At 42.7% G+C, this 144,179-nt stretch overlaps 3 protein-coding genes and 1 non-coding gene across 6 annotated transcripts; all 4 read left to right on the plus strand.

Annotated features, from left to right (window-relative positions):
- The first annotated feature begins 251 nt into the window (after nucleotides 1–251).
- Nucleotides 252–20,625, plus strand: NUP43 (nucleoporin 43). The gene is made up of 8 exons (XM_072141315.1): nucleotides 252–550; nucleotides 6,281–6,403; nucleotides 7,134–7,211; nucleotides 16,543–16,705; nucleotides 19,134–19,269; nucleotides 19,555–19,706; nucleotides 19,790–19,909; nucleotides 20,219–20,625. The coding sequence occupies exons 1-8, from the start codon at nucleotides 431–433 to the stop codon at nucleotides 20,443–20,445; spliced, it is 1,119 nt and encodes a 372-aa protein (XP_071997416.1). The 5' UTR covers nucleotides 252–430; the 3' UTR covers nucleotides 20,446–20,625.
- A 22,432-nt stretch (nucleotides 20,626–43,057) lies between these two features.
- LATS1 (large tumor suppressor kinase 1) lies at nucleotides 43,058–64,298 on the plus strand. Of its 2 annotated transcripts, XM_072141316.1 has the most exons (8): nucleotides 43,064–43,208; nucleotides 47,772–48,275; nucleotides 49,362–49,512; nucleotides 50,464–51,923; nucleotides 56,605–57,187; nucleotides 57,553–57,735; nucleotides 62,159–62,265; nucleotides 63,105–64,298. In XM_072141316.1, exons 2-8 carry the CDS (start codon nucleotides 47,931–47,933, stop codon nucleotides 63,618–63,620), a joined length of 3,345 nt encoding a protein of 1,114 aa, XP_071997417.1. In that variant the 5' UTR covers nucleotides 43,064–43,208; nucleotides 47,772–47,930; the 3' UTR covers nucleotides 63,621–64,298. The 2 variants fall into 2 exon arrangements, with proteins under 2 accessions (XP_071997418.1, XP_071997417.1); XM_072141317.1 differs by lacking the exons at nucleotides 57,553–57,735; nucleotides 62,159–62,265; nucleotides 63,105–64,298 and adding an exon at nucleotides 53,030–53,086 and having other exon boundaries at nucleotides 43,058–43,208; nucleotides 56,605–56,696.
- A 32,592-nt stretch (nucleotides 64,299–96,890) lies between these two features.
- On the plus strand, nucleotides 96,891–96,961 carry TRNAG-GCC (transfer RNA glycine (anticodon GCC)). The gene has a single exon. It is a non-coding gene; the product is annotated as a tRNA-Gly (tRNA).
- A 174-nt stretch (nucleotides 96,962–97,135) lies between these two features.
- Nucleotides 97,136–122,153, plus strand: KATNA1 (katanin catalytic subunit A1). Of its 2 annotated transcripts, none has more exons than XM_072141319.1 (11): nucleotides 97,136–97,321; nucleotides 103,905–104,068; nucleotides 113,259–113,416; nucleotides 117,022–117,205; nucleotides 118,897–119,018; nucleotides 119,977–120,082; nucleotides 120,290–120,448; nucleotides 120,784–120,910; nucleotides 121,166–121,300; nucleotides 121,528–121,654; nucleotides 121,792–122,153. In XM_072141319.1, exons 2-11 carry the CDS (start codon nucleotides 103,910–103,912, stop codon nucleotides 121,988–121,990), a joined length of 1,476 nt encoding a protein of 491 aa, XP_071997420.1. In that variant the 5' UTR covers nucleotides 97,136–97,321; nucleotides 103,905–103,909; the 3' UTR covers nucleotides 121,991–122,153. The 2 variants fall into 2 exon arrangements, with proteins under 2 accessions (XP_071997420.1, XP_071997421.1); XM_072141320.1 differs by lacking the exon at nucleotides 97,136–97,321 and adding an exon at nucleotides 104,668–104,698 and having other exon boundaries at nucleotides 103,929–104,068.
- Nucleotides 122,154–144,179: the final 22,026 nt, after the last annotated feature.

The following is a 144,179-nucleotide window of genomic DNA, read 5'->3' on the forward strand; positions in this document are numbered from 1 at the left end:
TGGGTGTTCAGAGACCCTTATGGGAGACACTCCAATGGCTATTCAGCTCTTATGGGACTGTGAATGGAGACCATTTGGATTTCAGTGTGATTTCCTGAGCTTCTAAGGGTGGTTTATATAGAAATTTCTCCTCATAACCATTGGCATGAACTAAAAGAACAAAAACCTCGGGAAAATGGCGGCTACACAGGCGCCATTTTTTCGAAGACAGCTGACGTCGCTTTAGACATGTCTGTGCCTCTAGCTTGCCTTTCCACCGGCCCCAGTGTGTTAGCCTGGAATAGGCGGGAATGATTTGCGCGTCTCTACTGAGGAAGTGCTGGGTCCACGCTGACAGGAAGTCGTGCAGCTCCTAGAAGTGCGGGAGTTAGGAATCCCTGTAGCGCCTCTATCGTCCCTTGCAGTCAGGTGTCAGAGAGCAGCTAACATCATGGAGACCATGGTGGCTAAATACGTCTCACAGAAGATAAGTAAGACTCGCTGGCGCCCGGTCCCGGCCTCCTCCTTGCAGCAGCCGGATGTGTTCGCAGCGGGGTCCTGGGATAATGAGGCAAGTTGTCATTTCTCTCCAGCCTCTCAGTGAGTACACGCTCAGATACACGGAATAGAGCGATGTGCTGTAGAAACCAGCAATAGAGGTAGACGTTTAGCTGCTTCTATTGTGACCATGTTTAATGACTATAACCTGCTGTCAATGAGTGAGCTGGTTCTGACAAACCCACAGGACTTACGGGACCACTTCTAGAATCGCTGAACTCTCCTTATTGGTTCCCTCCAAGTGTTGTAGTTTTGGATCTTGTAAATCACAGTTTTAAGAACAAGCCATGGAAGTCCCTCTACCATTGAAATTATTGGGAGGCTGTTAAAGTTGTTATCCGGCTGTTAAAAATTACTGAGGGCCGGGCAATCTCCAAATTGCTTTGACAAGTAAAATAGTTCAAAATGTACAACCATATAAAGTGACGCAAGTCAGAATACAAAAAATGGGGCTGAGCCTTAAAGGGGTATTCCTGGAATATGAGCGTCTGATCGAAAAACCCATGATGCTATAAATAAATGAATATAACAAAACTCAATGTCATTAGTTACAAAATGGAGCTTAAATAGTTTGATTTTATGATTCACAAAATTTTATGGCCTCTCTAAAGTAGGAGGAGTTATCACTAAGATTGCCGCCACTGGAAACTACAAGTTACTCGATCCTGTAGTTCTCAGTAACAACTCCTCACTCTTATTTTCTGCCCCCAGAAAATTGATGATTTAACTATGTCTAACTGCTATCATTGCGCATCACCAAAACACTGGCCATACTGTATGCCAGGGGTCACCAAACTTTTTACATAGGGGGCCGTTCACTGTCCCCCTCAGATCGTTGGAGGGCCGGACTAAAGTCTAAAAATAAATAGCGGTACATGTGACCGCATCCATAATACACTGGCACCCTCCTCAATTAATTATTTAATATACCGGTACTGCACCCCCTTGTGAACTATTTTATATATTGGCCCAGTTAATTAATTAATATACTGAGACCCCTCTCCATTAATTATTGAATGCCCCCCCCCCACATTAATTACTAAACTGCCCCTCATAATTATTTCCTATACCCGCACCATTAATTATTTCCTATACCCGCACCATTAATTATTTCCTATACCCGCACCATTAATTATTTCCTATACCCGCACCATTAATTATTTCCTATACCCGCACCATTAATTATTTCCTATACCCGCACCATTAATTATTTCCTATACCCGCACCATTAATTATTTACTATACTGCCCCCACCATTAATTATTTACTATACTGCCCCCACCATTAATTATTTACTATACTGCCCCCACCATTAATTATTTACTATACTGCCCCCACCATTAATTATTTCTTATGCTGCCCCCACCATTAATTATTTCTTATGCTGCCCCCACCATTAATTATTTCTTATGCTGCCCCTCATAACTAACTATTGGCCCCCAGTCGCCCCAATCTTTTTACTGCCCTTTTTAATAAAAAAATAAAAACCCTGTACTCACCTAAGTCTTCTATCTTCTTGCCGTGTCCGGCCAGGAAGGGGTGCGCGGCCGTGCAGCCTAGTTCATGGAGCGATGTGCGTCGGGGTTGTATTCCGGCCACATCGCTCCAGTAATAGTTTCCGGCAGCACCGAGCACTATATGGTGATGGGCAGGAGCTTCCTGTCCGGACGGAGGCTCCTGCCCGGCGCTGGCACGCCAAGTGTCGGGGGCCGGATCGAAACGGTCCGCGGGCCGTAGTTTGGGGAACTCTGCTGTATGCACTGCGACCAAACAGACTACAGACAAACATAGTAAAGATCATATGACCTGCCCAGGCAGAGCAGGACATGTGATGTGGACATGTGACCATCTTCTGTCCTCACTCTTCTCAGAGCAGAGGAAATAACGGACTGATTAAAGAGCCGGTAGCATTTTAATTCTTCATTACAGTGTACGTCACCAGCATTTTTGTGCTAAGAGGAGCAATATTTTAAATAACAACTAATTACATATTAGCTTATATTTTACTGGATCATTTGTATATGAATTATGTCGATTCCTGGAATACCCCTTTAAGCTATAAACTGGCCACGTCCTTAAGGGGTTAAAACCCCTAAAAGAATGCACTGACTGCTTTCTGACAGCTGCAAGCCAACACTGGCCATATCAGAGACATTGGGAACCTTGGCCGTCACTTGTTGGTTGTGAGCTCTGCCTAAGGGGGCTGACGCACAAAGTTCTTGGACCATTTTAACCCCTAGGCGCACCAGGACGTTATAGTACGCCCCCGGGGCTACATGCTAAGCGCACTGGGACGTGCTATAACGTCCTGCTTCTGGCACCAGCTCACGAACGGAGCCGGCACCAGAAGCAGCGGCTGTCAGCTGACAGCCTGCACTAACACCCGCAATCGGGACCGACTCCGATCGCGCTTGTTAACCCCTTACACGCCGCAGTCAAGGGTGTTTTCGCTATGGATTGGATCCCCCCCGCGCCGCTTACTGGGGGATCCGATCCACTTCTGGGCAGCTCCGAGCCCGCTCAAAAGAGCAAATCTTCTCGCAAAAAGATAGGGTCTGTAGGTTTGTTCTTAAGTTGAATTTGTATGTAAGTCGGAACTGTATACTTTATCATTGTAATCCCAGCCAGAACTTTTTTGGTCTCTGTGACAATTGGATTTTAAAAATGTTGGGTTGTCATAAGAACCAGGAGTAACACTAAAGCTTCATTACAGACACCTGTGATAACTGTTATAGCTGATTATTGTAGCCTAGGACTAAAGTACAATAAATTACCAACATCCAGTGGTCCGTTTGTAACTAGGGGTTGTATGTAAGTCGAGTGTTCTTAAGTAGGGGACCGCCTGTAATACCCTATAAAAAAAAATGCTCTAAAAAGTGATTTAAAAAATGTTATGCACTCTTAAATAAGACCACTAAAAAGAACAATCCTTCTCACAAAAAATAAGCCCTTAAACAGATTTGTGAGGCGAAATATAAAAAAGTTATGCATATGAAAGTCAGTGATGCTAAAATTAACAATATTTTTGCCAAATTACTTTTTATTCAGTAAAAACGGGAAAAAAGAATGCACTGACTGCTTTCTGACAGCTGCAAGCCAACACTGGCCATATCAGAGACATTGGGAACCTTGGCCGTCACTTGTTGGTTGTGAGCTCTGCCTAAGGGGGCTGACGCACAAAGTTCTTGGACCATTTTAACCCCTAGGCGCACCAGGACGTTATAGTACGCCCCCGGGGCTACATGCTAAGCGCACTGGGACGTGCTATAACGTCCTGCTTCTGGCACCAGCTCACGAACGGAGCCGGCACCAGAAGCAGCGGCTGTCAGCTGACAGCCTGCACTAACACCCGCAATCGGGACCGACTCCGATCGCGCTTGTTAACCCCTTACACGCCGCAGTCAAGGGTGTTTTCGCTATGGATTGGATCCCCCCCGCGCCGCTTACTGGGGGATCCGATCCACTTCTGGGCAGCTCCGAGCCCGCTCAAAAGAGCAAATCTTCTCGCAAAAAAATAAGCCCCTAACCAGCCGAAAAATAAAGTTATGCATATGAAAAGATGGTGATGCTAAAATCAACAAGATTTTCTCCAAATTAGTTTTTATTCAGTACAATTGAATAAAATACACAAAACCCCCACATATTTGGTATCCCTGCGTCCGTAACAATCTGCATAATAAAACAGAATCGTTATTAGAACCAAAAAGTGAACCCCGTTAAAAAAAAAAAAAAACAAGCTCCAAAAAAAGGATAATTTTCAATTACAAGGCAGTCCCCGGGTTACATACAAGATAGGGTCTGTAGGTTTGTTCTTAAGTTGAATTTGTATGTAAGTCGGAACTGTATACTTTATCATTGTAATCCCAGCCAGAACTTTTTTGGTCTCTGTGACAATTGGATTTTAAAAATGTTGGGTTGTCATAAGAACCAGGAGTAACACTAAAGCTTCATTACAGACACCTGTGATAACTGTTATAGCTGATTATTGTAGCCTAGGACTAAAGTACAATAAATTACCAACATCCAGTGGTCCGTTTGTAACTAGGGGTTGTATGTAAGTCGAGTGTTCTTAAGTAGGGGACCGCCTGTAATACCCTATAAAAAAAAATGCTCTAAAAAGTGATTTAAAAAATGTTATGCACTCTTAAATAAGACCACTAAAAAGAACAATCCTTCTCACAAAAAATAAGCCCTTAAACAGATTTGTGAGGCGAAATATAAAAAAGTTATGCATATGAAAGTCAGTGATGCTAAAATTAACAATATTTTTGCCAAATTACTTTTTATTCAGTAAAAACGGGAAAAAAATAAAAAATCTATATAAATGAGGTCTTTTTGTAATCGTGGCGACCCATAGAATAAAAATAATATACTATTTTTATGGTATGGTTAACGACAAAAAAAAAACTTTCCTAAAAATTGATGATTTTCATTTCCTCCACCAACAAAGAGTTAATAAAATCTCACCAATTAGCTATAGATGCCCCAAAATTACGTACCAGAAAAATGTATCTCATGTGGCAATGTGACATAGCAAATCTGATCTGGATGGCGCCTCCTTCCCTTCTATGCCCGGCCGTGTGCCCATACAGCAGGTTACCACCACATATAGGGTATCCGTGCACTCGGGAGAGATTGGGTAACAAACTTTGTGGAGCCTTTTTCATTTAATCCATTACAAATGTTTAATTTTCCACCCAAAATGAATGTATTGTCAAAAAATATTACAATTTGCAGACCACACCTCCATTTTATTTTAACCCCTATAAAACACCTAAAGGGTTAACAAACTTCTTAAAAGTGGTTTTTCATACGTTGAGGGGTGTAGTTTCCACAATGGAGTAATTTACGAGTCTCACTATTATTTAGGCCTCTGTGTCAATTAGAAGTTGAGCAGGTTCATCTAAATACAGGTTTTGGTGATTTTACAAAAAATGTGAAAAATGATACCTAAATTCTGAGCCTCGTAACATTCTAGTAAAATATGTGGAATCTTAAAAAAACATCCAACATAAAGCAGACATTTGGGAAATGTAAGTTATGAATTTATTTGGGCGCTATGACTACCTACATCAAAAGTAGAGAATTTAGAACGTTGAAAATAAAGAATATTTCCAAATTTTTGCCAAATTTTGTTTTTTTCATAAATAAACGCAAAAGATTTCATCCAAATTTTTAAACTAATTTGAAGTACAATGTGTCACGAGAAAACAATCTCAATCCACTGGATGTCTCATAGCGTTCCAAAGCTATAACCACTTATAGTGACACAGGGCAGATTTGAAAAATGGGGCCGCGTCCTTAAGGCCAAAAGAGGCTGAGTCCCGTAGGGGTTAAACACACTTTTTGTATGTTTACTATGCGTTTTGGCTGGTTTGAATCTGTTTTTCTTCCATTCTGGAAGTGTGAGCAGCTGTGTAATGGATTAAAACCAGCCAAATGCTTACATTTTCAGTGTGTTTATAAACCCTCCAAAACACACCATGTGACAGCACCCTAACCCGGACATGTTGCTTGATGGGCTGCAGAGCAGGCAACCTGGCAACTTTGCGCTCCTAGCAACTAAGCATGGCTATGATTGGCCAGGTGTGTCCACCAGTCCAATTACAGCCATACCTAGTTGCAGTGATGTCGGATCAGGGGAATAAAAGTGCATGAAATCCTTGCATATTTGAATAGTATTTTCTCCATGACACAGTGCGCAGGTAGCCTTAATGGGGTTTTTTTTTCTTTCATTTTGTAGGAAAACAAAGTTTCTCTATGGTCTATTGGAGACTTTGGTTCTATACATATGGAGGAAGAGTACCTTGCTGACCCCAAATTGTTGTGTGACATCAGACATAAAGGAGATGTGATGGACTTGCAGGTATTTCTGTTCTTATAAATGTAGACCACAAAGAGACTTCATGTAGTATGTGCTGCGTTCAATGCGTGGGGAGCCAGCCCCCATCTACCCCACACTTGGTGATATTTTTTCATTGTCTTTGCATATGTCTTATGTATTCATTTTGTGCTATATTTATATTGTAACATTATAGCTTCATCTTCATCTGCTAGGCATTGGTCATTTTTCATTAGATTTAAGGGTAGTTGGGACAGCAACCTTTCTGCTTTATTCTTGCATACGATTACATGGTTGCCTATAGCAACAAGTGCTTATTCTTTTGCACATTATATGTCTTTGCTGCTATATAGAGACCCAGCACTGGATAGTGCTTTTTAATTGTTTTTATTGGTTTGGAATACACAACTGTTCTATGTAAATACTAATAAAGATATCTTATTGTCACTCAGCTTGTGTATAGTACCAGTACCTATAACACGTTCCTTTGTCTCGGTATATATGATGTGCTGCGTTCAACCCACTTCTCTGGAGAAAGAAAAATTGACCTGGCACCAATGATCCTCGGTCACAAAAAGGATTAATTTTTAAGTTTTGGAAAAAAAACATGTATTATAATTTGTCTATTAAAATGTATTAGCCCTTAAAATGTCTTAATAGCACCATATTTTGATTTTGACATCCTGGCATCAAAGATCAAGAAGGTCTCTTAAAGGTCTCTTAAAATGTATAGATCATGATTTTTTTTTTAAAGTTTTTAGATCAAGAGAGAATTGTTACCGCATCCTCAACGGGAAGGGTAACCATCTTTCGTCACCATCAAGGCAATCAGGTAACTTCATCCTATTAAAATTAAAATTAGTCATTAACCACAACAAACGACCTTCATTCAGTCCTCATCATTTTTTTTCATTAAAACTAAAACAAAGGGATTCTAACGGATAAGTTAAAATATTTCTTGGCACAGCAGTTTCCATCCCATTTTGTCAAATAACAAAACTTATCGAAAGATGAGATTAACCCCTTAAGGACGCAGCCTGTTTGCAGGTTAAGGCTCGCAACTTTTTTTGGAAATTTGACCAGTGTCTCTTCCTGTGGTAATAACTTTTCAACGCTTTAAGATATCTCTGTGATTTTGAGATTGTTTTCTCGTGAGACATTGTAGTTTATGTTAGTAGTGTCATTTCAGTGATCCGTTCCTTTTTTGGGGGGTAAAAATTCAAAAATTTAGGAAAAATTTGAAAAAAATGACTATTTTCAAAGTTTCAAATGTTATAATTTTTAGACAAAAAGTGATACCACAAATTTTTTTTGATAGAAACCTTTTGCCATTGGTCTTCTTTTTATATCCATAATTTGTTTTACGTTTCCATTATTTTTATGGATGTGAGAAGGTTTGAAGTTTTAGTAGCAACTTCTCAGATTTTCTTGAAATTTGAAAAATGCGAACTTTTTGGTGATCAATTCAGTTTGGAAGTGCTCTATAAAGGCTTATGTACTATATACCCCCACAAGTAACACCATTTTATGAACCTAACATCTCAACCTATTCAAATCAGCATTTAAGAAGTCTGTTAACCCTTTAATTATTTTTCCGGAAGCATATGAAAATGGAGTGGAAATTTTGAAATTTCAATTTTTGATTTCAATCTTTCCAATTTAGCCCTAAAACGGATACATTCAGAAGGAATTTGAGGTAAATATATATTCCTAATTTCTTGCCCTGCTTCTTCCGAGTACGGCGATACCAGACATGTGGATGTCAGCTGCTGTTTCCCCGCACATCGATGTCCAGAACAGAGTTAGCGATACCGGGAATTTGGAAGGCCAATTTGGCTGCAAATATTTTGTGGTGCCACAGTGTAATTGAAGAGCCCCTGAAGTAAAAGTACAATAGAAAACCCCCCAAAATGTCACCATTTCGGAAACTAGACCCCTCAAAGAATTTATCGGTGGTTGTGGTGAGCATTTTAACCCCCGACACGCTGGTCAAAATTGAATGCAAAGTAAATGGTGCAGAGTAAAAATTGTGTTTTTATCTCAAAAATGTCATTTTAGTGCCTCATATACTGTGCCCAACCCATGCCACTTTAGACAAACACCCCAAAAATCATTCTGCGGGTTGTCCCGAGTACAGCAATACCACACATGTGCCAATAATTTACAGACTGGGCGCACAGAAGGGATGAGAACGGAAGGAGTGAAATTTTGATTTTCCAGCTCCGTTTTCACATGTTTGGATTTGGAGTGCCATGTCATGTTGGCAGGGCCCGTGAGGTGCCAGTGCAATAGAAACCCCCAATAAATGATACCATTACGGAAACTAGACCCCTCAAAGAATTTATCGGTGGTTGTCCTGAGCATTTTAACCCCCGACACGCTGGTCAAAATTAAATGCAAAGTAAATGGTGCAGAGTAAAAATTGCGTTTTTATCTCAAAAATGTCATTTTAGTGCCTCATATACTGTGCCCAACCCGTGCCACTTTAGACAAACACCGCAAAAATCATTCTGCGGGTTGTCCTGAGTACAGCAATACCACACATGTGCCAATAATTCACAGACTGGGCACACAAAAGGGATGCGAACGGAAGGAATGAAATTTAGATTTTCCAGCTCCGTTTTCACATGTTTGGATTTGGAGTGCTATGTCATGTTGGCAGGGCCCGTGAGGTGCCAGTGCAATAGAAACCCCCAATAAATGATACCATTACGGAAACTAGACCCCTCAAAGAATTTATCGGTGGTTGTGGTGAGCATTTTAACCCCCGACACGCTGGTCAAAATTAAATGCAAAGTAAATGGTGCAGAGTAAAAATTGCGTTTTTATCTCAAAAATGTCATTTTAGTGCGTCATATATTGTGCCCAACCCATGCCACTTTAGACAAACACCCCAAAAATCATTCTGTGGGTTGTCCCGAGTACAGCAATACCACACATGTGCCAATAATTTACAGACTGGGCACACGGCAGGGGTCAGGAATAAAGAAGCACAATTTAGGTTTTCAAGCTTCGTTTTCACTAGATTGGTAATGGGGGGTACCCCCGAGGTACCAGTACAATAGAAACCCCCAAGTAGTGAACCTATTTTGGAAAGGGCACCCCTCAAAGAATGTATGTAGGCTTGTATGAGCATTTTAACCCCCAACACGCTGGCCAAAATTGAGTGCAAAGTAAATGGTGCAGAGTAAAAATTGTGTTTTTATCTCAAAAATGTCATTTTAGTGCCTCATGTACTGTGCCCAACCCATGCCACTTTAGACAAACACCCCAAAAATCATTCTGCGGGTTGTCCCGAGTACAGCAATACCACACATGTGCCAATAATTTACAGGCTGGGCACACGGCAGGGGTCAGGAATAAAGAAGCACAATTTAGGTTTTCAAGCTTCGTTTTCACTAGATTGGTAATGGGGGGTACCCCCGAGGTACCAGTACAATAGAAACCCCCAAGTAGTGAACCCATTTTGGAAAGGGCACCCCTCAAAGAATGTATGTAGGTTTGTATGAGCATTTTAACCACTAAGGTGCTGGCTCAAATGTAATACAAAGTGAGTAGTGCAGAGAAACAATTGTATTGCAATTTATCAAATATGCCATTGAAGTGACAAAAGTATTTTGCCCAACTCATGCCACTTTAGACAAACACCCCAAAAATCATTCTGCGGGTTACCCCGGTTAGGGCAATACCCCATAGGAGGCAATAACCTGTAGGATGGAGACACGGCAGGGCTCAAAAGGGAATAACTTGTTGGAGCACAGACATTGTACTTTTTTTTTTCTTTTTGGCATCATGAAAGATTTGTAGATGGCAATAGGGGCCAGTACAGTAGAAACCCCTAAGAACTGACCCTATTTTGGAAACTACACCCCTCCATGAATTAATCTAGGGGTATAGTTAGCATTTTAACCCCACAGGTGGACCCCTGAAAAAGTGCATAATGGATAGTGCATAGTAAAAAATATCCATTATGTCATTTTGTGCCCAGCTGCTGCCACGGGAGACAAACACCCTAAAAATCATGATGCATGTTTTCCCGGGTAAAGCATACGGGACAGTAATCTACAGGCTGGGCACATGGCAGGGCTTAGAAGGGAAGATGCGGCATGCGGCATGATGTATAAGCTGTGCGTCAGGGTAACAACAGGGTACTCTAAAAATCCAGGGATGTATGATAAATTCGGAAGCAATCTTTCATACATAACCCTGGTTTTTCTGGGCATGTCTCACAGTGATGAATGGTGTCCTTCCTAATGCCATTTTTGGAGCACACCCTGCACCTCTTTTGTGACCTTCCCTTGCTGGCTGATTGGGGAACTACTCCTGGAAAGTGCTGCCCTGGTACAATACGTGATGTGGCCTCACTTCCAGATGTGCTAGCACTCTCCCCTTCCTGGTCTCCAAAAAGAAAGTACTTTATTACCACCTCTTGAAATTCCAGGAAAGTTCCCCTCTGGCCGGCATATCGATGCAGCACATAAGCATTATACAATGCCATCTGCATGATGTGCACGGCCAGCTTCTTGTACCACACCCTCGACTTCCGCATGGCATTGTACGGCTGAAGCACCTGGTCAGACAAGTCCACCCCTCCCATGTATTTATTATAATCTAAAATACAGTCTGGCTTGGGGGCTTCTGCACTGGCACCTCGTACTGGGACAGGGGTGGTGGTGTGCTCATGTATTGTGGTTAATACAAGGACCTCTCTCTTGTCCTTGTACTTAACACACAATACAGAGTCGCTGCATAGTGCCCTGCTTTCGTGCCTTTTAAGTTTTTGCCCAAGCAGCGACTTAGGGAGACCTCTCTGATTTCTGCGTACAGTGCCGCATGCCGCAGTATTTCTGGAAGTGAGGCACTTGAACAGGGTGGTGCTGGTGTAGAAATTGTCCAGGTAGATGTGGTAGCCCTGGTCCAGCAGTGGGTGCACTAAATCCCACACTATCTTCCCTGTAACACCCAGGAAGGGGGGGCATTCTGGGGGCACTATAGTGGAGTCCTTCCCTTCATATACCCTGAACTTGTATGTGTACCCTGATGAACTTTCGCACAGCTTATACATCTTCACACCATACCTTGCCCTCTTATTGGGCAGGTACTGGCGGAATTGAAGTCTCCCTTTGAATTGTACCAGGGACTCGTCTATGCTCACATGTTTGGCGGGAGTATATGCCTGGGCAAACTTGGCACTAAAATGATCTAATATGGGCCTGACCTTAAATAACCGATCATAACTGGGGTCACCTCTGGGTGGGCACTGTGTGTTGTCAGTGTAGTGCAAAAACTTATGGATGGCTTCAAAGCGCATCCTGCTCATTGCCATGCGGAACATGGGGGTGTGGTACAGTATATCTGTGCTCCAGTAGTCCCTGATTGAAGGCTTCTTTACTATCCCCATAAGGAGTATTATGCCCCAATACTTGTGCATCTCTGCTGCAGTGACAGGGGTCCACCTGTAGGGTTGTGCATAAAAGGACGTGGGGTTTTGGGCAATATGTTGTGCAGCGTAGAGATTTGTCTGAAATATAATAATATTCAGCAGCGCCTCATCAAAAAAAAACTTAAAAAAGTCCACAGCTCTGAGCCCTGTCGTGTCAAAGTTAATTCCAGGATGGCCCGTAAAGTCAGGGACCTGAGGGGTATAATTATCTGGGGCTACCCATGTGGGGTCAGTGGAAGCCCCAGACGCTTCTCCTGCAGAAGTCCCAGGCACCTCTCCTGCAGAAGTCCCAGGCACCTCTCCTGCAGAAGTCCCAGGCACCTCTCCTGCAGAAGTCCCAGGCACCTCTCCTGCAGAAGTCCCAGGCACCTCTCCTGCAGAAGTCCCAGGCACCTCTCCTGCAGAAGTCCCAGGCACCTCTCCTGCAGAAGTCCCAGGCACCTCTCCTGCAGAAGTCCCAGGCACCTCTCCTGCAGAAGTCCCAGGCACCTCTCCTGCAGAAGTCCCAGGCACCTCTCCTGCAGAAGTCCCAGGCACCTCTCCTGCAGAAGTCCCAGGCACCTCTCCTGCAGAAGTCCCAGGCACCTCTCCTGCAGAAGTCCCAGGCACCTCTCCTGCAGAAGTCCCAGGCACCTCTCCTGCAGAAGTCCCAGGCACCTCTCCTGCAGAAGTCCCAGGCACCTCTCCTGCAGAAGTCCCAGGCACCTCTCCTGCAGAAGTCCCAGGCACCTCTCCTGCAGAAGTCCCAGGCACCTCTCCTGCAGAAGTCCCAGGCACCTCTCCTGCAGAAGTCCCAGGCACCTCTCCTGCAGAAGTCCCAGGCACCTCTCCTGCAGAAGTCCCAGGCACCTCTCCTGCAGAAGTCCCAGGCACCTCTCCTGCAGAAGTCCCAGGCACCTCTCCTGCAGAAGTCCCAGGCACCTCTCCTGCAGAAGTCCCAGGCACCTCTCCTGCAGAAGTCCCAGGCACCTCTCCTGCAGAAGTCCCAGGCACCTCTCCTGCAGAAGTCCCAGGCACCTCTCCTGCAGAAGTCCCAGGCACCTCTCCTGCAGAAGTCCCAGGCACCTCTCCTGCAGAAGTCCCAGGCACCTCTCCTGCAGAAGTCCCAGGCACCTCTCCTGCAGAAGTCCCAGGCACCTCTCCTGCAGAAGTCCCAGGCACCTCTCCTGCAGAAGTCCCAGGCACCTCTCCTGCAGAAGTCCCAGGCACCTCTCCTGCAGAAGTCCCAGGCACCTCTCCTGCAGAAGTCCCAGGCACCTCTCCTGCAGAAGTCCCAGGCACCTCTCCTGCAGAAGTCCCAGGCACCTCTCCTGCAGAAGTCCCAGGCACCTCTCCTGCAGAAGTCCCAGGCACCTCTCCTGCAGAAGTCCCAGGCACCTCTCCTGCAGAAGTCCCAGGCACCTCTCCTGCAGAAGTCCCAGGCACCTCTCCTGCAGAAGTCCCAGGCACCTCTCCTGCAGAAGTCCCAGGCACCTCTCCTGCAGAAGTCCCAGGCACCTCTCCTGCAGAAGTCCCAGGCACCTCTCCTGCAGAAGTCCCAGGCACCTCTCCTGCAGAAGTCCCAGGCACCTCTCCTGCAGAAGTCCCAGGCACCTCTCCTGCAGAAGTCCCAGGCACCTCTCCTGCAGAAGTCCCAGGCACCTCTCCTGCAGAAGTCCCAGGCACCTCTCCTGCAGAAGTCCCAGGCACCTCTCCTGCAGAAGTCCCAGGCACCTCTCCTGCAGAAGTCCCAGGCACCTCTCCTGCAGAAGTCCCAGGCACCTCTCCTGCAGAAGTCCCAGGCACCTCTCCTGCAGAAGTCCCAGGCACCTCTCCTGCAGAAGTCCCAGGCACCTCTCCTGCAGAAGTCCCAGGCACCTCTCCTGCAGAAGTCCCAGGCACCTCTCCTGCAGAAGTCCCAGGCACCTCTCCTGCAGAAGTCCCAGGCACCTCTCCTGCAGAAGTCCCAGGCACCTCTCCTGCAGAAGTCCCAGGCACCTCTCCTGCAGAAGTCCCAGGCACCTCTCCTGCAGAAGTCCCAGGCACCTCTCCTGCAGAAGTCCCAGGCACCTCTCCTGCAGAAGTCCCAGGCACCTCTCCTGCAGAAGTCCCAGGCACCTCTCCTGCAGAAGTCCCAGGCACCTCTCCTGCAGAAGTCCCAGGCACCTCTCCTGCAGAAGTCCCAGGCACCTCTCCTGCAGAAGTCCCAGGCACCTCTCCTGCAGAAGTCCCAGGCACCTCTCCTGCAGAAGTCCCAGGCACCTCTCCTGCAGAAGTCCCAGGCACCTCTCCTGCAGAAGTCCCAGGCACCTCTCCTGCAGAAGTCCCAGGCACCTCTCCTGCAGAAGTCCCAGGCACCTCTCCTGCAGAAGTCCCAGGCACCTCTCCTGCAGAAGTCCCAGGCACCTCTCCTGCAGAAGTCCCAGGCACCTCTCCTGCAGAAGTCCCAGGCACCTCTCCTGCAGAAGTCCCAGGCACCTCTCCTGCAGAAGTCCCAGGCACCCTACGGCGCCTTCTTGGGGGTCCTTCCAGGTCACTAGAAGATGAGCAGGAGGATGATGATAAGTAAAAGGGACCATCATCCCCACTAGCTGACTCGGTGTCAGAGGCAAGCATGTTATATGCCTCCAACACGGTGTACGTCTTCTGAGACATTGCACACAAAAAAAATAGAGAACTAGAAAAATTAGATAATGTGCACCAAACTACACGGATAAACCGTCTAGCAGGCACACAAAAAAAAAAAATATAATGCACACCAAACTACACGGACAAGCCGCACAGATGGCACACACAAAAAATAATGTGCACTAAACTACACGGACAAGCCGCACAGATGGCACACAAAAAAAAAAAGAGAATGCACACCAAACCACACGGACAAGCCGCACAGATGGCACACAAAAAATAATGCGCACTAAACTACACGGACAAGCCGCACAGATAGCACACAAAAAAAATAATGTGCACTAAACTACACGGACAAGCCGCACAGATGGCACACAAAAAATAATGTGCACTAAACTACACGGACAAGCCGCACAGATAGCACACAAAAAAAAAAAGAGAATGCACACCAAACCACACGGACCAGCCGCACAGATGGCACACAAAAAATAATGCGCACTAAACTACACGGACAAGCCGCACAGATGGCACACAAAAAAAAAAAGAGAATGCACACCAAACCACACGGACAAGCCGCACAGATGGCACACAAAAAATAATGCGCACTAAACTACACGGACAAGCCGCACAGATAGCACACAAAAAAAATAATGTGCACTAAACTACACGGACAAGCCGCACAGATAGCACACAAAAAAAAAAAGAGAATGCACACCAAACCACACGGACAAGCCGCACAGATGGCACACAAAAAATAATGTGCACTAAACTACACGGACAAGCCGCACAGATAGCACACAAAAAAAAAAAGAGAATGCACACCAAACCACACGGACCAGCCGCACAGATGGCACACAAAAAATAATGCGCACTAAACTACACGGACAAGCCGCACAGATAGCACACAAAAAAAAAGAGAATGCACACCAAACCACACGGACCAGCTGCACAGATGGCACACACAAAAAGTAGCTACGTACGGGTACACCTACGGCGCTCTGGAAAAAAATATTACCAGGCACCGAAAAAAAACCTATGTGCACCGCGCAAAAAGGCGCTACAAATGCACCTAGCTTGCCCTAAGACAAACTAACTACCGCTAAGACTGCTAAAGATTCTGTGCAGCGCTATTCACACGGCGCACTGAAAAGTGCGTCCAGTGCAGAACAACGCTAACACAGCGCACTGAAAAGTGCGTTTGGGTTCAGAAGGGACAGACAGGGAAAAACGGAAGACACGTGGGATCACACAAGGCGATCACACAGGGAACACACAGGACACAGGAAAAAACAGATAGGATGGGAATTTGTAGGGAACAATAGGGATCAGATAAGGATCAGAACACTATTTATAGTGTAAAAGTGTATTTTGGTGCACACAGTAACGCTCTTTCCTCTCTCCAGCGATACCAAACCAAAATGGTGCCGCTGGAGGAAGAGGAAAGGGCTAAAAGCACGTTTTTCAGCCCAAAATCGCTGTAATTGGCCAGTCAGGTTTGACTGGCCAATCACGGCGATCGGCGGGCGGGACCGATTTGATTGGTCGGGTGACGGAGACAGGAACTCCTCCTGCCTCTGTCACCCAATTCTCGTCCCGATGTCACCACGTCGCGAGACGTGGTGACAATTCTAAAATCCTATGCGCTCGCGCCGTAGCTGTACTGCGCTAATCGTCGGAAGCTGCGCAGTACAGCTACGGCGCGGAGCGCTAAGGTGTTAATGGACATTTTAACAGGGCCATAATCCCCATTCACATCTGTAGGTCTTCAGTTCTTTGTATCCGTTATTGTGAACCAAAAACAGGAGTGGTCAAACTCACGAAACAGTTGCCAGTCTTTTTATTATGTCTGTGTAGTCGCTAGAAACAATGGCACCTGTTCTGTATGTTCAACCTCTCCTGGTTTTGGCTCAAAATAACTGATGCAAATAACTGTTGACATAATGTTGACTACCTCAGTCAGGACTTGGCTTATACCCAGTATTATGCTGTATGCTGAGCTGCTCTGTACACTTGGTTGATGATTCGCTATGCGGTGTATGTAATATATCATTTTGGTGGACTTCTTGCTATTTAGCTGTGTATATAAACTTTTTTTTTTTTTTTTTTTTTAAAGACTCTATCGGAAAAGCAGAAGTGGGAACATGCTCATCGATCTAATGGCACAGGAGCTCCCTGCACTGGTGTAGTGTGCAACAATCCAGAAATTGTCTCTGTTGGTGAAGATGGTCGTATAAATCTTTTTAGAGCTGACAGCAAAGAAATAGTGAGGACAATTGGTATGAATAGCTAACTTTCAGTTAAGGGTCTGCGGGGATCTCAGCACTGTGGATTGGGCCTAACTTTGGTTTGTGGAAAAACCCCTTTAAGTTATAAAATATGAACATGTGAGGGCTTTTTTTTGTGTGTGTGATAAGATGTTTTTTTCAATGATACTACTTTAGGGTAGCTATACCGTATTGATGAACATTTATTAACTTTTTTTTTGTGGGGGTACAGAGTTGTAAAAACATCAGTTCTGTAATTGTTTTTTTTTATTTTGACTCGCCAACTTCAAAGAGGTATAACACTATTTTATTTTTCTCTCAATGGGGCTGGTGAGGTCTCTTTTTTTTTTTTTTTTTTTTTGCAGGACATGTTCTTTGCACCAGTAACATTTTTGAGTAGTTAAGTTTTTATCACCACCAGGATAAAGGATTGTGAACAAAACACTGACATACTGGTGTGTGCCCCCTCTGTCAGGAGCTGCTCTTCTTTAAGCTTCTTATGCCCTAGTTTTTAAGGAAGAAAAGCTTTAAAAATTATGGAAATAAGCCTGAGGGGCTCCAGGCTCCATTAACACCTATGGCTCGTTTTCATAATTTTAAGGGGGCACACACAAGTTTGTAAATTTCACTTTATCTGGAACGATAAGTACAATTTATCATCTGATCACTTGTTCATTATACTTTGATGGATATCATATTTCTCTCCAGACCCCATCTTGTTCATGGTCATCCATCTCCTGAATTCAGACACCATTTTGTGTAATCTTACTAGAGGTCGTTCTTGTCCTTGACTATCTTTCTGTGCAGCTCCTGCCTGAAGTTCATGTTTTGACCAGTGGGGATCATTCATAGTACATTTAATGATAAATCCTGTTACCTTGAGAACATTGCTTTTTATAAGAAATGATACTCAAAGTTCAACAACCTTATTTTTGGAAAAGTAGCCTTAGGGGAGTTTCTGGGAGTTGCTCAAAGTATATTCAAACTAACCTATAGCATATCAGTATCCTATCACCTTTTCACGCCCTATGCAAAGCATTTTGTGTTTTCAATAAACATGGCTATGCACCCTGAATAAAGTGTGAGTGCAGTTTATGACCTGTACGTGTCTGTTATACTCAGTCATCCATGGCAGCCATTTTGTTTTCCCTTATAACAACTAATTTGGAAATCGCCTCACAAGTGAAGAAGGGTTGTTAGAGCCCTGGATAAATATCTCTAACCGTACCCTTGTAATACTTATGTATTGCAGAATATTTTAGCTGTCAGCCTATGGAAATAGTGTAACGTGTTTCCAGGCATGTAAAATCACAAAAGATGTGCCATAACCCAAAAATAAATATCAAAATTACTTTATTTATTTAAAAACAACAAAGACCAGACAAACAATATAAAAACAATTAAAAAGTGTAGAAACTACACTAGAAACTCGATGTGGTGAGTAGGATATGCTCACCGACAACCATCCCTGGTTGCACTAGTCAGAAGGGTTACTGCTCAAATACACACAGAATAGGGGCAAGAGTAAACATCCCTAGTTCATATGATACAATAAAATGCATGTAAACAAACAATGATATTAGAATCAGTTTAGTGAATACAAGTACAGGCAATATATCCTCGGCATAGCCAGGGCATGATAACCTCAATGACCGTCCTAAATTCAAAACCTGAAATCAGCATGACTGTACAAAAGAGAGCAAAGAAACCCATGCAATCAGGCAATGTGCGTTTCCAGGCACTTACTGAAGGCAGCCCCAGGGGTCCTGAATCAGACCCCAGGGCTGCCACAGCAATGACCAGCACCCCAAAACTGGCTCTGGCGGGCTGGTAGTTCACTGGGGCAGAACTCTCCAAATGCTGCAGTGGCATTTAACAGGTTAACACCTGCGATTGGAGGTGATAGTTACAGCTGACACCCTGTGATTCCTAATGCAGGTTCAGCTCCAGTAATGTGCTGAAACTGCATAAGCTCTGTGACATGTAATTACTGTATTGAGCAATTAGTTGTGGCTGATTAGATATTTGCTCAGTTGTCTCCCCTGCAGTAGCTTTATAGGTTTGTGTGCTTTAGAGCAGGGCTCGGAAGATCCTGAGTCAGGAACCACAGCTTAGTTGTGAGCTCCAATTGTTGGGCTATGTGCTAGTTGAGTGTGTCTAGTCAGTTTAGGCTTTGCCCATATTCTACTCTGCCCCTCATACACTGTAAGTACGTGTTACATCACTCAATATGGCTAAGGCCAAGAACTTCCCAAAATGCATACAATCGGTGTATATATATTGTTAAAATGTTCTAAATAAATGCTCAGATTTTTACAGAAGCTTTGTGCTGAATTTCTTAAAATGCATTATATATTATGCATATATTATGCATATATATATTATGCATATATTATTGTAATTTCTGAACTAATTATTTCATAATGTTTCTTTCCGCCAGACGATGCTGATAGTAGCACCATCCATGCAGTGATCTTCTTGCGCACTACAGAAATCTTAACTGTTAATTCAATTGGGCAGTTGAAGATGTGGGACCTAAGGCAACAAGGCAACGATCCTACACACATATTTTCTATGTAAGTTTTTAAAGATAAGCAAGTAACAGCGACGCCCATAACAGATATGTATAAAGGATAGATTACAAGCTGGAGCCTGCACTCATAGCTTTGGTAAAATATTTTATGGTTCCTTCATTCTTTGTGTCTGGATTGTGACTATGGCCTTATGAATGTAAAATAATAAAATGATTTTACCATAAATATAAGTATGGGTTTCACCTGGGGCTGGCTTTGTTGTACCTGTATTTTACTTTTTACACCCTTTAGATAATTGCACCATGATGTTTTCTATTCATTTGCAAGGGCCAATGAGCGTGTGCCACTCCACTGCTTAGACAGACATCCAAGTCAGCAGCATGTTGTAGCTACTGGTGGCCAGGATGGCATGCTCTGCATTTGGGATGTTAGACAAAGCCGTACACCAATATCTCTCCTTACTGCCCATGATGCAGAGAGTAAGTCACCACCGTTATATCTGCATTACCCTCCCTGAATGGGAAAACAACCCATAATATATATTTGTTTTTTGTATATATAGTGTGGGAGGTCCATTTTCACCCTTCAAAACCTGATCATTTATTCACATGCTCAGAGGATGGGTCTTTGTGGCATTGGGATGCATCAACTGAAGTTATGGAAAGGCCTTCGTTTCTTCTGGGTGCGTATCCATCAAACAAATGAGTTGTGTTAGTAATAAAAAATATATATATCAATTATCCAGAGCTAAGTAGAGGACACAATAATGCTGTTATTGGCTCACTAATAATATGAAGTCTGAGATCTCCACCAATTTTCTAAAACTGTTTTGTGTCACTTTGCTTATTATTTGCCTTTATTTGACTTTGCCTGTTCGAAGAAAGTGGACAAGAACTATATGGCGTCTATTCCCATGTACTGTAGCATTTACTGATCACTTGTCTTGATGCACCATTTCTAGTTCTTCTCATTATTTGTTCTTATTTCACAGGGGGAAGAGGAAATGTAAGCTTGTCCCGTAGCGCGGTGGGTCAATCCTTCAGCCAATCATTGATGACTGCTTGGCTAAACAGTGATCCCACCAAAGGACACCTAGAAATTAATGATCTGTTACCCAGCAGCACCCTATCTGTAAACAGCCTGGATGTTTTAGGAGAATACCTTGTCTGTGGTACAGATGCAGAGTCAATCTATGTTCTCAAACGACCACTTGCATAAGCAACTATTGATGGACTGCTTAGAAGGACAGTTAAAACTCTTAGTCTGAACAACCATAGTTCAATGTTTAAATTCTTTTCATTTTTATACCAAAACAAAAATTGCCTAATGTTAAAAAATTTTACTTTTGATGTTGATTCTTCCCTGTGGAAATAACAGAAGTGCATTGTTATTTTGAAACCTTCCGTACAAGAGTTTTGTCAATACCAACCTCATAAATATTTGTTTTCCACTGCGCGTCTCCCGTGATAGCCCCACTTGGAGGGAGCTCCTATACCAGGTAGCGACAGGAGCTCAAGAGAGGTTAAATTTCCTTCCATAGCAACCCTTTACCAGTAATACCAGTTCCTACAAAGCGTAAGTTGAGAGAGGGGTCTCTCTCCTCCAGATGGGGGGTACTTCCTTCTGTCCTTCTGGCAGTACTGGGGGCCAATGCAGGAAATTGTAGGTGGGACACAGAGGGTTCAGCAGTTTTGGATCCCCTAGGGTTGCCTCTCAATGGTCATTTCCGGCGGGTTCCATGCCCTCCTGGTCTCCGGATCCATGCACAAACCTGGACAGGAAACTGTATTGCGCCTCAACCTCAAGTGGTCTGCAAACGCTTCAAATCGGAAATTTTGGGACCTAAAGGAAGAGTTGAAGCTAGAAGATGCTGTGGTAATTGTACCTACTACATATAAGCAGGGAATCCTGAGCTGCTCTCTACAGCAAGCCTCCACTGTTGCTTTTCATGACAAGCTTACAGACTTCCTTCCTTCTGGCAAGCAACAGTGTGATGAGAATAAAGCTGCAGGCGGATAAGGTTTTTATCTAGGGGAGGGAGGCACATCAGATCTGACAGTTTATGTAATGGCTAAGATGTAGAAGACCTATATACATATCGTGGAACTCCTCAGCTTTAGTCAGTCTCATAGCACAGACGAATCATAATGTATCTATTTGGAGAGTTCCTGCCCACACTCTGGAATATTACACTGACCAGGCTTGATGGTTTGATGGGAGCTTAAAAATTGTAAGATGTTAAAAATGATCTTTCTTATGTAGACATCACTAGGGGACTGAAATTTTGAAAATGTTTTTTCATGGACATCCCTCTTAAACCGATTCATGCTCTGAATCTGATATATCGGACGCAGAGTTGAAGCCGGCTCAACTCAAGATCAGAGCTGGGCCTTCATCGGGATACACGTGGGCGCAGGCTGTAACACCCACAGTCGGAGGGTGCACCAATTGCGGATGTTTGACCTGTTAAATGCCATGGTCTGCGTGACCGCGGCATTTAAACTGCCTGTAAGGGGTGTCTACCTTTGCAGAGTCTTGGGGTCGTTCCTGTGACAGCCCTGAGGTCAGGACTCCAGGGCTGACGTCTGTGACGTCACCTTAAAGGCACAGTATCAGCCTATGTATGTGTATAGGCTGACACAGCTAATACCCTGCAATACACAAGTATGAACATATGTACTCCAGAATGATACTGTTGCAAAGTACATCATGTCCCACTAAAAACAAGCCATCAATCAGCTCCATAGCCAAAAAAATTTAAATGTTATGCGACTCTGAAGACAGCGATGCAACAAATATAGATTTCTCCCCACATTAGGGTTTCATTTGGAAAATTTAGTGAAACGTAAGAAAAAAAATATCTAAGTATTGCATCCCTGTAATCGTATTGACCCATAGAATAAAGATAATATATTTATTAAGCTATACGTTGAACACCCAAAAAAAAAAAAATCCAGTACAGAATTGATGGGTTTTCTACTTCTGCCCTAAAAAAAAAAGTTCAGAAATTTTCAACAATAGATTAAACCAACCCTAAAATGGTACCACTGGAAAAAGTGTCTCATCCCGCAAAAAAAAAAAAAATGCCCATGAGGAAAATCCTGGCAGCTGCAGGTCCCTCCTTTCATTCTGTGCCTTGCTGTGCGCTCACAAGTAACGCCCACATGTGGGGGTTCTCTGTACTCAGGAGAAATTACATAACAAATTGTATGGTGGGTTTACTTTTTTTTTTTTCTATCTTTAGGAAATGTGTACATTTTAGGGCTAAATGAACGTATAAAACAAATTACAATCGGTGATTTAAAAATGTGCCTGCTTTTATTAGTTGATTTGAACAGAAAAATTGATCGTATGAGAGTCAAATAATGGTGACCTCGTGATGGTATAGTGACGTAAATATAATATCAAGGGCTCACCTTGACCCGAGCCCAGATGGACTAATATCTATCAGTAACCCTTTTCTTTCTTAAACTCTAAAGTACTATGCTTGGATCTTTAACTTTCTCACCTAAGACCCTAATTGACTATTTTTGACCGTCACAGAGGCCAAGGTGAATTTTCCTTGCTGCTTTATTGTAATTAAATGAACGTATTACCGACACAATTTGACCATTCTAAATTTCACCTCCATTTTCATTTAATTACTATGAAGATCTCAAGGGGTTAAAATTTCATTAAAAATGGTAATTATCCCCAAAATAGTCAATTCTAATAAGAAAACCAATATTCAATTTGTAAGCTGTGTGACATCAAAATAAATTATCCAGACATTTAAAAAATGATGAAAATGTAAAGTAGACATATGGGAAATGTTATTCAGCAACTTATTTAGGTGGTAAATCTGCCTGAGAGCACAATGATTTTAAAAGTGGCAAATTTTTTTAAAAATTAATATTTTTATTTTTTGGTAAATAAACGCAAAACTTATCAGCCAAATTGTACCACTAAAATGAAGTACAACATGTGAGGAAAAATCTCTCTCAGAATGGTTGTGATAAGTAAGTGTTCAAAAGTTATAACCATATAAAGCGACACAAGTCAGAATCCAAAAAATGTGTTTGATCCTTAAGCTATAAACTGTCTGCATCCTGAAGGGGTTAAAGACAGAGGACCATTTGGCTACAATGGAAGTAATGGTAGAAATAAATTAGATGCGCCAGTCGCCATTTCTGAAATAGAAGTGGTGATTAAGGAACACCCAAAGAATAAATCACCTGGTCCATGTATCAGATGTATGGGGACCAAACGGTGGGTGTGTTATTGGATGTCTTTACCTCTGTTTACGAGGTGGGAGAATTGCCCCCCCTCAATGTATGAAGCAGATGTTGTGTTAATTCATAAGCAGGGGAATGATGTTTTGGACCCAGATGCGTATAGATCAATTTCTTTATTAAATGTAGATTTGAAGGTATTAGCGCAAATATTGTATGCCTGATGGAGATGCCGGGAAGGGCTATTCTTTCATTAGCTGTATCTAAGGCTTTCAATAGCGTCGAATGGGAATTTATGTGGAGGACCAGGAAGAAGATGGGATTTGGAGAAAATGTTATTAGGTAAATAAGATGGCTACATACTTGTATATACAAGTTCTAGGGCATGTGTTTGTATAGGTAGGGAGAGGTCTTCCTCGATCCGGCTGTCGCGGAGTACAAGACACGGTTGTCACCTCTCACCTCTTTTCCCTAGTTATTGTGATGTTGGCGATAAAGGTTCGAGTGGAGGACCTCAAGTTCGGTAAAGAAGAAATTGAGATGTCTTTATATGCAGATAATGCACCTTGGTAACCCATCTGTCTCTATAAATATGATACAAGAGACAGCAGAAATTACCTGTGACTTCCTCAGGTCACTTATGCCTTAAATTGTGGGGTCTGTGCCCCCCCCCCCCCTTCCTACTGCTCATGCCTTGCCATATTCAGATTTTTTTTCACTCATCCACTTGTGGGTATGATCTATATCAGTGATGGGCAACCTTTTGAGCTTGGTGTGTCAAAATTCGCCAAAAAACCGAGCATAACTTGGGTGGTGTCACCTTGACAAAAAAAAAAAGTTTAAATAACACATACACTCACCGGCCACTTTATTAGGTACATCTGTCCAACTGCTCGTTAAAACTTAATTTCTAATCAGCCAATCACATGGCGGCAACTCAGTGCATTTAGGCATGTAGACATGGTCAAGACAATCTCCTGCAGTTCAAACCGAGCATCAGTATGGGGAAGAAAAGTGATTTGAACGTGGCATGGTTGTTGGTGCCAGAAGGGCTGGTCTGAGTATTTCAGAAACTGCTGATCTACTGGGAATTTCATACACAACCATCTCTAGGGTTTACAGAGAATGGTCCGAAAAAGAAAAAACAGTGAGCGGCAGTTCTGTGGGCGGAAATGCCTGGTTGATGCCAGAGGTCAGAGGAGAATGGGCAGACTGGTTCGAGCTGATAGAAAGGCAACAGTGACTCAAATCGCCACCCGTTACAACCAAGGTAGGCAGAAGAGCATCTCTGAACGCACAGTACGTCGAATTTTGAGGCAGATGGGCTACAGCAGCAGAAGACCACACCGGGTGCCACTCCTTTCAGCTAAGAACAGGAAACTGAGGCTACAATTTGCACAAGCTCATCGAAATTGGACAGTAGAAGATTGGAAAAACGTTGCCTGGTCTGATGAGTCTCGATTTCTGCTATGACATTCGGATGGTAGGGTCAGAATTTGGCGTCAACAACATGAAAGCATGGATCCATCCTGCCTTGTATCAACGGTTCAGGCTGGTGTTGGTGGTGTCCTGGTGTGGGGAATATTTTCTTGGCACTCTTTGGGCCCCTTGGTACCAATTGAGCATCGTTGCAACGCCACAGCCTACCTGAGTATTGTTGCTGACCATGTCCATCCCTTTATGACCACAATGTACCCAACATCTGATGGCTACTTTCAGCAGGATAATGCGCCATGTCATAAAGCTGGAATCATCTCAGACTGGATTCTTGAACATGACAATGAGTTCACTGTACTCAAATGGCCTCCACAGTCACCAGATCTCAATCCAATAGAGCATCTTTGGGATGTGGTGGAAGGGGATATTTGATCATGGATGTGCAGCTGACAAATCTGCGGCAACTGTGTGATGCCATCATGTCAATCTGGACCAAAATCTCTAAGGAATGCTTCCAGCACCTTGTTGAATCTATGCCACGAAGAATTGAGGAAGTTCTGAAGGCAAAAGGGGGTCCAACCCGTTACTAGCATGGAGTACCTAATAAAGTGGCTGGTGAGTGTATGTATAAGTATTATAATTATAAGGTACTTTAACCTTAGGTTGTCTGATCCTACCATGTACTGCCATACTACAGTATGGCAGTACATCGGGATTTTCCACATCATCTATTACTATGTGCAAATCACACATTGTAATTGATCGGCTACAATCAGACACATGTGGAAATGCTTAGTAACCTGCAAACTTTGTCATGAAAGTTCACAGGTTATAGCGAGGGCGCAGGCGCCGCTGTCCCCATCTCCTTCATGAGGAGCAAAATAATCGCAATGTCTGGCGATTTGCGAGGCGTTGCGATTATTTCAGGGATTGTACGTCACAAAACCCCAGATGAGGGTCTTTCATCATACCGTACACTGACATTACTCACTGTATGATGAGAGTGGTTGTCATCCCTGCTGTGGAGATGGTAAGTGTAGAGGTGGCAGAGGTACACTGACATTACTCACTGTATGATGCGAGGGGCAGGTTGTCCTCCCTCATCCCTGCTGTGGAGATGGTCAGTGTAGAGGTGACAGCTGCTGGGACATCACAGAAGGCAGCAGCGATGTAGCCTCTGTGCTGCCTCCCTCCCCCCACCACAAATATCAGGAGCTGCAGAGGAGTTTGTGGCGTTGATGGCCGGGTCACCTCTCCTGGTCCTGAGCCCCGTGCTTATACCTGGGCTGACTGGAGACACGAGGCACAGCTCACACAGGGGGAGGAGGAGGGGGGAGTGCTGGGAGCTCAGTGCCTAACAATCTCTCAGCCTCCCGGCTACTGCACCTGGCCATGTAGGAGCCGAGGATGAAACTTAACTCTCGGGCGGCTGCGTGTCACTGAAAATGGCTACGCGTGTCATAGGTTCGCCATTACTGAACTATATGGTTAGAGCTGTTGGCATGTCTTTGTGATCTTCTATATTGCATTCTTGTTGTCATATCTTTTTGGGATTACCATTACTGTGCTTTTTGGATTACTTTTTGTTACCATTTCTTGGGTGGATTGGAAGTAGGGATGTAGGGCCTGTGTATGTCCTTGTTTCTACATCTTGCGGTAGTATTTTTAAGTGTTTTTATCCTTGTCCTGTATGTCTCATGGTTATACATGTCTTTTTCAATAAAATATTGTCCATTATACGCACCTCCTTATTGTGTTCTTTCAGGTGTTGGAGTATTGTAATTGTTCACCTGGTACAGTTATGATCAGCACATAACTGCTTTGAAGGTATTCAATGCTGGAAGGTTGTCACTGTCACGGGTCAGCTCCTCTCCTCGGATCTCCTCTTTTGAGTCCGTTTCATATAGAATGCATATAGGAAAAAAATTTATTGGATCTATAAATTGAATACATTGCAATTAATTGCTGTTAAGCTGATCACTCTTTATAACATTCTGGAGTATATGCAAATTGCCATTATAAAACCTGATGCAGTAGACTTTGTAAAAACTTACATTTGTATCATTCTCAAAACTTTTGGCCATGACTTGACTGTAGGTGTGGTATATTTCCTATAAGACCTTCACGACTATCATACAGCTATATACGACCTATTTGCAAATGCCCTGTAAACGTCTTGACAGTGACCAACTTCAAACAGCTATATCTCCTGAACCCTGGCACATAGAAACATAATTTTTGTCATTTTAACCAGAAGAATATCCCTTTTAATATGTATGGATTGTGGGTGGATGCATAACAGAACCGAAGATATTCACGCTTAAAGTTGTACTTAAAAAATGAATTTAATGTACAGCTCTGTATTCCGAATAGTAAATTTAAGATTGGATATCTTCAGTTCTCTTGGGCATCTGTGCACAATCCATTTATCATATTAAAGAGGAGACTCTCCTGTTATGACAAAATAAAATGTAATATGACACTAGAATTCTGATTCTATGTGCCAGGGTTCAGGATATATAGGCTTTTGAAGTGAGCCCCCCTCCAGCCGGTCAGCTGTAGACCAAATGTAGAAGAAGCTGCTGGAGGCTTTCACTTTGCAAAAGTACATGCACCCTCTGTATCTGTAGCTGAAGTTGGGAAAGGTCAATGGAATAATGCTGTACATATTTATAACATATTTCAGTAAAAGTTTCTACTTTTAATTGGAAAAATGACAAGCTTATTTTTACACATTTGTAGTCAATTATTGTCCAAATTTATAAAAAAAAAATAAAATGTAATCATGAAAACTATCATATCAAGTCTTGCATGTCACGAAAAAAAAGTAGAAATTGTTATGGTTGGTAGAAGAGTCATGTTTGACAGATATATATATATATATATATCTCAAATCATATATATAATATATGGACACTAGAGATGAGCGAACACACTCGTCCGAGCTTGATGCTCGTTCGAGCATTAGCGTACTCGAAACTGCTCGTTGCTCAGACGAATATTTCGCCAGCTCGAGAAAATGGCATCTCCCGCCGTTTTGATTTTTGGCGGCCAGAAACAGAGCCAATCACAAGCCAGGAGACTGCACTCCACCCAGCATGACGTGGTACACTTACACGTCGATAGCAGAGGTTGGCTGGCCTGATAAGGTGACCCTGGAATAGAATAGCTCCTGCCCGCGCTGCTCGCATCATTCTCTGTCTGGATGCCGTTAGGGAGAGAGCTGCTGCAGGGATAGCGTTAGGGTGTTATATTAGCTTACTGTTAGGCAGGAGTGATTCTACAAGAACCCAACAGCCCTTGTTAGGGCTAGAATTTTTTTTTTCTTTGCTTGTGGCTGGGCTTGCTGGCATTAGTAGTGCATCTAGTACCATATTGTGACGAATTTGCAGGGAGACTTGCGAACGTTTATTTAGCTCTTAGTGACACACATATCCATCTCAAACATCTAAGTGGGACAATTTATTAGGGGTTTGATTGAATTAGGCACAGTCTGACGATTTTTTTTTTTTTTACTTTTACTTTTTTTTTTTCCCCCCTTCATCATGACGGCACCACCAGAGAGATAGGGATCCGCCCTCCAAGGACAGGAAACCTGAGCATAAAAAGAGGCTCCTCCTACTCCACCTCAGTTTGGTTTCCTGTCCTTGGAAGGAGACCTGAGCACGCCGTGATGAAGGTTTCCCTGCGGTGTCTCACTTACCCTTCTCCATGAAAGGAGTGTGGGACGCCATCAGTTCTATCCTCCGGTGTGGGGATGAGGTTGTGGCGCTTCCACCCTCTGTGCGTGCAGGACCGCGGCCGGAACTTTGCTTGTAGGAACCGACGGCTGCCGACAACGGGGGTGAGTGGAAAGCGCGCACCAGAAGTGAATGTGAATGGAGAGGGCCGCATATCTTCTAAAGTGGTGAGGCTCACCCTTTCTTTATTATTTAAAGGAAAAGTGTTTTTTCTGTATTTGGTCACTTTTTTTCTGTGTTCTTCTCGCCGCTGGCAGCCTGACCGGAAGTAAGGTCAGGGGCCACGCCCACTTGGCGGGAGTTTTAAAAATGGAAGAGGAGGACTGCTGAGTGCTGGTTACAAGTCAGCTATGCAGCATGGCAGACAAGCGAGATCTTACAGAGACACCCAGGACTCCAGCCCCGGTAACTTTACTGCAGGGCGGTGAGTGTTTTCTCTTTTTTTTGTACTGATCTTATAACGGGTGTTATTATTTGCCTATCTTAGGGAGAAGAGGGGCCTAAAAAGGCTACCCGAAAGACGCACCATAGAGAGTGTAAAATTTGCGCTCATAAACTCCCTTCCAGTTATGAAAAAGCCACCTGTAACACCTGTATTGGCAAGATCTTAACTGAGGAATCTGCCGTTTGGATGGAATCATTAAGGAGCGTGGTTAGAGAAGAAGTCCAAAGGGCCAGAGAGTTGTCAAATCCTAACCTGCCCCCTCTCACTCAGGAGCAGCCAGGGACCTCCGCGGCAGTATATATTGCGGAGGGATCAGGATCAGAGGAGGAAGGTGTAGCCTCAATTAGCGATTCAGGTTCCCTGGCCTCTGAAACAGAACAGGCAGGGCGTCCTCTGTTTAATATTGACGACTCTGATCACCTTCTTAAATTAGTCAGGATGACTATGAACATTGAGGACAAGAAGCAACCTAAGTCCGTTCAGGATATTATGTTCGAAGGCCTTAAAGAAAGACGTAAATTATCTTTTCCCCTTCATGAGACAGTGTCATCTCTGATACAGAAAGAATGGGAGAAGCCAGATAAAAAGTCGTATATTCCTAGATCAGTCAAGAGGAAGTATCCCTTTGACTCAGATGTATCCAGTGCATGGGGCTCTGCTCCTAAGGTGGATGCGTCTGTAGCAAAAGTCAGTCGCAGGTCATCTCTACCGTTTGAAGATCTAGGTTCCCTAAGACATCCCATGGATAAGAAAATTGAAAGTTTTCTCAAAAGGTCTTGGGATTCGGCTACCTCGGCCTTTAAGCCTAATATTGCAGCCGCCTGTGTTTCCCGTTCTATGTTGTTTTGGTTAAATCAACTAGAAACTGATATTCGAAATAAGGTGCCAAGGGATGCCCTAGCCTTGTCGGTTTCTAATGTACAAAAGGGAGCCGCTTTTCTAGCAGACGCCTCTGTCGATGCCCTTAGACTCACTGCTCGTTCATCAGCATTGTCCAATTCAGCCAGAAGAGCCCTCTGGCTAAAAAACTGGCCAGGAGACATAGGGTCAAGAAATAGACTATGTGGAATCCCTTGTGATGAAAAATTGTTATTCACAAAGGTGTTAGAAGAGTTATTGGAGAATGCTGGGAGTAGGGTAAAATCTTTTCCTTCTACCCAAAGTGGTTCCTTTCGGAGGCCAGAAAGGAATCAGAATTTCAGACCCTTTCAAAAAAACAGAGGACTCCTGTTCAATCAATCCAGAGATCCCAAGCATCAGAGACCAAATGCTTTATGACGCTAGGCTCCCCGTAGGGGGAAGACTGGCCCACTTCTTCGAAGCCTGGTCGGAGATATCAGGGAGCAAGTGGGTGTTACAGACAATTCAAAAGGGCATCTCGATGGAATTCCTCTCTCCTCCTCCCTCTCGATTAATCATCACGTATCCCGCTTCCAGAGAAAACAGAGAAGCGATGATTACCGAGGTCCGGACCCTGGTCCAGAAAAAGGTACTGTGTCAAGTTCCTCTTGCCCAACAGGGCCAGGGATTTTATTCAAATCTATTTCTGGTAAAGAAACCGGGGTGTTCATTTAGGGTCATTTTGAATCTGAAGCCCCTAAACAAATTCCTGGTTGTTCCAAAGTTCAAGATGGAAACCCTGAAATCAGCAGTAAACCTGTTGTTCCCCGATTGCTTCATGGCCTCTATAGACCTAGCCAATGCATATTACCACATCCCCATACTTTAGGACTTTCAGAGATACTTAAGGGTGGCCATTCAGGTAGACTCGGAGGTTCATCATTTTCAATACAGAGCACTACCATTCGGAATCGCTATTGCCCCAAGAATCTTTACAAAGATAGTGTCAGAAATGGCAGCCCATATACGAGAAACACAGGGGTTGTTCATTCCATATCTGGACGATTTCCTACTGGTAGGGTCATCGAGTCAGGAGGTACAAAGTCAACTGTCCAGGGTTCTTCAGATATTGAGGAAATTAGGGTGGCTGATAAACAAAGAAAAATCATCTATGGTTCCCACAACAAGAAAGCTCTTTTTAGGGACATGGTTAGACTCCCAAAGACAGAGGACCTTTCTTCCAGTAGAAAAAGTAGAAAAAATAAGATCACTGGTGATAGAGGTAAAACAAAATCCCCTGATTTCCTTAAGAAAGGGTATGTCTCTTCTGGGTCTTTTTTCAGCCGCCATCCCTGCTGTTCCTTGGGCTCAGTTCCACTCAAGAAGTCTACAGAATTTTCTTCTAGAAAAGTGGGACAGGGATCAGACCTCCTTAGAAGTAAAAGTTCTCCTCCCCATAAAAATCTTAAACTCCCTAGATTGGTGGTTAAACGTAAGCAATCTAGAGGTTGGTCTTCTTTGGGACCCAAGTCTGGAGAGGCTAATCACAACGGATACCAGACGTGGGGGTGGGGGGCCCACATGGAGAATCAGTATTTTCAGGGTACTTGGGATGTGGCAGAAAGGGACCTGTCGTCAAACAAAAAACTATTAGCAGCGTTTCCTCTATCACAGGGACATGGGGTGGCCATGATGTCGGACAACACTACAGCAGTTGCCTATATCAACAGACAGGGCGGCACAAGAAATTCAGGCCTTATGTTCATAGCCACTCAGATCCTAACCTTGGCAGAGACCTTTTTTACATCTCTAAAAGGGATTAATATAAGAAAACGTTTCGGCAGATTTTTTAAGTCGAGAGGCCCTTTATCAATGGGAACTGAGTCAGTCAGTATTTCGGAAGATAGTCAGGCTTTGGGGGATGCCACTGATAGATCTTTTTGCCACAAGGAGAAATCGCAAGGTAGAAAGATTTTTTTCCCTCAACAGGGCAGACCTTCCTTTAGCTGTGGACACCTTTCTCAAAAGTGGGACAGTCCTCTTCTTTATGCCTTTCTTCCCATGATTCTCCTGCCCAGGACTATCAGGAAGATAACACAGGACAGGGCAAAGCTGATATTAATCGCTTCCTTTTGGCCTCGTCGGGCATGGTTCTCAAGTCTAAGGGCCCTCCAGAAAAATTAAATACATAGAGTACTATAGCTAGAGCCAGTTGGGGTCCTGAGGTCCTACCCGGTCCTCTGTTTTAAACAATTTTTGGGAGTGCCACATACAGGTATTCTATGTATTTAATTTTTCTGGAGGGTCACCCACCCAGTCCTCTGGTTTGAAAACTTTTTTGGACTGCCACATACAGGCACTCAATCTATTTAATTTTTCTGGAGGACCACCTACCTGCTCCTCTGGTTTGAAAACTTTTTTGGACTGCCACATACCGGCACTATCCAAATTTAATTGTCTCCATAGCAGCTTCCACACGTGGTCTTTATAGCTGCCTCCACACGTTGTCTCCATTGCTACCTCCACACATCATCTCCATAGCTGCTTCCCAAAGTCATCCATATAGCTGCCTCCATACATCGTCCCCTTAGCAAACGAGCTGTGTCAGGCAGAATTTTGGGTTGTTTTCATGGCTTCCACATCAAATTTGTTAACTTTGTCGCCACCCTGCTGTGTTATCCACAAAATATACTGGCAAACTTTTATCATTTACCGATATTATTTCAGCGCTTCTTGCGCATCTGTTTACATTCCCCTCACCCGCCATAACCAAGCCAATTACTTATAAGAACAGTCCTACACTTGATCTTATACAAAAGGTTCTTAAAAGTGCTGTTTGTAGCCCCCGCCTGCTTTGAAAGCTCGCCTGGCAGTGGACATCCAGCTCCATCCCAAGATCCAACTAGCATAGTTTTAACTGCAGCACCTTTAATCTACTACTACTTTACTGCCTCCATACATCGTCCCCTTATCAAACGAGCTGTGTCAGGCAGAATTTTCGGGTGTTTCACCAGATACATAATGGAACTCGGCCCATCTGTCGCCATGCTGGAGACCTGAAGTTTCGATCAATATGCATGCCCCATACTGTCGCTCTTAATCATGGAACCATTTCCAAAAAAACTATTAAAAATAGAACCGCTATGCTATTCCATTATTCCTAGATGAAATATTCAATCGACCTCGCCTGCTTTGAAAATTATACAAAATTATACAGAAGGTTCTTAGAAGTGCTGTTTGTAGCCCCCGCCTGCTTTGAAAATTATAATTTTTTCAAAGCAAACGCTTCTTGCCCCCAGGCCCATTTTGGGTGGGGAGGAGCCGAGACACAGGGGCTTGGACAGGCGAAAGCTCGTCTGGCAGCGGACCGCCAGCTCCATCCCAAGATTAGGAAACCTCAGAGCCATCCATGCATACTGCCCCTGCTGTTTCCCGTCCATTTCGCCTCCACGATCCTGCACAGCGTCCACCAATGTCTCCATGCGCAACGTTCAACTGTCTATACCCCAGACGCAGGAGCGCGAGAGGATATACTGCACATCATCCACTTATCAAACGAGCTGTGTCAGGCAGAATTTTCAGGTGTTTCACCAGACACATAATGGTACTCGGCGCATCTGTCGCCGCCATGCTGGAGACCTGAAGTTTCAATCATAGCAGCTCAATATGGATGCCCCATACAGTGGCTCTTAATCATGGAAGTCGTCTCCATGGCTGCCTCCACATGTCGTCCCCTTATCAAACGAGCTGTGTCAGGCTCATTTTTCGGGTGTTTCACCAGATACGTTATGGAACTTTGTCACTATGTCGCCACCATGCTGTGTTATCGACTAAATATACCGTCAACCTTTTGTTCACATAGGAAATCATTTCAGCGCTTCTTGCTCACCTCCTTTGGTTCTTCTCTGCCGCCTTAACCAGGCAAAATACTGATACATACAGTGCTACACGTTATCCTCGCCAAAAGGAATTTTTTTAATTGGTTTGAAGCCTGAGTCCATTTGGGGTATGTTGCCATGCCACTCTCTAGCCTGCCGCTGCCTCTGCATGCCGTCCCCTATAGTGTCAGGGTCAATTATTGCATGTTTTAGATGCTATCTAGCCTCATTCGGTCACTCTGTCATGGCCATGCTGTTGCCCATAATTTTGGCATAATGGTGCGATTAAGCAGCCTCAGAGGCATCCATGCATGCTGCCCTTGCTGTTTCCTGTCCATTTCCGTGGTGTTTCCATCATTTTCTGAGGTTTCCAGGTGTTTGGCCAAGCTTCCCTGTGCAGAGCCTTGGTCCCCTTGAAAAATGCTCGAGTCTCCCATTGACTTCAATGGGGTTCGTTATTCAAGACGAGCACTCGAGCATCGGGAAAATTTCGTCTTGAATAACGAGCACCCAAGCATTTTACTGCTCGCTCAACTCTAATGGACACACAACTAATTCAAGAGAAAATGTACTTTATTGTAGAATTTGTATGAGACTGCAATTTTAAACATATAAATGTACACAATGGGGGGTTGCTATAAGGAGTGTATGAAGAGGGCTCACGGGCTGAGTCCTCTTCATACAAGGGTGGGGGTTTTTACAGAAAACCCCCACCGCTAATAACCGCGGTCGGTGCTTGCACCGATCGCGGCTACTAACCCTCTCATTGCCGCCAGCAAAGTTGCCGGCGGCATTTAAAAGACGGCGGCGTGATCGGTTGCCATGGTAGCCTCGAGTATTCGTTTGACACGAGGCCACATGGCTTCTGCAGATTCGTTACAATGAGCCACTGGCTCATTTGAATGTGCTGCAAAAATGCCATATATTGCAATACAGAAGTATTGCAGTATATGGTAGGAGTGATCTGACCATCTAGGGTACATTAACTAAGAAATAGTGGGAAAAAAAAGAAAAAAAAAGTTTAAAAAATAAAAAAAATTAATAAAATATTAAAAATTCAAATGACCCCCCTTTTCCCTTGAACAGTAAAAATCACAAACATATTAGTTATCGCCGCGTCCCAAAATGCCCGATCTATCAAAATATAAAAACAGTTACGGCCGGTGGTGACCTCCGAGGCGGGAAATGGCACCCAAATGTCCGAAATGCGACTTTTACACCTTTTTACATCACATAAAAATGAAATAAAAAATGATCAAAATGTCGCACAGACCTCAGAATGGTAGCAATGAAAACGTCGGCTCATTTCGCAAAAAAATGACACTTCACACAGCTCTGTGCGCTAAAGTATGAAAAAGTTATTAGCGTCAGAAGATGGCAAAAATTTTTTTCTTTTTTGTACACATTCGTTTAATTTTTGAAAATGTATTAAAACACAATAAAACCTATATAAATTTAGTATCACCGCGATCGCACCGAACCAAAGGATAAAGCTGAGATGTTATTTTGAGTGCACAGTCAAAGTCGAAAAAACTGAGCCCACAATTTTTCCACATTTGGAATTTTTTTTCAGCTTCGCAGTAAACAGCATGTTAAAATAAATAACATTACGGGAAAGTAAAATTTGTTACGCACAAAATAAGCCCTCACACAGGTCTGTACACGTAAAAATGAAAAAGTTATGGATTTTTGAAGTTGGAGAGCGAGAAATGAGCGGAAAAACCCTGCGTCCTTAAGGGGTTAAAGGGGTTGTCCGAGAGTTATGAAAATTAACTAAAGGTGGCCGCAGGGGGCTGCTTAAAAAAATAAAGAACTACTTACCTTCCGGTGCCCTGTGGGTGTCCCGTGCTGCTGTCGCTCCGGGCGCCATGTAAACAAACATGGCTGCCGGAGCAGCGCTGGACTCAGCTTCCTGCCGGCCGTGGCCGGGCATGCCTATCCGACCCTATTCATAGCATTGTGAATGCGGGCCAGAAGGTTGTCGGGTCCGGCCGGAAGCTGAGTCCAGCGCTGCTCTGGCGGCCATGTTTGTTTACATGGCGCCCGGACCGGAGCAACAGCAGCGCGGGCGACCGGAAGGTAAGTAGTTCTTTATTTTTTTAACCCCTTAAGGACGCAGCCATTTTACAGCTTAAGGCTCAGCCCGATTTTTTGGATTCTGACTTGCTTCGCTTTATATGGTTATAACTTTTGAACACTGTTACTTATCAAAACGATTCTGAGATTGTTTTTTCCCCACATGTTGTACTTCATTTTAGTGGTAAATTTTGGCAGATAAGTTTTGCGTTTATTTACAAAAAAAAGAAAATGTGATGAATTTTTTGAAAAATTTGCAATTTTCGAAATTCTAAATCATTGCGTTTTCAGGCAGATAGATTTACCAGCTAAATAAGTTGCTGAATAACATTTCCCATTTGTCTACTTTACATTTTCATAATTTCTGAAATATCTGGATAATTTATTTTGACGTCACGCGGCTTGCAAATAGAATATCGCTTTTCCGGATTTTCAGAATTGACTATTTTGGGGATAAATACAGTTTTGAATGAAATTTTACATATTTAGCATCAAAACCCCCTATATAACCAACCCATTTTCAAATCTGCACCCCTCAAGCTATCAGAAACAGCTTTTACGAAGATTGTTAACCCCTTGAGATCTTCATAGTAATTGAATCAAAATGGAGGTGAAATTTAGAATGGTCATATTGTTCCCTTATACGTTCATTTAGCACTAAAATTTACACATTTCCAAAATATAAAAAGAGAAAACCCACCATACAATTTGTTCTGCAATTTCTCCTGAGTACAAAGACCCCCCACATGTGGCCGTTACTTGTTTTATGGGGGCACAGCGAGGCGCAGAAGGGAAGGAGGGCGCTGCAGCTGCCAGGAATTTAGTTTCCTCATTGGCCCCTTTTGAAGGCTATAAAATTTTCGCTTTTTCGTTATTGGGGCCATGTGACGGCATTTTTTTTGCGGGATGAGATGCTTTTTCCATTGTTACCATTTTGGGGTTGGTATCACCTATTGTTGAAAATTTAGGAACTTTTTTTGAGGGCAGGAGTAGAAAAGCATCAATTCTGTACTGGATTTTTGACTTTTTTTTTTTTGGTGTTCACCGTATAGACTAATAATCATGTTATCTTTATTCTATGGGTTGATACGAATACGGGGATACCAGACATGAATATATTTTCTTACGTTTTACTAAATTTGTCAAACAAAACCCTAATGTGGGGAAAAATCTATAATTTTTGTATTGCCATCTTCCAAGTGGCATAACTTTGTTACGTTTTTGGCTACGGAGCTGGTTGATGGCTTGTTTTTTGCGGGACATGTTGTACTTTGCACCAGTATCATGTCTGAGTACATATGGTTTTTTGGTCGCATTTTATATCATTTTTTGTGGGATTGAAAAGGTAAAAATCATAATTTTTGGAGGGTTTATAACAGTTTTTTTTTACGGCGTTTATCGTGGGGGTTCAATAATGATTTACTTTTATTCTACGGGTTGTTACGGACGCGGTGATACTATATATGTGGGGTTTGTGTTATGATTTAGACTTTTTTTTTGAGTTATATGTCTCTTTATATGTTTTGGGGGTTTGGGGCATTTTTAGTGATTTATGACTTTATTTTTTTATTGAATAACTTTTTTTTTTACTTTTTCACTTTTATACCATGGGACATGAAGAAGCAATCTTCTGATTGCTTCTTCATGATAATATTCTGCAATACTCATGTATTGCAGAGTATTATCAGTGTCAGCCTATGCACTTGCATAGGCTGGCACTTTGCCAGTAAGATGACGTCACAGACGCCATCTTACTGGCAATTCTTGCTAGTAACTCTGGGGTCCAGATCGGACCCCAGAGTTACTATAGCAACGATCGGCGCCCCCCGAAAACGGTTCGGGGGGGCCGATCGTGGGGGAAAGACCCCCCAGATACTTGTTAGATGCCGCGGTCGCGCTGACCGCGGCATCTAACGGGTTAAGCACCCGCGATCGGAGACAACTCCGATCGCGGGTGTTACACTGGGGTGCCGGCTATTAGTTACAGCCGGCACCCCGTGTTTCCCGATGCCGGTTCGGCTCTGATCCAGAGCCGAGCCGGCATAGGAGCCGTGGCGGATATATCCGCCACTGAGCGCTAAGTCACTGCGCTCCGTGGCGGATATATCCGCCGCGGAGCGCGAAGGGGTTAAGCAGCCCCCTCCAGCCACCTTTAGTTAATTTTCAGAACTCTTGGACAACCCCTTTAACAATGTGTCTCAGGTTCCGCCAGTCTCTAGCTGGAAAACTCTTGTTTTTTGCTGTGCCAGATTTATCACTGTGATGAATTCTGGTGCAATATAAGACTGTGGGTTCTGCCCTGTGCACTGCTTGTACCAGTTCAGGTGTAGGCTAAAGTGCAATTCTATGCAAGGTTTGACCTGGTCTTAAAATGCCTCCCCAACACAACACAGCTACCCACCTGGATTTATCAAGACTAGAGCCTCTTGATAGATCCGCTATATGCAGGGGCACTATCATGTACTGGGGCAATTAGCCTCAACGTATGTCACCAGTTGAGGTTGGGTTCAAATCACATTTTGTGCCATTCTTTGCATGAACACAACGGGCACATTCCAACATGTCCTTTCACCATATGCCACAGACGTATCACACTACTTATATCGTATACTCCCCACTCAATTTGGAGGTAGGAGTGTATAATGGCAGCAGCCGGTGATTGGAGCCTGGAGGAGGGATGAATTACGTGACATCCGCTCCATATAGACTTCTAATGCCTCCCCTGTGCACATACCATACGTCGCTCATCAGGATAAAAAGAAGCAGGTTGTTGTGTCATCTTGTCTTTTTTACTGACGGGTATATTGTATGCTGGTCAGACTGACTTCTCCCGAGTCGCTCTAATTCTCTGGAATGCCCTTCCCCAGACTAATACCCACCCTCCAAAGTTTCAAACATGCTCTTAAAACCTAATTCTTTAGGCAAGCCTAACACACTCTGAATCATCAGCTCTCACTTTACTAATCCATCCTGTGTCCTATCTCCCATCTGTTATCTGGCACACAGCAGATATATACCAAGCTCCAGGCTTGCAGCTCTGCAGTCACTTTCACCTTGGACCTTGAATATAAGATAAGATGGCGGCTGATGGCTGGTTCAAGCAGCAGAAGTTTTTATTTATTCATTTATTTTATAGTGTTCCCTTATAAAGAATGGCTGGACCATTATACAATCTCTTTTACCTCTTGTTTCACCCCCCTCATCCTTATAGAATAATATAACTGTTTGTACTGTGTAATGTAGGATTATATTTGTACATGTCCTGTATGATTTGTAAAGCGCTATGGAAGTTGATAGCACTATATAAAGATCAGGGGCGGACTGGCCATTGTACCCACCGGGAATTTTCCCGGTGGGCCGGTCGGTCCTGGGCCGACCCGGAGCTGGTGCGGGGCCGGTCCGTACTCCCTACAACTTTTCATCTAATCTATAGTACCGGCATCGTACAATCGTACGATGCAGGTACTATTGATTAGTACACAGACGCAGCGCAGCACCGCTGCTTCTGCGTCTACCCGCAGCTACACAGGTTGCGCAATTGACGTCATTGCGCGACCTGTGTAGCGTGGAGGAGGCTGACACCTACCATGTCAGCTGTCTGGCCCTCCGTAACTCCGCGGCTTGGTGTAAGAGGCGCGGAGCAGTGACGTCACTATACCGCGCCTCTACACCAAGCCACCGAAGACCGAGGGAAGAAACCTGCTCCAAAGAGGTGAGTATTATTCTTTTTTTTTTTTTTAAATGATAGAATGGGGACAATTATTATGTCTGGGGCGGGTGGGGGGGGGGTGCTTTAGGGCTGGCAGGGGGCATAAATTATATGTCTGGGGCAGGGGGGGGGGCATTAGGGCTAGGAGGGGGCATAAATTATATGTCTGGGGTGGGGGGGACAGGCATTATTCTATATCTGGGGCTGGCATGGGGCATTAATCTATATCTGGGCTGGTAGGCGGCATAAATTATATGTCTGGGGCGGGGGGACATTAGGGCTGGCAGTGGACATAAATTATATGTCTGGGGCGGCGGGAATTTTTGTATATCTAGGACTGGCAGGGCGCATTAATTATATGGTGGGGGCATTTTTGTATATCTGGGGCTGGCAGGGGGCATTATTCTATATCTGGGGCTGGCAAGGAGCATCAGTTATATGGCGGGGGCATTATTGTATATCTGGAGCTGGCATGGTTCATTAATTATATGTCTGGTGGGGCATTATTCTATATCTTGAGCTGGCGGGGGCATTAATTATATGTCTGGGGCGCGGGGCATTATTCTATATCTGCGGCAGGCAGGGGGCATTATTCTATGTCTGCGGCAGGCAGGGGGCATTATTCTATGTTTTGGGCAGGATGGGGGTATAAATTCTATGTCTGGGGCAGGCTGGGGCCATTAATTCTATGTCTGGGGTAGGCTGGAGCCATTAATTCTATGTCTGGGGCCATTAATTCTATGTCTGGGGCAGGCTGGGGCCATTAATTCTATGTCTGGGGCAGGCTGGGGCATTTAATTCTATGTCTGGGGTAGGCTGTGGCCATTAATTCTATGTCTGGGGCAGGCTGGGGCCATTAATTCTATGTCTGGGGCAGGCTGGGGCCATTAATTCTATGTCTGGGGCAGGCTGGGGCATTTAATTCTATGTCTGGGGTAGGCTGTGGCCATTAATTCTATGTCTGGGGCAGGCTGGGGCATTTAATTCTATGTCTGGGGCAGGCTGTGGCATTGATTCTGTGTCTGGGCCAGGCTGGGGGCATTAATTTTATGACTGGGGTAGGCCGGGGCCATTATTATTACACCTGGGTCATAGTCGGAGCTCTATCAATACTGGGGTGGGGGGTTAAGGAGGTTAAAGGATAGAAAGAAGAAATAAATTATCCTTACATTATGGGGCACTATTTGTGTGGTACTAATATTTCAGGGGGCTCTATTACAGTATTTGGAACACAGTATTGGTGGTAGCAGAAGAAGGGACAATGGGAAAGTGCAGAACATAAGACGTCTGTGTGGTAAACTCTGCAGGAAAGCTGTGTACCTGGAGGAAGAGACAAGGTGATGGTGGAACTAATGGAGAAGATGAGGAACGAGTACAATCCGAGGATACGTCACCTGATGTCACTGGATGCAATAGGTGAGGATCTCATGTGTTTTCTGTAGCTGTATATGATAAATACTGATTTTTTGCATGTTCGCTTCTGTGTATATATGTAGTATTATAGTAGTTATATTCTTGTACATAGTGGGCAGTATTATGGTATTTATATTCTTGTACATAGGGGGCAGTATTATAGTAATTATATTCTTGTACATAGGGGGCAGTATTATAGTAGTTATATTCTTGTACATAGGGGGCAGTATTATAGTAGTTATATTCTTGTACATAGTGGCAGTATTATAGTAGTTATATTCTTGTACATAGGGGGCAGTATTATAGTAGTTATATTCTTGTACATAGGGGGCAGTATTATAGTAGTTATATTCTTGTACATAGGGGGCAGTATTATAGTAGTTATATTCTTGTACATAGGGGGCAGTATTATAGTAGTTATATTCCTGTACATAGGGGGCAGTATTATAGTAGTTATATTCTTGTACATAGTGGCAGTATTATAGTAGTTATATTCTTGTACATAGGGGGCAGTATTATAGTAGTTATATTCTTGTACATAGGGGGCAGTATTATAGTAGTTATATTCTTGTACATAGTGGCAGTATTATAGTAGTTATATTCTTGTACATAGGGGGCAGTATTATAGTAGTTATATTCTTGTACATAGGGGGCAGTATTATAGTAGTATTCTTGTACATAGGGGGCAGTATTATAGTAGTTATATTCTTGTACATAGGGGGCAGTATTATAGTAGTTATATTCTTGTACATAGGGGGCAGTATTATAGTAGTTATATTCTTGTACATAGGGGGCAGTATTATAGTAGTTATATTCTTGTACATAGGGGGCAGTATTATAGTAGTTATATTCTTGTACATAGTGGCAGTATTATAGTAGTTATATTCTTGTACATAGGGGGCAGTATTATAGTAGTTATATTCTTGTACATAGGGGGCAGTATTATAGTAGTTATATTCCTGTACATAGGGGGCAGAATTATAGTAGTTATATTCTTGTACATAGGGGGCAGTATTATAGTAGTTATATTCCTGTACATAGGGGGCAGTATTATAGTAGTTATATTCTTGTACATAGGGGGCAGTATTATAGTAGTTATATTCTTGTACATAGGAGCAGTATTATAGTAGTTATATTCTTGTACACAGGGGGCAGAATTATAGTAGTTTTATTCCTGTACATAGGGGGCAGTATTATAGTAGTTATATTCTTGTACATAGGGGGCAGTATTATAGTAGTTATATTCTTGTACATAGGGGGCAGTATTATAGTAGTATTCTTGTACATAGGGGGCAGTATTATAGTAGTTATATTCCTGTACATAGGGGGCAGAATTATAGTAGTTTTATTCCTGTACATAGGGGGCAGTATTATAGTAGTTATATTCTTGTACATAGGGGGCAGTATTATAGTAGTTATATTCTTGTACATAGGGGGCAGTATTATAGTAGTATTCTTGTACATAGGGGGCAGTATTATAGTAGTTATATTCTTGTACATAGGGGGCAGTATTATAGTAGTTATATTCTTGTACATAGGGGGCAGTATTATAGTAGTTATATTCCTGTACATAGGAGGCAGTATTATAGTAGTTATATTCCTGTACATAGGAGAAAGGTATATAAGGCTTACCGGGTCGTGTGTTTGCATCATTTACTGATCGACAGGTCACATTCTTTGCACATTAGATTCACTTACTAGCAAAAGATGTTCTTGTTTTGCATTAAGGCCATCTACCAACAATTTGTCGGTTATAACCCCACCCACATTATCTGACCACACCCACTTGTTTTGACTCCGCCCATAAAATGGGGCCACTTTTACAGTTTTTTCCAGGGCCATTTTAAATTCCCAGTCCGCCCCTAATAAAGATTATTATTATGCCTCCACCTGCCGGTATATGTCAATGGTTACTCTCAGTGTATACAGAAGAGTAATGTGTACCCAGCCTAAAAATGGCATTCCTGGTGACAAGTTCGCTTTAAAGCTCCCAGGATTGTTTCTTCCATTGATCTGAGTAGTTGCTCCATGTTCCTATAGCTGCCCGGCTGGGCCGTTTGTAGCAGTTTCTACTGACGTCATGACGTATGAGGGCGGAGCTGGGTGTCGGCGGATGACAGTGGGAGGAACAGGAGAGAGGGGGGAAGAATAGCAACATCCGGGAACCTGGCAGCACAGGAGCGAGGCGCAAAATGGCCGCCCGGAACTGAACTAGAGCCTTAGAAGTTAGTGGTGAGTGAGCGCCGTTAGCGGAGAAAAGTAACGATCAGAAATTACGGGTGCGACTAAGGCAGCGGCTAAGCTATTGCGCAGTCACAGGACCGAAGGAGGGGCCCGTGTAACCAGTGTAGCGGGCGCCCGCCGACTCTCGGAGGAGAGCTGTCTGGGGGGAGGCTTGGAGCGCTCCGGTGCACGCAGCTGTTACTACAAAAGTGCGGATACTACGGGCAGAGGAATGTGAGGCGAGGGATAGATGTCCCGTGCCTCCGCCTGGAATGTGTGACACCCACCTCGCCAGACGCGGCCGTGCGTGTAGTATAACTTTATTGACAGCGGGTGCAAGTGAACAGAGCGCAGGTCGCGAACAAAGAGTCTGGCGCACCGGTTCTCCATAGAGACGTGTAATTTGTGGGCAACATGACCAACCTGCAAATACACCCTACAGCCCGCTGTCCAGCCTGCAAATACACCCTACAGCCCGCTGTCCAGCCTGCAAATACACCCTACAGCCCGCTGTCCAGCCTGCAAATACACCCTACAGCCCCCTGTCCAGCCTACAAATACACCCTACAGCCCCCTGTCCAGCCTACAAATACACCCTACAGCCCGCTGTCCAGCCTGCAAATACACCCTACAGCCCGCTGTCCAGCCTGCAAATACACCCTACAGCCCGCTGTCCAGCCTGCAAATACACCCTACAGCCCGCTGTCCAGCCTGCAAATACACCCTACAGCCCGCTGTCCAGCCTGCAAATACACCCTACAGCCCGCTGTCCAGCCTGCAAATACACCCTACAGCCCGCTGTCCAGCCTGCAAATACGCCCTACAGCCCGCTGTCCAGCCTGCAAATACGCCCTACAGCCCGCTGTCCAGCCTGCAAATACGCCCTACAGCCCGCTGTCCAGCCTGCAAATACGCCCTACATCCCGCTGTCCAGCCTGCAAATACGCCCTACATCCCGCTGTCCAGCCTGCAAATACGCCCTACATCCCGCTGTCCAGCCTGCAAATACGCCCTACATCCCGCTGTCCAGCCTGCAAATACGCCCTACATCCCGCTGTCCAGCCTGCAAATACGCCCTACATCCCGCTGTCCAGCCTGCAAATACGCCCTACATCCCGCTGTCCAGCCTGCAAATACGCCCTACATCCCGCTGTCCAGCCTGCAAATACGCCCTACATCCCGCTGTCCAGCCTGCAAATACGCCCTACATCCCGCTGTCCAGCCTGCAAATACGCCCTACATCCCGCTGTCCAGCCTGCAAATACGCCCTACATCCCGCTGTCCAGCCTGCAAATACGCCCTACATCCCGCTGTCCAGCCTGCAAATACGCCCTACATCCCGCTGTCCAGCCTGCAAATACGCCCTACATCCCGCTGTCCAGCCTGCAAATACGCCCTACATCCCGCTGTCCAGCCTGCAAATACGCCCTACATCCCGCTGTCCAGCCTGCAAATACGCCCTACATCCCGCTGTCCAGCCTGCAAATACGCCCTACATCCCGCTGTCCAGCCTGCAAATACGCCCTACATCCCGCTGTCCAGCCTGCAAATACGCCCTACATCCCGCTGTCCAGCCTGCAAATACGCCCTACATCCCGCTGTCCAGCCTGCAAATACGCCCTACATCCCGCTGTCCAGCCTGCAAATACGCCCTACATCCCGCTGTCCAGCCTGCAAATACGCCCTACATCCCGCTGTCCAGCCTGCAAATACGCCCTACATCCCGCTGTGCAGCCTGCAAATACGCCCTACAGCCCCCTGTCCAGCCTGCAAATACGCCCTACATCCCGCTGTCCAGCCTGCAAATACGCCCTACATCCCGCTGTCCAGCCTGCAAATACGCCCTACATCCCGCTGTCCAGCCTGCAAATACGCCCTACATCCCGCTGTCCAGCCTGCAAATACGCCCTACATCCCGCTGTCCAGCCTGCAAATACGCCCTACAGCCCCCTGTCCAGCCTGCAAATACGCCCTACATCCCGCTGTCCAGCCTGCAAATACGCCCTACATCCCGCTGTCCAGCCTGCAAATACGCCCGACATCCCGCTGTCCAGCCTGCAAATACGCCCTACATCCCGCTGTCCAGCCTGCAAATACACCCTACATCCCGCTGTCCAGCCTGCAAATACGCCCTACATCCCGCTGTCCAGCCTGCAAATACGCCCTACATCCCGCTGTCCAGCCTGCAAATACGCCCTACAGCCCGCTGTCCAGCCTGCAAATACGCCCTACAGCCCGCTGTCCAGCCTGCAAATACGCCCTACATCCCGCTGTCCAGCCTGCAAATACCCCCTACATCCCGCTGTCCAGCCTGCAAATACGCCCTACAGCCCGCTGTCCAGCCTGCAAATACGCCCTACAGCCCGCTGTCCAGCCTGCAAATACGCCCTACAGCCCGCTGTCCAGCCTGCAAATACGCCCTACAGCCCGCTGTCCAGCCTGCAAATACGCCCTACAGCCCGCTGTCCAGCCTGCAAATACGCCCTACAGCCCGCTGTCCAGCCTGCAAATACGCCCTACAGCCCGCTGTCCAGCCTGCAAATACGCCCTACAGCCCGCTGTCCAGCCTGCAAATACGCCCTACAGCCCGCTGTCCAGCCTGCAAATACGCCCTACATCCCGCTGTCCAGCCTGCAAATACGCCCTACATCCCGCTGTCCAGCCTGCAAATACGCCCTACAGCCCGCTGTCCAGCCTGCAAATACGCCCTACATCCCGCTGTCCAGCCTGCAAATACGCCCTACATCCCGCTCTCCAGCCTGCAAATACGCCCTACATCCCGCTGTCCAGCCTGCAAATACGCCCTACATCCCGCTGTCCAGCCTGCAAATACGCCCTACATCCCGCTGTCCAGCCTGCAAATACGCCCTACATCCCGCTGTCCAGCCTGCAAATACGCCCTACATCCCGCTGTCCAGCCTGCAAATACGCCCTACATCCCGCTGTCCAGCCTGCAAATACGCCCTACATCCCGCTGTCCAGCCTGCAAATACGCCCTACATCCCGCTCTCCAGCCTGCAAATACGCCCTACATCCCGCTCTCCAGCCTGCAAATACCCCCTACAGCCCGCTGTCCAGCCTGCAAATACCCCCTACAGCCCGCTGTCCAGCCTGCAAATACGCCCTACAGCCCGCTGTCCAGCCTGCAAATACGCCCTACATCCCGCTGTCCAGCCTGCAAATACGCCCTACATCCCGCTGTCCAGCCTGCAAATACGCCCTACATCCCGCTGTCCAGCCTGCAAATACGCCCTACATCCCGCTGTCCAGCCTGCAAATACGCCCTACAGCCCGCTGTCCAGCCTGCAAATGCGCCCCAATGTCCAGCCTGCAAATGCGCCCCGCTGTCGAGCCTGCAAATGCGCCCCGCTGGTACACCCTATGAACAGGACGTTCCCCCAGTGATATTACTTACCCAATATATCGCTGGGTCCCCCCTCCTGCTGAGCGATGTATGCGCTTGGGGTGTTGAGAAGAGAGATGGCTGCAAGATGAAAAGACATAGCTTGCTACGTCTTCCCATCCTGCTTTATTTTGGAGGGCAGGAAGTATAGTGGCCTTAAGGAGGCAACAGCTGTGTCTTTTGTGCCGTTATTTGTCAATGTTTACGTCCGGTGCTCTTCTGTATTTACAATTTTTAAAGAAAAAAACAGCTGTGTGTTGTCTTTTATGTTAATAGGAAGCATACTGCTACGTTGAGTCTATGTTAACACGTTGCTATTTTATAGCGTTTTTACATTGTGACACTTTGACAGTGTCTTTCACAATGCTAAAACGATGCATGTAAATGTGGCCTAAAGGGAATATGTCAGGTTGATTTGGAACAGGAAACCAACTAAATATCCGTACAGGTTAGATTCCTGTCTACGGCTGCTATTAAAAAAATTTTAACATTTATACTTGCCTAGCGGAGTCTAATAAGACATATTACATCTTTTGACCCCTGCTCTTTAAATCAATGAAGAGTCTGTAGTACAGCCTGAACATGCCTACAGTGCATTGGCCGTGAAGCCAGGGTGTACTACACCGACATCATTGGCTGTGCAGGCAGAAGTGCAATTCCATTGACTGATCACTATGCTGAGGACTGAACTCCTTATATATCAATATTATGCACGGAGTTCATTCCCCAGCAAAGGGATCAGTCCGTTGCACAGCACTTCTCATGTCTGTGATCACAAACTAACGTGAAACCGACCTTAAAGGACATCTACCTTCAAATTACCTAATGGTAGATGGTTCCAACTCGCCTCCCTGTCCTGTGCCCATCGCCAGGAAACAACTTTTTTTCTATTTTTTAATACAGCCTGGTGTTACAGAAATAACTTTTAAAAAAAATATGCAAATAAGTCCGAGGTCCTCTGCCAATAAGTAATTTATTCATGCCTCTTGGCGGACTGGCTCCGCCTACATTGTTAAGAGACTGTGATGTTATGTGTTGACACCTGGGCTAAATATTTCCAATGTCCTCTTCTGTTATAGGAACACGGAGCTATCAATTGAGAACTACAAATACTACAGATTTCACAGTTTCACTTTTGTCTATTTTTGTATCTTTTTTTTATATCTCAGGTCAGGTTCCTATTTTGCAAGGAATTGAACTACTACAAGCAATCAGCACTGAGAAGGACAGTCTTTCATCACAACTACTCCATTGCTTCCTACTCCATACAAGTGAATTTCAGTTTAAGCTTTGTCTCCGTAAGACGTCACCTAGATACATGTGTTTTCATGAAGAGGGTAGAGAAACCAGAGGGCTACAGGCAAATGAGGCCTAAAACATTCCCAGCAAGCAATGGCCCAGGCAATAGCAAACAGATGCTGCTGGAGATCCGTGAGAGTCTCCGCCATCTACCCAAACCATCTGATGCTGGGAAAAGTGAGCAGGGGCCCACCAAGGCTGAAGACCCCAGACAAGGTCGTAATCCTCCAAAGTTTGTCACATATCACAAAGCTTTGGCTGAGATTCGCAACTCCTTGCAACCTTTTGCCAACTCCACAAATGCGTCTCATAGGGGTGGAAATGAGGTCAATCGAAAAATGCTCCATGACCTGCAGGCTGCTGGGTTTGATGAGGTAAAGTATTTAATGGTCAAGCTCTCTTCACCTCGAAATTTCCCTTAGATATCTTTTTAACAGTCATATTGCTGCAAGATTCTATAAGTTGGTCTGTATCCATTGTCCTAAATGCATCACAGGGTTTCTCCATTATCTTTTGTCTTAAACCTTTTTTGTTCTCTCATCTCATCATTGGGGTTAATATCCCTTGTTGAGTTACATAAGGCTGCAATAGTCTCTTCATTTTTCCAAGGGTAAGGACAAATATTGAGGTTTTTGATGCATTCTATTAAAGGGCACCTACCACCACAAATCTACCTATAAAGGTAGATTGGGTGGTAGGTGGATCATTGGGACGTGAGGATAGCCCTTTTAAAGGCTAATCCTCACGTCCCTGCACTTTTTTGAGAACTTTAATTTGATATTTATTCAAATGTACTTATGTGGCTACCGGGGCGTGGAGTAGCCGCTTATGAGATTACACGAGGCGGCTACTCCACGCCCCGGTAGCCACTTTACTCCTCCTACTCACCCATCTTCGGCGCGCAGCTCCGCGTAGCTGCGCGCCCTCGTCCGGCGAGCCTGCCGTCTGCGCATGCGCAGAAGAGCAGGCCCGCGCCTGCGCGGTCACAACTCCGAAACAGGCGCGGGCCTGCTCTTCTGCGCATGCGCAGACGGCAGGCTCGCCGGACGAGGGCGCGCAGCTACGCGGAGCTGCGCGCCGAAGATGGGTGAGTAGGAGGAGTAAAGTGGCTACCGGGGCGTGGAGTAGCCGCCTCGTGTAATCTCATAAGCGGCTACTCCACGCCCCGGTAGCCACATAAGTACATTTGAATAAATATCAAATTAAAGTTCTCAAAAAAGTGCAGGGACGTGAGGATTAGCCCTTAAAAGGGCTATCCTCACGTCCCAATGATCCACCTACCACCCAATCTACCTTTATAGGTAGATTTGTGGTGGTAGGTTCCCTTTAAGTCATAACTAGGTTTAGAGGGCAAGAAGCTGTACTTGGTACTTTACCAACCCTGAAGCCAAGGTATAATATAGGTGTGTAAAAAGTTTATTGCCATTTTTATTTTTTGTAAACCTGTTTTTGATTTGTAGGAGATGGTGGTCAGAGCTTTACAACAGACTAATAGTCGCAGTATAGAAGCAGCAATTGAATATATCATCAGAATGAGTTGTCAAGATTCATATAGGGAAACGCCAATTGCTGCTGCGGCGAGATCCCACAACACTGGAATGATGCCATCAGGTAAATTGTGAAATTTAGTCTATTGTTTATTCGAAACTATTTTTAAAATATGCCCTTATTAATTAGTACAAACAGAAGACTTTCTGTTGTATCTCCATTGACTTTAATGTCGGCACAATTACAGATGTCTGTTTTTACACAAGGGAGATGATCATACTTGGCCGCCTAGAATTAGGACATTGCAACAGGACAGGAGTCCATTCATCATTCAGAAATAGGATGCAAGGAGTCACTTGTCTGCTTGCCTTAGCAGGAGGAGAAATGAACATTTACAGCTCCTGCCAGTGTTCCAATTGTCTCTATTTTTGGAGAGTTACATCACTTAGAAAACAGCCACAGTATGCGCTCAGTGGAGGCCGAGGATGGATGAATACATTTTCCTTTGCCCCTATAGCAGTGATGGCGAACCTATGGCACTGGTGCCAGAGGTGGCACTTGGAGCCCTTTCTGTGGGCACTCAGGCCATCACCAGAGATGACTCCAGGTATCTTCCTGCAGTCCCAGACAGCCCAGGACTTGCTGTGCACAAAGGTATTTTAAAGTGATAGCTCTACCTGGGACTATTTTCTGCCTTATTGGTGTCCTCAGGGGCTGGTATCAATGAAAACTGTGACAGAGAAGGAAGTATAAATCACAAATAGAATTTCTGTGTTGGCACTTTGCGATAAATAAGCGGGTCTTTGTTGTAGTTTGGGCACTCGGTCTCTAAAAGGTTCGCCATCACTGCCCTATAGTCTCTAATGGCCTCCCCTGAGCATATACTGTGTGTTTCCTGCTGGACGTGACATTACTAATCACACAGAGGCAAATAGTAAATGTCTGTGAACACGTTCAGTGTATAAGTCAAGAGTTTTAGGCGTGTATGTGCTGGACATGTACAAAAAAATCAAGGTGTGAATGTAGCATAACTTATATAAGGCTTTTAATTATTTGACATTTCGTTTTTCCTAGGTAATATTCAACATTCTGTTAATCGCCGCCAGAGTTGGAAAGGGTCAAAGGAGTCCTTGGTTCCACCAAGACATATATCACCTTTATCTGACAGTGTTGTTTATGGGGCATCAGAAATTCAGAGTACGCAAACTGATATGGGGAGGCCATTGTCTGGATCCGGCCTTCCAACATTTGCCCAATCACTTCCAGTAAATGGGCAAAGAGTTAATCCTCCTCCTCCACCACAAGTAAGAAGTGTTACTCCACCACCACAGCCTCCACCCAGAGGGACTGCACCATCCCCTCAATCCTGGGACCCAAACTCACAAACGAAGCGTTACTCTGCTAACATGGATTTTGTTATTTCCCGCATTTCTCCAGTTCCACCCGGAGGTTGGCAAGATGGATTTCCACCTCCAAATATGAACTCTGCACAGATGATAAACCCACAGTCTCAAGCACAGAGAAATATGAATCCTGTACCTGTAGGAAGACAGCCCATCATAATGCAGACATCTAGCACAAGCAAATTTGGTTATTCTGGGAGGCCTGGCATGCAGAATGGTACAGGACAATCTGAATTTCTAACACACCAAGGAAACTTGGGAAGGAACCAGCCGCCTCCTTACCCTATTTCAAATGGTCAAATGCAAGGAAATAATGGACCAATGTCTCCTTCTGCTTATAATAATGGGAATCTTCCATCGTCTATGTTAGTACCAAATCGAAATAGCCACAACATGGAAATGTACAACCTAGGCATTCCAGGCCATCCAACTTCATGGCCGCAGTCTTCCTCAGCCCAATCCCCCCAAGGAAATCATGACCTGCCATCATGGCAAAATAATATCCCTGTGCGGTCCAATTCTTTCAATAATCCAATGGGGGTGCGCCAAGTGCATCCTGCTAATACCCAGTCCTCTGCCACAACAGTGACAGCGATCACACCAGCTCCTATACAGCAACCTGTAAAGAGCATGCGGGTGTTAAAACCAGAACCTCAGACTGCTCTAGCACCAGCACATCCTTCTTGGATGACACAGAGTGTACAACCAGGACACTACTCGGAAGTAGCTGCACATAACAATCCTATGCTGCCACCACAACCAGAAGCACCAAATTACCAGGGACCTCCACCGCCGTACCCAAAGCACTTATTACAGCATAACACCACCGGATACGAGGCAGGTTTGAAATCTGGCAAAGACGACGCACCCGTGACTTCTACTATCCAAGAAGAAGGTGATAAAAACATTGACCCAACTATTGAAACCACAGAAAAAGAAAAGAAACAGATCACAACTTCACCTGTGCCTGTAAGGAAAAATAAGCGGGATGAAGAGAGAAGGGAGTCTCGCATCCAGATCTATTCACCTCAGGCCTTCAAGTTCTTTATGGAACAACATGTGGAGAACATACTAAAATCCCACCATCAGCGCTTGCACCGAAAGAAGCAGCTGGAAAGTGAAATGTGCCGGGTAAGAGTACTCAGAAATACAGAGAAAGATACATTTAGGGGCTTTTGCTGGTTTTCCATCTTGCATGCCACTATAGTGTGAGATGAGCAGGTGTGAACGCCCCTGCCCATCATATTTACTATAGTATCAAATGGAAAACCAGCAGAGACTACAACTGCAATCTGACCTGGACTAACCTGGCAGAGATTCATTCCGACATTAGTGCAGCATACATTCGGATTTAATAAAAGGCTGGAGCCTCTTAGTAAATCTGCAGTGCAGTCCGCCGTTGGATGGAAAATTAAGACTGTTGTTTAATATACCAGTTTTAATAAAATCCTCCCATTATCTACAAGTTATTAGAAGGGTATTGCAGGAATATATTGTGGTCGTACCTCTCTGGCCCCTTCCAATCCACAGGTGCCTTCTATATTACTCTTGCACATATGTGAAAACAAGGAAATGCAAGATGCCACCATTTTAGTACTCTGGCATCATCATACCATCACCATATTGAAGGGGATGGCATTTAAACAAGACCTAATTTCACAATGGCTGCAAGTCTTAAGTCCTTGTTGGGTCACAATAATCTCCAGCAAGTCTCTAATTCCATTATTATTGCACAACAATTATTGTGAGAGGGAATAACCTCTCGAGGGCTTGCTGAAATCTGCCAGCATACATTTTTGGTGGTGTATGTCTCCGTCTGACTGCAGTAATAATGGATGAATTGTTGACGGCCACCAATGATTATCTTGTGTATAGTTTTATAGCTCACATTGAGCCCTCCTTATTGTGGATATAATGGAGCACTCATTAGCTGTTACACTGCGTTTCTGAAGGGCTTCTATTCACAACATAAAGGGGCTGATTTGGGTTCAACACGGATCGCTATTTTTGGGACAAATCCTGTTGTGTCCTGCGGCCCCTTTATTCTCTATGGTAACCCCTCTAGCAGTAAACATTGTATAGTATCAAACACGTTATTCATTAAAATGTAAGGTCTACACGTGTAGTCAAGCCTCCTTAGCTTAACATTTTATGTGCTGATTTCACTACATTTTCTTCTGAATGTTTGTCTTCTCTTAGATTTTCTATATCTCTTCCTTTTCCCCACTCACTAACAGATGGTATAAGCAGTTAAGGTTGGAGCTTGGCAGAGCTCTTCAGGCCTCCATTACTGGGTAGGCAAGTAAATGTCAGCGCCATGGTGCTGTGTTACCAATAGCATGATCTTCCTAGGCTGCTGCATGTACATCCTTTGTGATAATAATTTAAGCATGAGGTTGACCATATCACAGACTCCTGTACTTTTAACTTTCACAAAACATAATATTTTATGCTTGTGGTTATACATTTATTGTGCACAACCATGTAACAACTCTTCATCTTGTATGCCATATGTTTCAGAAATGTCGGAAAAGTTTTCTCACTTTTGAACATTTTTAGTTTTTTGGTTTTCACTTGTCTTATTGGTCAGACAGCAGTGTTTGGTCTGGGACTGATGCTGGAAAAAAATATAATCTATGGCAATGACATGTGTGACTATTACAGAAATCTACATAATTTCTGCACATTTAAAGGCTGCATATACTCTTTTCATGTCAGTAGTAGTGTGCTACTCCATAAAGGGGTTGTCCCAAGTATTTAACCCCTTAACGACGCACACCATAATAATACGGCGCGCATCGGGTGCGAGTACATGGAGAGGGCTCACGGGCTGAGCCCTCTCCATAGCCGGTAAGTCTTTATTGCATATTGCAACAAAGACTTACAAGTAACACCCATGATCGATGCTAACCCCAATCGCAGGTGTTATCCCGTTGATCGCATTTGCCGGCGGCTTAAAAAGATGGGGCATGAGCGCCATCTTGGTGATGGTCATCGCTCCCCCGATGTCATCGGGGAAGGTGATCGGCCGTCACGACAGGCTCAGGTCTTTTGAAGTTTGATTTCTAGGTGATCCTGGAGTGTCAAGACTAGCGACGGGCTGCATCGGGATCAAGGTGAAGAGGAGTGGAGGTGAGTATTTAAAGGGTGTTTTTTGTTATTTACATGGTTGATTTCCTTAAGTTGTCCCTTATCAACAGGATGGATAATTAGCTGATCGGTGAGGGTCCGACTACTTGGGACGTCACAGAGCCTGTTCCCACTGGTGTAGAGATGTACACCATGCTTCTATAGCCGAGCGCTTCTATAGACAGTAAATGTAGCAACAGGACTGGCATATGTGCCCTGCCACTCCATTCACTGGCTATGAGGGTAGTGTGCTCAGCTATGTAAGTCTTTGCCATACAACTGAATCAAACAGCAGGGTGCATGCTTGTCTTGCCCCTTCACCCATGTCCCTTGTCCTTTCCACCATTAGTAACAATGGGATTCCTGCTCTCTGGAGATCTGGGGGTGACGTTCTCATGATCAATTGGTGAATGTCCGACTGCCGGTGCACCAATCATCTAGTTATCTCATAAAACGGAAAAAGTAAGTACTTGGGACAACCCTGTTAAAGAGAATGGACCATGTTTTTATATTAACCACAATCAGATGGCATTGATGTGTTGCAGTAACCTGGTCCCAGCAGTTATACATTGGACAAATCTGCCTGCTTCTAGTTACTCCCCTGTACAGCTTCAGGTGCTGGAGGTCCCCCTGGAGTAAATAATTGGTGCAATATCTGGGTGTTAGACCCCCACCAATATGAAACTGATGATTTATCCTGAAGTAAGGTCATCAGTAAAAACTACTCCCAGCCTAAAACACTTCTTTGAGTTGTTAAAGGCTCCTTCTGTCTGCTCATATATCTGGCATATACGTGAGCAGCAGCTGTGCCTGCTACAAAGCTCAGCCACATGACATGGAAAATTTTCATTCTCTTTTCTATCATGAAGGTTTCAATTCATTTGAAATCTGTAAGATTATTTACACCAGTGGCATGTTTTTTTTTTCTTTTTATCGCCATGCAAAAATGATGGGCTATGAATACATATTCCTTATGGCACAGTTCAAATAACATTTTCAGGACCTAAAATGAACAGAGATAAGAACTACACAACTTCAGTCAGATCTCTGTAAAAATGGGACTTTGCAGCCTGCACTGTATAAGAACCACAGAGAGTAATATGTAATGTAATAAAGTTTATATAAAAAGCCTTGCTGGTTAAAGTGTACATGGCCATATTGTATTTGCTATAATGGCATATAGAAAATTATTTTCTGAATTGTCACTGATGGCTTATATTGTCATCGGGCCAGGGATCCCCAGTGATTTGTAGAGCACGTAAAAAACACCAGAACAATGCTCTTTAAATAGCTTGTCCCAAGGTCTAAAGTCAACACCTTTACCAGGGATCTGACTGGAAAGATAGATAAAGCATGTGCCCTGCTGCTCCATTAATTCTCTACAACAATGCTGAAGACTGAACTGTACTTGTCTTATTTTGACGTTCCAGTAAATGGAGTTGCAGGGTGCATACTCAACCTGTGGTCATATTCATTAGGGAGAATATGACCTTCCAATGGTTGCCCCTACCCTCCCAGTCAGGATTAAATCGCATATTCCTTGGATAACAGAAACCATAAATCCTTAGGACATCACCTTTAAAGTCTGACACAACGTATCTTATTAAACAGACTCACACTGGAGCTTGTTGCTTGTAGTAACCATATTCAAGCTCAACAGTCAATTGGGCTGGATAGGGATTTTGGGCTATTTAAGAGTATGGCACTGCAGAAGCGGTCCAAGTAATCACCATTGCTTTCTGTGGCCGAAAAGTTAACTTCTAACTTCTACAATCCTTAGATCAGCTATGCAAATTTACCTGGTCAGGGGGGCAGGGCAGCTTTATCTAGTCATGCAGTGAATCATTGAAGGTTTGGAAGGCAGTTCCTGAATGTATTAGGGTGATGCCTGCCATTGAGAGAAATGTCGGTGACACTTTGTAAAGCATGATATAGCCTGCATGACTACATGGAGCTACTCCCCACCTCATGACTAGTTACTATCAATTTGCATATGTCCTTCTAAGGATTTAAAGGTGCTTAACTTAACTTTGTGAGGGGCACCATAGGAAAGGGTATTGATTGCATATGCTGGGGTCGGTTAAAGGTGGAAAAACCACCTGACAGGTTCCCTTTAATCGTTAACCTTTCTTAATGATTGCTGCACTGCTTACCGACGTCTTGGTTTGAGGTGGGAAACATTTTATATTGATGGCACCTGTTAACATTACTAGGGGTGAGACAGTCCCTTACCAATCTACTCTGTATAATCCCGGTGGTCAAGTGATCATTGATGCCACCCATTGTCATGTGCTATTGTGGCGCTATGTCTCGCCACAGACTGAGACAAAGAAGCTTCTTGTGTCAGAACTGTGTAACTTTACTAACATGTCGGTTAACCCCTTTAACTATTCAGAATATCATTTGGGTTTCCCCTCTTTAATGTTTGTCAGTATTCTTACATATATAACCTTTGTTGTGGAATCATCTCTTTGATGGTGATGTCCCCTTCAGAATTTGTTGACCTTCTAATGAAGCTTTCTTTGGTAGTCATACTACATCATCATAGATTACCCCCTAATAATAATATCCAGCATACTAAAACTGTAAAGTGATTTTTGCCATGTTAACCTGCCAAATTTGGCAGATCCTAATTATGTGGTCTTGTATTAAAAATAATTTTCATTTTCTGGCTTTTAAACAGGTGGGTTTGTCACCAGATGCTCAAGACCAAATGAGGAAGATGCTTTGTCAGAAGGAATCAAATTACATTCGACTTAAGAGAGCAAAAATGGAAAAATCCATGTTTGTAAAGATCAAAACTTTGGGAATCGGTGCCTTTGGAGAAGTGTGTTTAGCCAGAAAGACAGATAGCAATTCTTTATATGCAATGAAAACATTAAGAAAGAAGGATGTGTTATTACGCAACCAAGTAGCCCATGTGAAGGCTGAGCGAGACATCTTGGCCGAGGCAGATAATGAGTGGGTAGTACGACTGTACTATTCTTTCCAGGACAAAGACAACTTGTACTTTGTCATGGATTATATTCCCGGTGGGGACATGATGAGCCTACTAATCCGCAAAGAGGTTTTTGCTGAAGATTTGGCTCGGTTTTACATAGCAGAGCTCACATGCGCAGTTGAAAGTGTCCATAAAATGGGCTTCATTCACAGAGATATCAAACCTGACAACATCCTGATTGACCGTGATGGGCACATTAAACTCACCGATTTTGGCTTGTGTACTGGATTTCGATGGACCCATGATTCAAAATACTATCAGAGTGGTAAGGATAAAGCTTGACCTAATGATGAATGTATAATTATATGGACATCGCTAATATTTAATAGGGACACGGGTCTGCTATGAGCAGTACCTCTTGCTTTTGTGTTAATATATGAACTGAATTAATTTGAATGAATACATAGAAATACTTCTATGTCTTCATGGATGAAACAGCCAATAATAGATGATCAATGCAGTAAATGAAGGGTATAATCTTTAATTGTTCTTTCATACCAGGTAAGTTTTTTTTTGTGCTAGCAGATCTGTTACAATTGGAAACTTCAAGCTTATTTTTTATGTTCATAAGATCAGGGTTATTGGTGTTTTCTTTTCAAACTCTCCTTTTCATTCTCTCTTCTGGTATAGGTGACCACCTACGACAAGATAGCTTGGATTTCAGTAGTGAATGGGGTGAACCAGCAAATTGCAGATGCAGTGACAGACCTAAGCCTCTTGAGTGGCGAGCAGCAAGACAACATCAGCGCTGCTTGGCGCACTCTCTTGTTGGCACCCCTAATTACATTGCACCAGAGGTGCTTTTGCGTACAGGTAAAGCCTAAAATGACGTTTATTATGCACATGATATTAGATTTCCATATTTAAAATTCCAATTGCGGCAAATTAATGTTTTTGTTTGTATGGTGAAAAATAATATTTTCCAATATACTTTGTGTATCAATTCATCACGGTTTTCTAGGTCTAAGCTTGCTTTCCTTGTATAGTAGGAAGCTTCTATATTTACTTCCAGAAGACAGTAATGTGACAATGGTCACACAGATGCACGCTTCGTTAGTATCATAGAGAGTAATCAGCTCTTTGTGTTATAACAAGATGTGCACCTGTGTGACCATGGTTAATTTTTGTCTACTGGAAGTAAACATAGAAGCTGTCTATAGATGGACAGGAAGCAGAGATCTAGAAAACTGAGGAAATGATACAGAAAATATATTGGAAATTTGTATAACTTTTCATTATTCAAACAGCAATTACTTGTTGAAATGGGATCACCCCTCTAAGATGTTATGTCAGAAAACCACTAAAGTAAAAGTGAACCATGGCACACAGCTTATCAAGCATTGTGTTTAACTTTTAAAACATAACTTAAAGAGAACCCGTCATGCAAAATAACCCCCCTAAACTAAATATACTTTCATAAACTGCCATTAGAGATCATTGCATCTATCCCTTTATTGTCCCTCTACATGCCTGTAAACCTAAGCAATGAGGTCCTAAAGCTGTATGCAAATGACCTGTGAAATGTCCAATGAAGCATTAGCATATTCAAGCTGTCCACTCTATTCATGAATGGGAGGTACAGCCACACCCCCAGTGCTTGACTGACAGCCTGTATAATGATGTGAGGCTGTATAATGATGTGCTTCCTGGTGCTGGTGGCCACGCCCCCTGCAGCCTGTGTGTGCATGTGTGTGTGTATAGGAGAGATACAGCAGCTCCAGGCAGCCATGTTACAGCAGAACATGTCAGATTCATGTGTAGCTGATGTCTGTGTCTCTCACCTGTATATTAGGAGGATGCAGCATGTCAGCAGATGACATACACACACTAGCAATGCTTTACTATACATTACACACAGACATGAGCAGGGGGAGGAGAGGGGAGGGGTAACAGGGGTGACATCACTGCCTCTGACCATGTGACCAGCCTCATTTACATAATAAAGAATAGATGATTTTACAATGAATAATGTATGAAATAACTAGATAAAGGCTGGGATGGGATCCTTGTGAGCTGCTCCAACAGGTAGAGGTGACAGGACAAGTGACACAGACCTGATGACAGGTGTCCTTTAAGCTTTTTCAGTGGTTCAGTTCCTTCTGCTGTAGCTCTTCTCATGATTGAGTCATTTCATATGCCACTTGAGGGCAGTTTAGTGATACAGCAACCGCAGACCCGCAGGACCATCTAACAAAGGGCTTGTCACAATTACATAGTTGAATAGTACAGTTGACCCGTCTGCGTCAAGTTCAACAAAGGAAAGATAATGATGCAAGGGAACGCATTGGTAACAAGACCCGTGGCCGTCTCTTTTTAACCTTTAAATTACAATGTGCCATCATCACATTGTAATGAATGAGGAGGGAAATACCCATATACTGCCATACAGTAGTCTGGCAGTACATGGTAGGGTCGATCAGACAACCTAGGGTTAAAGTACCCTATGGAGTCTGAGAAATGGTCAAAATAAAAATTTAAAAAGTATAATAAAAAATATAGTATAAAAACCTAAAAGTTCAAATCACCCCCTTTCCCTAGAACTGATATTAAAATATTAATAAACAGTAAAAATCATAAACACATAAGGTATGGCCACGTCCGAAAATGCCTGATCTATGAAAATATAATAACGGTTTTTCACTGCGTTTAACCCCGTAACGGAAAATACCGCCCAAAGTAAAAAATGGCATTCTATAATTCTATAAAAAGTGATCGAAAGGTCGTACAGTCCTAAAAATGGCAGCCTTGAAAACATCAAAAGTCACAAAAAATTACACCACCCACAGCTCTGCACACCGAAGTATGAAAATATTATTAGCGCCAGAAGGTGGCAAAGTTTAAAAAAAAAAAATTGGTACGAGAGGTTACAATTTTTGTAAATGTATGAAAACATAAAAAACCTATACAAATTTGGTATCCTTGTGATCGCACCTACCCAAAGAATAAAGTAGACATGTCATTTGGGGCACACAGTGAAAGACGTATAATGCAAGCCCACAAGAAAACGGCACTGATGTAGTTTTTCACTGTATTTGGAATTTTTTTTTTCCCCACTTCCCAGTACGCGACATGGAAAATTAAATACCATCACTATGAAGTGCAATTTGTTTTGCAGAAAACAAGCCGCCATAGAGCTCTTTACATGAATAAATAAAAAGGTTATAGATTTTTGAAGGTGTGGAGTGAAAAAACTAAAAAGGTCCAGGTTGTTGAGAGGTTCAACTATCTTCTACTAGTACCCCCAGGTCCTTCTCAACAAAGGACCAGATTTACTCCATCAAGGACATTTTGTTGCCTGTGGACTATAAGCGCCCAGGTGCATAACCTTAGATTTATGCGCATTGAGCCTCATTTGCCAAGTGTATGACAAAAACACTCAGTTTGTCCAAGTCACCCTGCAGCCTATAAACCTCCTTCATGGACTGTATTACACTACACAGCTTCTGCAAAAATGCACACTGTGCTATTAATCCTGTCATTTATAATATTAATAAAGTTAAATAATAGTGGGGCCCGTACTGAACCTTGTGATATACCATTTATTTTAATCACATCATTATTAAGAACCATTTTATAAAAACTTATGGATACAAAGCAATAATAATACAGACAAACAATAAATCAAATTCCCATCCAACCTTTCCCCATCCCAAAGTAGCAGGGCGTAAACAGGCCAAGACCATCCCCAAAACTATTTAGTCAACATATAAGGCAATAATATTTCATACTGAGTTTTCTTACAGAAGTTCAGTAAACACTGGCAAAGAGAAAATGAAAAATGTGATAAATGAAAAGAGCAATATAGCGCATGGATATCCTATACCAGTGATGGCGAACCTTTTAGAGACCGAGTGCCCAAACTCCAAACCAGAGTCCATGTAATCATTGCAAAGTGCCAACACGTCTATTTAGCCTAAAATCACACCATACCACTCTATAAGGGACCTATAATACTGCTACATGATGACCATTACCAGTACAACAACATAAATACCACCATACTGATAATAAACAGATCACTAAAGAAAGTCCAACATCACTAATTATATCACAGAGCAGGAGAAAATACAGTGGAGAACACTTCCCCCATCCAGTGAGGATCACTTCCCCCATCCAGTGAGGATCACTTCCCCCATCCAGTGAGGATCACTTCCCCCATCCAGTGAGGATCACTTCCCCCATCCAGTGAGGATCACTACCCCCATCCAGTGAGGATCACTTCCCCCATCCAGTGAGGATCACTTCCCCCATCCAGTGAGGATCACTTCCCCCATCCAGTGAGGATCACTTCCCCCATCCAGTGAGGATCACTTCCCCCATCCAGTGTAAAAAGATGTGATGTATCAAGATTTGTGTCATAGTGCTAAACACTATTAAAATTCTCACATTTCTAACTCCTAGTGCTGTTTAACCCTTTACTTAACAATTTTACTCAGTTTTATTATTGTTTTAGCTCCTATCTCTCTCACGGCTGCTCAAATCAAAATCCCAGGGTGTGGGTGGTGACTCTCTAAGCAGACACATTATGACCCATCTAGTTTTGTGGGGTGACAATGTGGTTAGATTATCAGGGTACAAGGTGTATATGCACTTTCATCTGGCTTCTGACATTGTATTAACACACTGACTCATATAAAGAGAGATGAGACAGATCAGAGATGCATTAGATGATTACACTATAACACTGTGAGCTCTACTACATCTCACAGACATGTGCCTGCCTGCCTCCCCCTTTCCCCGGATCACTTATCTCTTTGTAGTTTGCCCCTCTCTCTCCTCACCATCTCCTGGCAGGATGTGATCAGTGTGAGCTCCAAGCAGGGGGCGAGGCTACAGCCACACAGCATGGACAAACAGAAATCTCATCCAAGATGGCTGCCACCCGACCCTAAGTCAGAAGTTAGAGGGTTGTGTCTAGGGGCATTTCAAATTGTGTTCAACAGGACTGATAGAGACAGGTTGGACTTATAGCTGTGAAATGCTGCATTTTTGTTAATAACAGTGAATTAGAGTGTGTTATTTTGTTACCCTGAGTATCCCCCATTAAATCCAAGTGACGTACAGGCTAGGTTTCACGCAGTGAACTCGACATGTAAGGTGACACTTGAATTCTGCTGCTGGAAGTTAATACATTTTGTAATGTTCCAATTGCTGAGCACTACAAAAGCTTAGATACCTTCTATTTCTTTTGTGCACATTTATGGAAACGCCTGAAATTATTATTTTCCTATTCTAGGATATACGCAGCTCTGCGATTGGTGGAGTGTTGGGGTCATACTTTATGAAATGCTGGTTGGGAAGGCTCCTTTCCACGCTGGGTCACCACTGGAAACACAGATGAAAGTAAGAGCAAAATGATTTCTCATCTTAGATCTGGCTAGAAAAATGTATTTAGATCTGTTTTCATTTCTGAAAATATTTTCTTATTCTATTTGTATGCAAAAAGTATTTTTTAAGGAATTGTCCTAGTTTTAGAAATGGATTAGTTATCTTTAGGATAGATGATCAATTTCAGGTAATTCGATCAACTCCCCAAAATGGTTGCCCACATTTTGGAGGCCAGCGATTTGATTGTCATGCATGTTGTCTGTCTGTACATGTTACAGTGTTGCTCTTGGTAGTGAGGACACTGCTGAGTCTTTCTGTGGTCTTTACATTTTTCCTACACCCCTAACAGCAGCTGGACAAGTGCCAGTTAAAGGTTAGGCTCATGCAGTACAGTCTGAAACTTGGCTAGCTAGATATGAAATTAATAGAGTGATTTGGTTCCACCCTGGTGTTGGTTAAAGGGAGTGTCCCGGAATTATACAAATTTATATTTTTATTTTATTCAACAAAATTGGTTAACAAACAAAAACATGTGTGTGTGTGTATATGTATATATATATATGCACGTTCAAACGGGCCGGCTAGGTCCCACACTCCATACAAAATCGAAAAATAGGCGGCACTCCAGTGTTGTGGGAAAAGTCAAGTGGGAATAAAAACCACTTGACTTTTCCCACAACACTGGAGTGCCGCCTATTTTTCTATTATATATATATATTGCCCTGTCTCCCTCGCTCACTCTCTCTCCAGGAAAACCTGGCTATGGAGTCTGAAGTCTGTCAGTTTCATAGATTTTTCCATCATGAGCCGCTGCCATTGTATGACCATTTATTACCATATTCTTATTTTTTTAGGTAATAAAATGGCAGACAACGCTCCATATCCCTCCTCAAGCCAATCTCTCACCAGAAGCTTCTGATTTAATTCTGAAACTCTGCAGAGGCCCTGAAGATCGCTTGGGCAAGAATGGTGTTGAAGAGATTAAAGCGCACGCTTTCTTTAAGTGCATAGACTTCTCTAGTGACTTGCGTCAGCAGCCTGCCTTGTATATTCCTACTATTACTCATTCAACGGACACTTCCAACTTTGATCCGGTAGATCCAGATAAACTCTGGAATGATGAAGACAAAGATGGAAATAAAAACGACACCCTAAATGGGTGGTACAAAAATGGCAAACATCCTGAACATGCATTTTACGAGTTCACTTTCCGGAGATTCTTTGATGATAATGGACATCCATACAACTATCCTAAGCCTTTTGAATATGACTCTCATGAAACCCATGGGAATGGGTCTCAAAAGCCTGATGCAGAAGATGGTGGTCGGGGTGGAAGAAAAGTCCCAAACAGGGACTTGGTATATGTCTAAATAAGCCACAAACGGATTCATGGAAACTCTAATATTTGCTGTGGTGTGTTTCACAAGGTGTGAGGCGATGCAGAAATCGTAGAGGGGCGTGCTTATGATGCCACCTCTGGTGCCTGAGCGCTATTGGTAAAATTCTAATCTTAAGAAGAGATTTTATTTACGCAGTAGTTGATGCTGCTCAATATTTTCGAGTGATGCTGGAATTCATCTCCGCTGAATTTTAAATGTAAAAAGAACATTTTTCTTATCACGGCACCTTGTTTTTCTATTTTTATGTGTTTTTCCCCCTTTCTATGTTAAATTGGGCACATGCCATCATTCGCCAGAATGGACTGGAAGATTTAATTTAATTGTAAACTGTAAAGGTACAAGTTTTGCAAGACAATGAGGAACATTTATACAAAAAAAAATCATTAAAAGTCTCAATGGTTATATATCAATTTATGTATTTATGTAATTTCAAGTATTTATAAGACATAAAAAAATAAATATTCAATTTGAAGTTTGAGACATCTGGATCCTGTGGAGAGAATTGAGATGAAAGTATGGGTTGTAAAATGCAACATTTTACGTTAATATAGCCATTGTCTGTTTCTACCAAAAGCAACCTCTTGCGAATAGAACATGCATATTAAAGGTTATGGAATATTTATTAAAGATGCATTGGATCTGCTTCTATCACAGTAATGTTATGATTGCGCCTTGTAACTTTTTGACCGTACAGATGAATTTTTAGATATTTTTTTTCTGCTTTTATAGCATTTAAGGTTCAGTGGTTAGTCAACATGAATGAAATGCAATGCAATAACAAGTAGAATACATGTAATAGGGGAATATGTAATCCATAATCTATACAAAAATATTAGAAACTACTACCTAGTTTAATTCACTGCTGCCACCAAGTGAAATTCTGCTCATTGCATATTGCACACACATTTTTATGTGGGTAACAATGTACAATTACAGTATATAAGATGCTCAAATCTGATACACAACATAAATTTCTAAAAAAGTAAATTAAAAAAGTTGAAAACATATAAAAACATTTTTTAATAAAAAGAATTAAATATAGTTAAAGTCCCCTAAACACAAATATTCCCTATACACATGCAATAAAGTGAAAAAAACCACAAAATCGCCAAAAAACCCCACATATTTGTTACGGACGCTGCGATACCAATCCGTACAATAACTCAGAAACATTATTGGACCCGCTCGGTGAACGCTGTAAAAACAAAACCCGAAAAACGCGCCAAAAATTTACATTTTTCATAAAATCTCTACACAAAAATATTCTAAAAAGTGATCAAAAAAAGTTATGTGCGACAAAATGGTACCACTGAAAAAAACAACTCAACACGTAAAAAAATAAGCCCTAAACTACACCCACCTGCCACTTTATTAGGTACACCTGTCCAACTGCTTGTTAACACTTAATTTCTAATCAGCCAATCACATGACGGCAACTCAGTGCTTTTAGGCATGTACACATGGTCAAGACAATCTCCTGCAGTTCAAACCGAGCATCAGTATGGGGAAGAAAGGTGATTTGAGTGCCTTTGAACATGGCATGGTTGTTGGTGCCAGAAGGGCTGGTCTGAGTATTTCAGAAACTGCTGATCTACTGGGATTTTCACGCACAACCATCTCTAGGGTTTACAGAGAATGGTCTGAAAAAGAAAAAACATCCAGTGAGCGGCAGTTCTGTGGGCAGAAATGCCTTGTTGATGCCAGAGGTCAGAGGAGAATGGGCAGACTTGTTCGAGCTGATAGAAAGGCAACAGTGACTCAAATCGCCACCCGTTACAACCAAGGTAGGCAGAAGAGCATCTCTGAACGCACAGTACGTCGAACTTTGAGGCAGATGGGCTACAGCAGCAGAAGACCACACCGGGTGCCACTCCTTTCAGCTAAGAACAGGAAACTGAGGCTACAATTTGCACAAGCTCATCGAAATTGGACAGTAGAAGATTGGAAAAACGTTGCCTGGTCTGATGAGTCTCGATTTCTGCTACGACATTCGGATGGTAGGGTCATAATTTGGCGTCAACAACATGAAAGCATGGATCCATCCTGCCTTGTATCAACGGTTCAGGCTGGTGGTGGTGGTGTCATGGTGTGGGGAATATTTTCTTGGCACTCTTTGGGCCCCTTGGTACCAATTGAGCATCGTTGCAATGCCACAGCCTACCTGAGTATTGTTGCTGACCATGTCCATCCCTTTATGACCACAATGTACCCAACATCTGATGGCTACTTTCAGCAGGATAATGCGCCATGTCATAAAGCTGGAATCATCTCAGACTGGATTCTTGAACATGACAATGAGTTCACTGTACTCAAATGGCCTCCACAGTCACCAGATCTCAATCCAATAGAGCATCTTTGGGATGTGGTGGAACGGGAGATTCGCATCATGGATGTGCAGCCGACAAATCGGCGGCAACTGTGTGATGCCATCATGTCAATATGGACCAAAATCTCTGAGGAATGCTTCCAGCACCTTGTTGAATCTATGCCACGAAGAATTGAGGCAGTTCTGAAGGCAAAAGGGGGTCCAACCCGTTACTAGCATGGTGTACCTAATAAAGTGGCCGGTGAGTGTAGCTCTGTCAACCAAAAAATATTAAAGTTACGTCTCCGAAAAGATGGCGATGCAAAAACAAATGAGATTTCCTCTATATTAGTTTTCATCCAGTAAAATTGTAAAAATAAATTAAAAACTATATAAATGAGCTATCACCGTAATCGTAGTGATCTATAGAATAAAGATAAAGATACGGTCGTACACCGTACACTAAAAATACTATTTTGGTGTATGGTGTACGACCCCCAAAAAATACGAAAAGAAAGGAAACCAAAATTGACAATTTTCTTTTCACCCATACATTCAAGAGTTAATAAAATCTCATAAATAAGCTAATGACCCACTAAAATGAAATATTTGTAAAGTGCATCTCATGTCGCAAAAAATAATCTCCAAAATAATCCAAATTGCCAAAAAAATAAAGATTGTATAGCCATTATAAAGTGACAATGAATAATCTGCTCTGAATGGCGCAGCTTCCCAACTTCATAAAAGTTGTTTTTACGTACGTTGAGGGGTGTAGTTTCTATAATGGGGTAATTCATAGGGTTTTACTTTTATTTAGGTCCCTCAATAGCAGGATTTTGCATTTTTTTTTATGAAAATGTGAAAAATCGCACCTAACGTTCAAAGGCCCATAGCATCCTACAAAAATAAGAGCATGCATAAAAAACCATGTCCACATAAAGTAGACATTCGGTGAATGTTAGTTATTAAAGAGAACCCGTCATGCAAAATAACCCCCCTAAACTAAATATATTTTCATAAACTGCCATTAGAGATCATTGCCTCTATCCCTTCATTGTCCCTCTACATGCCTGTAAACCTAAGCAATGCAAGCTGTATGCAAATGACCTGTGAAATGTCCAATGAAGCATTAGCATATTCAAGCTGTCCACTCTATTCATGAGTGGGAGGCACAGCCACACCCCCAGTGCATGACTGACAGCCTGTATAATGATGTGAGGCTGTATAATGATGTGCTTCCTGGTGCTGGTGGCCACGCCCCCTGCAGCCTGTGTGTGCATGTGTGTGTAGGAGAGATACAGCAGCTCCAGGCAGCCATGTTACAGCAGATGTCATGTTACATGTCAGATTCATGTGTAGCTGATGTCTGTGTCTCTCACCTGTATATTAGGAGGATGCAGCATGTCAGCAGATGCAGCACACACACTAGCCATGATTTACTATACACACAGACATGAGCAGGGGGAGGAGAGGGGAGGGGTAACGGGTGACATCACTGCCTCTGACCATGTGACCAGCCTCATTTACATAATAAAGAATAGATGATTTTACAATGATTAATGTATGAAATAACTAGATAAAGGCTGGGATGGGATCCTTGTGAGCTGCTCCAACAGGTAGTAGTGACAGGACTAGTGACACAGACCTGATGACAGGTGTCCTTTAAGTATTTTTGCGGTTATGGCTATGTATGGAAAAAGTAGAACATTTTGAAGTTCGAAAATTTTAACCAAATATCTGATTTTCTCATAAATAAATGCAAAACATACCACCAAAATTTTACAACTAACATGAAGTACAAAGTGTCATGAGAAAACAGTTTTAAAATCACTTGGATATGTTAAAGCGTTTCAAAGTTATAACCATTTATAGTGACACAGGGCAGATTTGAAAAAATGGGCCGTGTCAGGAAGGTGAAAAGTGGCTTCGGCGTTAAGGGGTTTGTCAGATAAAGAAATAAGAACCAGGTGACAGATTAACACGACAATAAAGGTGCAGTCACACTGTGCGTTCTTGGTGCCTTTATAAACGCACTGAAAATGCATGGGTTTCAACATATTGCCATGCGTTTGGCTGGTTTGAGTCCGTTTTTCTTTATTTGTGGAAGTTTAAGCAGCTGTGAAAATGTTAATACTGCTGCTTACACTTCCAGAAATGAAGAAAAACTAAGCAGCGGTATTAACATTTTCACAGCTGCTTAAATTTCCAAAAATGAAGAAAAACTGATTCAAACCAACCAATATGCATTTTTCTGATTTTTCACTGATGCTTTACCGAACCTACCCCCCCCCCCCCCCTTCTATGGGCTTTTTCACGCTTCTGTTTTTCTCAACTGATGCAATGTCAGTGAACACAAAAAAGAACAGGTTCTAAATTGACCACTGATAAGTGGAAAAATACTGGAGTGAGTAAAAAGCCTATTGAAAGGAATAATTTAGTAAGGCATTCATGAAAAATCACTGAAGCCAAGAAGAGAAAACCAATATGTATGCGTCCATAAGCCAAAATCGGCTCACTGAGAAATCACTGATGTGAAAAAAATAAGCCACTGTGAGACCACCCTAAGGGTGCAGTCACACGTGGTGTTTTAAACCCGTTTTTAAGCAGTTTGTTAACCCCTAGGCGCACCTGGAAGTTATAGTATGTCCCGGTAGCTAGATACTTAGCGTGCCAGGACGCACTATAACGTCCTGCTTCTGGCACCGGCTCACGAACTGAGCCGGTACCAGAAGCAGCGGCTGTCAGCTGTCAATCACAGCTGACACCGCGCGCTAACACCCGCATCCTAAAGGCCAAAAGAGGCTGAGTCTCGTAGGGGTTAAAAAGCATGGGTTAACAAAAAAAAAAGGATACAGTTTTTTTTAAAGCGCATCTGTTTTTGACCGGTTTTCCCAATTATCTTAATTAAAACCAGGCAAAAACGGATGCGTTTTCAAAAAACGCATTGATCAACCTACCCAATATCCGCGGCTATAACCTGGCGAGTCTCTTCCGCCATGTCCTGGACTGGATACACAATACAAATTTTCCAACACAGAACTAGAAGCAGCGCTAGCAGCACCGTATGAGTTAATAGCGCTCATGCACACAAAGTACAATAGATGGCCCGCAATAGCAAAAACCTTGATAGTAGTAAGAGATACGCTGATAGCATGGAAAGAAGTGTGGAAATTATACTCCCTTCCCTTCCTTCTCTCTAAGCGCATGCCCCTATGGAGACATAGAGAATTCACACCGGGCACAGAAAGTGTCCTCTACAGACCTTGGAAAGAAAGGGGAATTCAGAAAGTAGGAGATCTACTTCACGAGACTGAACCGAGATGGTTGACAGAACAGGAGCTAAAAGACAAGTACTCACTGACTGGATGTGTCACATTCACATACCACCAATTGCACCACTTTCTTAGGGAAAAGTTAGCTGACGAGACAAAAGAAGCCTCAGAAACTACCTTCACCTCATTCTTAGGGACCCCACAGAGTGTGCGTTCTATCTCCTCCCTGTACACAACGATAAAAGGACAATTGCTCAAGGGAACACAACAGCAGGTAGGAAAGTGCTGGGCTAGAAAGTTCCCAGAGAGAGAAGTCTATGAGGGAAGTTTAAAAGGCTGGGCCAAAGTCAGGAAATGTGTAGCAAGCAAGCAATGGAGGGAAACCTACTTTAGAACCTTACACCATGCCTACTATGGCTTTAACTTACCCAGAACACCCTCCAAACCGGACAGACTGATAGCGTGCCCGAAATGCTTGGAACCAAACTCAGACTTATGGCATGGTCTGTGGCAATGCGACCATTCGCAAAACTACTGGCAATCAGTCAAAGAACACATTCTGGCAAAATGGAAAGTTAACTTACCCATGGACCCGCTGCTTTTTATTTTGCACGTAGATGAGGGAGAGGAGGACCAAGATGACGATTACATCATACGACTTGATATACGTGCTCTTTTACTGGTAGCAAAAAGGTGCCTAATGAATCATTGGATCCAACAGACAATGCCTACTGTCACGGAAGTTATATCACAAATGAAATACCTCATAAGACTAGACCATCTAGAAACTCTGAGACACAAAGAAATACAGGCGAAAGTTTTTTTAGAAAATGGAAAACCTTTATTACAACACACATGACAAGGGCAGAAATAGTAGAATTAGTAACACCATTTCGTCTCACTGAATGGTACAACAATTTCTAAAAGGCTCATTAGGAGCTCTGCAATTGTGAAAATCAGACTGGCAGAACCGTAAAGGAAGGTCACAGAGGACCACCGTCCTTCCCACGGTGGAACAAGCAGCGGGTCGTAACAACAGATATTAGCACAAACAAGATGACGTACCCTCCCCAGGGCATTCTCATTTACATTCAAGATGCATAATATTCTCACTAAAATGTATTCGAAACAGTTAATGAACCAAGCAAAATATGTTGATTTACATGTTCATGTCCTTTTCTGAAAAACAAATAAAATGTTTTCCAAAAAAAAAAACAAAAACGCATTGCTTGAAAACGGGTTTAAAATGCCACGTGTGACCGCACCCTTAGGCCGGTTTCACATGACGAGTGCCGTGCCACGGACTCATCACTTTGCTGTGGACTGAACTCTGCATAATATATATATGAATCCAATATACTTTATATATTGCACTATAATAAATTCGGTGGTCCAGGTTGTTCACAGGTTCTGTAGAAAAGGAGTGACGTCGGCAGAGAAAGTAATGGGCTTATCAGAAATGCGGCAGGGGGGGGGCCTAGATCTTGCCTTGGAGCCTGGAGAGGCTCTGTTAATGTCGTCCAAAGCACTTCAGATTGATCTGCATATTTTTTCAGTAGCATTTTTTTCAGTCGTTTTTCAGCGGCATAAAAAACAAGAATATGGATAAAACAGACATGCCTGGACTTATGAGTTTATGACCAGCAAGATGGTAATCTTAGTTTAGCGGGAGACGTTGGCTAATAGATTAACTTTTAAGTCTTATGGTCTAAGATGCCTATAATAAGTGCCTAAGTACAAAATATTAGGCCATCTGGGTACTAAGAAGCTGTGCATGGACCCTGTCAGTGTTGTCACAGAGACATTTGCATTCCAGTAAGTGAATGCATCATAATCATCATAGTGATGCTTCAGCCAAGCAGATGTACACAACACAGGACATCTAGTACATTTGTAGAAAATTGTTGGAGCATGAATAAGGAGTCAAGCAACTGAACAATTATGATATCTGTTTAATTTGGCAGTGATAAAAAAAACTATCCTTGTCACTGAAATATTTCCATTTAGGATTATGCAGTGGACCTTCAGTCACAAGAATTCCCGAACAGAAATGCAACCTGTAAACATTCTGTAAAAGCTGACACTCTTAAGCAGTCAGCCTGCCACATATTTTAACTCCTTTATTGAAGGAGGAAAGGACATGTATACAGTGAAAATAGACTTCCCCCATTGTTCTCCCAAGTACTTCTCCCAATGTTACACTTCAAGATGAATAAAAAAAAAAACAATTACAAAAACAGCCAGTAGATATTGCATTGTCATAACACTCAATCGGGTGTTACAGATGGAAAACACTGTGGTTACTATACCAGACCAATATTCTATAATACCTAGAAACATGCTTTTTGTGTCATAACAAAGATAAGAATCTAATCTTTAAGATCAGGCATGATGTTCTGTAAGCTAAATAGCTGGACATGCAGGCAGTTAAAAAGTAGACAGGTACTGGATCCTTATCTGCAGCTTGTATTTCCGACTATGTCTTTAGCTGTCTACATCTCTGGTTCTGTAACTCACAAAGTCCTTTGCCTGATGTTATGTGAAAGATGAGATCCTTTTCTTTAAAATGACAAAGTCATATTTGCCTGACTTTGGGGGAGATTTTTTAAATGGGTAAGCAGGTAACAATTCACTTCAGGCTACGGTCACATGCTGCTGTAGCGCTAGCGCTGCGATTCTAATCGGAGGGGGCCGTCCCTCAGCCCTATCTCAGTAGTGTTTCCAGTGAAACTGTTTAATACTGTATTAATACCTAATGTGATTCAGTGCTAAACAAACGAGTTTTCTTTTAGTATACTGTAACTTCATATAAATAGCACTACAAATAATCCTATTCTTGATTTGCCCTGTATACAAATATTCTCCATTGCTTGGCAGTAACGTTTATGTGGTATGAAGAAAATAATAATTATGTTACATTTTATAACCTTGCCCAAATCTGTATTGCTACTTTAATATCACATTTTTATAAATAGATGGTACAGATGCACATGAAGCAAAAATGGACAAAAGCAGCCTTGTTCTACATAAATTTGAAACAGTTTAAGATTTTAGAGTCTTGTATACATAGAGAGCACATTTTCTGGTAGACTTTAAAGACTAGTTTTATTATTAATTAATTAATTAATTTATTTATTTTTATTCAGCAACATGATGATAGATTGTGAAGAGTGTTAAAGGCCTATTGGTCCTCAATCAAAGCAAATAACAATCAAAGCAAATAACAGCCAAACCAAGGTGTTCACCAAACTTTTTAAAGCAGGGTGAAAAGAATTCAAATTCACAGTGTGATCCAATTTCAAGTCAAACCCAATATTACCCCCAATATTTTCCAACATAACCACTAAAACATTCAGGAGCGACGGGCACATTAATGCCTGATAAAATGCCACCCATTCCCCACTGCACTTCTACCTTCCCTTTCAGCACAGGGTGGGAGAGTGAAGTGTTCCTTGTACATTAACAGCCTGCAAATCTGCAGCACAGTCGGGTTGTGATAAAACCCCACGGAGGCCTTGGGGCTCATTAGCATAATTGTAAAGGTTGTTTTTAGAAGAAAGGAGGCCACAGATACCAAATACCGTCTCTCTGCTCGCTATGCCATGTTTTCAGATTTTATAAATACCTGGAAATACTTAAAGTAGTTTGCCCATGAAAGAAAGTTATAACATTTTAATCCCCTAATGATGTTTCCACAATAAAGATCATATTTAGTCCCTCACTTTGCAATTTTACTCAGTTTTAATTCTGTTTTTGGTCATATCAGTGTCAGTGTAAAAGTGTTAGCAGCATACCTCTGTGCTATGAGATTCTGTGTGCTGATACTGTGCTTAAATTATCATGGTACAGGGTTAAGCTACACTTGCTATTGTCACTTGTTATGGAATAAAGAAGACCACGCTGTGGTTTATCGCTACAACCAGAGTGCTGCTCATTTTCTTGTATTTATTTACACTTTCATTTAGCTTCTGAAGATTCTACTAGTATCTGACACATAGAAAAAGAGAGATGAGACAGATCAAAGTTGTGAAACACTGGTGTGCTAGCTCACCTTACCAATAAAACACACAGTCAGCACTAATATGTCACCGCTCCCCTTGGATCCAGAGCATATCTTGTCTGTAAAGCTACTGCTATCTCCTATACAGCTGCGGCTGCTGCTGCTGCTGTACAGGAAGTGCCCTAGTCTCTGAATTTAAATAATAAAATAAACTATATCCCTTTAGTTATTTACCAAGGGAGTCAAAGAGTTTTGACCACACATTGGCTTTCAGGAAGTGAACCCCTTTTTAGTTTTTGTGTTTCTGCTTTTTGCTCCCCACCTTCTAAAATCCATAAATTCTTTATTTTTCCATGTACCGAGCTGTGTATGGGCTTGTTTTTTTGTAACAAATTGTACTTGACACTGATGGGATCTAATATTCCATACCGTCTACGGGGAAGCGGAAAAAAATTCCAAATAGGGTGAAATTGGTGAAAAAACAGGTTTGCAACACTTTCTCAGAGACTCTATATTTATGCCTTTCACTTTTCGTTCCAATTGACACCTCCACTTTATTCCTTGGGTGGTATGATCATGGAGATACCAACTTTATATAGGTTTTAATATGTTTTAATAGATTTGATAAAATGAAAACCTATAGTATGAAAAAAAATTCATACATTTTCCATCTTCTGGCGCTAATAACTTTTTCATACTACAGCACATCTGTATAGCACAGTACATCAGTATAGTACATCTGTATAGTCCCATTTTTAGTGGGATGAGATGACGTTTTCATTGCTACTCTTTTAGGGACTGTGCAACCTTTTGATCACTATTTTATTAAAACTTTTATAAGTTGCAAAATGGTTAAAAAGTGGCGATTCGAACATTTGGGTGCTATTTTCCGTTACAGGGTTCAACTCTGTGAATAACCGTTTTTATATTTTGATAGATCGGACATTTTGGGTTGCAGTAATGCCTGACATGTTTATGACTGATTTGAACTTTTAAGTTTTTGTACGGTTTTTAACTTTTTTTATTTTTTGTTATTCTTTGCTTTAACCCTTGGGTGCCTGATCGCTTCTACCATATACTGCAATACTGCAGTATCGCAGTATATGGTAGCTTTACTAGTTATCTATAAGTGTCTGCCTGAAATAGACACTTAGAGATCAGGCTGAATGACAGGCCTGGAAGTCTAGTATAGACTGTGAGGTCATGGGGGGATGGCGATCAAATCGAATAAGGCAGTGGGCATGTGCCGGGATTTAAATGCCTCCAGCAGCTTTGCCAGACACATTTTCATGGTTAACATCCGCGTTGCCACCAGCACAGACCGCGGGCAGTTATTTGCTGCAATATGCAGTAAACACCCAAGTGGTACAGAGCAAACTCAGCCGCTCTTTCAGTGTTTAACGATTTTAGTATCACTCTATTAGTAGCCCTAATCTTTTTTCTACACATATGACAGGGTTTCAGAATGAGAAACCACCATGCCTATATGCGGTCTTTTTTTTTTTACTCTTTACATTTTTACATTAAAGTTTTTGTTCATCAACCAGAAGCAGTAAATCATTGCATACAGCAAACAGGCAAGTCAAAAAAGGTACACATAAATCACTGTACCGTTCAGCAGCTTTGTAACTGTATAAGTCCATTAGTCCATACGGATACTTGTCCAAGTTTCCAGGGAAACTTGTAATTTGGACAGAGACTTTATGTATAGGAAAACAAAATTGCTGTATGGTAGCATATTATGTTCTTGAGATATAGAACTACAATAGTCCTTATGAGTCTCAAGTACACAAAAAGAACCAATTAACACAACAATAATGTAAAAGTAACATTAACCTCTTAGGGAAGGTCATGATGAGCTTGGATTTCGCACACCATGACGTTCCCCAATGTCATGGAGATTGCACAGGCTTATAAGCATAGTGCATGCGATCTGTGCAGGAGACCGGCTGTATGTGACAACCGAGCCTCTGCACGAACAACTAGGATCGCAAAAGTTACGATCCTGGCTGTTAAACCCTTTAGGCGCCGAGGTCAAACATGACCTAAGCACCTAATAAAGTGTCCCACCCAGGGGCGCACCTGCCATGAGGCGAGTTGAGAATCTCGCCTCAGGCGGCGCGCTACCTGCTGGACGAGGGGCGGCATTGTGCGCCCGGCCGTCCATGCTACCACCCGCCAGTCTGCCTATGCTGCCGCTGGAACCCCCACCCGTGCTGCCACCGGACCTTGCTGCCGCCCACCGGCCTGTCCTGCCGTCCACCTGACCACCATCCCAGGCTGACCCCCCCCCCCCGCTCTCCCCCTCCTCTGCTCTGCTCTGTTCCGCGCCGCTCCCCCCCTCTCCTCCACTCTGCTCCGTTCCGCTCCCTCTGTCCCGTTCATATCCGCTCTCCTCCTCCTCTGCTCGGCTCCCCCTTCTCCTCCACTCTGCTCCGCTCCCGGCCTCCTCCGCTCCGCTCCCCCCCCTCCTCCGCTCGGCTCCCCCTTCTCCTCCACTCTGCTCCGCTCCCGGCCTCCTCCGCTCTGCTCCCCCCCTCCTCCGCTCGGCTCCCCCTTCTCCTCCACTCTGCTCCGCTCCTTCTGTCCCTTTCATCTCCGCTTCCTCCACTATGCTCCGCTCCGTCCTCCTCCGCTCAGTCCTCCCCCTCTCCTCCACTCTGCTCCGGTCCCGGCCTCCTCCGCTCGGCCCCCCCTTCTCCTCCACTCTGCTCCGCTCCCGGCCTCCTCCGCTCGGCCCCCCCTTCTCCTCCACTCTGCTCCGCTCCCGGCCTCCTCCGCTCCGCTCCCCCCCTCCTCCGCTCGGCCCCCCCTTCTCCTCCACTCTGCTCCGCTCCAGGCCTCCTCCGCTCGGCCCCCCCTTCTCCTCCACTCTGCTCCGCTCCCGGCCTCCTCCGCTCGCCCCCCCCCCTTCTCCTCCACTCTGCTCCGCTCCCGGCCTCCTCCGCTCGGCCCCCCCTTCTCCTCCACTCAGCTCCGCTCCCGGCCTCCTCCGCTCCGCTCCCCCCCCCCTCCTCCGCTCGGCTCCCCCCCCTCCTCCGCTCGGCTCCCCCCCCCCTTGTACGCCCAAGCCCCCCCTCCCCCGCTCCTGGAGAACCTTCCTGGAAAATACAAGAAAATAAAGTAAGTTTATCTGTTTATATGTATGTGATGTGTGTATGTAATGTATATATATGTGTCTATGTATGTGATGTGTCTATGTATGTGTGTATATGTGTATATGTATGTGATGTGTGTATGTAATGTATATATGTATATGTATATGTTTGTGTACATGTATGTGTGTATATGTGTACATGTATGTGATTTGTGTATGTAATGTGTATATGTATGTGATTTGTGTATGTAATGTGTATATGTATGTGATGTGTATGTGTATATGTACGTGTTTATATGTGTATATATGTATTCCGTATGCATTTTATACTACATGGTGGCACGTTGTATGCGGTTTATTCTACATGGCGATACACTACATGCATTTTATACTATGTGGCGATATGCTGTATGTATTTTATACTACATGGCGATATGCTGTATGCATTATATACTACATGGTGGTATGCTGTATGCATTTTATACTACATGGCGATATGCTGTATGCATTTTATACAACATGGTAGTAAGCTGTATGCATTTTATACAACATGGTAGTAAGCTGTATCCATTTTATTCTACATGGTGGTACGTTGTATCCATTTTATACTACATGGCGATATGCTGTATGCATTATATACCACATGGCAATATTCTGTATTCATTTTATACTACATGGCGATATGCTGTATGCATTATATAGTACATGGCGATATTCTGTATGCATGTTATACTACATGGCGATATGCTGTATGCATTTTACACCACATGGCGATATGCTGTATACATTTTATACTACATGGCGATATTCTGTATGCATTATATAGTACATGGCGATATTCTGTATGCATTTTATACCACATGGCGATATGCTGTATACATTTTATACTACATGGTGGTACACTGTATGTATTTTACACTACATGGCGATACTCTGTATGCATTTTATACTACATGGCAATATTCTGTATGTATTTTTTACTACATGCCGTATACGCTGTATGCATTTTACACTACATAGCAATATGATGTATGTATTTTATACTACATGGGGGGGATGCTGTATGCATTTTATACTACATGGGGGGGACGCTGTATGTATTTTATACCACATGGCAATATTCTGTATGCATTTAATACTACATGGCGGTATGCTGTATGCATTTTATACTACATGGTGGTATGCTGTATGCATTTTATACTATATGGTGGTATGCTGTATGCATTTTATACTACAGGGCGGCATGCTGTATGCATTAAATACTACAGGGCGGTACTCTGTATGCATTTTTGCATTGCTTTATTTTCACACCAAACCAATATGATGGATCTGGTCCTGACACTCCCTGAAATATTACATATATGGGCGGGGGGGGGGGGCGTCTCTCTATGGCTCGCCTCAGGCAGCAGACAGGCTTGGTACACCCCTGGTCCCACCTCTCAACTCGGCAATCGACACCCCCGCATCAGGTATGGGGGTGCTGTTCATCTCCATAGCAACCCTTTAATGTACAATAAATGCCAATAAAATGCCCCATAAAGTCTAAAACTCTAGAATGCAATAAAAAGTGAAAATCACCACACAAATTAAACAAATTGTGTATCGCCACAGCCCGTCCAATAAAATAAAATAATTACTGAACCCGTATAGTGAATGCCTTAAAAAAATATATAAAAAACAGAGCAAAAATGATGATTACTGAGCATCCAACCAAACTTGATTGAAATTTCACATTTACCCCTGCATGATACCAATATAAAGTAAAACTCGCAAAATTAAGCCCTTAAAACAGCACAATCAACAAAATAATTACACCTTTTAGTAAACGGCAAAGCAAAATCAAAGGATTTTTCTCACCAAATGAGTTTATATTCTGTAGAACAAGTCAAACATAATACAGCTATATACACAAGATATTGCCATAATCGTACTGACCCATAGAACATAAGTAAGATGTTATCTTTGCTATTTGTAAAAAATCTATTACAGCTTTTTTGTTTTTTTAATCCCCCCAAAAAAGAGCTAATAAAGGTTCAAAATTGGTCCACTCTTTGGAAGTTTTTACTGCCCTACTATCTTAGGGTCTCAGCCAATGGTCCATAGCGTTAGGGTTACCTGAAACCTATTCCAGCAATATAGACGCTCCTTCCCTAACTAAGGGGTGCGAGCCAATGTAAATACAGTCATGGCCAAAAGATTTTAGAATGACACAGATATTATATTTTCACATGATCTGTTGCCCTCTGGTTTTATGTGTGTTTGTCAGATGTTTTTATCACATACAGAAATACAAGTGCTATCATATTATAAGTAACAAAAGTTTTCATTGACAGTTAGATTGAGTTAATGCAGCAAGTCAATATTTGCAGTGTTGACCCTTCTTCTTCAGAACCTCTGCAATTCTCCCTGGCACCTCTCAATCTACTTCTGGACCAAATCCTGATTGATAGTAGTCCATTCTTGCACAATCAATGCCTGCATTTTGTCACAATTTGTTGGTTTTTGTTTGTCCAACCGTCTCTTGATGATTGACCACAAGTTCTCAATGGGATTAAGGTCTGGGGAGTTTCCAGTTTTGTTCCCTGAGCCATTTAGTTATCACCTTTGCTTTATGGCAAAAGGCAAAGCTTGAAAAGGCATTGTTGATCACAAACTGCTCTTGGACGTTTGGGAGAAATTGCTCTTGGAGGACATTCTGGTACCATTCTTTATTCATGGATGTGTTTTTAGGCAAGACTGTGAGAGAGCCGATTCCCTTGGCTGAGAAGCAACCCCATACATGAATGGTTGCAGGATGCTTTACATTTGGCATGAGATAAGACTGGTGGTATCGCTCACCTTGTCTTCTCCGAACAAGATGTTTTCCAGATGTTCCAAACAATCGGAAAGGGGATTCATCAGAGAAAATGACTTTACCCCAGTCCTCAGCAGCCCACTCCCTGTACCTTTTTCAGAATATCAGTCTGCCCCTGATGTTTTTTTCTGGAGAGAAGTGGCTTCTTTGCTGCCCTCCTTGACACCAGGCCTTGTTCCAAGAGTCTCCACCTCACAGTGCGTACAGATGCACTCACACCTGCCTGCTGCCATTCCTGAGCAAGCTCTGCACTGCTGGTAGCCCGTTCCCAAAGCTGAAACACTTTTAAGAGACAGTCCTGGCACTTGCTCGTCCTTCTTGGGTGCTCTGGAGGCTTTTTGGAAACAATAGAACGTCTCTCCTTGAATTCTTTGATGATGCGATAGATTGTTGACTGAGGTGCAATTTTTCTAGCTGCGATACTCTACCCTGTTAGGCCAGTTTTGTGCAGTGCAATGATGACTGCACATGTTTCTTTAGAGATAACCATGGTTAACAGAAGAAAAACAATGCTGCCAAGCACCAGACTCCCTTTAAAGTGTTCAGTGGTGTGATTCTTACTTAACCCCTTAGCGCTCCGCGCCGTAGCTGTACTGCGCAGCTTCCCACTATTGGCGCTCAGCGCAGTACAGCTACTGCGCGAGCGCATACTATTTTAGAATTGTCACCACGTCGCGAGACGTGGTGACATCGGGCTGAAATTTGGGTGACAGAGGCAGGAGGAGTTCCTGTCTCCGTCACCCGACCAATCAAATTGGTCCCGCCCGCCGATCGCCGTGATTGGCCAGTCAAACCTGACTGGCCAATTACAGCGATTTTAGGCTAAAAAACGTGCTTTTAGCACTTTCCTCTTCCTCCAGCGGCACCATTTTGGTTTGGTATCGCTGGAGAGAGGAAAGAGCGTTACTGTGTGCACCAAAATACACTTTTACACTATAAATAGTGTTCTGATCCTTATCTGATCCCTATTGTTCCCTACAAATTCCCATCCTATCTGTTTTTTCCTGTGTCCTGTGTGTTCCCTGTGTGATCGCCTTGTGTGATCCCACGTGTCTTCCGTTTTTCCCTGTCTGTCCCTTCTGAACCCAAACGCACTTTTCAGTGCGCTGTGTTAGCGTTGTTCTGCACTGGACGCACTTTTCAGTGCGCCGTGTGAATAGCGCTGCACAGAATCTTTAGCAATCTTAGCGGTAGTTAGTTTGTCTTAGGGCAAGCTAGGTGCATTTGTAGCGCCTTTTTGCGCGGTGCACATAGGTTTTTTTTCGGTGCCTGGTAATATTTTTTTCCAGAACGCCGTAGGTGTACCCGTACTTAGCTATTTTTTGTGTGTGCCATCTGTGCGGCTGGTCCGTGTGGCTTGGTGTGCATTATCTTTTTTTTTTTGTGTGCTATCTGTGCGGCTTGTCCGTGTAGTTTAGTGCGCATTATTTTTTTTGTGTGCTATCTGTGCGGCTTGTCCGTGTAGTTTAGTGCGCATTATTTTTTGTGTGTGCCATCTGTGCGGCTTGTCCGTGTAGTTTGGTGTGCATTACCTTTTTTTTTGTGTGCTATCTGTGCGGCTTGTCCGTGTAGTTTAGTGCGCATTATTTTTTTTGTGTGCTATCTGTGCGGCTTGTCCGTGTAGTTTAGTGCGCATTATTTTTTTTGTGTGCTATATGTGCGGCTTGTCCGTGTAGTTTAGTGCGCATTATTTTTTGTGTGCCATCTGTGCGGCTGGTCCGTGTGGCTTGGTGTGCATTATCTTTTTTTTTTGTGTGCTATCTGTGCGGCTTGTCCGTGTAGTTTAGTGCACATTATTTTTTGTGTGTGCCATCTGTGCGGCTTGTCCGTGTAGTTTGGTGCGCATTATCTTTTTTTTTTTTGTGTGCTATCTGTGCGGCTTGTCCGTGTAGTTTAGTGCACATTATCTTTTTGTGTGTGCCATCTGTGCGGCTTGTCCGTGTAGTTTGGTGCGCATTATCTTTTTTTTTTTGTGTGCTATCTGTGCGGCTTGTCCGTGTAGTTTAGTGCACATTATTTTTTGTGTGTGCCATCTGTGCGGCTTGTCCGTGTAGTTTGGTGTGCATTATATTTTTTTTTTGTGTGCCTGCTAGACGGTTTATCCGTGTAGTTTGGTGCACATTATCTAATTTTTCTTGTTCTCTATTTTTTTTTGTGTGCAATGTCTCAGAAGACGTACACCGTGTTGGAGGCATATAACATGCTTGCCTCTGACACCGAGTCAGCTAGTGGGGATGATGGTCCCTTTTACCTATCATCATCCTCCTGCTCATCTTCCAGTGACCTGGAAGGACCCCCAAGAAGGCGCCGTAGGGTTCCAGGGACTTCTGCAATTGAAGTGCCTGGGACTTCTGCAGGAGAAGTGCCTGGGACTTCTGCAGGAGAAGTGCCTGGGACTTCTGCAGGAGAAGTTTCTGGGACTTCTGCAGGAGAAGCGTCTGGGGCTTCCACTGACCCCACATGGGTAGCCCCAGATAATTATACCCCTCAGGTCCCTGACTTTTTGGGCCATCCTGGCATTAACTTTGACACTACAGGGCTCAGAGCTGTAGACTTTTTTAAGTTTTTTTTTGATGAGGAGCTGCTAAATATTATTATATTTCAGACAAATCTCTACGCTGCACAACATATTGCCCAAAACCCCACGTCCTTTTATGCACAACCCTACAGGTGGACCCCTGTCACTGCAGCAGAGATGTACAAGTATTGGGGCATAATACTCCTTATGGGGATAGTAAAGAAGCCTTCAATCAGGGACTACTGGAGCACAGATATACTGTACCACACCCCCATGTTCCGCATGGCAATGAGCAGGATGCGCTTTGAAGCCATCCATAAGTTTTTGCACTACACTGACAACACACAGTGCCCACCCAGAGGTGACCCCAGTTATGATCGGTTATTTAAGGTCAGGCCCATATTAGATCATTTTAGTGCCAAGTTTGCCCAGGCATATACTCCCGCCAAACATGTGAGCATAGACGAGTCCCTGGTACAATTCAAAGGGAGACTTCAATTCCGCCAGTACCTGCCCAATAAGAGGGCAAGATATGGTGTGAAAATGTATAAGCTGTGCGAAAGTTCATCAGGGTACACATACAAGTTCAGGGTATATGAAGGGAAGGACTCCACTATAGTGCCCCCAGAATGCCCCCCCTTCCTGGGTGTTACAGGGAAGATAGTGTGGGATTTAGTGCACCCACTGCTGGACCAGGGCTACCACCTCTACCTGGACAATTTCTACACCAGCACCACCCTGTTCAAGTGCCTCACTTCCAGAAATACTGCGGCATGCGGCACTGTACGCAGAAATCAGAGAGGTCTCCCTAAGTCGCTGCTTGGGCAAAAACTTAAAAGGCACGAAAGCAGGGCACTATGCAGCGACTCTGTATTGTGTGTTAAGTACAAGGACAAGAGAGAGGTCCTTGTATTAACCACAATACATGAGCACACCACCACCCCTGTCCCAGTACGAGGTGCCAGTGCAGAAGCCCCCAAGCCAGACTGTATTTTAGATTATAACAAATACATGGGAGGGGTGGACTTGTCTGACCAGGTGCTTCAGCCGTACAATGCCATGCGGAAGTCGAGGGTGTGGTACAAGAAGCTGGCCGTGCACATCATGCAGATGGCATTGTATAATGCTTATGTGCTGCATCGATATGCCGGCCAGAGGGGAACTTTCCTGGAATTTCAAGAGATGGTAATAAAGTACTTTCTTTTTGGAGACCAGGAAGGGGGGAGTGCTAGCACATCTGGAAGTGAGGCCACATCACGTATTGTACCAGGGCAGCACTTTCCAGGAGTAGTTCCCCAAACAGCCAGCAAGGGAAGGTCACAAAAGAGGTGCAGGGTGTGCTCCAAAAATGGCATTCGGAAGGACACCATTCATCACTGTGAGACATGCCCAGAAAAACCAGGGTTATGTATGAAAGATTGCTTCCGAATTTATCATACATCCCTGGATTTTTAGAGTACCCTGTTGTTACCCTGACGCACAGCTTATACATCATGCCGCACCTTCCCTTCTAAGCCCTGCCATGTGCCCAGCCTCTAGATTACTGTCCCGTATGCTTTACCCGGGAAAACATGCATCATGATTTTTAGGGTGTTTGTCTCCCATGGCAGCAGCTGGGCACAAAATGACATAATAGATATTTTTTACTATGCACTATCCATTTTGCACTTTTTCAGGGGTCCACCTGTGGGGTTAAAATGCTAACTATACCCCTAGATTAATTCATGGAGGGGTGTAGTTTCCAAAATAGGGTCAGTTCTTAGGGGTTTCTACTGTACTGGCCCCTATTGGCATCTACAAATCTTTCATGATGCCAAAAAGAAAAAAAAAAGTACAATGTCTGTGCTCCAACAAGTTATTCCCTTTTGAGCCCTGCCGTGTCACCATCCTACAGATTATTGCCTCCTATGGGGTATTGCCCTAACCGGGGTAACCCGCAGAATGATTTTTGATGTGTTTTTCCCCAGTGGCATGAGTTGGGCAAAATACTTTTGTCACTTCAATGGCATATTTGATAAATTGCAATACAACTGTTTCTCTGCACTACTCACTTTGTATTACATTTGAGCCAGCACCTTAGGGGTTAAAATACTCATACAAGCCTACATACATTCTTTGAGGGGTGCCCTTTCCAAAATGGGTTCACTACTTGGGCTTTCTATTGTACTGGTACCTCGGGGGTACCCCCCATTACCAATCTAGTGAAAACGAAGCTTGAAAACCTAAATTGTGCTTCTTTCTTCCTGACCCCTGCCGTGTGCCCAGCCTGTAAATTATTGGCACATGTGTGGTATTGCCGTACTCAGGACAACCCCCAGAATGATTTTTGGGGTGTTTGTCTAAAGTGGCATGGGTTGGGCACAGTATATGAGGCACAAAAATGACTTTTTTGAGATAAAAACACAATTTTTACTCTGCACCATTTACTTTGCATTCAATTTTGACCAGCGTGTTGGGGGTTAAAATGATCATACAAGCCTACATACATTCTTTGAGGGGTGCCCTTTCCAAAATGGGTTCACTACTTGGGAGTTTCTATTGTACTGGTACCTCGGGGGTACCCCCCATTACCAATCTAGTGAAAACGAAGCTTGAAAACCTAAATTGTGCTTCTTTCTTCCTGACCCCTGCCGTGTGCCCAGCCTGTAAATTATTGGCACATGTGTGGTATTGCCGTACTCAGGACAACCCCCAGAATGATTTTTGGGGTGTTTGTCTAAAGTGGCATGGGTTGGGCACAGTATATGAGGCACAAAAATGACTTTTTTTGAGATAAAAACACAATTTTTACTCTGCACCATTTACTTTGCATTCAATTTTGACCAGCGTGTTGGGGGTTAAAATGATCATACAAGCCTACATACATTCTTTGAGGGGTGCCCTTTCCAAAATGGGTTCACTACTTGGGAGTTTCTATTGTACTGGTACCTCGGGGGTACCCCCCATTACCAATCTAGTGAAAACGAAGCTTGAAAACCTAAATTGTGCTTCTTTCTTCCTGACCCCTGCCGTGTGCCCAGCCTGTAAATTATTGGCACATGTGTGGTATTGCCGTACTCAGGACAACCCCCAGAATGATTTTTGGGGTGTTTGTCTAAAGTGGCATGGGTTGGGCACAGTATATGAGGCACAAAAATGACTTTTTTGAGATAAAAACACAATTTTTACTCTGCACCATTTACTTTGCATTCAATTTTGACCAGCGTGTTGGGGGTTAAAATGATCATACAAGCCTACATACTTTCTTTGAGGGGTGCCCTTTCCAAAATGGGTTCACTACTTGGGAGTTTCTATTGTACTGGTACCTCGGGGGTACCCCCCATTACCAATCTAGTGAAAACGAAGCTTGAAAACCTAAATTGTGCTTCTTTCTTCCTGACCCCTGCCGTGTGCCCAGCCTGTAAATTATTGGCACATGTGTGGTATTGCCGTACTCAGGACAACCCCCAGAATGATTTTTGGGGTGTTTGTCTAAAGTGGCATGGGTTGGGCACAGTATATGAGGCACAAAAATGACTTTTTTGAGATAAAAACACAATTTTTACTCTGCACCATTTACTTTGCATTCAATTTTGACCAGCGTGTCGGGGGTTAAAATGCTCACCACAACCACCGATAAATTCTTTGAGGGGTCTAGTTTCCGTAATGGTATCATTTATTGGGGGTTTCTATTGCACTGGCACCTCACGGGCCCTGCCAACATGACATGGCACTCCAAATCCAAACGTGTGAAAACGGAGCTGGAAAATCAAAATTTCACTCCTTCCGTTCTCATCCCTTCTGTGTGCCCAGCCTGTAAATTATTGGCACATGTGTGGTATTGCCGTACTCGGGACAACCCGCAGAATGATTTTTGGGGTGTTTGTCTGAAGTGGCATGGGTTGGGCACAGTATATGAGGCACTAAAATGACATTTTTGAGATAAAAACGCAATTTTTACTCTGCACCATTTACTTTGCATTCAATTTTGACCAGCGTGTTGGGGGTTAAAATGCTCACCACAACCACCGATAAATTCTTTGAGGGGTCTAGTTTCCGTAATGGTATCATTTATTGGGGGTTTCTATTGCACTGGCACCTCACGGGCCCTGCCAACATGACATGGCACTCCAAATCCAAACGTGTGAAAACGGAGCTGGAAAATCAAAATTTCACTCCTTCCGTTCTCATCCCTTCTGTGTGCCCAGCCTGTAAATTATTGGCACATGTGTGGTATTGCCGTACTCGGGACAACCCGCAGAATGATTTTTGGGGTGTTTGTCTGAAGTGGCATGGGTTGGGCACAGTATATGAGGCACTAAAATGACATTTTTGAGATAAAAACGCAATTTTTACTCTGCACCATTTACTTTGCATTCAATTTTGACCAGCGTGTCGGGGGTTAAAATGCTCACCACAACCACCGATAAATTCTTTGAGGGGTCTAGTTTCCGTAATGGTATCATTTATTGGGGGTTTCTATTGCACTGGCACCTCACGGGCCCTGCCAACATGACATGGCACTCCAAATCCAAACGTGTGAAAACGGAGCTGGAAAATCAAAATTTCACTCCTTCCGTTCTCATCCCTTCTGTGTGCCCAGCCTGTAAATTATTGGCACATGTGTGGTATTGCCGTACTCGGGACAACCCGCAGAATGATTTTTGGGGTGTTTGTCTGAAGTGGCATGGGTTGGGCACAGTATATGAGGCACTAAAATGACATTTTTGAGATAAAAACGCAATTTTTACTCTGCACCATTTACTTTGCATTCAATTTTGACCAGCGTGTCGGGGGTTAAAATGCTCACCACAACCACCGATAAATTATTTGAGGGGTCTAGTTTCCGTAATGGTATCATTTATTGGGGGTTTCTATTGCACTGGCACCTCACGGGCCCTGCCAACATGACATGGCACTCCAAATCCAAACATGTGAAAACGGAGCTGGAAAATCAAAATTTCACTCCTTCCGTTTTCATCCCTTCTGTGTGCCCAGTCTGTAAATTATTGGCACATGTGTGGTATTGCTGTACTCAGGACAACCCGCAGAATGATTTTTGGGGTGTTTGTCTAAAGTGGCATGGGTTGGGCACAGTATATGAGGCACTAAAATGACATTTTTGAGATAAAAACGCAATTTTTACTCTGCACCATTTGCTTTGCATTTAATTTTGACCAGCGTGTCGGGGGTTAAAATGCTCACCACAACCACCGATAAATTCTTTGAGGGGTCTAGTTTCCGTAATGGTATCATTTATTGGGGGTTTCTATTGCACTGGCACCTCACGGGCCCTGCCAACATGACATGGCACTCCAAATCCAAACATGTGAAAACGGAGCTGGAAAATCAAAATTTCATTCCTTCCGTTCTCATCCCTTCTGTGTGCCCAGTCTGTAAATTATTGGCACATGTGTGGTATTGCTGTACTCGGGACAACCTGCAGAATGATTTTTGGGGTGTTTGTCTAAAGTGGCACGGGTTGGGCACAGTATATGAGGCACTAAAATGACATTTTTGAGATAAAAACGCAATTTTTACTCTGCACCATTTGCTTTGCATTTAATTTTGACCAGCGTGTCGGGGGTTAAAATGCTCACCACAACCACCGATAAATTCTTTGAGGGGTCTAGTTTCCGTAATGGTATCATTTATTGGGGGTTTCTATTGCACTGGCACCTCACGGGCCCTGCCAACATGACATGGCACTCCAAATCCAAACATGTGAAAACGGAGCTGGAAAATCAAAATTTCACTCCTTCCGTTCTCATCCCTTCTGTGCGCCCAGTCTGTAAATTATTGGCACATGTGTGGTATTGCTGTACTCGGAACAACCCGCAGAATGATTTTTGGGGTGTTTGTCTAAAGTGGCATGAGTTGGGCACAGTATATGAGGCACTAAAATGACATTTTTGAGATAAAAACACAATTTTTACTCTGCACCATTTACTTTGCATTCAATTTTGACCAGCGTGTCGGGGGTTAAAATGCTCACCACAACCACCGATAAATTCTTTGAGGGGTCTAGTTTCCGAAATGGTGACATTTTGGGGGGTTTTCTATTGTACTTTTACTTCAGGGGCTCTTCAATTACACTGTGGCACCACAAAATAAATTGGCCTTCCAAATTCCCGGTATCGCTAACTCTGTTCTGGACATCGATGTGCGGGGAAACAGCAGCTGACATCCACATGTCTGGTATTGCCGTACTCGGAAGAAGCAGGGCAAGAAATTAGGAATATATATTTACCTCAAATTCCTTCTGAATGTATCCGTTTTAGGGCTAAATTGGAAAGATTGAAATCAAAAATTGAAATTTCAAAATTTCCACTCCATTTTCATATGCTTCCGGAAAAATAATTAAAGGGTTAACAGACTTCTTAAATGCTGATTTGAATAGGTTGAGATGTTAGGTTCATAAAATGGTGTTACTTGTGGGGGTATATAGCACATAAGCCTTTATACGGCACTTCCAAACTGAATTGATCACCAAAAAGTTCGCATTTTTCAAATTTCAAGAAAATCTGAGAAGTTGCTACTAAAACTTCAAACCTTCTCACATCCATAAAAATAATGGAAACGTAAAACAAATTATGGATATAAAAAGAAGACCAATGGCAAAAGGTTTCTATCAAAAAAAATTTGTGGTATCACTTTTTGTCTAAAAATTATAACATTTGAAACTTTGAAAATAGTCATTTTTTTCAAATTTTTCCTAAATTTTTGAATTTTTACCCCCCAAAAAAGGAACGGATCACCGAAATGACACTACTAACATAAACTACAATGTCTCACGAGAAAACAATCTCAAAATCACAGAGATATCTTAAAGCGTTGAAAAGTTATTACCACAGGAAGAGACACTGGTCAAATTTCCAAAAAAAGTTGCGAGCCTTAACCTGCAAACAGGCTGCGTCCTTAAAGGGGTATTCTCAATAGGGCATTCATATCTGGATAAATGTATTTCAAAAATATATAACATTTTCCAAATAAATGTTATTAAAAAAAAATTACCACTTTTCAGCTTTCTTCATTACACTGCATCTCTGCCATGGCTGTGTAAAGCCACGGTAGTCAATGGTTACGGCCCCGCAGCAGTTCGGTAGCGGTGGCCGCGCAGGTGCAAAGAAACTAGTAGTTTGCCATGAGTGAGACCGCCGGGGATCGCGAACGCGCACTACCTGCGCATGCGCCATTGAATTATTCCCGGCCACCTCACTCCCAGCCGGCTGTATTGTCACTGCCAGCGGCCGCGCATGCGCGCTACAATCATGCACGGCCGCCTCAGAAGTCCTCCCACCCACCTCAATACTTCCCGCCCAACTCAAGCAACTCCCATGCAGTTTCAAACAGGGCGGCCGAGGGACATGCGCAGTAGCCCCTGTGCCGTCCTGCTTACATCACTGATTTCTGAAGGGACATAAGTATACCCCGGGTCCCCATGTAATAAAAATAAATGTCTAAATATCAATAATTTCACATTGAACACAGTATAAAATATGTGTATATATATGAGTGTGTGTATATATATATATTTGTATTTGAATATACATGCGCACACACACACACACACACACACATATATATATATATATATATATATATATATATATGTGTGTGTGTGTGTGTGTGCGCATGTATATTCATATACAAATATATATACACACACACTCATATATATACACATACATACACAGATATATATACATAAATAAATATATACATTATATATGTATGTGTATAAACGTATGAGTATATATATATGTATATATATAAATGTATATGGATGCATATGTGTGTATGTATATATCTATGTGTATGTATATATATATATGTGTAAATGTATATAATGAGGCACATTTACTAGTGGTGCGAACGCCGCACTTTCGTCTGGTTTCACGAAATTTTCCGATTTGCGCCAAATTACCCCTCGGGGGGGGGGGGACGGCGGCGGCGGCGGCGTGGCCGTAAGAAAACCCGACGGACTCGAAAAAAATGCCGTATTAAAAAAAAAAAAGGGTTGCTTGACACGCGCTTACCTGCGCCCAGCGTAGGTTGGTGAACTCCGACGAACTTCAGCGCAGCAGCGACACCTGGTGGACATCGGGCGCACTACCTTAGTGAATCGCCGGAAGACCCGAATCCTCCACAGACAACGCGCCGCTGAATCGCGACAGGACCGGGTAAGTAAATCTGCCCCATTGTGGCTACCATTTTGCTATGTGCCCACACCTGCATCCCCAGACACATTGTGGCTGCCATTCCCATCTCTGCCCAGACCTGCATCCCCAGACACACCGTTGGTGCCATTTTGCTATGTGCCCACACCTGCATCCACAGACACATTGGGGGTCATTTACTAAGGGCCCGAATCGCGTTTTTCTGACAGGTTATCCGAAAAATTCAGATTTGCGCCGATTTTCCCTGAATTGCCCTGGATTTTAAGTGCACGCGATCGGACTGTGGCGCATTGGCGCTGGCATGCACGCGACAGAAATTGGGGGGCGTGGTCGTACGAAAACCCGACGGATTCGGAAAAGTGTCACTTGACACGCGCTTACCTGCACCCAAGATAGGACGGTGAACTTCAGTGCATTCCGATGAACTTCAGCGCAGCAGAGACACCTGGTGGATGTCGGAGGAACTACCTTAGTGAATCCTGGCAGAACCAGAATCCTCCGCAGAGAACGCACCGCTGGATCGCGAATGGACCGGGTAAGTAAATCTGCCCCATTGTGGCTGCCATTCCCATCTCTGCCCAGACTTGCATGCCTAGACACATTGGGGCAGATTTACTTACCTGGTCCCGTCGCGATCCCGCGGTACGTTGTCTGACAAGGATTCGGGTCTGGCGCAATTCACTAACATCGTGCGCCCAAGTTCCTGCAGGTGTCGCTGCTGCGCCGAGGTCCGCAAGAGTTCACCTTCTTCCTGGTGCATGTGAGTGCTTGATCTTGCGACACATTTCGTTTTTAAATTCCACGTTTTATTCAGAAGCCGTCGGGTTGTCCGGCGGCCATGCCCCCCCGATGTCGCGTACGAGCCGATGTCACGTACGAGCTGATGCGCCAAAATCCCAGGTCAATTCGGTGCAAAACGGAAGTATTTGGGAAACCCAACGAAACTTCGACTTTCGGACCCTTAGTAAATGAGCCCCATTGTGGCTGCTATTCCCCTTTGTACCCACACCTGCATCCCTAGACAGATTGTGGCTGGAATTCCTCTCTGTGCCCAGACCTGCATCCCCAGACACACTGGGGCAGATTCATCAAGCTGTCTAAAAGACAGAATATTCTTAGTTGCCCATGGCAACCAATCACAGCTCTCCTTTGAAATATATATTCATGAGCACTAAAATGAAAGCTGAGCTGTAATTGGTTGCCATGGGCTACTAACAATATTCTGACTTTTAGACAGCTTGATAAATCTGCCCGACTGACTGCCATTTTCCTATGTGCCCACACCTGTTTGCCAGAAACATTCTGTATGAAGCTGGCAGTAGAGCTAACCTAGGAGCTACTGATTTCTGACAGAATAAAACTGTCAATGAGATGTGTTCAGGAAGATCTAATCCTGTCAGATGAGGATGATCGATGCAGGGGACGGGGTGGACTGAATGTGACTGGGAAAGAGTGATATTTTATGTGGGAAGAGGGAAGGTAAGTAATGTGAATACAGTGAACTGATGGTTCTCTGCATAACACTACATATCTCTTCTTCTTCCAACTATACTGGAGCTGCAGGAGCGTGCACGTGCTTCTACAGCTCCGCCAGTGGGTGTGATAGAAGCCCCGCCCACACAGCAGACATGATGATGACGTTCTGTGCTACAGAATGAGCTGTGATGGCAGCTATTGCTCAATAAATATGCCACATCCCATGCTCCAATACTTTTAAAACACACTTATAGTCATTATGAGGGCATTGTGTTTTTCAAAGCCCTTGATGAGAATACCCCTTTAAGGGGTTAATCATGACAGATTGATCTCCAGCCCTGTCCTCATCAACACCCACACCTGTGTTACTGGAGCAATCACTGGAATGATGTTAGTTGCTCCTTTTAAGGCAGGGCTGCAATGAAGTTGAAATGTGTTTTGGGGGAACAGTTCATTTTCTAGGCAAATATTGACTTTGCAATTCATTGGTGTTAAGCTGATCACTCTTAATAACATTCTGGAGTATATGCAAATTGCCATTATAAAACCTGATGCAGTAGACTTTGTAAAAATTAAAATTTGTATCATTCTCAAAACTTTTGGCCATGACTGTACTATCTTTAAAACAAATGTGGTGGTAAAAAGATCAATATAACTCTTGATAAATTCTCTGAATGGTGTGGTTTCCAAAATAGCCTTTTTTGTGTTGGGGGGGGGGGATTTTTTGGTAACTCAGGAACTTTTTAAATGTGTAATGGCACCTTAAAAGAACATAATCAGAATCTGCCCTTGTTCAATGGTCCTTTCTCCATTCTGTTCTCTGCTGTGGGCCCCTAAAGAAGTTTATATTCACATGTGGGGTATTGCCCTACTTGTAAGAAACTGCACAACAAAATCTGAGATTTGATTTCTCATTTTATCCGATATGAATGTGTACATTTTATAACTAAATGGGGTGATTTGTGGGGAGTTTCTAATAAATAGAACTTTGAAAACCCTTATTAAAATTTAGAAATTTGCTGTTTGAACTGTAAGAATCCTAACATCCTAATAAAATAAAATAAAATAACCAATAAGAAACCAATTTGGGTGCTCATTCTTCCTGGTGATTCAATCAATCTTTATTCCAGCTTGTTAAATTAACATGGCTGAGGGATAGGGGTTGATGTAGAGGTGCTGTACAGACGAGCACCGGCCGTTTCACGTTAACCATACTTCTTACTGTCACAGATGCCACCGCGATGTGGCGCCATCCCCCCGTGCCCGTACTCAACTCTCCTGGTTCTGGATTCCGCAACGGCCCCATCCTGGTCCCACGCTGGCTTCCTCTGTAAGCCGTGCTCCTGCTGCTTGCCGAGGCCGCACGCTCCTGTGCTCCTGTGGCGGTCCTGTGCTCCTGTGGCTGTCCTGTGCTCCTGTGGCGGTCCTGTGTGGGCGGTCCTGTGCTCCTGTGGCAGTCCTGTGCTCCTGTGGCGGTCCTGTACTCCTGTGGCAGTCCTGAGGTCCTGCCATCCTGAGGTCCTCCCTACCCTGTGTCCCTACCTTGGCTGTCATTGTGGGCCTAGTTGCACCCATGGAGCGACCTGGTGGCTCCCCACAGCAGCAAGACCATCCCGCGGTGGTCCAGGGAGTCCACAGACTTTTAGCCTTAAGAGACTCTTCCCATACCCCCATGAGTGACACTTACTGCTTCATCATGTGATTGCCCCCCTACTAACTATGCTGCAGAACTGCAGAACCATTCTATGGTACAGCAGGCATACATCATTTGAATGTAGCCTAAGGCTGATCTTAATGGATGATATATGAGGAAATTAGAGTTTGTTGGGTTTTTTTTTGTCTGCCAGGCATTTCTGGAAATGTTGTTGCGTTATTGGCCAGAGCAATTTTTACAATTTTGACATTTACAAATAAAACCGAAATTTCAGCAAAAAGAATTATACTAGACCCCAACAAACCATATCTTCTCTGAAAGCAGACACTTGTCCCATTTTTAAAACTGCATTAAAGAATTTATAGACAGAGGCACCTTCATGCCATTTTGATTCAAAGAGTAAAATTTTATCAAAGATACATAAAATTTGACTTTGATGGGAAAAAATGTGTTCCAAACAGAAAATATTTACTTTCACCTTTCACTTCTCCTAAATGTAATAGATGAACATGTGTAGAGTTCAGAGATACCTCAGTCATATGTTCACGTGAATAAATCATCATTATATGACTAAAACTGGAATAACTAAATATGTACTTTTCAGCTACAAATTTTAAGACTGTCACAACCTGCAAAATATAGCAATAAAGCAGATTAAAACGCAGACAACCGCAGACGATTGCATTTGCCTTGATTAAAAGTTGACAGCCTGTACCACCTTCATTATTAAACAAAAAATGCATTGAAAATGCAATACAGGCGGTCCCCTACTTAAGAACACTCGACTTACATACGACCCATAGTTACAAACGGACCTTTGGATATTGGTAATTTATTGTACTTAAGTCCTAGGCTTCAATAATCAGCTGTAACAGTTATCAAATGTGTCTGTAATGAAGCTTTAGTGTTAATATTGATTCTAATGACAACCCAACATTTTTAAAATCCAATTGTTGCAGAGACCAAAAAAGTTCTGGCTGGGATTACAATGATAAAATATACAGTTCCGACTTACATACAAATTCAACTTAAGAACAAACCTACAGTCCCTATCTTGTATGTAACCCGGGGACTGTAAAATCTTAAGTTGTTATATAAAACTCACATCAAAGCTGAGTTTTATGCACAAATAGACATTTAAAAATAATAACACAAAGTGAGCAGATTTATATATACCACACTACACAACTTCAATAAGAATTCACTCTCCCAAAAATTCTAAAACAAAAACTATGCCATATTTGGTTGCAAATATTCTGTCAAAATCTTTTTTTTTTTTTTCAGAATTCACCGCCTACCTACCATGTATACAAAAATATATTTTAAATTCATACACACTTACACCTTCATGCAACTTAGCAGCAAACAGCAATAAACTGCAAAAATTACATAAAAATTCTAAATTTCCTCTAGAATCTAGAATACTAAATATGTACAAATCTAAAAACAGTAAGATGTGAGGAGTTCATACATACATGCGTATATTCTCTAAAATATGCAGCAAAGGGAACATTAAATCCACAGGGGACGCCAAACTGTTTTTGCAAGGAGCTTCACACAGATATATTATTGTATGTTCACTTACACAAAGATAACTCAAATAAAACCTATATATCCATAATCTGGAAGGGGCGCCACACTTCAGAGGAATATATCTTTGTCTCTGTGGCACCTAGAAACTCTCTTATTTTTTTCTTATGCAAGAGGGAGAAACTTCTCTTTTATACAAATCTAAATTAGTGTTTCTAGGTGTCAGGAAACCGGAGATATTAACTGTTAAAATGCCATAGGGAGTGATTTTTATACATTTATACTTTCGCACAGCTTACTGCCATATCTTGACCAGCATGTCGTATGCCTCTGCAACATCCCCCACCAGGGCCTAGCTTTTTCTTGGGGCCTGGAGGCAGCCAGGGCCCAGAATACCGGAGTGGCTGGCGATTGCGGCCTGGGGCGCGCTGATGTTACAGTGATTTGTATGTGGACCGGAGGGCTGTCTTACAGCCTGGCAGGTCTCCAGCAGGTGGTGTGTGCAAGAAATATGGAGGGAGAGGCTGATGTACTGGTTCTCCCTATTGCAACCCCTAAGTGTCTGGGTAATGGATGGGAAGCCTATGGTGGTAGACAGCCGTATCGAGGGATCAGACTGAGGCAGCGCTGTGCAAATTAACTCATGGTCCTTTATTGAACAGGTAGCAGGCAACAGGCCAGATTCTGGTTCTAGTACTGGAGTGGTCATGGAGATGGTCCTCAGGAATAGTGCGCCAGCCTGGTTGTAGATGCAGCCTGGGATGCAGCTCTGTCCAAACTGTGGAAGCTGCAGCTCTGAGTATCCTGACTCTGGTCCGGGGATTAGGTTAAGTGTCAGCACTGAAGGTGTACTGAACACTGTCTCTCTCTTCACTCAGATCATGTGGTCTGGACTGCTGCTAAAAACATGTGCTCTCCAAGGAAATGGTGGTAAATAGAGCCTGTGCTCCTCCCTGCCCATGGGGTTTTTATTCTCCTGCTCATGTGGTAACACCTCTCCAATCACACTCCAGTTTACAAAGTAGCAACATCATTGGTCAATAACTTCTTACACCCTCTTAACTATTGCCTATTGCCAGGCAGAATCTACAGCTGCTATTACGTAATGACCAGGCTCTAGAACCTTCATGACTCCCTCCGTAAGCTCCTAACCTGGAAAGGGTGCTATTCACAAATACCAGCCTGCCTATGTATTGGCAGGGTTGCTGCTACTCCAACACGGTGTACGTCTTCTGAGACATTAGGGCAGATTTATCAAGCTGTCTAAGAGTAAGAATGTTTCTAGTTTCCCATGACAACCAATTACAGTTCAGCTTTCATTTTACCAGTGCTCATGAATATTTTAAAGGGCAGCTGTAATTGGTTGCCATGGGCATCTAAGAACATGGTTACTCTTAGACCGCTTAAATATCTGCCCATTGTAAACAGAAAAATAAGATAATGTACACCAGAAAAATTAGATGATGTGCACCCAACTACATGAACAAGCAGCACAGCTGGGACACAGAAAAATTAGGTAAGAGCACCAAACTACATATTATGCCTGCCCAGCTGCGTTACAGCCTAACGCTCAGCTCCTCTCTCCAGCAATACCAAACCAATATGGTGTCTCTGGAGGGAGGAGGATGGGGCAAAAACAATGTTTTTCAGCCCCAAAACGCTGCAATTTACTGACCGATCGCTGTGATCGGCAGACAGGACCAATCCGACTGGCCGGGTGATGTCAGTAGTAGGTTCTCCTGCCTCCGTCACCTGTGTCCCATCGCAATATTACCATGAGACATGACATGAAGACAGGCGATGCACTGGGTGCTCTGGTGCTGTAGCAGTACGGCGCTGAGCGTGAATCGCATACGTTTGTGTGCATACAGCCTAACGCTCAGCTCCTCTCTCCAGCAATACCAAACCAAAATGGTGTCTCTGGAGGGAGGAGGATGGGGCAAAAACAATGGTTTTCAGCCCCAAAACGCTGCAATTTACTGACCGATCGCTGTGATCGGCAGACAGGACCAATCTGACTGGCCGGGTGATGTCAGTAGGAGGTTCTCCTGCCTCCGTCACCTGTGTCCTATCGCAATATTACCATGAGACGTGACATGAAGACATGCAATGCTTTGGGTGCGCTGGTGCTGTAGCAGAACGGCGCTGAATGTGAATCGCAGGAGCGCCAAGGGGTTAAATATATGTTGTCCATGGAATTTTTTTTTTATTTTCACATTGATAGGTCAGGTGATCAGGACATAATCACTTGCAACATTAAAATGATTTTATTCTATGTACTGCTTTTGTGATTGACAAAATGGAATGAAACACTCAGAAAGATCACATATGTAACTCACTACATATAGATCACTGAACCAGTATACTGTAAGCAAGCATTGGTGGTTCAGTGGTAGAATTCTCGCCTGCCACGCGGGAGGCCCGGGTTCGATTCCCGGCCAATGCAGCTAATAATTTTTCATTTGTTTTATTACCATATTGTGTTTTTTATTATAACTGCGCATGTATATATACATATATATTCATAATTGTTCTATTTTTTTGCTATTATACGGCCCTGTAATGCTTTAATATGACAAAAGAAGCGCTGAGTTGTATGCGGGCTCATCATGACTGACGTAAAGCACAGGCTTGTAGGACGCAGGAAGGGCGGAAGTGACGTGTTGCTCGGTTTGAATATGTGTGAAGGAGGAGGTGATATGGAGATGAGGAGACCGCAGGGAGCTTTGTAGTCCCGGCAACTTTCTGTGCTACTTCCCGGTCACGTCAGTCAGAAGGCGCCTGGGAGGAAGCGCAGCTGTTACAGGTGATGTATCCTGATACCGGGTGCCTGGTGTCCGAGCTACAGTCACTTGTACCTTGTCCATGTAACTGCGGGCACAGTGTGGCATTCTGTATATGGGCGCAGCTGGGCACAGTATGTGGCATCACTTCTCATGTAAATAACATGGGCATGGGACGTAATCTACCTCAGATTTTTCCATCCTAAGCTCACTGCTGTCCTATAGAAGAGTAACACAAATGCGGACTACAGATATATGTAATGTACCTGTGTGTGTTTACAGACAATTTGCATAAAATAATTGCCCCTGCCTCTGTGTCCAGGGAGATCATAGAACATATATGGACATCACATAAGTCATTTTAGTCTATGACCATTTAGTGCTGTACTTGCACCATATATGTCATCTTGGCATTTGGGGGCTAATTGCAGCACCCCTCTTAGTATACTCAGCAGAAGAATAACTATTTTGGGGGAATTGTTATGTTTTCTATTGTGTTATATCAACCAGTACTGATATATGAGGAATGTAGACTCATGAGGAATTGCCCCTCTGTTGTATATTTTGCGTTTTGGTTTTTTCACACCTCACCCTTTTGGTGCAGGGCATTGGATGGGCTGATGGTTTGGCATCTGGCATAAAATTTGTGTAAAGTGGAGCTTATATGAAGGTACAATAGAGGGTTCATGGACATCCATGGTGTATATAAGTGTCGTTCAGGATCTAGGAAATGTTAGGGACAGATACATGAATGCAGGGTCATAAGTGTATCAGTTAATTCTGTACACTGGTAGTACTGTGAAATATATATATGATCATGGTGTTCCAAGTCCCATATATATATATATATATATATATATATATATATATATATATATATATATATATATAATGACCTTTCTTTTTTTACAGATCCAGGGACAAACTATGTTCCCAGTACTACCAGTGTGCAGCATTAAGTGGTGCATGTGTGTGGTAGGAGATCCTGGTCCATACATCAATATCCTACAGCATGGTGTACCAAGTCCCATATATATATATATATATATATATATATATATAATATATATATCTATATCTCATGGAACACCATGCATTGATGTATGGGCCAGGATCTCCAACCCACCGGGACAATTGAACAAGTGAGTTTGCTCAACTCACCTTTGAGGCTCGTGATCAGGCTTCTCCATAATAGTGCAACAGTCATAGTCCGGGCCCTTCTTATCAGTATTGCAGTTAAGTTTCCCCTTCACAATGTTTAAAGAGGTGCCAGAGGTGACACTTGGAGCGCTCTCTGTGAGCACCCAAGCCATCAACCCAGTTTAGAGTTCACCTGACAGGACTCAAAGAATCTTCCTGCAGTCCCAAACAACTCAAGTTATGCTGCCCTCAAAGCTAATTCAAGCAACACATCCTTGGCTGTTTGGGACTGCCAGAAGAGTGAGAATGTGTGGAAAGGGCTGCGTTATCTTTGAAGGTCCTCCTGCTGGTTCCACGTTTCTTTATATACAGGGGAACCCTGAAGAGAAGATACAATGTCCAAAATTGCAATTCTTCTTTCAACTGTATTTGTGCTCTCAAGAGGCTGATACTATTGAAAGTTGTGGCAGAACAGAACTTGCTGCTTAAATACTGTGTTGGCACTTGCCACCACTTGTATAAGCTATTTATATGTTTACCTCTTCACTTTCAGGTGTCATGCACACAAACGTAAGCCGTTTTTGGGCCACAAACAATGGGACGGTGGTCCCTTGTTTGCGACCCGTGTGTGATCACTGCTTACAGGCTTATGACAATAGAAAATGTCTGCCCGGCACTCAGGTCATACACATGGTCATGGTCATGGGCATGAACCTATGGAAGTAAATGGGTAGGTGTGCTAACAAGAGCCTCATCCTACATTCATGAAAATGCAGGCAGTGTATTAAAAAGAAGGATGCACTTAAGTAGATTTAGGTGAAACATTTAGGAGATTTTTTTTTTGTGCACTTCTCTACTAGAAGCAGAAATAAAAGCAAGTTTTGTTTGTGTAACCTTCTATTAGATACGTCTATGTTCCAATGATAATTGTTTGGTTTGAACAAAGGGTTAACGTCATGAAGGCAATGCTTTTCATCAACCTATTTATTTGCTTTATGAGGAAGCTGCTTCATTGACTGTAGTAGAGGCGGGTCAGCGCCTCTCTCATAAACACCCGGTAGATGCCTCTCTCATCCTGTTGATGCATGTTTTCTGGGTGCGATATCATGGCAATGATAATTACAGTTGGTGCATATTATGAGCATGTGATCATTAGTTTATATAGAGAATTTGATTTTTAGATCATAAGAATAATGTGTAATGGAAATGTTTGCAGACAGAAGTATCTTTTGCAAGGATACTCCAAGGGTGCGTTCATCGGGCAATCATAAGACTATTCACAAGCGACTATATTGTACTGTTTTTCTTCCATTAATTGTAAAATTGACGAAAAAAAACAAATATTCAGCAATAAAGTCTGCTTATAAGAATTTACTCTAAATAGACTGGTAGATCCCCAGCTGTCCCACTGCATCACGTTCAGTGAGGATACAGTTACAAGTGCTGTTTTGAAGCCAATATGGTGAATTTATTAAAGGGGTTCTCCATGATCAGTAAAATGAAGAGAAGACTGTGGACTTTTCTCTCCCTATTGAGCACAATGCCGTGCATAGTATAGCAGCTGGGTTTGGTATTGCTTCTCGGCCTTTTTGACTTGAATGATCCCCGGGGGTGCCCAACTGAAAAGCTGGTAGTTTTTTCATCAACAATCGGTTTGTAAAGCCAGAGATGCCTCTGTAAGGCCTTTGGCGTGTGCACTAGCCTTTGCTTAAGGCCAGGCGGAGTAAAATGCACCTTTGCGGTGTGTGTCTCGTAATAAATGTGGCATCTATTGCTATTTGTAACATATTTTAAACTATATGCTAACTTCTGGTGTACATCATAGTTAATTTGTACAACAGAGGCTCCACTAGATTTGTGTGAAATATTGTCAACATTTTACTTGTGTGCATTGTGCCATAATTTGTGACTTTTTCCTCTGCACAGTCCCTTGTGGTGGGAAGGGAATGTATAAAAGACTCAGCTTATCATTTTTATCCATTTAGAAACCTCCTTTTAACAAGGTACGCTTATTTACACGGTATGCTTGTTTCACTAGACTCAACAGACCGCATGCGTTCCGATCTGGGAAATCCCTTCAACGCATGAAGCGTTTTTCTTGGACGAGTAACGTGTGAGGCAGGGCCTTTTAGTATATCCAGTGTGTATTACACCAGTGGGGGGGGGGGGGGGGGAGGGGGGGGGGGGAGATTAGACTAGCTTTATCTTAACTTGCATCTTAAATTCCCACATTCTTTCTACTTTATTGCAAAAATATATTAGCATTCTAAAGCAAATGTGCACCGTGAACCTCTGCTTCAATGTAGAATGAAGCTGCTATCGTCATAATGTATTTACCAGCACACCTGCATTGCACGTGCACTGGTAGGGCTGGATGTTCAGTTGTGGTATGTGTTATGTACTTGTTCCTGTTGCATCACTTTGAGTCATTGGCTTTATAATACTATATTATTATTGCATTCTACTCACAAGCTGTTACTCAGGTTGGGGAAGGTTCGTGTTGTCTCACTAGTTCATTGGGCTTTCCTTCATGGGCTACTATTAAATGTCAATCCCATTTTGTAAATTTTTTGGCATTTCTACAGAATATAATGTTATCAGGTTTATTTCACATCTGCGTCCGGGCTGCCATGTTTGTTTTGGGAGAACGCATAGGAAACTAAGGTCTTCCGTTTACCTTCTATTCCCCATTTACACAGTGTACAGAGTGTTGCCCTCCTTTTTGTATAAATAGTGGAAAAATGCGATGCCTGCTCAGCTATTTTTTGTTTTTTAACAATGGAAAAGGGATTGGAAACTGTTGAATGCAGGTGTGAACTAAGCCTAACCCTCACACATCTGCATCTAGAACTGCAGTCCCTCTATTCCCATAGGGCGCGTGAGAACACCATGCAGAAGTGAATGGAAAGAGACTCAAATTTCAATCCCCTAGTGATAAAGATTATTTTTAACTCTTTACTTCACAATTTTACTCAGTTTTATTGCTGTTTTAGCTCCTATCACTCAGTGATGATCAGTGCAGGGTGTTATGATCCCTCTAGTTCTGTGAGCTGACTGTGTGGTTAGGTTATCAGGTCCAGGTTTATCTACACTTTCATTTAGCTTCTGAACATTGTACTAGTATCTGACAACTAGAAAAAGAGATGAGACAGCTCAGAGGTGATGAGATCCGTGAGTTGCCTATTACATACAATGTCAACTCTCCTATATCTCTGCTATTCCATAACACACTAGATCTGCTGTGCCTCCCAAGATAAAGAACTTATCTGCCTGTAGCTTTATACTCCTCACACTGCTGCCAGCAGGAAGTCAGTGGACGGGGCTAGAGTGCAGGGAGCAGAGAGGGACTCTGCTCCACGGCCTTCACACAGAAATCCAAGATAGCTTCCCGACCCCAAGTCAGAAGTTACAAGGTCGTGTCTAGGGGCAACTGAAATTGTGTACACCAAGACTGATAGAGACAGGTTGGACTTATATCTGTGAAATGTTGTATTTTTGTTAATAACAGTGAATTAGAGAATGTGTTATTTTGTTATCATGAGTACATTTAAGAAACTTGTCTTCTTGGGAATACACCTTTTAAGCTGTTTGTACTCGGCCTGCCTAATTTACTAAAGGCTCCGCCAGAAAATGGCAAGGGCTGCTCCTGTTTTTAGACCAGATTTGATTTGGGTTAAATCTGGAAAACTTCGTACTAATCGGGGTGACCACTGGACTTCCCTTTCAGATTTAGTAAGAGGCCATACTTCTCAGTATCTCCGGTGTGGTACACTGGCAGGAGGGGCCAATGAAGGCTGTTGTTTCCAACACCAGCGTTAGTAAATCCCACACCATAATGTGAATGCAGCCTTCCTCTCTTCAGACTGTCAGCTCCTGGCGGCCCTGTCATCCTCTATGCAGTGTGATGTTAGAGGCTAAAGGCAGGGAACGTCTTGCATGCCAATAACATTTGATCAGCGGCACTAAGAATCACAGTTCTTGTGTTACTCAATAGTGTTGTGGCTTTAGGCACCTCAGAATCATGAAACTACAGCAGATACAGTTGGGAGAGAGCGCTACATTTACATCTCCCCCTTCTGTCAGTAACTTTAAAGGGCACCTGTCACCACGTTTTCACAAATACAGCTAGTGACAGCGTCCTATTACTTAAAGGAGTTTTCCCATCAGGGTATTTACATTTAATTTAATTCATTTGCTATATGTAAACATTTCTTCTATTGGATGTTAATAAAAAAAATGTTCTTCTCATAAATGTAAATGTAGTCATGTTGTTCCTTTGAAATGAGAGAGCTTCTCCGCATACGACCACCTTACACTCTGGCAGTGATGGCCAGACATGCACTACTAATCCCTGCGTGACCACCTGGATTCACAGGACGGCTGTAGGATATGCAGTAACTCCCTGACATTTCATATACAAAAACTTTTGGAGTCTTTGTGCAATCCCTCCAGCAGAGGTGGCCGTATCCGAGGAAGCCATCTCGTTTCTAAGGGACCATATGACTACATTTATGAGAAATTATCTTCACATAGGAACATTTTTTTAATAACCTCTAATTGAAGAAATGTTTATGTATGGCAGATTAATGAATCTGAATGTGAGTGCCGAGACAAAAATACCCCTTTAACTGACACCCTTCTTTTAGCTAAAAATTCTTTCCTTCTCAAACCTTATCAAATCACCTTTGTTATATTACCTGGCATCAAAGGGGGCCTTATGCCTCCTCGTTATTCACTACTTCATATCATGTGACCAGAGTGATGTTAAAGGTCATTATGCAAAATATAACCAATATATGTAGCTGATCACATGAAATCACAGCAGTTTCCATGGAGGATGGGGAGGAGTAGAAGTCAGTGGAGGCATGCTCTAATTTCATGTGATCAGATACCTACATGGGGTACATATTGCAAATGTAAAGGGTGTATGACCTACAATTACATCACCTTGGTAAAATGACATGAATGTAACACAAGTCACCATGTAAAAAATTTTACAGTATTTTCTATAAGTAAGCATAGCTTTATATGTCTGTAGCTGAACTATGGCAGATGGTCCCTAAGTATTAGTTCCATACATCTGCATGTCAGGCACAACAAGGAGGCAGGGCAGTGCCTCAGATTTGAGACACCCTGCTCTTAGTCAATAAGGGGTGTGGTTCACTGGAAGCTTCGGAGAAAAAAAAGTCCTGTCTTGTCAAGTATGCTAATTTGCATATCAGAAAATTGGCTGTAATTAAGGTATGGTGCCTCACTGGCAGTTGATGTGGAGAGTACTTGTAATCCATTACCAGCAGGTATTGTTTGTTTTCAGGGTAAAATTCTGGCAACACCTCTTCTGTAATTGCCCAAATTTGTCCTCGTCGAACAAAAGAATGTAGGGACTTCAGAGAGCCCTGAATGAAGGCAGCATCTGTAAATAAATGCATTTAAATATTTAATTTGCATATTTTTTTTCTTTTGCAGTCGAAATGAGTCTACTTATGATAAGTGAAAATGTGAAACTAGCTCGAGAGTATGCTTTGTTGGGTAACTATGATTCTGCCATGGTTTACTATCAAGGTGTGTTGGATCAGATGAACAAATATTTATATGTTAAAGACACATTTCTTCAGCAGAAATGGCAGCAGGTAAGAGGACCCTTCCATGATCGCTTGTTATACAATGTTTCTATTGCATTACTCAGCTTGAAGTCAAAAGATAACTTTGTTTTTTACGATTTTCTTCCTTTGCTAAAGTGCTTCTCTCAAACATTTATCAGTAAACTACTATGTAAATAAGTATTTAAAGGAAATCAACCACTGAAAAAACATTAAAAAACCTATAAATACTCTGTCCTTCGCTAAGCTTGACATTCTGGGATCACCTAGAAAAGAAAGTTAAAATTAGCAGCATGGAGTGCAGGGACGAGATGTCTGGCGCTCCGGCCTGCTAATTCTGCACGTCCCTGCAACTTCCTCTCCCATGCTGGACCTATCGCATTAGGTCACCTCCCACTCAGACCATGGGAAAGTGAGGTGTGGGGGCGTACATGATTAGCAGCCTGGAGTGTTGCCAATTTTAACTTTCTTTTCTAGGTGATCCTGGCATGTCAAGCTTGGCAAAGGACAGCACCGGGATCAAAATTAAGAGGTAAAAATTTTATATTTTGTTATGCCTGCATTCCTTGAAAATATTAAGAGTAAATAGACTGATTTTATTATTACAATTTTTTTATCCTCCCACATAGCATCATTTGAGGGGTTGATGTGTATCAGTAGGTAAGAGTATACTCCTTCATCCAGATATTGTGTACCTGCATGTTTTGTGTCATCTTTTTATTTTATTTACTTAGTTTTTCAGTTATTGCTGAGTTTAGTAGCATGGTCGTTGCAGTGATTTTATGTTCCTTTTGGAATCATAAATAATTATTAATTGTATCTAAAAATGTCCCCTGATTAGTTTCTAATGAACTATCCACATGGGGTCAGAATACTTCCCCCATTGTATATGGGGAATTGCACTATAATAGGAGCAGGGCAACTATATATACTATACAGAGCCCTAGATTTTGGCGCAGGAGTGGGGGGTCTTAGTTGGGTAAGTCATCAGCATCAAAGTCCGCCTAGTGGCAGAAAACCCTTTAAAAATTCAGAGGTTGGTGGCCCTGCACACAAGAACTTACAATCTGTGCAGAAATGGGGGCTGACATGATATGAAAGTGTCAATATCTGTATGTACGGACACATGACACATTTAAATGAATGCTGCACAGGGCTGAGGGTGATAATATAGGCAAGTTATTTTTAGGGGAACACATTTAGTTGAGTTTAATTGATAGCGTTTCTTGAAAAGATGTGCTTTTGGGGTGTGCTTAAAATTGTAAATATTTATTATCTGGGTTAGCGTATTCTAGAAAACAAAAATTTTGGTGGTAGGAGTGGGGCGTTTGAATTATGGAGGATGCTTCTGTTTAAATCTTTTCAAGAATGAAGAGTAGAGGTGGTGTTGAAGCCTGAGGATATAAAGGGATCTAACGCATGGAGGGTTTTGTGGGTAAAAAGTTTAAATTGCAATTTACAGTGAGCAGGGAACCAGTACATCCAGAGATCCTGCCATAAAATTTAGTATGAACAGACACACCAGTATGTAATGTGACCATAGCCTTCAGAAGCTTATGGACACAGCTTCCAAATTTTTCTGCAAACTTTCCGTCCAGTAAATTTTTGACTTTGTATATTTGCATGGGGTCTCAAAATACTATTCTATATTGCCTTCATTGGAAATATTTTGATTATTTTATTTATGTGAATAAACAAAAAATGCAGGTTGGGAATCCTGTAAAACCATTCACTTTGGAACAGTTTACATAAACAGACCATTCACTGGTCTGTTGATGTCAGATGCGCTTTGTAGCTTCTCTTGTGGCTAAAATATTTGGATTCTGAAGACCACTTTATTGTACAGTGAGCCTTCCAGAAAGGCTGGGCAATGCTTTTTGAAGCAGGGGGTAACTGGGAAAGGCTGGTCACCATGCATAATTGTGTGTTGGGCTCCATTACACAGGGTAAAATCCATATTGTTGTACCGTATTTTTCGGCGCACCATCAATAAATGCCTGCTAAAATAAGCAGTTCCTATAAAGGAAACATTATTGTGGGGGGAGATTTCAATGCAATCATAAACGCACGTTTAGACTCCACATGTAATGGTACCGGGTCAAAGAGGAGACCTTGTATTGATGAAATTATAGAGGCGGATTTGCATGATGTGTGGAGATATGAAAACGGAGAAAAACGAGACTACACGTTCTTCTCGAACCCACACTTGAGCTATTCAAGGATAGACTATTTTCTGGTGAGCAGACCATTAATAAATAAGACGGTGAAGATGGATACTCTCAGATCATTCTCCTATAAAATTGGTAATCTCAGTTGAAGGAACGATAGTTCTCGGTAGAACATGGAGGCTAAGCCACACAGTACTCAACAATTTTAGAGAAAGGCTAAAGGTTGATTTAATAAATTTTTTTGAAAAAAAAAACAGAGGGGTGCAATTCACCAACACTTTTATGGTGTGCTCATAAGGCTTTTTTTAGGGGGCATCTTAAAATGTTAAGTTCCCATATGAGAAAGGAAGAATGTAAAGAACGGGATGCTCTCATAAAACGCATTAACATCCTAGAAAAATGTCATAAACTAAACCCAAACAAAAATATCGCAGATATAATTACATATTTACGACAAAAGATACAGTTGCTATCCCTTAAAGAATATAGAGAGTTATTGCATAAACAAAAACAACATAAATTTGAAATGGATGGTAATAGAAATAAATTGTTAACACACAAACTTAGGAAAGAAACCATAAATGGCAAACTAGAAAAAATCATAACACCTGACGGGTCAATCACCTACGACCCTCAAAAAATCGTAGCCACCCTTCAAAACTATTATTCAGGCCTATATAACCTGGAGGTCCAAGGTACACACCTCATTAATGTTTTTCTCTATTCACTATCTCTACCCAGCATAAATCCACAGCAGAAACAGGAACTGACAGCAGATTTCACCTTAAATGAAGTCCAGACAGTAATAAACAACTTAAAAAAGGCAAAGGCACCGGGTCCGGATGGATTAATAAACGAGTACTACTCCCAGTTTTGCGATATCCTTAACGGAGACATGAAAATATTCTCAGCAATCTTAGCCGCAAGGCTAGCCAAAATTATCCCGTGTATAGTCTCAAACGATCAATCAGGATTCATGCCGGGCAGTCAAACTCGAGATGCAACCCGCAGAATAATTGACCTAATCCAGGTGGTGGAGAAGGAAGGGACCCCAAGTGCATTCCTGTCGATCGATGCTGAAAAAGCTTTTGACAGGGTGCACTGGGGCTTCCTGAAAGCAACACTGGTGAAATTTGGATTTCCAGCAGGCTTTATAAACATGGTCCTAAGCCTTTACGGCCGACCCTCGGCCTTTATAAGCGGGCTGGGGTTTTGTTTGCTATCACTAACGGTGTTCGACAGGGCTGCCCGCTTTCCCCTCTTTTATTTAATATCTCTATAGAGCCCTTTGCAGAGGCAATTAGATCGAATAAAAATATAAAGGGAATAAGTATAAGGGAATCGGACGACATAATTATCACATGTGAAAATCCGGTCAACTCGCTTGAGGCTTTTAAAATGCTTGCTGAAAAATTTTCACAGGTATCATATTACAAAATTAACGAAAGCAAAAGCCAAGTAATGGTCCTTAACGGAACTACAGATATAGAAAGAAAGATCAGAGATAAATTTACATATCTATGGTCAACAGAAGGTTTTCAATATCTAGGCATACAGCTGGCAGGTACATCTGAAGGTATTATAAAAAAAACCTATCAGAACTAAACAACAAAGTAAACAATATAATAAATCATTTGCAGAAATGCCACCTGACGTGGCTAAATAAAATAGCAGTGGCCAAAAGAAATATAATTCCCATAATATTTTATTTTATGAGATGGATCCCAATAATGTTCCCCAGAGAGGAAATAAAAAGGTTGCAAAAATACATTGACAGGTACATCTGGAAAGGGAAGCCCCCGAGGCTCCCCAGAGACACGCTCTTCGCCCCTAGATTCTTAGGGGGCATAGCCTATCCAAACTTAATGCGATATCAAGATGCCATATGCATAGAACCAATTAAACTTTTTTGGAAAGACATAAGACAAAAAAAATGGATAAACATAGAAGAGGAGGTATTAAGGAAAACTTCTTTAACCCCTTATCACCGACACTAGTTTTCAGCTCAATGACCAGACTCGATTTTTCCAATCTGACATGTCTCACGATAATTGGTTATAACTTCGAAACACTTTAACATATCCGGGTGATTTTGAGAATGTTTTCTCGTGATACATTGTACTTCATGTTAGTTATAAAATTTAAGTGATACGTTTTGCGTTTCGTTCTGAAAAAAAAAGTGAAAATTTGGCAAAAGTTTGTAAAAATTCTTCATTTTCCAAGTTTGAAATGTTCTGGTTTCCAGACAAGATGTAAAACTACCCAAAAAGTTTGATAATTAACATTTACAGAATATCTGCTTTATGTTGGGATGATATTTTATGCTTCCAGGCATTTTTCTAGGATGTTATGAGGTGCAGAACTTTAGGTGCGATTTTTCTTATTTTCATGAAAATTGCCAAAACTCACATTTTGAGGGACAACTCAGCTTTCAAGTGACTTTGAAAGGCCTAAATAATAGTAAAACCACATAAATTACCCCACTATAGAAACTTCACCCCTCAACATATGTAAAACAACTTCTATTAAGTCTATTAACCCTTTAAGTGTTTCACATGGGTTAAAAAATATGGACCTGCGATTTAGAAACTATAGAATTTTTTTGGAAAATACATTCATTTAGGCCAAAACTGACATTTTCATAATAAATTAAATGATGAAACGCACTGCAACGCTTGATGCCCAATTCCTCCCGAATGTACTGATACCCCATATGTGGTGGTAAACTGCTGTACGGACGCACGGCCAAGTATAGAATGAATGGAGGCGCCATTCACAGCAGATTTGTATTGTCACATTGTACGACCTGTAAATTTTTTTTTTTTTGGTAATGCGAACATATGAGGGCTTATTATGTACGGGATGAGATACAATGTATAGAAAATGTATTTTGGGAGTCTAAAGCTTATTCATGAGATTTTATTAACTATTTCAAGGGGGACACAAAATCGTCAATTTTTATTTTGGATTGTTAGCATTTTTTTTCCTCCGCTCACCGTAACGTAAAAATAATATTTTATCTTTATTCTCTGGTTCACTACGATTGCGGTGATACCTCATTTATATAGTTTTTCTTATTTTTGCTCAATTTTCCTGAGCAAAACCAATATTGGAGAAAATCGCATTGTTTTTACTATTGAAAACTTTTCAGGGCCATAACTTCTGTATTTTTCTGTTGTCAGATCTGGTTGACGGCTTATTTTTTGCGAAAACAGTTGTTCTTTTCAGTCGTATCATATTAGGGAACGTAACTTTTTTTGATCACTTTTTAGTACATTTTTTGTGATGGTGTTTGATGGAAAATCGTATATTATGGGAAGTTTTTCAAGTTTTTTTTTTATGTAGTTCACTGAGCGGATTCAATATTGATTTACATTTATTGTACAGATTAATACGGACGCGGTGATACCAAATATGTACGTGGTTTTTGTGTTTTATATACTTTATTTGCATTTTATGTGTTACTGGGGAGATTATGGGACTTTTATTTTATTTAATTATATTATAAAAAGATTTAATTTTTTTTAAACTTTTTCTTTTTACATTTTCTACTTCTTGGCTTGAATAAGCGATCATCCGATCGCTTATTCAAGCCTTTACACTGCAATACACTTGTATTGCAGTGTATAGTGTAAGTAACTGAGCATGCTCAGTTACACACAGCCGGGTCCTGCCAGGAGGCGGAACCCGGCACAGAGAGGAGCCGACAGCCCCGGGTCACTCGTCGGAACCCAGGGCTGAGGCAGGAGGGATCGGATCCCCCGGTAAGCACACCGGGGGGGGGGGGGGGGTCCGATCCACGGGGGACACGCTTACATGCCGCGGTCATGCTTGACCGCGGCGTGTAAGGGGTTAAACACCCGGGATCAGAGTTTTTCCGATCCCGGGTGTTGGTGCCGGGTCTGGGCTGTGATATCACAGCCCGACACCGGCACCAGCGAGACCCGGTGTCCCGAAATCTTCTTCTGACACGCCCCCGTAGAAAGGCGTACGCGTCAGAAGAAGTACCCTTAATGACCGCCGTAAAAAGCCGATACGGCGGTCATTAAGGGGTTAAAAAGTTTAATAATTGTCGAGTGGCTAGGGAGTTCCATTAACTCACTCATACTAGACTCCACAAAAGCAATGTTAAAGGCATGGCATTTTTACCATTCACAAAGAAAAGGGTTGTCTCTGGGGAGACAAGAGGTCAAGATAGAAGTATTAAGTCTATGCCTACCAGATTTGTCACTGCTTAAATGGAACCAAGGGAACTTCTTTTCAATAGACGACATCTTTAAGGAGGGCACTTTAATGACTTTTGAGGAGATTCATCAAAAATACAACATTCCTAAAAACGAATTCCTCAGTTATAAAAAAAAAATAGAATCATTTTTAAAATCAGATACCATACGAAAAAAAATACATATGTATAACTCAAACTTACCGAACTTTATAAAATTTCTGAGTGCTAGGAATAAATATAGAGGGGGAATTTCAATAGCATATAAAGATATAATCACCGCTAGCTATTCAAATAAACTAACATATATGTTAAAGTGGGAACTGGACATAGGGAAGACTTTCCCGTTAAAAGCTTGGCTTTCTTCACTAAACGAGGTACAAAAAAGCCTAAACTGTCTGAACCATAACGAAGGTTATTATAAGATTATTTCAAGATGGTATTTGGCACCTAATAGGCTAGCAAATATTTATGATAACTATTCCAGCTTATGCTGGAGAGGGTGTGGAGAATCGGCTGATTTTCTCCATTTATTATGGAGCTGCCCGGTCAACTCGAGAAAATCGAACTATTTTTTTGTTCGCCGTATAGTCCAAAAATACGGTATGTCTGCTGCCTAAGGGTGCAAGTACACAGTGCATCCCCACAGATGTAAACTGATTGCCAGACTGTACCCCTTATTGAAACAATAGCAAGTACAGGTGCACGCTGGAGATTGGTGATACCAACCATCTACCTCCCTCCACAAGGAAGCAGAATGCATTGTCAATGTAATGTGTTATAGGGTGCGTATGATGCTGTCTCAACGGAACCTAATTTGGTAACCTAAACATTCAAGATGATTAGAAACTATTCTGTTGCCATTCTAAGCCGAAGTTGCATTATCCAAATTGAAGATACTAACTAAAGAGGGAGTACTCTGATTCCAGGTCACTAAAAGTGGGTGTTGAATAAAGTAACTATTGAGATTTTCATATATTTTATACATTTTATTGTACCATATATTGCTCATCCAGAAGACCTCTGAGAAGATTACTGTAATAGCCATGGCAATGATAATGTGCTTGAACAAGCTTTTATTTATTAGACTGCTGTGTTTCAAGTTTGTTTGTTTTACTATAGTTGTTATCATTCCACCCACTTGAGTTCATTCACCCACTCTTCCTGACAAGCGTTTAGCATGGTTCATCGCATGGGAATGTGTGTGTATGATTACATGTTCCGACCAGCGAAAGTCATCATTTCATCATTCCATTCTGTTGTTTTTAGGTTTAAAACTGTAAATGCATCTAAATAATATGAAACATGCAAATTGGTTTTCATAGATGGAACAAGGAAAACCAGGCCTGTTTTGCTACCTTGTATGGCAGCGCCCATGCCATCAAGCATGACTTTCAGGAAGCCTAATGACATGATGTCGAAGTAAAGCCAAACCAGTATATTTTATTCCAGAAGGAACAGATTCCCAGCTGTAGACAACAATGTTTCCACCTAGTTTTGTCTCTTCAGTACAGTGTAGGGAACTGGTTTGGCTGAGTGAGTGGCTTTTGATTAGGCTCAGGGAGGAAGAGTTTTCCTTAAGGAAATTTTGTCAATTATGGCGCCTTGTAGGCTTGTGAAAGACTTATAGCCATTGATGCTCCACTACGGGATTCTGCATGTTTCCCAGAATCCCCTTGTGGCGCATCAATGGCTAGAAGTCTCCTCATGCCTGCAAGGTGGCCTTAATTGGAGAACTCTTACTCACTTACCCCTTCCAAAATGATATGTTCAACTTTGAGGTAATCACATGGTACAAAAAAACTTCTTTACTGGTGAAACACTTTTTTTTCCCCTATAATAAAACAAAACTTCAGCATAAATAAATACATTTGTTGTGAGTTTTGAATGTTAGCCATATTCCTTCTTAGACTATTCTGATATAATAAAGGGATTAACAACCATTATTATTAGCACACAAACCTGCTTGGATCATGGAACATGGACTCTGTGCTGGACACATTTACAGAGCATACTGTATTGGGGATGGGACTCTTCTTCTTCATAGGTACATGTGATGCAAGGAGCCGCTGCATAAACCTCAGGACAAAAGCACCTGACTGTATTCTTGTTATCAGTATGATGTGGGGGTACCGCGGATGCCTTGCTATGGTTCTTGGACAACTCTCCCTCGAGCAGTGTTCAGTTTGTAAAGTACCTTTTATGACAGTATACATATGGGAAGATGACATTAAACATGCTCAGGAAGTTCTTGAGGCAAGAAAAAATGCCTGCTGTCTCTAAAGACCAGTTTTGGCCCTACTTTATCTTCAAACGTCTGTGCAAAGAGATAAATATATTTCACCACATGGAAACTCCCTACTGCACAGTAAGTTTTGCACAAAGTGGCCTAAAATATTTTCTATACACTTGTCTTGTTCCATAGTACAAGCAGTCCCCTACATCCGATCTTAGATGACCGCTAGTTACAAACAGACCTCTGAATGTTGGTAACTTACTGTACTTTAGCCTTGGGCTACAATAAACAGAATTGTGCCTGCAATTCAGCTTCATTGGTTATCCTGGTTCCAATCCAATCCTGGATGACAATCCAACATGTTTAAAATCAAATTGTCACAGAAACCAAAAAACTTGTCAGGGGTTACAATTCTAAAATATACAGTTCTGACTTACATAAAAATTTAACTTAAGAACCAACCTACAAAATCTGTCTTGTACGTAACCTGGGGACTGGTAATGTCCAGATGCTGCTTGTGCCTATGGCTGATAAGTGGCATTTCCTGCTGGTTGTGATCATGGATTTGTGACCCAGTATTTATCTGATTGACAGGTTTGGCATGAGATCAGTGTGGAAGCTAAACATGTGAAGGACATTATGTCCACTCTGGAAAGTTTTAAATTGGACAGCTCTCCTGTGAAAGCGGCACAGCATGATTTCCCAGCTCAGGATGGAGAGGTTTGGTCATTACCTGTGCCTGTGGAACGAAGGTGAGTTATCAGTACATTATCACACTGTATATATAATTTAACTATTGGCTAACATTGTTGTGATTTTTGGCTCTTCATGCTGTATATGTAGGTACTTTTGAACCTTTTTTGGGCCGTATTCTTAGGAAAAGTTAACGGTTCTAGATTTGTAGTAGATTTGAGTTCCAACACCTTGAACTCCCTAATCCAGGTGTTCACAGCATTATCACATGGGCTCCACAGGTTCCGGTTGAACTTCGTTTTTGAGGGCTATTCCATCAGAAAGGGTCTTGAGCAGATTGCTTATGCGTTTCAACTGAAACATGTTCAGGAACAAGCACCAAGTGCATTCCCCTTTCAAGATTGCAAAAGACTTGGTGCTGGTTACCGATCACGTGTTTCAGTTTAAACACATATTTACGATGGGGACAGGCCCCTCTATTCTGATTGAATTTTGTGTTAAAAAGCAATTCAACTAATTCGCCCAAAACATGTGACTATAGCCTGTGGCACAGCTTTGTTGTTCTTGTTGTTCTCTGGCTCTGTTGGTTTTGTAGAGGCTGAGACTGCTTATAGTAGACAGTAGTGGATTATTACTAGAGGTGGTTTAGGCGTAGCCCAGGGCCCATAGCAACCCAAACTACCCACTAAATTTTATACCTTTGTTAGGGGAGGATTTATGATATCCTCTTTCAGTGTGCGTCAGCCGTGTGTTCCAAATCAAAAAAAACATGTGTGCACGTCACAAGGAATGACTTGGACAACGACTGATTCAAGTCTCGCTCATGCTATCGCCCTGGGCAAATCGGCACTGGGAAGTTTTTTTTTGTGCAATCAGTCTATATAGAAAAGTAGAAAAAAGCAGGAGCATACAGAGCATAACATATCAGGCATTTTCTTGATTGGAGAGCTTCCCTGCTGTCTCACCACAGGGAATTCCTGAAATTCCTCAGCCTCGAAGTTTTAAGTGCGGTCCACGATGCCGACGCCATCTTAAAATGTATTCTTTGTTACAATTATTTTTTTGGGAAAATAAGACAAGTAGAAATGTCAGGATTTGCTCTGTCAGCTAAGTTTTCCTTTACACCTTAACCGATGAAATCCTCATACATCTATTACTGCTCTCAATACAGATGTACACAAGCCATTTCAAGACGTTTTGCTGGTTCTCCGGGGGTCCGGACACCTGAAAGTAGGCAAACAAGACACATCCTCCATTCTCCAAGAAGCTTGATAGGACTATATGTAGGAAGTGAATTCCAGACTTGTAGGGGCTATAGACCGGTGGTCTGTGTGGGGGTCTGGAGCATATGCACAGCAAATGCCTCCTTGCAACTAGTCCAGAACAGCTTATATTTTTCCTTTTTTTTCTAACATATCTTCAGGTGTGACATTGACTGGTCAGGGAATACAACAAAATACTATAGCCGTACTATAATAACTACAACTATAGCTGTACTATATGAACTAAAGTAAAGACATTGAACAGATATTGTAGTGTTTCAGAATGTGTGCTGCTGAATTGCAACTTTCTTCAGAAGTAATAAAATAATGATGCTTTAGCAAATGTGCTGGAAAAATTCTTGGCATATATGTAAAAAATATCCATATGCCTCAATTGTCAAAAGCCAAAGGAAACAATTGGGGAAAATAAAGGAAATCTTACTCTGAAGTTGTCTCGGGTAAAATCCTCAAGGCGAGAGGAAAGAGAAAAAAAGTGCAAACCCTGGTATAGTGTATCGGAGTAAATCGGCATGAACGCATTACTCACAACGTTATCTTTTATTACCTCCGGCGTCATTAGCCACATTTTTTAGTCCAGGATAAGTAAATGTGTCCTTGGACAACATCCTTGGATTCGGCTAAGCCGCTCCTTACACTCTCCGGATACACCTGACTCTCTTCAACACAGTCTTGTCTGAAATCCCACTCATGGGTGTTGTGAATCAGCTACTGTGATTTTGAGGTGGCATCTACTTACATAAGCTCTGTGTGTCGGCTTATGGGCAGGAGAGGAAGAAGACTTGATAAAAAGGCCAGAGTCAGAGGATTCAAGTGTAGAAATGGGGAAAGAGCTATGACAGGGCAGTTCTCCTCAAGTTGCGTCAATTGGACCCACAGGATATAAGGTGGGAAAGTTGTAGATAAAGATTTAGAAGTTATTGGAGTACATTGTGGGAGAAGATAAGTTGGATTAAGAGGTTAAATTTGATGTGCCAGGTTTTTTTAATAGTGAAATTCTCACCTTGCGTGGTTGTTAGCTTGACACCATATGAAGCACATAGAAATTGGGTTGGAATGGAGTTGTCTTAAATGTTTGTTTTGAGAGTGTTTCAGATTTGCCACCCACATATTGGAGCCCACAAATATAGAGGTATCCAGAATCGCCTATCAATAGGTTTTACTAGATAGATCTTAGAGGATTCCTTTGGGCAACCAATGTTTCTGCGCTTAACAAAGTACACAGTCAATACTACAGAGTGTTACTACTACAAAAACTACCACATTGATGTTCCTTAGACATCGGCTTAAAGGGGTTTTCCCACAAAAGAAAATTCTCACATCTGTATCCCCAGTGATGTTAACACAATAAAAATCATTTTAACCCCTTACTTTACAATTTTACTCAGTGTTATTGCTGTTTTAGTGTTTATCTCTCTCTAGGCTGGTCAGTGTAAGATTCCAGGGTGTGGGTGTGGGCCTCTGAGCAGACACATTACTGTATTATCCATTTAGTTCTGTAGGGTAACAATGCGGTTACATTATCAGGGTACATGTGTAAATACACTTTCATCTGGCTTCTGACATTGTACTGACATTCTGACACATAAAGAGAGAGAGATGAGACAGATGAGAGATGCATGATGCCTATTACACATAGGCTGACAGACACAGGCTGACAGACTTTTACTCTGTGAGCTCTGCTACAGCTCACAGATATGTGTCTGCCTCCCCCTTCCCCCGGCTCACTTATTTCCTTGTAGCTCGCAGCCTCTTTCCTCACGACCCCCTGGCAGCATGCGAGTGTTATGATCTCCCACAGGGGGCGTGTCTACAGACATTCAGCGGAGAGGGACAGAAATCTCATCTGCAGGCTGCAAATACAAATCAAAGATGGCGGCCAGGCCCCAAGTCACAAGGTATAGGGTCGTGTCTAGGGGCAACTGAAATTGTGTACACCAGGAATGAAAGGTTGGGCTGCATTTTTGTTAATAACAGTGAACTAGAGAATGTGTTATTGTGTTATCCTGAGTATATGTAAGAAACTTGTTTTCATGGGAATACCCCTTTTTAAGTAGCTTTCACTAGTTACAATGTCACCTTTAACCCTATCATATCCATGAGCCAATGTGAGTTGTGAATTTAGATTTTTGCCACGCCCTAAAAATTTGGGTATACCTTTCTGTTGTATTTGATTCAGTTGGTTCTGTGAATGTCCCCCTTTGCAAATGACAGGGACCAACTAAGTGATTGTAACCAGTAACTTAGTAAATGTAACTTAGATTAATATGAACTGGAATCTTGTCCTACTGTAATGGATGTAATATTTATTATACGTATATTGGCCATTTGTGCATCCCATTGTGAATAATGCTTTCCACTGATAAATCACATATATGTTTTAGGCCTTCTCCTGGGCTCCGGAAACGACAGTCTGCCCAATTCAGTGACAATAGAGTGCATAACAATCGCATAAGTGTAGCTGGAAAGGGTGCAAATCCCCCATCTGCAAGAAATGTCAACAACCAGAAAGTAAAACCGGCCAGAGCGCGAGAAAAGAAAGATCCACTACAGAAAGTGAAAGAGAAGGTAACTTCACCATCTTAAACTATTGTTCATCTGACTATAAGCTGTATTCTATTGAAAAGGAACTTTCTGTTAGAGCAAACACTAGCACTCCCAGCAAACTGAAATAAACAGAATTAAGCCTCATGCACATGGGCCACCGGATACACCGGAGAGTGGGGCTTTCATTATATGCTGGCACATGATGCGCTGGTGTATGTTAAATAACACAGTAAGAAGTTGTTGGAATTGAATAAAACTTTCTATGTGTGAAAGTAATCCTATATATGACCACAATGTTTGGAGCAATGGGATAAGTTTATTAGGAAAATTGTTAATCTGATTAAAATATCAATTAGTGTGAGAGACAACATATGTGAGTACAGGAGGTCTTGCACGTATTGCTGAGCTGTTGATATCTCTAGTATCACTACTGGAGGTTGACTGTCTATTGTATGTGATGGCTCTCCATATCACCACAGCAGCATTTGGGAAGAGGAGGGTTCATCCAGTAAGGAGTTATTCACACTAACATGTGCCCACCGTACCGTGGCACGCGGCTCCGGGGAGAGAAGGAGGGGATGAGCGCCACTCACCCCCGCCCCTTTCCATAGAAAAACATGGGGTATGGCGCCGTATTGCGGGGGGACATGTCCATCTTTCTCCCGGCTAGGGAACGGTGCGGTGCCGCACGTGTGCTGGACCGTACCGTTCCCGCGCGGCGCCGTACGCTCATTGCCATCTATGTTGGACATATATCGGCTGTGAGGACAGCTTGAGGATGCGCTTGTAAGTGCAAAACAGCCCGTCCCCGGGCCCCGCACCTCCCTGTACTAAGCACCTGAAATAAAGAAGTTTATGCACTAGTTTATCTGGTGAGTGCCGCTTGCTTTTTCCCTTCAGTTGAAGACTATGTCGGCCGTATATATGTCCCCCGTACGGCAGTGAGTGTAGCCTAACAGTAATTGGCTGTGAGTGGCAGGAATTTGGAGCTTATTTCTGAATTAGTCTGGGCAGATACCGTGGTGGGAACCTGTATCTGCTTGGTCAACAACAAAATATTGGAGCTGCTTTTGTTTGTTGGCAAATCAAATGATCCTCACTACCGCTGGTCTGTGTGGGGAGTCTGGAGCATATGCACAGCAAATGCCTCCTAGCAACTAGTCCAGAACAGCTTATATCTTAAGGCTTGTTTAGAAGGTAATGATCTCTCGCCAACATTACACTACCCAAAAGTAGCAGTCTTCGGGGGCCTTTTATATAGGACTAGAAAAGCACTTTTAAGCCAAGTTGCGGCAAGACCAAGCGCCCATGCGGTCAGAATGAGGTAGGTTACAACACACAGAAGACAAACTTTCCTTGGTAATGCTCGGTTATGGCAATACTAAGGAGGGAATTTTGTTTTTTTTTAATTATACTTAATTAAATCAAAGTTCCGTAATAAAATATATCCAAGCATCAGGATATTTCATTGCTGGCTACACATTTGCCTTCATGGAAAAAGAAAATGGATGAGAAAACAAAAAATAATGTGGCTTTATGTGGTTTTTAGTATGGTATTAGGAATTTTGGTGAGCCGTTCCTTTTTAATGCTATAAAGTATATATTTGTTTTTATTTTGTGTACACGCTTTATATTTTTACATGGGGTTGTTTCTATAGCTGTTATATCTCTTATTGTAAATGCAGAATTTACCTTTGTTGTTTTGTCTGTAGAACAAGTCATCTGCTGATGAATCTGAGAGTGAGCCCAAGAGATTTGATGGAACTGGGTATGATAAGGATCTTGTAGAAGCTTTGGAAAGAGATATCATTTCACAGAACCCCAATGTTCGATGGTAAGTAAATCCGTTCTATGCCTAAGGCGGGACCCAAGTATCATAGTGATATATGATGCAAGGAGACCCTGCTTCTCTGTGGTGCTGCAGTGCCTCAGCGCTCTGCTGTGCTAATCCTGGTTATAGAGTGGCGCTGCTGTTTTGTGTTATGCTGCTCAGAATCACATCCACTGAACTTTGGTCAGTCAGTGAATTCCAGCCAGTACATGATCTTTTTGTTTTATTAGTAGCCAGAGTACCAAAATAAGTTCACATTCCAGTCTCTCCTGCACTCCAGCCATTTTTATAGTATTTTAAGAAACAAGGCCGTGGGGTAGTCCTTGGACTCGGTAGAGTGTCCACAAAGGGCTCCCCAAGGCAAACACTAACTGTAAGAACCGTAAGGTAAATTATGGGAGGGTAAGTGGGTAGCATAGTAGTGGGAGGAAGGAATGGAGGGTGGGGCGGACGGGAGAGTAGACAAAGGAGTGAGGACGTCCAGGTCAGGGGGGGCATGATCCTTGTTTAACTGACCTACCACGTTCATGTTTTTCTAGCTTATACTTACATTCACTGTAACACATTGGGGCAGATTTACTTATCCCTTCTAATATTTACACAAAATGGTAGATTTATCTTGGCGCAAATGGTATTAGAATTTGGTGCAACATTTTAGTTAAAACTTAACACAACTTAATGTTGGTTTACTTTTCACTAAAATGTTATGGAAAGTTTGGAGCCCGTTATTGCATTTATAAATGCCCCACTGCATTAACCCACACCGTGCAAGTCACATTCTGTTTGCAAAACAAGAACCAAAAAGTTTTTTTAGAACAATTTCAAAGGATTTGGTGCAAGTTATGACATTCTGCCACATTTTGAGTAGTAAATCTGTGCCAAGATATGTTGTCTTGTTATCTCAACCTGGGAATGTTGTCCTTATGTGTATCAGCACTAAATCTAGATGTTTTCTACATAGGGATGACATTGCAGACTTGGAAGAAGCAAAGAAGTTGTTGAAGGAAGCTGTAGTTTTACCGATGTGGATGCCAGAATTCTTTAAAGGAATCAGGCGACCATGGAAGGTGAAGATTAAATCTGAATTATACAAATATTTGGGGTGTCATGCACATGATGTACATACATAAAGAGTTCCCAGAGACTGGGATGGGTTTTTCGAAAATCCTTTACATATTTCTGAAACCCCCACTTTTTGGGTCATAAATTGTTTTTCCATAAAGTTTTTTATTTCTCTTTTTGTGTCATGACATTTACTTATTTCCGCTCTTAAGGGTGTTCTGATGGTTGGACCACCAGGAACAGGAAAGACTCTTTTAGCAAAGGCTGTAGCAACAGAGTGCAAGACTACATTTTTCAATATTTCATCTTCTACCCTTACATCCAAATACAGAGGAGAATCTGAGAAGCTTGTCCGCCTTCTATTTGAAATGGTAAGCCATGAGTTTGAAATTCCCATAAAGTTTTCGAATTTGTGGTTCCTGACAATGTGTATTGTTATATTAATTTATTTATAGCATTATTATTTTTTGTATCCAAGGTTTTTATTCCCGGAATTCCCCTTTAATGTTGTACTGTCACTCTATAGCTGTGGTGTCCATTACTCTTGTTTCCTTTATGGAAGATAAAAGACACCTACTACTGATAGCACATGGAAGGGCTCTGTTTACCATCAGCACTTCCCATAGACTTGCATGTACACAATGTTTCCCTTTACCATTTCTTTTAATTCCTTATTACTGAATTCTGACTGTTCTATTCACTTTAGGCACGTTTCTATGCCCCAACAACCATATTTATTGATGAAATTGACTCAATATGCAGTCGGCGTGGTACCTCAGAAGAGCATGAAGCCAGCAGAAGAGTAAAAGCAGAGCTTCTAGTTCAGATGGATGGTAAGTATTGCATTCTACTATGTTTAATTAAAAAAAAAAATTGTTGTCCGAATTTAGGAAAGGGGTTCTACAGTTTTCGATTCTCAACCTCTCTAATCTGTTTTTTTATAAAAAAAAAAATTAAATCTGTGGCAAGTGGAGGGATCCTATTCCCCAGAATAGATCAACATTTGGTTGATCAGTCAAACTGTTTTCTGAGATTGTTATGATCACCAGAGAAATGCATTAAACAATATAATCATCCTCCCTTTTTAGGTGTAGGCGGTGCTTCAGAAAATGATGATCCATCTAAAATGGTAATGGTCCTCGCTGCAACCAATTTTCCTTGGGATATTGATGAAGCTTTAAGGAGACGTTTGGAAAAGCGTATCTATATTCCTTTGCCATGTGGTAGGTGGACCTTTCTTTGTAGTGGGCTATCAGTCACAACAAATGTTTTTATGCTTTTCAGTATCTATTAATAATGTCATTTGATTGTTGTGTATATTGGGTGATAAAGGTGTATTATCATACATCTGTGCCTTTATATAAATGTATAATTTTCTGTTTATCACTGCATTGTCAATCTATAGTCACTTAGTTTTTATTATTAATAGGATGTCATTTTTTTTTCCCAGCTAAAGGAAGATCAGAGCTTTTGAGAATAAATCTTAAAGAGTTGGAGTTGGCAGATGATGTTGATATTGACACCATAGCAGAAAACATGGATGGTTATTCTGGTGCCGATATTACCAATGTATGCAGGTAAGCGAGCGTTAAATATTTTTATTGTGGTCTTGCTACAGACTTGCCTATGACTTGCTAAGCCACCATAATAATATATTTATTAAATGGCCATATAGATAAATTAAATAATCAAATAAATGCACATATTTCCACAGAGATGCTTCATTGATGGCAATGAGAAGACGTATTGAAGGCTTAACTCCAGAAGAAATTCGCAATCTTTCAAGAGATGACATGCACATGCCCACTACCATGGGAGACTTTGAAATGGCATTGAAGAAAGTATCCAAATCAGTGTCTGCCTCAGACATTGAAAAATATGAGAAGTGGATAGAGGAGTTTGGGTCCTGTTAACTTGACTGTAAAACTTGAAAAAGAAGAAATCTATCCGCTTCAAGTCTTAATTGGTTCTAGTTTGTATCTCTGTAGAGTTTGGCACTGGTTGCTGTATTTTTTTAAAATCCTTTTGTAAACTGCCATGATTCTTAAGCTAATAAAAAAGCACTATTTGATTCTACTGTGTGGTGCATTTATTGTAATCTGTATACCAGTAGACCCGTCTCTTTATTTTCACTGACAAAACCGGAAATTTTTGGGGAGGCATTACAACATAAAAATGGTTTAGTTTTTAATTGTCTGCTGTCATTGGCACAAAGTCGGCTTCCCGTTTAGTTTATGGGATTAAGTGTTGTCCTTCACTCATGGCTCAGTTGAATAGTTGTAGATGTGTATACATTTCATTGGTATTCTCTTACCATATATACTCAAGTATAAGCTGAAAAGGAGCTGAAAAACCCAAATTCGGCTTATTCTCTACTCTATAAAATAAACTCAATACTTTCTTTTCCGATGCCCCCAGCAGGTCCTCTTCTTGCAAGAAAGGGACATTGAAGGGGGCGTTGGAAAGGTGAGTGTTGAGTTTATTTTTTATGTACAGGCTATATACTGGAGGCAGGGGCTGGCAGGCTATATACTGGAGGCAGGGGCTGGCAGGCTATATACTGGAGGCAGGGGCTGGCAGGCTATATACTGGAGGCAGGGGCTGGCAGGCTATATACTGGAGGCAGGGGCTGGCAGGCTATATACTGGAGGCAGGGGCTGGCAGGCTATATACTGGAGGCAGGGGCTGGCAGGCTATATACTGGAGGCAGGGGCTGGCAGGCTATATACTGGAGGCAGGGGCTGGCAGGCTATATACTGGAGGCAGGGGCTGGCAGGCTATATACTGGAGGCAGGGGCTGGCAGGCTATATACTGGGGGGGAAAGGGACTTTCAAACTCCACCCATCTCCCCATGCTTGTTAACAAGCACTTCATCCTTGATAGATGCACTCATCTGAGCTAAGGCCCTAGTTGTCATTAACTACATCTTTCAAGTGTTCAATCACCACTTTTTTTTTGTAATTTCACAACATAAACAAGTGATCTAAAGATTCCAAAATGGCAACAAAAATGTCAGCTTTCCTTTTTTTTAGGATGTTAGGAGGGTTATAACTTTAGGTGCAATTTATCTCAAAAATCATTCAAAACTATTTTTGGAGGGCCAATTTAGTTAGAAGTGGCTTTATAAGGTCTGTATGATAGAAAATCCCCACACATTATACCATTTTAGAAACTGCACCCCTCAAATATTCAAAACAACCTTTACGAAGTTTAACCTTATGAGCGTTTCACGAGGGTGAAAAATAAATGCAAGTGAAATTACAGAAATGCAATTTGCACCTTCACAATGGGTTAAAAAGGAAAATTCTACAATGTTTAGTGCAATTCCTCCGGAGTATGCCACTTGGAAGGGAAAAAGTGTTGATTAGCTTTTGGAGGCAAATATGTCTGAAAAAAAGTGTGTCAGGATGCATTTAGAGAACCCTAGTTTCACAAAAGTGCCGAATTTGGCTATTATTAACCCTTACTTCCCTATAACTTAACTTTTATTAGTGCTTATTAAAATCAATTTAATTTGTGATATCCAATTCCCAGTAAAAATAGTCAGCTCTGGGTCTGGTGTGTTAGTGGTCTTTGTAAGTCAGTATCCAGTACTTAGATGGCACACTATGAACGAGCGAATTGCTGTGCACTAATTATAATTAGGAGGTCTAGGAGGGTCTTGTGTTTTACAATTCAACCAGTCCATGTACTTACATCTACTACACATCTCCATTGTATGTCCGGGCATGATTGCCTTCTTTCTGTGCACCATCTATATGTACCTTGAATCAATTTATGTGTCTTATCATGTAGTGTTTTTTAATTCATGTCAATAAATATTGTATTCATTCTTATTTTTGTACATTCGTACTCCTGCCTTGTTTTCTGCTTTCTGGAGTACACTTTTCAGGATCTGAAGAAGATAATGGGGGTCATTTACTAAGGGCCCGATTCGCGTTTTCCCGACGTGTTACCCGAATATTTCCGATTTGCGCCGATTTCCCCAGGATCTTTGCATGCACGCGACGGAAATCGGGGGGGCGTGGCCGAACGAAAACCCGACGGATTCGGAAAAACCGCCGCATTTAAAAAAAAAAAAAATGTCTTGCGGAGCTTGCACTTACCTTCACTTGGAATAGGTCGGTGTACTTGAGTGCGTTCCAATGCTCTTCAGCGCAGCAGTGCCACCTGGTGGACGTCGGAGGAACTGCCTTAATGAATCCCGGCCGGACCCGAATCCACCGCAGAGAACGCGCCGCTGGATCGCGAATGGACCGGGTAAGTAAATCTGCCCCAATGAATCTGAAACACTGTCATGCTCTGTGGTAGAAGGTGAAGAGCCTGTGGACTCTCAAGATTCTGTAAAAACTACAGATTCAACACATTTGTTTCAGCTGGAAGAGCTTGACAATCTCTTAAAGGCAATTGGACAAACCCTGGATATTGAGGATGTTATGCTGCCAAAATCCAAGAAGGACAAATTAATCGAGGGCCTAAAAGCAAAGCGTCAAAGGGTATTTCCTTTAAATTACACTAGTTATTTAAGTTATGGGATTCCTGTCCAAAAGTAAATGTACAGGTCACCAAGGTTGTAAAAAAGACAGATCTTCCCTTCCAAGGTGCGGCCCAGTTAAAGGACCCAATGGACAGAAAATTGGATTCCCTTCTGAAGAAAGCATGGGAAACTTCTATGTTGGGTCTGAAGTCCAATTTAGCAGCCACATCAGTAGCTAGAACTCTACTGTACTGGTTGGGTGAACTAGAAACCCATATCAGGGAATGAACACAGAGAGAAACCATACTTGAAAATTTTCCCCTCCTGAAGTCAGCTACAGCCTTACATGCAGATGCAGCAGCAGAAGGGATCCGGTTTTCCTTTAAGGAGCATTAATAAACGCATCAAGAAGGGCACTCTACTAAGATATGTAGTATTCCTTTTACGGGAGAGTTCGTATTTGGGCAGGAGGTTGACACAATACTTGAAAAAGGTTCGGACAAGAAAAAAGGTTTTCCAGAGAGCAAACCTACAACTAGAAAGCAACCCTTTTGTGACTTAAAAAGTTTAAAGGATATGTATAAGGGAAAAGGGATTGCTGGAGCTACCCGAAAGGAGGTAAAGGAAATGGGTTTCTCTCCTCCAACCCAGTAGACCAGAATAGGAATAAGAAACTGTGATGCCACTGTAGGAGGAAGACTTCTAGGCTTAAGGGAAAAGTCGCTAGAAATTACATCAAACCCCTGGGTCTTAGATATTGTAAATCAAGGTTACAAAATAGAATTTACCGATCTCCCTCCTACAAAATATGTCTCCCACTTCTTCCATTTCATCTGCCTCTCACCTTCTCATCTGGCAAGAAATTTTGTCTTTGTTAAGATCTGGTGTAATTATTCTTGTTCCCCAAGAGCAAAAAAAATTAGGGTTTTATTCTTCTCTTTTCTTGGTAAAGAAGCCAAATGGAGAAAATCTTCTGATCAACAAGACCTCAACTGGTTCATTGTCTACAGGAAATTTCGAATGGAATTGGTAAGATCAGCTACATATATTATTCACAAAGATTCCTTATTGTGCACCATAGACCTAAAGGAAGCATACTATCACATCCCCATCCACCCAGCATCTCAAAAGTTTCTAAGATTTTCTATCCTGTGTCTAGAGGGTTCCACATTACACTTTCAGTTCTGTGCCCTCCTCCTTGGGATTTCCTCAGCCTCAAGAACCTTAAACGACCTGCTTATCATCAGTCAAGACAGACAAAAGCTCTTGACGAAAGTAGATCTCAAATTGGAAACTTTATTGAAATTGGGATCGCTGATAAATTCTCAGAAGTTGGAGTTGTCACCTGCCAAAGAAAGAAAGTTTCTGGGAGTCAACCTAAATTCTTCTTAACAAATGTCATTCCTTCCACAGGAAAATCACATCACATCACAGAGGAATCACATCAGAGATCAGATACAGAAGTTCAGAAGAAAATCTTGGGACTACTAACAGCATGCATCCCTTTGGTAGCCTGGTGCCAGGCCCACACCCGAATACTCCAAAGGTGCTTCCTAATTTCCTGGAACAGGAAATCAGGAGGATTGGAAAATCTAAGAAGTGTGTTTTGGAAAAACAATCCATAAATCACAGTTCAGTCGGACATGAGTCAGACGGGTTGGGGAGTGGTGTTCCCTGATCACTTTGTTCAAGGTTCGTGGTCAGAAACCGTTGCCAGGAGGTCTTCAAACTACCGGGAACTGCAGGCAGTTTAGGAAGCTCCAAGTTCCAACATCACCCACCTGGGCCATCATCACCTTCTGATACTATCAGACAACACAGCAGCAGTGTCTTATCTAAAAAGACATTGTAGGGGTCTGGTAGAACAATGCCCTCTCATAAGCTCCAGGGGTGGTAGCTCCGGAGGATATAAGAAGGGTAAACAGAAAGAGAAACAAGAGGCGCTAACCTCGTGAGGTATGTCAAACTGGCGTGAAGAAGTAGGGAAATGTGGCAGTATCGACGCTCACCTTATCCAGGGAGTATAAAGCATGTAGCAGCCGGTTGTTTCCTGATGTCCGCTTTACCCGATCCAGAAGACGGGGTGGCAGTGAAGCAATGTGAGTACCCAATGAAGAAACAGGAGAAGGACCGGCGCTTCAGAATCCAAAAAACCTATAGGAACCAGTATTTTTAAGTTCTAAAGATGTACGGTTTTATTTTATAAAAAGTATAAAGTATAAAATGTGCTAAAATTACGGTACAATGCGTTTCGGCTCAGTACATGAGCCTTCGTCAGGTATAAAGTAAAGAATTACAGGAGTGTTTATATACACAAATCCCAAGAATTTGATAGGTGCACCGGGATTAGCCCGGGAAAATGCATTGGGTTACGTAAACAAAGTTTCTAAACCATATTGGGAATAATAATATAATGACAGAATTAAAAAGGATGATTAACCATAAAAAAAATCCATACAATATCAAGAGATAGGATATTAAAAAACATACAGCAAAATGTTCATATTTACTAATTCACGGAGGACCGGAAGGACCGGACATGTGATTGTATCAGAATGATGAAGCCGCAATAGGGAGCGGAGAGTGGAGGTAGCGTCTGGTATCATGGCAACGGGGATTGCCCTGTCATGACGTGAGGAATCTACGGAAGCCTGGTAGGGTCAATCTTCATGGGACTACAGACTACAGAGGTAGGAACGGCCAGATCGCCGTGATGTCTTAGTATGAAGTGAGGGAAATATATTGTGTCCAAGGAGTTAGTGCATATAATGGATTAGGTTAAATTGATTCCAGTACTTAAGAAAAATCTTATCCATCAACAGAACTGTCTACAAAGAAAAACTAAAGCGGATAGCGAAATAACATCTAGAAAAGCTTTTGCTCTAAGTTTCATCACCACTTTCGATAAAGGGCATAGGGAAATGCGGAAAATTCTCAATAACCATTGGGGAATTCTGCTCAAAGATCCACATTTGGAAGGAATCATCCTGAAAAGACCTAAAGTCACGTTCCGTAAGGCCACAACACTCAAACATATGCTAGCCCCCATTAAATTAAAAAAAGCTAATCCTGGAATAAAACCGACACCAATTAAAAAAGGCATAAAGAAATGTGGCCACAAACAATGCCTCTGCTGTACGATGATATCCCATGGTACATCATCCTTCAAGTCTCTTAGCACAGGAGAAACCTTCCAGATAAAACAAGAACTCTCTTGCGCATCGAATTTTGTTATTTATGTTATAAATTGTGCATGCGGCCTACAATATGTAGGTCGCACCATTCAGACCCTAAGGGTGAGAATGAATGGCCATAGATATAAGGCAAAAATAGGCTTTCTGATGTAGAGCCTAACGAAACATCTGACGCTGGAAAAAGCCTGCACCTTTGAAAAACTCAACTTAACTCCGATCGAGCAGATACCAGATGACTGTAAAAATAGGGTTAAGACTTTCAATAGACGAGAATCCTACTGGATTTTTAAATTAAGAACACAACACCCCGATGGTCTTAATGCAGTACTGGAATCAATTTAACCTAATCCATTCCTTTTTTTATATATATATAATAATAATAACCCTCCGATCATACTCACCTATATGCACTAACTCGTTGGACACAATATATTTCCCTCACTTCATATTAAGACATCACTGCGATACGGCCGTTCCTACCTCTGTAGTCTGTAGTCCCATGAAGATTGACCCTACCAGGCTTCCGTAGATTCCTCACCTCATGACAGGGCAATCCCCGTTGCCATGATACCAGACGCTACCTCCGCTCTCCGCTCCCTATTGCGGTTTCATCATTCTGATACGATTACATGTCCGGTCCTTACGGTCCTCCGTGAATTAGTAAATATGAACATTTTGCTGTATGTTTTTTAATATCATATCTCTTGATATTGTATGGATTTTTTATGGTTAATCCTCCTTTTTAATTCTGTCATTATATTATTATTCCCAATATGGTTTAGAAACTTTGTTTACATAACCCGATGCATTTTCCCGGGCTAATCCCGGTGCACCTATCAAATTCTTGGGATTTGTGTATATAAACGCTCCTGTAATTCTGTTGCTTTATACCTGACGAAGGCTCATGTACTGAGCCGAAACGCGTTGTACCGTAATTTTAGCACATTTTATACTTTATACTTTTTATAAAATTAAACCCTACATCTTTGGAACTTAAAAATTACTGGTTCCTGCCAAATGATGTGGTGACATTGCTCCACACTAGCTTCTCAAAAAGGCCCTTAATAGCAAGGCAGTCGTTAGTAATACCTGATACACTGGTAGCATGGAAAGAGGTGAGAAAGCTATACCACTTACCCTTTCTGCTATCCAAACACATGCCACTCTGGAACCATAAAGAATTTATGCCAGGGAAAGAAAGTGCCCTCTATAAGCCCTGGAAGGAATCGGGGGTGGGAAAGGTGGGCGACCTCATACATGACACTGAACCAAGGTGGCGCTCATTAGAAGAACTCAGGACGAAATTCTCCTTAAACTGCAATATTGAATTCACATATCACCAAATGCATAATTTTCTCAGGTCAAGAACCGGGGACATTACGAGGGAGGCATCAGACAGTGCTTTCAGTTCACTATTGGGCACAGCTCAGAGTACTCGCAATATAACCATACTATATGCAGATATCAAAAGCTGTATGTTAAAAGGGACACAAAACAAAGTAGGGAATTGTTGGTTCAAACGATACCCGGACAAGGAGATCTATGAGGGACTGATGCAAGGGTGGGCCAAAGTAAGACAATGCATAACGAGCGAACAGTGGCGGGAGACATATTTTAGGATCATGCACCATGCCTACTATAGCTTTAATTTGCCAAGAACACTGAATAATCCGGACAGATAGCCTGCCCAAAATGCAAACAACCTAGCACAGATGTATGGCATGGGATATGGTCATGCGACAATATTCAGACTTTTTGGAACCAAATACGAGATCACATAAAATTAAACTGGAACAAAAACCTACCCATGGACCCGCTGCTCTTAATATTCCACATAGTAGAAGGGGATGAAGGTGAAGAGGAGATCCCAATGATCAGATTAGACATTCATGCTTTCCTACTAGTGGCCAAAAGATGCATCATGAACCACTGGATAAAGAACTCCTCGCCTGACAACCGTGGAGGTAGCTAATCAGATGAAACACTTGATTTGACTAGATAGAATTGAAACACTCAGACATAAGGAAAAACAAACCAAGGTTTTTTTCAGCAAATTGAAGCAATTTATTGTTTCGCATATGACCAGACAAGAAATAATAGAACTAGTTACCCCTTTCAAATTAACAACATGGTATAACACTGGGGCTCTGAAGGGAAACCTGGTTAAGCTACAGGTATGAGGGCCACAGAGGAGGATAATGGCAGATGTGGAGAGGTCATCCCCAGTAAACCGAGCAGCGGGTCAAAAGAGAGATCGCTAGGAACTAGATGAGGCGGTCCACCCCCCTGTGCACTAAGGCCGCAAGAAAATGGAAAAAGTAACCGACATGTAACCTATAAGATATCTGATATATTGCCAAATGTTAAAACGTTTGTAAGAAAATGTCTTGCATGTTAAATTTAGTTTGAACACCAAATAAAAAAATACTGGTTCCTAGAGGTTTTTTGGATTCTGAAGCGCTGATGCTTCTCCTGTTTCTTCATTGGGTACTCACATTATCTAAAAAGACAGGGAGACACTCGATCCTCATCTCTAGCATCCCTGACTCAAAAAATATTCTCCTGGGCAGAAAAACTTGCTCTATCGATTTCGGCCACCATCTATGGGGTATAGAAAACAGGCAGACGGACTTCCTCAGCAGGAAATAAATACATCCAAACGAGCGGTGTCTAAATTGGGAAACTTTTCACTTTCTAACATCACTATGGGGCACTCCCCAGATAGACCTGTTCGCTACAAAGGAAAATCCCAAATGTCAACATTACTTTTTGCTGGAAAAACGGGAGACCAAAGAACATCTAGATGCATTCTCTCATTCCTAGGACACTCCTCTTGCCTACACCTTCCCCCCTATTCCCCTGATTGCCAGAGTTCTAGAGAAAATATACCAATGTATATCCAAACTGGCCAAAAAAGAGCTGGTACCCACTGTTGAAAATGATGACAACACATAATCCAGTGATCTTACTAGTGTCAAGGGACCTGATTGAACACCCGGATCCAGGAAGACTACAATTGTCAGCATGGATCCTTAATAGAGATGAGCGAACATACTCGTCCGAGCTTGATGCTCGTTCGAGCATTAGCGTACTCGAAACTGCTCGTTGCTCGGACGAGTATTTCGCCAGCTCGAGAAAATGGCATCTCCCGCCATTGTGAATTTTGGCGGCCAGAAACAGAGCCAATCACAAGCCAGGAGACTCTGCACTCCACCCAGCATGACGTGGTACCCTTACACGTCGATAGCAGTGGTTGGCTGGCCTGATCAGGTGACCCTGGAATAGACTAGCCCCTGCCCGTGCTGCTCGGATCATTCTCTGTCTGGATGCCGCTAGGGAGAGAGCTGCTGCTGGTCAGGGAAAGTGTTAGGGTGTTCTATTAGAATAGTGTTAGGCAGGAGTGATTCTACAAGAACCCAACAGCCCTTAGGGCTACAATAACGTTATATATTTACTTTTTTTTGGTTTGCTTGTGGCTGGGCTTGCTGCCACTAGTAGTGCAGCTAGTACCATATTGTGAGGAATTTGCAGGGAGACTTGCGACCGTTGTGTTTAGCTCTTAGTGACACACATATCCACCTCAAACACCGAAGTGGGACAATTTATTAGGGGTTTGATTTGAATTAAAATTACAGTTTTAGATAGTCCTAGGACCACTTAATGGTCAGACCTGTAGATTTAATTCATATATTTACAATTGTTGCTTAGGAAGCAACACAGGAGGTCCTTGTGACCCGTTAAAATTTAACTTTTACTTCGATATTCCTTAAAAAGGATCACAATATAATCATATATCTATGAGCCTTGACATAAAGAGACACATTAAAAGAATATGGCGGATGTGGAGGAAATTCTCAATTAATATTGTATGCTGGTACGATAGGCTGGTGGAGCAGTGTGACTCGCTAAGGGGTGCTACTATACCGATATACTATCGGGATGGACAGTTGTGAAGTGATCGCTAAGAGCGGCTGTCTACCTTTCTGCGGTGGTGTGTACCGAATTGTCTCTATAGGATATACCTATTCACCTCTGGGGACTAGTATATTTACACACCACAAACAATAGCATACTTGATTTTAAGCTAAATCACACCATCCACACAACACATTCATACATTGATAGTCGTTGGCATGTATTACTGGACTAATGGTCTCTGCAGTGCGACCCTAAGTCCTAAATGAGTCTCCAAATAAATCGCCATCAATTAAAAATAGGCTCAGGCAGCCCCCCGACATGTTTCGCCATTGACATGGCGTCCTCAGGGGGTATCGGGGCTGAAATAGTGAGCTCTAGCGGTTCGTCCCATTCTTATCACTTCGTGATGTGATGTCATCAGGGGTGTGCGTCCTATTCTCCTATCAGTAGACGATACGTCACCGAGTAGGAGGGAAGGAATGTTCAACCTATCAGTATGAAGTACGTCATCGAGTGAGGAGGAGGCAGGTGGGCGGGAACACCCAACTTACGATTCCTCACTTCTGATTGGAGGATCTACGTGTCGGGGTAATAGTAACCCTTAGGGTTCACTACGCTTTTTTGGCGCAAGCGCGTGAACTTGGAAATGACTTAGGGTAACTTTCGGAGTTTCATACGCTTTGTGCAGATGCGTGGACTTAGAACGGCTGCAGATGCCGACAATCCAAGGTAAGTAGATCGCTATCTCAGGATATTTGGATGTGCATAGGTGCCCACATTTAAGAAGAACAAATTTTTAGGAACCGCTTATGTGGGTTAATTATTGATCGATTGCTGGCCACTTACTGACCACTTGTATGGGCTACTTGATAGTCGGTTGCTGAACATAGTATCTTTGTGTCTCTTTTTTTAGAGACCTAAAATATGATTTTGGAAAGTGGAAGGGGACGATTTCGTTAAGAGTATCTTATATCAAGAGATATATATATTCCTAGGTTATTTTTCAACTATATCTAGAGAGATTTTTCAAGAGTAATATAGAGTTGCATTTTGATTTAGATAAAAGGTGTAAAGGTAAAGCCTTCATTTAGGCCTAGGGGACTCAGGGTTTTGAGTCTATAAATCCACCTCGCCTCTAACTGCATTAGGCGACGGTCAATGTTGCATTTTCTCGGGCCGCTTTTAAGGGTGTCAATTCCCCAAAAGCGAATATGTTCCATGTCTCCATCATGTTTTAGGCGTATGTGTTTGGCCAGTGAGGTATCTTTACCTGTACGGGTAGCACTGAGATGTGCTGAAATCCTCCTCCTAAATTCTTGTGTCGTTTTGCCGACATAAAGTTTGGGACAGTTGCATTTCGCCACATAGACGACGTTAGTGGTTTTACAGTTTACAAACTTTTTTATCACGTACTTTTGATTGTCACGTACACGTACTTTTGTCAGGCGGGTTAATAAAGGTTTTTGTTTTGGGAATATATTTACAAAAAGTACATGTTCCACAGGGATAAGAACCCTTTACAATGCTCTGTAACCAGCTGCTGCCTTTGGATATCTGATCAGTTAGATGGCTGTGTACCAAAAGATCCCTTAAATTGTTGCCTCTCCTATAGGTGATGCTAGGGAGAGGGGGTAAGACAGATTTTAAGTCACTGTCATTACTTAGAATCGGCACAGTATTTTCAAGATTGTCATTACATCCTGTGAGTGTGCATCGTACGTGCCGATGCATCTCACTTGGTGTGAGTTTTTTTGTTCAAGGTTATTTGTTAGAAGCTTTTCCCTCTTTGTGGTCTTGGCTCTTTGGTATGCTCTGTGTAGCGTTTTTTTAGGGTATCCCCTTTCTCTAAATCTTTTGTATAAGCTGTAACATTCATTTTCAAAGTCTATTTCTGTAGAACAGTTACGCCTTGCTCTGAGGTATTGTCCTATGGGTATACCTTTTTTGAGGGAGTGTGGATGCCAACTTGCCCAGTTAAGCAGATTATTGGTGGCAGTTTCTTTTCGGTAGATCGTGGTTTGTATGTGTCCAAAGTGGTCTTTAAAAATGGTGAGGTCAAGGAAGTGAATGGTGCTGGGATTAATTTCGGAGGTGAATCTCATAGATATGTTGGTGTTTAAGGTTTGTACAAAGTTATGGAAAGTGGGGATGTCACCTTCCCAGAGGACCAGCACGTCATCTATGTACCTTCCCCAGAAGGCAATATGTTTGGTGAAAGAAGACATTTCTTCAGTGAAGACGTGCTGGTCCTCCCACCAGCCTAAAAATAGGTTAGCGTATGTTGGAGCGCAAATGGTGCCCATGGCGGTACCCTTCAATTGATGGTAGAGGGTACCGCCAAACAAAAAGTAATTGTGAGTGAGCAGAAAAGTAAGAAGAGTGATCGTGAAGTCATTATGTTGGTGATATTGTGTACCCTTGGTATTAAGAAAAAATTGTACTGCCTGGATCCCTAGTTGATGCTGTATACTGCTATATAGGGTCTCGACATCGAGACTGGCCAGAAAAGTGTTAGGGGTAACTGTGACATCATGAAGTTTTGATATGACGTCCTTGGTATCCTTTAGAAAAGAGGGTAATGCTACCACGAAAGGTTGTAAGATTTTATCTACATAACTGCTGATACCTTGTGTTAGGTTATCATTACCAGAGACGATAGGTCTACCTGGGATTGGGGATGTAGCTTTATGAATCTTTGGGAGCGCATAAAACGTGGCTATTGTAGGTTTGTTATTTAGCATATATTTGTATTCATCAGATGTTATCAATTTTTTCTCTTTGGCATTCAAAAGTATTTCAACTAGATCGGCTAGATATTCTGGAGTGGGATCATGATGTAAAATTTCATAAGTCTCTCGATCATTTAATAGTTTCTTTGCCATTGATACGTATTCTGATCGGTTCATGAGTACGATGTTCCCACCCTTATCTGAGGGTTTTATTATAATTTGGTCGAGAGACCTAAGTTCCTCAAGGGCGTCTTGTTCTGCTTTACTCAAATTTGAGGCAATCTTTTTCTTTGAAGGTTTGAACTCCTCCAGCTTTTGTGTCATAATGGTGACAAAAGTATCAATGTTTGCATACTGAGAAAAAGGAGGCGTCATTTTCGACTTAGGTTTGAGATTCGTGAGTGGTGCTTGGATGGAATCAGGGGTTTCAAGATTTTCTTGTTCTAGTTGTTCAAGAATATTAAGTAGACGTGTGTCAGTGTCATGTTCACTTTCGTCGGGCATTACGGGCGATGTAAAGTTTTTATGAAGGGCTAGTTTCCGATCGAAGAGGTTTATATCTTTGATCCACAAGAATTTGTCAAAGTGTGGGATAGGGGTAAAAGAGAGGCCTCTTCTTAGTAGGGTTAGTTGTTCTTTTGTTAGTTTATGAGATGACCGGTTAATTACTAGTCGATCTCTTGCGTTTAGATCAAAGACGTCTTCTCTATTGGTTACCTCGCATTGAAACCCCACTTCCCTTTCTCTTTTTCTCTGACACTGGGATTGTAGGGGCCGGCTCCTAAAAAAGGGGTCCTGGGTGGTGCTGTGATGCTTTCGGTTACCATTGGTGGGATTAATATTCCAGTGGTATTGGTATTCGATATCATATTTGACACTGGGTGTCCCTGGTTGGACAGGCATTGTGATCCCAGTGTTTGATAGTTGGTCTGAGCCATTTCTACCATTGGGAAATTTACATTTGTTTGTGGTATACCCGACTGTGAGGAGGTATGAAATTGTGTATTGGATAAAGATCCAGGGGTTGAGGAATCTTCTTGTTCCCATCTTGCTACTGATTTGTTAGGAGGGGGTCTTTTTTGGTTTTGATTGTTCCTACTTTTCCCTTTTCTTTTTATACCTGCTCGCTGTAATGGGGTATAGACTGAATCTTCCGTTCCAGAAGTTTCAGATTCAGAGATATCTGTATATTGGCTCTGCTTATTGGGCCGATAGGTAGAGGGTCGACGTAGGTAAACTTGTCCTGTCTCAAAATCGTTTTTATCTCGAATATATTTTCTATGTTTCCTCTCTTTTATTTCACTTGTTAGATTAGTGATATTTTTCTGGAGTCTTTCTTCTAAGTTCGAGAAATCAGCGTGGGATTTAAATGCTTGTATTTCCCTAATTTCTTTTTCTAACTTCTCTCCAGTTCTCAACATATAATTTTTTTCAAAATCATATAGGTATTTCATAAGGCGTAGGGAACTTTCTGTTAAAATTTGTTGCCAACCCCTAATAAATGTGATATCGTCTTGGTGTGAATTTGGGAGCAGATTGATTCGAAGGCCCCTGTACACTATTTGTTGTTTCAGGTATGTGTCCAAACTGAGAACCTCCCAGTTGGATCGCACGTATTGTTTATAAGTTTTTGAGATGTCCCTAAATGCTGTTTGTATATTGGTCTGATTCAATGGAAGTGACTCGGTGGAAAACACTAATGAAGCACCTGTGGATAGTTTTTCAAAATCCACTTTTTGTGATAGAAAACTCGCCATCTATGTTTAGTCAAGCCCAAGGTAGAATTATATGAAAGGGGGGAGAGAAAGGAAAGGAGGACTAGTGCAACTCAAGGTTCTTATCCCAGTCTATCTGAGGGGGTAACCCTCCTATTTAGATCAAAATTACAGTTTTAGATAGTCCTAGGACCACTTAATGGTCGGACCTGTAGATTTAATTCATATATTTACAATTGTTGCTTAGGAAGCAACACAGGAGGTCCTTGTGACCCGTTAAAATTTAACTTTTACTTCGATATTCCTTAAAAAGGATCACAATATAATCATATATCTATGAGCCTTGACATAAAGAGACACATTAAAAGAATATGGCGGATGTGGAGGAAATTCTCAATTAATATTGTATGCTGGTACAATAGGCTGGTGGAGCAGTGTGACTCGCTAAGGGGTGCTACTATACCGATATACTATCGGGATGGACAGTTGTGAAGTGATCGCTAAGAGCGGCTGTCTACCTTTCTGCGGTGGTGTGTACCGAATTGTCTCTATAGGATATACCTATTCACCTCTGGGGACTAGTATATTTACACACCACAAACAATAGCATACTTGATTTTAAGCTAAATCACACCATCCACACAACACATTCATACATTGATAGTCGTTGGCATGTATTACTGGACTAATGGTCTCTGCAGTGCGACCCTAAGTCCTAAATGAGTCTCCAAATAAATCGCCATCAATTAAAAATAGGCTCAGGCAGCCTGTGGATGGTGTGATTTAGCTTAAAATCAAGTATGCTATTGTTTGTGGTGTGTAAATATACTAGTCCCCAGAGGTGAATAGGTATATCCTATAGAGACAATTCGGTACACACCACCGCAGAAAGGTAGACAGCCGCTCTTAGCGATCACTTCACAACTGTCCATCCCGATAGTATATCGGTATAGTAGCACCCCTTAGCGAGTCACACTGCTCCACCAGCCTATTGTACCAGCATACAATATTAATTGAGAATTTCCTCCACATCCGCCATATTCTTTTAATGTGTCTCTTTATGTCAAGGCTCATAGATATATGATTATATTGTGATCCTTTTTAAGGAATATCGAAGTAAAAGTTAAATTTTAACGGGTCACAAGGACCTCCTGTGTTGCTTCCTAAGCAACAATTGTAAATATATGAATTAAATCTACAGGTCCGACCATTAAGTGGTCCTAGGACTATCTAAAACTGTAATTTTGATCTAAATAGGAGGGTTACCCCCTCAGATAGACTGGGATAAGAACCTTGAGTTGCACTAGTCCTCCTTTCCTTTCTCTCCCCCCTTTCATATAATTCTACCTTGGGCTTGACTAAACATAGATGGCGAGTTTTCTATCACAAAAAGTGGATTTTGAAAAACTATCCACAGGTGCTTCATTAGTGTTTTCCACCGAGTCACTTCCATTGAATCAGACCAATATACAAACAGCATTTAGGGACATCTCAAAAACTTATAAACAATACGTGCGATCCAACTGGGAGGTTCTCAGTTTGGACACATACCTGAAACAACAAATAGTGTACAGGGGCCTTCGAATCAATCTGCTCCCAAATTCACACCAAGACGATATCACATTTATTAGGGGTTGGCAACAAATTTTAACAGAAAGTTCCCTACGCCTTATGAAATACCTATATGATTTTGAAAAAAATTATATGTTGAGAACTGGAGAGAAGTTAGAAAAAGAAATTAGGGAAATACAAGCATTTAAATCCCACGCTGATTTCTCGAACTTAGAAGAAAGACTCCAGAAAAATATCACTAATCTAACAAGTGAAATAAAAGAGAGGAAACATAGAAAATATATTCGAGATAAAAACGATTTTGAGACAGGACAAGTTTACCTACGTCGACCCTCTACCTATCGGCCCAATAAGCAGAGCCAATATACAGATATCTCTGAATCTGAAACTTCTGGAACGGAAGATTCAGTCTATACCCCATTACAGCGAGCAGGTATAAAAAGAAAAGGGAAAAGTAGGAACAATCAAAACCAAAAAAGACCCCCTCCTAACAAATCAGTAGCAAGATGGGAACAAGAAGATTCCTCAACCCCTGGATCTTTATCCAATACACAATTTCATACCTCCTCACAGTCGGGTATACCACAAACAAATGTAAATTTCCCAATGGTAGAAATGGCTCAGACCAACTATCAAACACTGGGATCACAATGCCTGTCCAACCAGGGACACCCAGTGTCAAATATGATATCGAATACCAATACCACTGGAATATTAATCCCACCAATGGTAACCGAAAGCATCACAGCACCACCCAGGACCCCTTTTTTAGGAGCCGGCCCCTACAATCCCAGTGTCAGAGAAAAAGAGAAAGGGAAGTGGGGTTTCAATGCGAGGTAACCAATAGAGAAGACGTCTTTGATCTAAACGCAAGAGATCGACTAGTAATTAACCGGTCATCTCATAAACTAACAAAAGAACAACTAACCCTACTAAGAAGAGGCCTCTCTTTTACCCCTATCCCACACTTTGACAAATTCTTGTGGATCAAAGATATAAACCTCTTCGCTCGGAAACTAGCCCTTCATAAAAACTTTACATCGCCCGTAATGCCCGACGAAAGTGAACATGACACTGACACACGTCTACTTAATATTCTTGAACAACTAGAACAAGAAAATCTTGAAACCCCTGATTCCATCCAAGCACCACTCACGAATCTCAAACCTAAGTCGAAAATGACGCCTCCTTTTTCTCAGTATGCAAACATTGATACTTTTGTCACCATTATGACACAAAAGCTGGAGGAGTTCAAACCTTCAAAGAAAAAGATTGCCTCAAATTTGAGTAAAGCAGAACAAGACGCCCTTGAGGAACTTAGGTCTCTCGACCAAATTATAATAAAACCCTCAGATAAGGGTGGGAACATCGTACTCATGAACCGATCAGAATACGTATCAATGGCAAAGAAACTATTAAATGATCGAGAGACTTATGAAATTTTACATCATGATCCCACTCCAGAATATCTAGCCGATCTAGTTGAAATACTTTTGAATGCCAAAGAGAAAAAATTGATAACATCTGATGAATACAAATATATGCTAAATAACAAACCTACAATAGCCACGTTTTATGCGCTCCCAAAGATTCATAAAGCTACATCCCCAATCCCAGGTAGACCTATCGTCTCTGGTAATGATAACCTAACACAAGGTATCAGCAGTTATGTAGATAAAATCTTACAACCTTTCGTGGTAGCATTACCCTCTTTTCTAAAGGATACCAAGGACGTCATATCAAAACTTCATGATGTCACAGTTACCCCTAACACTTTTCTGGCCAGTCTCGATGTCGAGACCCTATATAGCAGTATACAGCATCAACTAGGGATCCAGGCAGTACAATTTTTTCTTAATACCAAGGGTACACAATATCACCAACATAATGACTTCACGATCACTCTTCTTACTTTTCTGCTCACTCACAATTACTTTTTGTTTGGCGGTACCCTCTACCATCAATTGAAGGGTACCGCCATGGGCACCATTTGCGCTCCAACATACGCTAACCTATTTTTAGGCTGGTGGGAGGACCAGCACGTCTTCACTGAAGAAATGTCTTCTTTCACCAAACATATTGCCTTCTGGGGAAGGTACATAGATGACGTGCTGGTCCTCTGGGAAGGTGACATCCCCACTTTCCATAACTTTGTACAAACCTTAAACACCAACAACATATCTATGAGATTCACCTCCGAAATTAATCCCAGCACCATTCACTTCCTTGACCTCACCATTTTTAAAGACCACTTTGGACACATACAAACCACGATCTACCGAAAAGAAACTGCCACCAATAATCTGCTTAACTGGGCAAGTTGGCATCCACACTCCCTCAAAAAAGGTATACCCATAGGACAATACCTCAGAGCAAGGCGTAACTGTTCTACAGAAATAGACTTTGAAAATGAATGTTACAGCTTATACAAAAGATTTAGAGAAAGGGGATACCCTAAAAAAACGCTACACAGAGCATACCAAAGAGCCAAGACCACAAAGAGGGAAAAGCTTCTAACAAATAACCTTGAACAAAAAAACTCACACCAAGTGAGATGCATCGGCACGTACGATGCACACTCACAGGATGTAATGACAATCTTGAAAATACTGTGGCCGATTCTAAGTAATGACAGTGACTTAAAATCTGTCTTACCCCCTCTCCCTAGCATCACCTATAGGAGAGGCAACAATTTAAGGGATCTTTTGGTACACAGCCATCTAACTGATCAGATATCCAAAGGCAGCAGCTGGTTACAGAGCATTGTAAAGGGTTCTTATCCCTGTGGAACATGTACTTTTTGTAAATATATTCCCAAAACAAAAACCTTTATTAACCCGCCTGACAATCAAAAGTACGTGATAAAAAAGTTTGTAAACTGTAAAACCACTAACGTCGTCTATGTGGCGAAATGCAACTGTCCCAAACTTTATGTCGGCAAAACGACACAAGAATTTAGGAGGAGGATTTCAGCACATCTCAGTGCTACCCGTACAGGTAAAGATACCTCACTGGCCAAACACATACGCCTAAAACATGATGGAGACATGGAACATATTCGCTTTTGGGGAATTGACACCCTTAAAAGCGGCCCGAGAAAATGCAACATTGACCGTCGCCTAATGCAGTTAGAGGCGAGGTGGATTTATAGACTCAAAACCCTGAGTCCCCTAGGCCTAAATGAAGGCTTTACCTTTACACCTTTTATCTAAATCAAAATGCAACTCTATATTACTCTTGAAAAATCTCTCTAGATATAGTTGAAAAATAACCTAGGAATATATATATCTCTTGATATAAGATACTCTTAACGAAATCGTCCCCTTCCACTTTCCAAAATCATATTTTAGGTCTCTAAAAAAAGAGACACAAAGATACTATGTTCAGCAACCGACTATTAAGTAGCCCATACAAGTGGTCAGTAAGTGGCCAGCAATCGATCAATAATTAACCCACATAAGCGGTTCCTAAAAATTTGTTCTTCTTAAATGTGGGCACCTATGCACATCCAAATATCCTGAGATAGCGATCTACTTACCTTGGATTGTCGGCATCTGCAGCCGTTCTAAGTCCACGCATCTGCACAAAGCGTATGAAACTCCGAAAGTTACCCTAAGTCATTTCCAAGTTCACGCGCTTGCGCCAAAAAAGCGTAGTGAACCCTAAGGGTTACTATTACCCCGACACGTAGATCCTCCAATCAGAAGTGAGGAATCGTAAGTTGGGTGTTCCCGCCCACCTGCCTCCTCCTCACTCGATGACGTACTTCATACTGATAGGTTGAACATTCCTTCCCTCCTACTCGGTGACGTATCGTCTACTGATAGGAGAATAGGACGCACACCCCTGATGACATCACATCACGAAGTGATAAGAATGGGACGAACCGCTAGAGCTCACTATTTCAGCCCCGATACCCCCTGAGGACGCCATGTCAATGGCGAAACATGTCGGGGGGGCTGCCTGAGCCTATTTTTAATTGATGGCGATTTATTTGGAGACTCATTTAGGACTTAGGGTCGCACTGCGATCACTTCACAACTGTCCATCCCGATAGTATATCGGTATAGTAGCACCCCTTAGCGAGTCACACTGCTCCACCAGCCTATCGTACCAGCATACAATATTAATTGAGAATTTCCTCCACATCCGCCATATTCTTTTAATGTGTCTCTTTATGTCAAGGCTCATAGATATATGATTATATTGTGATCCTTTTTAAGGAATATCGAAGTAAAAGTTAAATTTTAACGGGTCACAAGGACATCCTGTGTTGCTTCCTAAGCAACAATTGTAAATATATTGATTTGAATTAGGCACAGTCTGCTGATGATTTTTTTTTTACGTTTATTTCTTTTTATAACTCAAAGTCATCTGGCAAAGTCATCAGTGTAGGCTAGAAAATAGCCATAGGAGAACCCCAACGGCTTATTTAGGCCTACAATAGCGTTATATTTTACTTTTTTTTGGTTTGCTTGTGGCTGGGCTTGCTGCCACTAGTAGTGCAGCTAGTACCATATTGTGAGGAATTTGCTGGGAGACTTGCGACCGTTGTGTTTAGCTCTTAGTGACTCACATATCCACTTCAAACACCGAAGTGGGACAATTTATTAACAAAAAAAAAAAAAATTTTAAGTTTACACTTTAATTTTGAAAAAGTTTAACCCGACGGCTAGGGGTAGAGGACGAGGGTGTGGACTTGGGCGTCCAACTACTGCAGGGGTCAGAGGCCGTGGTCCTGGGCAGGGTGAGACACCACCTGCTGGCAGGGGAATGCCGCAGAGCTACACTCCGTAGGTTCATCATGTCTCAAGTTACTGGGACTCGTGGTAGAGCACTGTTGAGGCCAGAACAGTGCGAAGAGGTGATGTCGTGGATTGCAGACAATGCTTCTAGCCATTTGTCCACCAGCCAGTCTTCCACGCAGTCCACCCATGTCACCGAAATCAGCACTCCTCCAGCTCCTCCACCTCAGCCTCATTCCCCCCCTCCCAGCAAAATTTTGCATTTGAACCGGCATAATCTGAGGAATTGTTTTCTGGACCCTTCCCACAGTCACAAACCACTTGTCCGGTTGCTGCTGAGCTATTTTCCGTTGCCCAGGTTTTCCACCGGTCGCAGTCTGTGGGTGATGATGACATTATTGACGTAGTGGAAGAAGTGTGTAAAGAGGTGTCGGACGATGAGGAGACACGGTTGTCAGACAGTGGTGAAGTTGTTGTCAGGGCAGGAAGTCCGAGGGGGGAGCAGACTGAGGGATCGGAGGATGATGAGGTGACAGACCCAAGCTGGGTTGATAGGCCGGGTGAACACAGTGCTTCTGAGATGGAGGCGAGTCCTATAGCAGAACAGGTTGGAAGAGGCAGTGGTGGGGCCAGACGGAGAGGCAGGGCCAGAGCTGGTGCATCAGCGCCAAATGTTTCACGTAGTCAAGATCCTGTGGCGAGGGCTAGATTTTCAGAAGTCTGGAGGTTGTTTAAAGAAACACCGGATGACCGACAGACTGTGGTGTGCAACCTGTGCCAAACCAGGATCAGCAGGGGTTCCACCACTACTAGCTTAACTACCACCAGTATGCGCAGGCATATGAATGCTAAACACCCCACTCAATGGCACCAAGCCTGTTCACCTCCGGCCGGGCACACCACTGCTCCTTCCCCTGTGTCATCTGCTAGTCAGCCCCCTGCCCAGGACCCCGGCCCAAACACCTCCCGTGCGAAAACCCCATCTTCGCCTCCACAATCCTCCACAGTATCCACCAGCATTCAGCTCTCCATACCCCAGACGCTGGAGCTCAAAAGAAAGTATAGTGCAACCCACCCACACGCCCAAGCCCTCAACGTCCACATCTCCAAACTGCTTAGCCTGGAGATGCTGCCCTATAGGCTGGTAGAGACCGAGGCCTTTCGAAACCTCATGGCGTCCGATGTGCCGTCCCAGCCCTGCACAAGCATGTGTCAGACAACATCATCCGTGCCCTGACCAACGCCGTTTCTGACAAGGTCCAGCTGACCACGGACACGTGGAAGAGTGCTGCCGGGCAGGGCCACTATATATCGCTGACGGCACATTGGGTTAACTTGGTGGAGGCTGGGACCGAGTCTGACCTTGGGGCTGATCATATACTGCCGACGCTGAGGATTGCGGGGCCAACCTCGGTCCAGGTCTCAAAGGCCTACTATGCCTCCTCCTCCTCCCACCCCTCCTCCGAATTACCATCCGTGGGCATGGCGCCATCAGTCGGTAGCTCTAGGCACAGCAGTAGTGCCATCGCTAAGCGACAGCAGGCGGTGCTCAAACTGCTGAGCCTAGGCGATAAAAGGCACACCGCCCAAGAGCTATTACAGGGCATCACGGCGCAGACTGATCTGTGGCTGGCACCGCTGAACCTGAAGCCAGCCATTGTTGTGTGTGTGACAACGGCCGTAACCTGGTGGTGGCTCTGCAACTTGGCAGACTGACACATGTGCCATGCCTGGCCCATGTGTTAAATCTC

Source organism: Engystomops pustulosus, chromosome 3 (genome assembly GCF_040894005.1).
Source record: "Engystomops pustulosus chromosome 3, aEngPut4.maternal, whole genome shotgun sequence".
Lineage (NCBI taxonomy): Eukaryota > Metazoa > Chordata > Amphibia > Anura > Leptodactylidae > Engystomops > Engystomops pustulosus.

What these genes read in the sequence shown, in the direction of transcription:
- NUP43 (XM_072141315.1), top strand. Translation starts at nt 431, where the DNA reads ATGGAGACCATGGTGGCTAAATACGTCTCACAGAAGATAAGTAAGACT. An exon ending in GAGATGTGATGGACTTGCAG is followed by an intron (nt 6,404 to 7,133) that starts GTATTTCTGTTC and finishes TTTTTTTTAAAG; the next exon opens with TTTTTAGATCAAGAGAGAAT. An exon ending in GTCACCATCAAGGCAATCAG is followed by an intron (nt 7,212 to 16,542) that starts GTAACTTCATCC and finishes TTTTTTTTAAAG; the next exon opens with ACTCTATCGGAAAAGCAGAA.
- LATS1 (XM_072141316.1), top strand. Translation starts at nt 47,931, where the DNA reads ATGAAGAGGGTAGAGAAACCAGAGGGCTACAGGCAAATGAGGCCTAAA. An exon ending in AGGCTGCTGGGTTTGATGAG is followed by an intron (nt 48,276 to 49,361) that starts GTAAAGTATTTA and finishes TTTGATTTGTAG; the next exon opens with GAGATGGTGGTCAGAGCTTT. An exon ending in AGAGGTGCTTTTGCGTACAG is followed by an intron (nt 57,736 to 62,158) that starts GTAAAGCCTAAA and finishes TTCCTATTCTAG; the next exon opens with GATATACGCAGCTCTGCGAT.
- KATNA1 (XM_072141319.1), top strand. Translation starts at nt 103,910, where the DNA reads ATGAGTCTACTTATGATAAGTGAAAATGTGAAACTAGCTCGAGAGTAT. An exon ending in TACAGAAAGTGAAAGAGAAG is followed by an intron (nt 117,206 to 118,896) that starts GTAACTTCACCA and finishes TTTTGTCTGTAG; the next exon opens with AACAAGTCATCTGCTGATGA. An exon ending in GCTTCTAGTTCAGATGGATG is followed by an intron (nt 120,911 to 121,165) that starts GTAAGTATTGCA and finishes CTCCCTTTTTAG; the next exon opens with GTGTAGGCGGTGCTTCAGAA.